General features: G+C 38.3%; 14 protein-coding genes and 1 pseudogene across 27 annotated transcripts; 9 read left to right on the forward strand and 6 right to left on the reverse strand.

Annotated features, from left to right (window-relative positions):
- Positions 1–10,238: 10,238 nt before the first annotated feature.
- On the reverse strand, positions 10,239–15,871 carry LOC131325783 (chloroplast stem-loop binding protein of 41 kDa a, chloroplastic). The gene is made up of 6 exons (XM_058358236.1): positions 15,346–15,871; positions 14,910–15,031; positions 14,211–14,313; positions 13,990–14,128; positions 13,048–13,325; positions 10,239–10,643 (listed from the first exon to the last, which is right to left on the reverse strand). Exons 1-6 carry the CDS (start codon positions 15,724–15,726, stop codon positions 10,461–10,463), a joined length of 1,206 nt encoding a protein of 401 aa, XP_058214219.1. The 5' UTR covers positions 15,727–15,871; the 3' UTR covers positions 10,239–10,460.
- Positions 15,872–18,467: 2,596 nt separating this feature from the next.
- Positions 18,468–20,991, forward strand: LOC131325795 (uncharacterized). The gene is made up of 6 exons (XM_058358243.1): positions 18,468–18,604; positions 18,720–18,857; positions 18,939–19,061; positions 19,552–19,773; positions 19,870–20,034; positions 20,323–20,991. Exons 1-6 carry the CDS (start codon positions 18,554–18,556, stop codon positions 20,674–20,676), a joined length of 1,053 nt encoding a protein of 350 aa, XP_058214226.1. The 5' UTR covers positions 18,468–18,553; the 3' UTR covers positions 20,677–20,991.
- A 2,316-nt stretch (positions 20,992–23,307) lies between these two features.
- Positions 23,308–24,192, forward strand: LOC131332263 (protein FANTASTIC FOUR 2-like). The gene has a single exon (XM_058366393.1). It carries the CDS (start codon positions 23,308–23,310, stop codon positions 24,190–24,192), a length of 885 nt encoding a protein of 294 aa, XP_058222376.1.
- A 9,649-nt stretch (positions 24,193–33,841) lies between these two features.
- On the forward strand, positions 33,842–36,779 carry LOC131333785 (pentatricopeptide repeat-containing protein At4g02820, mitochondrial). The gene is made up of 2 exons (XM_058368537.1): positions 33,842–34,188; positions 35,339–36,779. Exons 1-2 carry the CDS (start codon positions 33,901–33,903, stop codon positions 36,593–36,595), a joined length of 1,545 nt encoding a protein of 514 aa, XP_058224520.1. The 5' UTR covers positions 33,842–33,900; the 3' UTR covers positions 36,596–36,779.
- Positions 36,780–39,953: 3,174 nt separating this feature from the next.
- On the forward strand, positions 39,954–42,220 carry LOC131325670 (uncharacterized). 2 transcript variants are annotated; one of them, XM_058358061.1, is made up of 5 exons: positions 39,954–40,091; positions 40,329–40,373; positions 40,810–40,987; positions 41,745–41,834; positions 41,929–42,220. In XM_058358061.1, the coding sequence occupies exons 1-5, from the start codon at positions 40,041–40,043 to the stop codon at positions 42,069–42,071; spliced, it is 507 nt and encodes a 168-aa protein (XP_058214044.1). In that variant the 5' UTR covers positions 39,954–40,040; the 3' UTR covers positions 42,072–42,220. The 2 variants fall into 2 exon arrangements, with proteins under 2 accessions (XP_058214044.1, XP_058214034.1); XM_058358051.1 differs by having other exon boundaries at positions 39,967–40,094.
- Positions 42,221–45,217: 2,997 nt separating this feature from the next.
- Positions 45,218–59,721, forward strand: LOC131323539 (preprotein translocase subunit SCY2, chloroplastic). Of its 5 annotated transcripts, none has more exons than XM_058355393.1 (14): positions 45,218–45,485; positions 47,137–47,655; positions 48,671–48,759; positions 49,662–49,741; positions 49,875–49,964; positions 50,609–50,700; positions 54,694–54,777; positions 56,179–56,320; positions 56,901–57,017; positions 57,592–57,721; positions 57,984–58,107; positions 58,238–58,344; positions 59,034–59,155; positions 59,235–59,721. In XM_058355393.1, exons 1-13 carry the CDS (start codon positions 45,413–45,415, stop codon positions 59,121–59,123), a joined length of 1,737 nt encoding a protein of 578 aa, XP_058211376.1. In that variant the 5' UTR covers positions 45,218–45,412; the 3' UTR covers positions 59,124–59,155; positions 59,235–59,721. The 5 variants fall into 5 exon arrangements, 4 of the variants coding, with proteins under 4 accessions (XP_058211376.1, XP_058211392.1, XP_058211384.1 ...); XM_058355401.1 differs by having other exon boundaries at positions 45,230–45,485; positions 59,034–59,129; positions 59,306–59,721; XM_058355384.1 differs by having other exon boundaries at positions 45,231–45,485; positions 59,308–59,721.
- Positions 59,722–60,852: 1,131 nt separating this feature from the next.
- Positions 60,853–68,032, forward strand: LOC131323489 (uncharacterized). Of its 3 annotated transcripts, none has more exons than XM_058355313.1 (7): positions 60,853–61,060; positions 62,188–62,245; positions 62,326–62,631; positions 63,041–63,089; positions 63,182–63,276; positions 63,568–63,692; positions 64,063–64,429. In XM_058355313.1, the coding sequence occupies exons 1-7, from the start codon at positions 60,906–60,908 to the stop codon at positions 64,121–64,123; spliced, it is 849 nt and encodes a 282-aa protein (XP_058211296.1). In that variant the 5' UTR covers positions 60,853–60,905; the 3' UTR covers positions 64,124–64,429. The 3 variants fall into 3 exon arrangements, with proteins under 3 accessions (XP_058211296.1, XP_058211304.1, XP_058211311.1); XM_058355321.1 differs by lacking the exon at positions 64,063–64,429 and adding an exon at positions 67,601–68,032 and having other exon boundaries at positions 60,881–61,060; XM_058355328.1 differs by having other exon boundaries at positions 60,974–61,060; positions 62,183–62,245.
- A 4,658-nt stretch (positions 68,033–72,690) lies between these two features.
- Positions 72,691–77,039, forward strand: LOC131336267 (aluminum-activated malate transporter 13-like). The gene is made up of 6 exons (XM_058372058.1): positions 72,691–74,615; positions 74,730–74,870; positions 75,115–75,390; positions 75,713–75,822; positions 76,129–76,272; positions 76,362–77,039. The coding sequence occupies exons 1-6, from the start codon at positions 74,336–74,338 to the stop codon at positions 76,683–76,685; spliced, it is 1,275 nt and encodes a 424-aa protein (XP_058228041.1). The 5' UTR covers positions 72,691–74,335; the 3' UTR covers positions 76,686–77,039.
- Positions 77,040–86,898: 9,859 nt separating this feature from the next.
- LOC131335635 (protein trichome birefringence-like 10) lies at positions 86,899–91,694 on the reverse strand. Of its 2 annotated transcripts, none has more exons than XM_058371087.1 (4): positions 91,060–91,694; positions 89,498–89,887; positions 88,423–88,581; positions 86,899–87,841 (listed from the first exon to the last, which is right to left on the reverse strand). In XM_058371087.1, the coding sequence occupies exons 1-4, from the start codon at positions 91,452–91,454 to the stop codon at positions 87,463–87,465; spliced, it is 1,323 nt and encodes a 440-aa protein (XP_058227070.1). In that variant the 5' UTR covers positions 91,455–91,694; the 3' UTR covers positions 86,899–87,462. The 2 variants fall into 2 exon arrangements, with proteins under 2 accessions (XP_058227070.1, XP_058227076.1); XM_058371093.1 differs by having other exon boundaries at positions 89,498–89,665; positions 91,060–91,614.
- A 4,619-nt stretch (positions 91,695–96,313) lies between these two features.
- Positions 96,314–101,694, reverse strand: LOC131332467 (F-box protein At2g27310-like). Of its 3 annotated transcripts, none has more exons than XM_058366730.1 (2): positions 101,260–101,694; positions 96,314–97,675 (listed from the first exon to the last, which is right to left on the reverse strand). In XM_058366730.1, the coding sequence occupies exon 2, from the start codon at positions 97,659–97,661 to the stop codon at positions 96,528–96,530; it is 1,134 nt and encodes a 377-aa protein (XP_058222713.1). In that variant the 5' UTR covers positions 97,662–97,675; positions 101,260–101,694; the 3' UTR covers positions 96,314–96,527. The 3 variants fall into 3 exon arrangements, with proteins under 3 accessions (XP_058222713.1, XP_058222729.1, XP_058222722.1); XM_058366746.1 differs by having other exon boundaries at positions 96,314–97,665; positions 101,260–101,609; XM_058366739.1 differs by lacking the exon at positions 101,260–101,694 and adding an exon at positions 98,486–98,562.
- Positions 101,695–104,673: 2,979 nt separating this feature from the next.
- Positions 104,674–108,946, reverse strand: LOC131335330 (small nuclear ribonucleoprotein SmD1a). Its single transcript, XM_058370645.1, has 4 exons — positions 108,692–108,946; positions 108,496–108,572; positions 105,126–105,317; positions 104,674–105,009 (listed from the first exon to the last, which is right to left on the reverse strand). Exons 1-4 carry the CDS (start codon positions 108,703–108,705, stop codon positions 104,948–104,950), a joined length of 345 nt encoding a protein of 114 aa, XP_058226628.1. The 5' UTR covers positions 108,706–108,946; the 3' UTR covers positions 104,674–104,947.
- Positions 108,947–110,680: 1,734 nt separating this feature from the next.
- On the forward strand, positions 110,681–114,380 carry LOC131322348 (transcription factor LRL2-like). Of its 4 annotated transcripts, none has more exons than XM_058353651.1 (8): positions 110,681–110,838; positions 112,094–112,403; positions 112,506–112,607; positions 112,751–112,870; positions 113,096–113,170; positions 113,544–113,609; positions 113,777–113,836; positions 113,957–114,380. In XM_058353651.1, exons 2-8 carry the CDS (start codon positions 112,110–112,112, stop codon positions 114,122–114,124), a joined length of 885 nt encoding a protein of 294 aa, XP_058209634.1. In that variant the 5' UTR covers positions 110,681–110,838; positions 112,094–112,109; the 3' UTR covers positions 114,125–114,380. The 4 variants fall into 4 exon arrangements, with proteins under 4 accessions (XP_058209634.1, XP_058209646.1, XP_058209655.1 ...); XM_058353663.1 differs by having other exon boundaries at positions 113,096–113,161; XM_058353658.1 differs by having other exon boundaries at positions 110,684–110,838; positions 112,091–112,403.
- A 326-nt stretch (positions 114,381–114,706) lies between these two features.
- On the reverse strand, positions 114,707–121,462 carry LOC131322374 (uncharacterized). The gene is made up of 9 exons (XM_058353685.1): positions 120,920–121,462; positions 119,738–119,799; positions 118,955–119,009; positions 118,708–118,806; positions 118,369–118,455; positions 117,769–117,885; positions 116,685–116,777; positions 116,445–116,475; positions 114,707–115,097 (listed from the first exon to the last, which is right to left on the reverse strand). Exons 1-9 carry the CDS (start codon positions 121,019–121,021, stop codon positions 114,910–114,912), a joined length of 834 nt encoding a protein of 277 aa, XP_058209668.1. The 5' UTR covers positions 121,022–121,462; the 3' UTR covers positions 114,707–114,909.
- On the forward strand, positions 115,407–116,378 carry LOC131322382 (large ribosomal subunit protein eL21z/eL21y-like; annotated as a pseudogene).
- Positions 121,463–125,490: 4,028 nt separating the features above from the next.
- On the reverse strand, positions 125,491–129,272 carry LOC131332558 (probable glutathione peroxidase 4). Its single transcript, XM_058366869.1, has 6 exons — positions 129,048–129,272; positions 128,410–128,486; positions 128,214–128,275; positions 127,629–127,747; positions 125,886–126,053; positions 125,491–125,763 (listed from the first exon to the last, which is right to left on the reverse strand). The coding sequence occupies exons 1-6, from the start codon at positions 129,099–129,101 to the stop codon at positions 125,731–125,733; spliced, it is 513 nt and encodes a 170-aa protein (XP_058222852.1). The 5' UTR covers positions 129,102–129,272; the 3' UTR covers positions 125,491–125,730.
- Between the last annotated feature and the right edge of the window lie 2,342 nt (positions 129,273–131,614).

A 131,614-nucleotide genomic window follows, 5' to 3' on the forward strand; every position in this document is an offset into this window, starting at 1 on the left:
TTAATTGGGTGCGTACCACAAGATTATAATACGACCAAGTAGAAAAATACTACCCCACACGAAACTACCAAAACAACAAGTACAGTACTTCGAAAAGCTCCATCTGACCCTTTCAGGGGAGTCGGACCCCCCGTTACCGACGAGAACCCTCCATCTCCAGATCACACACACGTGCGACTCCCTCTCTCTCTCTCTCTCTTCATAAAACCTCTTGTAGAGAATGTAGACCCGTTTGTTTTGAGATTTTGGATTTGAATTTATAAATAATGAAAGTAAAAAGAAATAGAGTAATGATTGAAAATAAGAATAATGATTGAAAAAAGATAGAGAGAAAAAATGAAAGTAATGATTAAAGAAAAATAGGATAATGATTAGAATTCAAAATTCTTAAACGAACGGGATCATATGTTTAGAGACCACTGATTTCTCTTTTCGAAAAATTTTCGGACTACCTCGCATTATGGAGTAGTTATGTTTATTTAACACACACGTGCTCGCTCACTCTCTCTCTCTCTAACCTCTTGTTGTAAGTATTAAACTATTAATGTTATGTTTAGAGACCACTGATTTTTCTTTTCAAGAAATTTTCGGGTTAATTTTCCGGGCTATTTAGCGTTATAGTTATGTTTATTTAAACCCAAAGGTCGGCGACAAGGCGTGGACTAAGGAGTTACTGAACTCTTGAAGTTTGAAACCTCTTAGTTTTTATTAACTCAACATTGGTCATTGAAGATTTGTCCGATCATTAAATTTTAAGATTTTCGAGATTAGTCGAGGTGCATGTGCACAAGCTGGCTTCGGAAAATAACCAAGTTATGAAAAGGATGCTATGTTTGTTAGTAAAAAAAAGAAGGCATGTAATGTTTTCAGCCAAAAAGACAAAAAGATGAGACTGTTAGTTATCGTAGTCAGCCTTCTCTCGACATTATCATAAGGACTCCATATCCGTCCCAAATTGTTTGTTCGGTCCGCAAAACGATAGCTTAAAAATAATACAATTTTTTCAAGAAAAAATTCAAACTTTTTTCACAAATTAAAAATACTCGTTGATATCTAGTAAGTTGTTGAAAAAATTTTAATTTTTTTCTTGCAAAAATTGTATTATTTTTAACACTTCGTTTTGTGGATTAGACAAACATTTTGGAACGGAAGGAGTACTAGCTCGGAGATGTATGCAATGGAATACATGCATGGATGTTGTTGTCTCGATCGGAGATAGCTTAGCTAGATTGTTGATAAGATCTTGTTCCCTTGGTTTCCTTTTACGCACTCTTCTTTCTTGTCTTATTCCCCTCCACCTTCGGGAAGTGGAGTACCTTCTCTCTTTTTTTCTTGTCTACGCCCACCCCTCTCAATTACCGTCTTTACCATACTCAATTTCATCGTTCAAAAGTGCTTTGGATAATTCGGATTTTAAAAACCCCTTCAATAGAAGAGTTAAACTCTTTTTCGGAAAAGTTTTTTTTTTTTTAAATTCATACAATTGATTGCCGAGACAAAATGTGAAATTGAGAGAGCGGTGAAATCGTACGGTGGGCGTAGCACCACTGATACATATCATACTAATCAATGAAATCTTGATATCCCATCAACTTAATTTTTAGGACGATTGAAATTCAATACGGAAAGAGAATGCATTCCTACGCCAAGATATAGGAGTATTTTTTTCTTAACTTTCAACAAAAATTTAATGGGAGTACTGGGTTTATATTGGCATTCTTAAACCTAAGCATAACATATCTTTTTTCTTTTTTTTTTTTGCTCCTTATTAAATGCTCCCAATTCAATCACAACATTCAATTTGTATATTTTTTTTTCTCATTTTCTTTAAAATCACTACTTCTGACCATGGCTAGCTCTCTAGTATTTGGGGACTGGAGGCTTCTTTGGGTAGATCATTCAGAACAAAATTATATTTAGTAATTTAATTATAATCATACATCTAGAAAAAAAAAAAAACGAATTTAAAATATGAACCGACAAACATTTTTCTCTGAAAGGAAGGAGCACAACGAAATTATGTGGCTACTACTATCGATCATCAAAATAGATCAATTTGTGTTGTAGCCGAACAAAGTATAGTATATACGTGCGATGTAGCTTATGCACAAAGTGAAACACTGAGCAAACTAATTAAATGAGATAGAGAGGGAATACAATTTATTACTCCTATTTCTTTCTGATTTACAAAACACCATTTTCAATCTATTTGGCGCAAGTTCTCATCGTCGGCCTAAAACTAAATATATAAAAGGGTAAATTTCACTGACCTCCCCTGAGGTTTCTGACAAATGCAGGAACCTCCCCTGAGGTTCTAATAATTGCACTGACCTCCCTTACTTTACAAACTATTATTCAGATTCCCCCATTCCGTTAAATCCACACTAACACCGCTAGTTTTTGTTATTAATTGACTAAAATGCCCTTGAATATTACTAAACTAATCATTTTATTTATAAAGTTAATATTACTCATTGATCATTCTTTAAAGATTTCATCTATTTTTTTCTACTAGTACATCTCTGATGAAACATAATTATCACTAATGAAATAAGAAGGAAAAATAAAAAAAAAGGTTAAAGAACTTTTTACACCTACTTCATTTCGTTAAAAAATACAAGATAATTTTTTTGTACGTTGGATTAGGCATTTGCATGCGTCTCTTATTTTCAAAATTCACGTCAAAGAGGAAAAAATAGACCGTGATCATCAAACTGTAAAATGCATAACTCACGATACAAGTTTGACCAAAGTATGTATAACTCAAGTCTAATTTTGTTAAATAGTATTAAATCCCAAGTCAAAGAAAAAAGTAGCATACAAACATGAAAAAAAAATTGAGAGAAAAGATACATTGACTTCGCTCATAACAAATAAGTCGAAATCAAGTTTTTTTTAAATTTTTGTTTCGGGATGTGATGAGTTAGAAAAATACAAAATATTAACTTTATAAATAAAATGAGATACATGAAAAAAAATTAACTATATGAAAATAATGATCATTGAAATATAAGATGTATTAGTAGTTATTGAAATTTGACTTGATTGTTTAGTTTAGTAATATTCAAGGGCATTTTAGTCAATTAATAACAAAAACTAGCGGTGTTAGTGTGGATTTAACGGAATGGGGGAATCTGAACAATAGTTTGTAAAGTAAGGGAGGTCAGTGCAATTATTAGAACCTCAGGGGAGGTTCCTACATTTGTCAGAAACCTCAGGGGAGGTCAGTGAAATTTACCCTATATAAAATTCGAAACAACAAATAATTTTGATTATTCGACTTGTATATATTCGACTTGTATATACTATATATATCGGCCATCTGTTGGACCGTTTTTCTACCGTCTCTCCTAAAACCAATTGGTGTTACGGAGAGCTTCAACTAAGGTTTTAATGGCATTCGACATTGCACCCACAAGTCTATTTTTAGAGCGGTCGCAGGGAGTGCCATTATGTAACAAAATTTATGGGGCTGAACACCATCCAAATTTGAATGCCTTAAATCATATATAGGTGTAACCAATATATGGACGAGGCTCTGATCTCTCGCAATCTAAATTATTGGAGTACGAAGAACCCCATGCGTGCATGCATATTGCAAATCCCCACCGGGGCCTGCCTACGTACATTTCAGTCCCTAGCTAGCTAGTACTCTTAAAACCACATGTATTGTCTACATTAGAAAATAATGTTAGGTTGACTGATTTAATGCTACATAATTTCACCCAAATAGTAATGTTGTTAGGTGTGAAGCCGATTTTTTAGCCCGCAGCATATCTCATCCAAACAGGCGTGAGCACGAGTGTGAGCGCGAGTCGAGAGCTAGACTTCTGTATGTGTCGTTCGGATGGTCGTACGTGGAAACGACCGTATTTGAATTAAGCTATAGTCCTCATGAATATCAGCTTCTTAGGGTTAGAACATTATATTATGAGATGAGAGAAAAGGCTGATGTAACTTGAAGAGAGATACTTGGAGAGTTTTCTCCGTTGATCAGAGTGAACTAGCTAGTAAGTCATCGAACGTCGTGTTTCTACGTATTTTAATTCTCTTTTTCTTTGGTTTAATTGTTTTTTGTGCTTCGTAGCATGTAACACGACGTAATGCTATTTTCCACACTTCGTGTGTTAGTGAGATTGAGCCCGTACTTCGATTAATATCCCAACAAATGTAACACGTACAATTTCACCCACAAAAATATTTAGTATGTACGTAGTGCGTACAGTGCGTATGTACGTAATGCTATTTTCCACACCTCACAAGTACTTTGATCAATTACATGAATAAGAAGGGACAAGAGCACTTGTCACCCGAAAGTCGATCGATGTGTTGACGAACCATCAGAACACCTTAGTACCCATAAGAACCCGGGGGCCTGTTGTGCAACCCTGTCATGCACCTCTCTAAACTCTTTCTCAAAAAAGTTCTATTTAAATCCGAACCATCCAAAACACAAACGGACTACTGAGATTGTGCACAATACTTGCTGATCGATTGTGCACCGTACAGCACAAAAGACCCTGCGTTCGTACCATGAAGGAGTGGACAGGTGAACAGTTGAGGTTTTGTTTGATTTCATTGTAAGAGACTGACTGACTGACTTTGTTGCAAGTTTTTTGCTGTGAAAACTTTGGAACGCGAAAATCATGCACGTTTTCCACTGGATGTGGCAAAATCACTTGCAGTCACGAGATTAATTCCAATGGAAAGACTAATCATCTGATGGGAAAAGAAAATAGGAATATATATATTCACTTCTTTTTTACTATTCCCTGTAGGAGAGATCAAATTATTTATACCGTCGGTGTAAATATTTATTTCCTCCAAATTAATTACATTAATTACGTCACGTCATAGTATTCTATGAATTGAAACTATTGTTTTGACGACGTGACGCAAAGTCATAACTAGGCAAATCGAGAGAATACATAACACATACCCAAAAAGTTTCTTCACTTAACATGGATATCGAGAATATAATACTATTGTCATTAACAGTAGGGATGACAATTTCTTTCATTCCATCTCCGCCTTTCAACCTGATTTGAGCGGATATTTCCTCAATGTGAAAAGGAGATGGGGATGGATGATATTTCTTTCCTCCACCCCATTTTAATCCGATCTGACTCCAATTATAGTAATTAATATTATATTTATTTGTCCATGTAAATTTCATCTATTTATTAAACATAACAAGAGTAAAATAACAAATTAATTTTTAGATTAGTATTTCGTTTCTTTGTTTTTTGCCTTTCAAGATTTCTCACTGCTCATTAATGTTTTGTTTTCTTATCAAAACCCTCTCAAGAACAGAGTTAGTGAAAATTACAACGGTGAATGAAAACCCCATTATTTTCCTGACCCCAACATCTCACCAGTTTCCCCCACTCCGACTATGCCCCGATAAAGAATGGGGATGGGAACGGGTACTGTAAATCCTACTCTGACCTGCCCTATTGTCATCGATAATGACTATATTAAGGAAATAGAATCTCACATTGCTTGGGAGTAGAATGGATGATCGCTTAATAACATCTGGGACCTCTCCACTCATTGCCAATTGGTTTTAAGATGGATATAAAGTTTTCACATGGTATCAGAGCGGGGCCCGTTTCACTCCACATTTTAAAAATTAACAATCCACACCCCACGATAACAGACCAGCAAAAAGGCTGCACGATGATAGGACCCAAAAGTGGCCATACGTGACAGACCTCAAATGCGGTTGCACGTGAGGGGGGATGTTAAGGAAATAGAATCTCACATTGCTTGGGAGTGGAATGAGTGATCACTTAATAACATCTGGAACATCTCCACTCATTGCCAATTAATTTTGAGATGGATATAAAGTATCCACATACCCGGGATCACTGATCAGGGCGCTATCCCTTCTGTTATATATTGACCAATCATCTGATATGGTAAACAATTCATCATGAGTTATGTTAGAGTACTTCTACTTCCTAGTTTTCAAGGTAACAGCTAGATAAGACAAATCATAGAATGAGGCCAGAGGTCCAGAAGTCATTGTACGTAGATCTTGAGAACATTAACATGATTTTGCTGGTTCTTGGGATACCCTCGAGCTTCCCAAGAGTGCATGAGAGAGAGAGAGAGAATTGTTTCAAAAGAACATCGCTGCATTCATGTATGGAAGACACTTGGCACACATGCGTAGGGCCTGAGTTTGATGCAGCTTTCCAGAAGCCCTCGTGTGCTCTTACCTTAATTGACTATATCCCGAAGCTAAACCTCGAGTTTAAGTCAAAATAATTCGCGGGAGCATGAAATCGAGTTTTAAACACATCACAAACTACTAAAAATTAGCGAAAACGAGGATTGAGGGCTTAAGCGCAGTGCGAAGATTGAGAGTGAAAAACGCATGACGTTTTGTAAAATTGTGTGGCTAAGCAGTATTGAGACTCTTGACTACGTTTCTCCTAAAACAACAATTTGAAGGATCTGTCATTTTTTTCTTTCTTTTTTCTAAATTTTGACGAGACCCGCTAATGGCGCTTTTTTCGAGCAATTAAGGAGCTCAAATTTCTTCGTTTTGTTTTTCTAGGCGATCGACAGTAGTATTATTAGCATAGTTAAATCACTACTTTGCAGGAAGAGTGGTACTTCAACTCCTGACCTCCCAGTTCACAATTTCTTTGTTACATTACGGTTATTTTTCGATGATATGTTTTGACAAGTAGGTAAAGGTGGCACAAAAATGAAATGTCGTTTAAATTATGCATCAATTTGCTTGGAACATGTTGCAATTTTTATACATAGAATTTAACCGACATATAGAAGAGTAGTCGTATTACCCTGTGGCTCAGGCCGGGGTTGGACCACACTAATTACCATAGCTGGAAGCGAATAATAAATTCCTAGGGTTGCAGGGCAGTACGTAAGGAGTAAGGAAATTAATGTCTTTATATATGTATGTAAAAGAGTAGTAATATACATACAAGTAACTTAATGACAGATCCCGTTCACGCTAGTGATTAGCTTATGCACCAGAATTTTTGGGTTTTGTTCTAATTCAAATTTTTTTTTTTTTTGCGTTTGTTAGTTTTACACCAAATTTTTATGTGAGGGTGAGTAAGGACGAGAGGAAACGGAAAAGTAAAAAATTATGACTTTTATACAAGTATTTTGGGAAATATCCAAGAAAAAAAAATCCAAAAATTGATTTTTTGAGCTTTTCTTTGGATATTTTCCAAAATACTTGTGTAAAAGTAGTTAATTTTTTTACTTTTTTGATTCCTTTCGTCCTTACTCACCTATATCACATAAAAGTTTGGTGTAAAACTAACAAATACAAAAAAAAATGAACAAAAATAAAACCAAAAAATTATTCTGCATAAGTTACCAGAGTCTATGATTTATACTATCATCAGGAAGGTATTCAAACTCATACAAATACTCAAGATTAGAAGAAGAGGTGGAGGAATTTTTACTGGTGGAAAGGGCTGTCCAAGGAGGAGGGGTTTTATTTAGTAGAACTGAGAGAGGAGTTCGGTATTGGGCAAGATTGGGAATAAAATCAGCCATATAATTAATAATTTCAAGGAATTGTTGAGCTTGTTTGGCTGCGAGATTTTCATCTGGAAAATGGTAGCTGTTACCTTGAAAACTAGGAAGTAGAAGTACTCTTCAATGGGGTTAATTTGGGATCTTGTTGATGACTTATTTAAGTACCTTTAAGGCAGTAGTAACTAGTAAGCAATCTTGAATTCCAGACAGGGACGAGACTGCGACGAAACCAAGATTTCGTATACGTTGGGACCATAACACAATAACAAATAAATTGAAATTTTAAGGTTTAGGAGTATAAAAAATAGTTTAATGTTAAATTGATATCCGGCGGAGAGAAAAATTGAGGTGATGGGTGAGTTTTTTTTTTCTTTTCGTGGTATCATGAGAGAGACCCAAAAGATAAGGAAACGTGTGAAAAAGCGGTCCGAATTTGTAGCTTTTATTTAAAATTCTTTTGTATATGACAAATTATGAGACCAACATATTAAGTCTTGTATGTAAAAAAAATCTTGGCTCGTTTTTTTTTTTTTAGCTAGTCAGCTTTTTGAAGAACCTGTAGTCTTGAGATTTCTGTAGCGCGCAGAGATATTAAAATGAGTGCAAATGATCGAGCTAGGCTGGGATATGTTCCGACGCCACTTTTCTAGGAAAGCCCCCTTCATGCATTCGGATTCGGTGGTTGAAAACTTGAACTTCGTTGATAAGGTCCGGATTCAAGTAAAGTCTCCACAATCCTTAAGCTTCCGTTCTAGAACACTTTTTAAAAAAATAAGTTTTATTTTATATTTTTAAATTCAAAAATAACGTAAATAAAAAATAATTTTTTTAATTTTTATTGCACCGTATTAAAGATCTCAATGAGATCTATCAAACAAGATCCATATTGATAGGAAAATAATTTACGTAAGCACATGATTTTTGAGCTTGAAATTGCCTTCTTAAAAAATAAGTACTTTCCTTTCTGAAACGGAGCCTTGGGCTAGGCGTACTTTTAACACCACTCACGTACGTATGGTGAAACTTTAGTTTCGATCCCAACTTAGATGTAGTAGGGTTTTGCAGTTTTTTGTTTGCTATAATAATAGTTGGAATTATAATTTTTTTTTTGAAAATATGAATCTTGTCAGAAAAAATCACGTTTACCACATTAATTAACTAACTTTTACATGATCCTTGTGCATTCATACTGAGATATATAGTATTAAGCTACCATGGAGTATATTACTTCATTTTTCTCCAAGATAAATTTATTTCAAAATATACTTATTGATAAGCAAGCAACGTTAATTTTCCACAGATAACAATATACCGAATGAATCACAAAAAATAAACTGTTTCAATCATCAATGCGACGGTCCGGTCCTTTCCAGGGACGCGAGACCAGCCGAACCCATATCAGTAATTACATCCCCGACACCAACTAGCTGTTCACTGGAATACTACATGTTACTCCCTGTTACCACCTCAGTCTGTAGATTGATACTGACATTTCAATGGTACTAACGTTTAAACTTCCTTCACCACTCAGTGCACTCACATTCTCTGTTTTTTTTTGGATTTGTCATTGCTGAGGGCACTGTGAAAGACAACAATCCAATCTTGGTAAATGGTAAACAAACAAACAAGGCAAAGTTATTTTCTCTGCCACTTTTCATTTACGAAAAGTCGTGCTTCCACCTCTCTCTTTTACCGCTCCCTCTACTGCACTCAATTTCACCGTCCGAAAGTGTTTTGGACGGTCCGGATTTATAAAAAACTTTTCCGATGAAGAGTTTAAATCTTTTCCGGAAGAGGTTGTTTAAAATCCGAACCATTAATTGTCGAGACAAATAGTGAGATTGAGAGAGCAGATAAAGAGAGCGGTGAAACCGTGCGGCGAGCGTAGCACCGCTGTTTCATTTACTGCTTAGGCTTACCAAAAACCAAACGAAGAGAAACATGAATACTTGTTGCAAAAAAAACCGCCACCAAAAATGAAATAGGTTGCTAAGAATTTCTTTTTGGGTAAATAGTGTTGGGCTTCGTTTCAATGAAACCCATGCTTCCCCCCCAGCTCTCACTCTCACCAAGCCCAGAATTATCGGGCTACCAGCCCGCATCTCTATGCATTGTGTCTTTTCCCAAGTCACGTAATGTGCAGGTTGATGAGGGTTCGGGAGCGCAAGTGTAAAAGAGTCTTGCAAAAACCTCCCAAACAACTATAAAATTTGTGAGTGTAGGGATCGAGAGCGCAGTGCAAGAATTGAGAGCGCGAGCGAATGTTATTTTGAAGGATTATTGTGAGTAAGGTCTTTTCCTCCCTTTTTCCCACCCCACTAGATAAATTGTTCTTTGCGTTTTTGAGAAAAACTAAACAACAATGGCACACGGTAAACAGGTAAAGAAGCTTGTTCTAAAAAATACTAAGAAGTACCGGAAACGGGTGGGTGCTGTGCACCATCCGAGCAGCGTTTGGCAATTCAATGGTTTAGATTTCATCTTGACAATAAACGGCTCGGAGGCTACACTGTGGAGATCATGAGATATGGACCGTTGGATTGCCGAACGAACGGCTCCAGTGCTGTGCACCATCCTCGTTTCCAGAGTTTCCAATTTGGGGCATTTAAAATGTTTTGATATTTCTAAAACTTGCTCCTAACTTGCATGTTGAAAGCAAAAGACGAAGAAGTGAATCAATTCCTCTGTATTTACTCTTATTGAATACCGAGGATCCAAAAATATATATATACTCTTATTGAATACTAACCAAAATTATACTATATACATTGCATATTTTTTTTGATCGGTATATACATTGCATCTTAGGAGTAACACGCTAAGGTACAGAATGTATGCCGATTAACTGCCAAATGCATCTCGTTAACTCAATTCATGGTGTGGAATAGTAGACATGGAATTTGAAACACTGAGTTATTTTGGAAGCGTTATGATCATACAGCCACAGGTACTTTGAGTGACTCTAAAATCTTATCATCTATCTCGAATTTCATGGGCTTCTTATCTCTCCCGATCTTCACATACTCTTCGTACCGCTCCTTTAAATCTTCAGGAAGGTTTGTGGATGCTTGCCACCCCAAAATGTCCTTTGCTGCTCTTGGTTCTGCATAGAAGTGCTGCAAAAGTAGATCGATGAATGAGTTACCCATGCTTGCATGAGTCAGGGATTTAGACACGACACATTGTAAGAATTTAAAGGCTCTGTTTGGAACTTAATGAAAGAAATCCAACAGGAAGGTATATGATCATTTTTCATCTCTCTTATTTCATCTTCCTTTTTCTGCTCGAGTTTTTAAAGTCAGTTTAAGCTATTCAGTTTAAGCTATTCCCTTCATTGTTTCCTTTCTTTCCTCATGCAAAATCAAACAAGGCAGAGTTATTTTCTCTCTCGCTTCCTATTCATTTCCTTTGCAAAACCAAATGAAGAGAAACAACCAACTTTCCCTAGAACTTCTCTCACTAGTTCTCTCTTCTTTTTTCCTTTTCCTCCTTTCCACAAGTCCAACATAGCTTAAAAAGGCTAAAATTTAAGGGCCAGCTTGGATGGAGTAAAAAAGGAAGGGGAAAAATAAGAGGGGTATATGGAAGGGGCCCACCCCTTTTCCCCTTGTTTGGCATCCCATAAAATTCCCTGATAATTTCTTACCCCCTCATCTTTTCTCCTTGTTTTACGGTTTCTCGGGTATTATATCTGGGCTCCTCTTGAGGTGCCCCAAAATAATCCGGCTGTAGAGGGGTATTTTGTGGACGAAAATACCCCTTGTTATCCCCTTTCTCCATCCACCATTCAACCAATTTCTACTCTCTATTTTACCCAAAATCATATTTTCCATTCAAACCTATCCTAAGACTACTTATTTTGAGCACTTAATTTTTTAATATATAAACGGTGTAAAGAGATTGAAAAATTAAGTGTTTCAAATTTTAATCCGTTTGAACCGGTGCGAAGATCTTAGTTTTCTGATCATTTTATCTTAAATGGTCGTAATTAAATTTTGATTCTAGGGCTCTCGTTGAATAGTCCTAAGAAAGTCGTATAATCAAATATCCCTTAGGGCTATTCAACGAGAGCCCTAGAGTAAAAATTTAATTATGATCATTTAGGATAAAATGATCAAAAAACTAAGATCTTCGCACTGACTCAAACAGATTGAAATTTGGAACACTTTTTTAACCATATTTTTTAATATATAAACTGTCTAAAGAGGTTGAAAAATTAAGTGTTCCAAATTTCAATCCGTTTGAACCGGTGGAAAGATTTTAGTTTTCTGATCATTTTATCCTAAATTGTCATAGTTAAATTTTGAATCTTGATTAGCCCTAAGAGATATTTGATTCTACGAATTTCTTAAGATTAATCAACGAGAGCCCTAGAGTCAAAATTTAACTATGACTATTTATGATAAAATGATCAGAAAACTAAGATCTTTGCACAGGTTCAAACGGATTGAAATTTGGAACACTTAATTTTTTTTAAAAAAACCAAATTATAATACTAAATTGTTAATTTGTTAGTAGAAATAAATATTAAGGCTTAAATTGTGAAATAATAATTAAGGGACTGCACAAGGGCAAAAGGGTCATTTGATAGCTATTTATATCATCCATCCTTCATTATACCCCTATTAATCATCCATCCAAACCAAGTATTATTTAATCTTCCTTCTCTAATACCTCATCCAAACAACCTACTATTTAATCATCATATATAAACATCACATCAATGTGGGTCATCCCTTATTAACTAATACCCCCTACTATCTTATCCCCCTATTAACTAATACACCCAATTTTTTCCCCACATCCAAACGGACCCTAAGGGCTACGGAATCCTAACAACATAGCGAATAGATGAGCTTAAAGAAAACCCACCTTGATCTAGGCTTAAATTGTGAAAGAATAATTAAGGGACTGCACAAGGGCAAAAGGGTCATTTAACAGCTTTTTATATCATCCATCCTTCCTTATACCCCTATTAATCATCCATCCAAACCAAATATTATTTAATCCTCCTTCTCTAATACCTCATCCAAACAACCTACTATTTAATCCTCCTATATAAACATCACATCAATTTGGGTCATCCATTATTAACTAATACCCCTACTATCTTATCCCCCTATTAACTAATACACCCAATTTTTTTCCCACATCCAAACGGACCCTAAGGGCTACGGAATCCTGACAACATAGCGAATAGATGAGCTTAAAGAAAACCCACCTTGATCTAGCATTCAAACATCACATAGTTGGATGGTTCAAGTTTCTAATCATAAGCATGGAGTTGTCGCTAATTTTACTCAGTTTGGCCCAAGGAAATTGTTTCAGGATGACATTTTTTTTTGGAAGGCAAAAAAATTTCATAGTGATCTCTGAAATTGTTACAAAGATTAAAAGGAACAAGGAGCGATGGCATCGTACTCCTAACCCTCAGGATGACACATGCAATTAGAAGTCCTTTTGTCCAGTTTACCCCGTTTCCCTTCACTTTTTAATGTCAAGAAGAATAGAAGTTCGTACCATGTTACGGAAAGGAAAAGCTTTCTTGGCATCAACACCAATTGCTTTGGGATCATAATGCAAAATTTCAACTGGGAGGCCTGCAGCTTTAGCACAGAGTTTAGCCATTCCATCGAGTGTCACAGCGCGATCACTCACACAATTGAAGATGTTTCCACTTGCAGCAGATGAATTCTCTACTGCCAGAGTGAGCATGGAGGATAGATCTCTAACATGGGAGATGTTAGTAAGCTGCATTCCCGAACCTGGGATTGGAACTGGCCTTCCCCTAACGATTCCTGTTCAGAATTGATAGGTTTTTGTATTAATAGACTGCAATTGTTGGGGTAATACAAATCAATCACTATAAAGTTATATAAGTAAATATCGGGATCCAATGTAAGCTACTAAACTTAAAGAGCAAAGCTATATTACTTGAATAGTATCCATCAAAAGTTAAATCCCTTCGAAGGTATTGAGATTTAACGTAAAAGTTAAATCCCTTCGGAAGGATTGGGGTGTATTGGCTGGTTGGTTTGTTTTTTTTTTGGGTGATTTGGGTGTATTGGCTGATTGGGCTTGCCAGCTTTGTTTTGAGATAAACTTGCACATGAGGAGTAGAGTGGTATGTGCCAATCTTCTTGGGATATCCGTATCTACAATGATGCTATTTTCATCTCCCAATATTTTCGTGTTGTTATTTCTACACAAGTTAATAAAACTCTTGTTCCTATTAGAAAAAGGACACAAATGAAACCATATTCACAACTACCAAAAACATATTTACAGCCACAGATATCAAAAGTTCAAATGAATAGATTGCTGAGAAACAAACAAGAGTATAGCAAAGGGTTCTAAAATCATGTACTGTAATTTGATTAAATTCATGATGAGTGAAAGCATATTAAGTTCAAGATCATGTAGTGTAATTCGGGCATATTAAGCTCAAAATCATGGACTTACGATCAAAGAACCACTCCTCGCAATCTTTGTTATTGCCGGAACCAATCATGTACTGGGGACGGAATGATGCCCAACTGCTGAAAATATCTGAAATGTACTTCTCTACTCCAACATGACCAGCATCAGCTTTAACAACATCCTATCATGACAAAAGCTGAGATAAGTTGGCAGAATCTTTCTTTCATTCGTTATATATTACTGGGTATAAACATGCTACATACCCCTTCAACATGAGGAGGCTCCTCAGTTGCCTTATAGATTCCAGCACTGCTTATGAACAAAAATTGCTTTACACCACCACTATTGGCCCAATCTGCCACAGGCCTAGGCAAGAAGATTGCATCAGAAATTTCCACACAAAAACATGAGTGAAGGTTCCCCATTAGGCAGACAGTTCACTTTGCAAATGAGTGAATTGGAATGCTTCAATGGAATTCATTATTTGGTTTCTTTCTGTTCAGTCTGGCAGTGCATGAAGTCAGTGTTAATTCTCTTTTTTTGATCGGCTTGTAAGAATTCTCAAAACGGGTACCACAAAATCAACTTTACATATACTGAGTTTGGTCATGAATTGTGAACTTCTATCATACCCACGAACTTAAAGTTGGCCTCCCACAACCATATGATGCTACTGCAATAACTAAGCTCAAAGGCTTCAGATCATGGTGGGATTTATGGTGGAAAAGGAAAAAAGTAAGGAGAACGTGCAAAGACAATGAAGTGAATAAGCTAATTTATTTTCTTGGCAAATCCCTATAAAAACCATGATCCAATTACTGCCAATCCATCAGGCGAATCAAAAGCCTGAACTTGTTTTGAACATACAGGAATGAAATACCATCAACACATTTCAACAAGCAAAACGTAAAGCGATGGAATTCTATAGACAAATTCAAGCTTTCAAAATCAAATCAACAGACCTCACAGCATCCAAGTCCTTGCCATTGTTATCCAATAAAACATCAAATGCCGCTCCGTCCAAAACCTTCCCAATTTCTGCTGGGTCTCCCCACACCGTCTTTCCACCAGCACTCACAATCTCCTGAGAAACCAAATACCCACAATTTTTTATTGACAATTTCACCATACCCACAACAGAGTAGCAAAAAATAATCCCAAAGTAGTACAGTAGCAGAAACTAAAAGACAACAAATAAACTATTGAATGGTGGGTTTGCAAAAAAACAAATTGCGTGAAATAAATTCATCATACCCATGACAAAAGTACTAGCCAAAATCCCAACTCAACCGTCTATCCATACAAATGTAAAGCATATGTCGTTTCATATGTTCAAAAGATGGAAAATTTACTTCTACTTTCTCTGGTACGAAGCAAAAAAAAAGATGGGAACTTTACAGAGAATCTGTTGAATGGGGGTTTCTTCATCTTGTCTGAGGTCTCTTCACCAACAGTCATAATGGTGACCTCATGGCCAGAACCCAATAGTTCTTTGGCGAAGTAGAAACCAATGACGGCGTGGCCACCGCTGTTGGTATTGACAATCAGGACCTTCTTCTTCTCTGCTGCACCGGCTCTGACCCTGAATGAGGAGAGAGAATGGCGTCTGGAGGTTTTCGGGTGTGCGAGGAAAGAAGGGGAGATGGAGAGGGAGATAGAGTGGTTCGAGGTGGAGGAGGAGAGAGAGAGGCGTGGAGTAGGAGAGAGAAGAGGAGGAGGATGTTGGGTGGAGGTGGGAGAAGTGAATAGGAGAGAGGATGAGGAATGAAGAGTGGCCATTGAAGCTGTGTGTGTGTGTGTGAAGTGTGTGATCTGAAGGGACGATTTAGAGCCAGCGGTTTTGTATTCGACAAAGACAAAAAGAGGGCATCCAAATTCCAAAGTCCAACGTTTGCTATGCCAAATTTGTACACTTCGATTTTAAACATTAAAATGATCTGTTCCATTGAGATTATTTCAAGAGATTAATGTTGTGTCTGGAACACTTTTTAAAATATTTTTGAAAAAATAATGGGAGTAATAAGTGAAAAAAAATAAAGAAAAAAATGATTGAAAGTAAGAAGAATCTTTTGCAAAATACTTTTCAAAAAGAGAAGCAAACACAGCATAAGTAATTATTGATGTCTAGTTTATCAAAATTTCAATAAATTTTTCCAAAAGTTGATGCCCAAAGATACAAATTTGAAAACAAATCTCACGTGTATAACCACGTAAATACATTAAACGACTCAAAATACAAATCACATGACAATCTAAAATTAACTCAAATTTTGAGTCTTTCCCAAGCCCATCTCAATAATTAAGACTAACTCGTTAACAATATCAGCTACGCCAAACATCAAGTTGTTCAAATTTCATTTCAGATGATTTCCAAACGCATTAATCTTGCGATAAATTTGTTCGCACAGACAATTTGTGCATAGATTATGCACAGATTTTGTTGTGAAGCCCACTACGAGTTCCACACAAATGATCCGAGCCGTTCATTAAATGTAAAACATTTTTTCAAGGGTTTCCGAAAAAAATCAGTTCAATCCAATACTTATAGGTGCTTGATCTAATAATCTAACTTTTCATTACCCGAAAATCTGAACGAAAATTTAGATGATTGGATCGAACACTTATAGTTATTAAATTGAGCTGATTTTTTATGGGGGCTCTTGAAAAAATATTTTACATTTAATAAACGACTCGGATCATTTGTGCGGAACCCGTGGTGAGCTCCACAACAAAATATGTGCACATTCTGTGCACAGATATATGTGTGGTTAGCAGGGTTCTTAATCTTGAGGCAAATGGGTAAATGGATTTCAATCCATAATGGTATCATGAAAACAAAAAGGTTGTAATTATCAAAGGATTGCAACAATGCATTAAAACCCGTTTACCCCATTTACTTAAACTTCAAGATCAATGCGTTCAAATCATGTGAAAAGCGGTATCCGATCTACCTAATGTTTGGCACTATAGATTTTCTCAATGACTTTTAAAAAGTAGACAGTCCTAATTATTGAGTCGAGTCCGGAAAAGGTTCAAAAATTGCATGAATTGGACTATACGGGCTGAAAAAAATCTATGACATAATTTATGTTCTTAACGAGCTCTAAGAAGTGGACTATCCCAAACCTCCGATTATTGAGATGGATCCGGAAAGAGCTTGAAAACAGCATGAACACCTTAGTCCAATTAAGAGAATGCATTTCTTTTTAGAAGACTGAGAAAATGCAAATTCCACCACTTTTGAATCCTATAATATTAGATTAGGAATTAATTTCTACATTTCATTTTTTTTCATTTAGAAAAAAAAAAAAAAACACAAACACTTTCAACACTAAAATAATAAAAAGGAAATGTGAATATTAAAAAAGATAGTGCGGATATCAATTCCCTATTATTGGTGCTCCCCCCTCTCTCTAACCTTAAAGAAGCCACCGCCCCCAATCTCTCTCCTTCCCCTCCCCCAGGGTTTTATGCTCCAATGGGTGATGGGAGGGGAGGGGTTTCTCCCCCTCGTGGAATTTTTTCATCTCTCGATTTTAGATTTCGGAGGTTTTCTTTCTTTTCCCCTTTACCCCCATCATCCTCCTCTCCAAACCACCATCCGCCGCCCCTCCTCCGCCTCTTTTGCCGTGCAGTTCGACGGCTTTTGGATGTAGTGCATTGCAAATCGTGGTCGCCGAAGTGGGAGATCTAGGTAGGTGGATGAAATCTGCTCCGGTACTACGGACTCCGTTCGGTTATGTTACCGGTTTTTCTCTTCTTCTTTTTTGGTTCTTTTCTTTGGTGTCCCTTGTGTGGGTTTTCTCCCTGTTTATGGGGGCTTCTATCACCCCAGTGTGGGTGTTATTTGATTGTTTTCTGCAGTGCTCTGTCTGTTTGAAGCGATGGGTTTAGTTGGCGTTGGGTATAGTCTTTGAACTGAATCCCCTCCTATTTGATTTCTTAATCTCTTGTTTAGGGATATAGTTTCCTCTTGATGTACTATTTTTTTGTTCTATAATATCACCTACTATCGTTTTGGAGAAGGAAAAAAAATAACCAATTCCCTATTAGATTTTCTCAATTTAGTCCTCAATTCATAAGCTTTCTCTTGACATTGTCCATGCGGATCTGGACTGCCATCAACACTTTCAACAAGAAATTCCCCAATAGAATGCGTTTGTTACTAATGATTAATTTTAAAAAATATGATGCGAATCTAACAAAAATTCAGAAAAGACGAATAAAAAAGGCAAAACGAATAAGAAAAATAAGTTTACAAAAACGGAGCCTAAACGCAAGTGATTTGGACTGGATCGATTCGGGTCCCACACAGGCCCACAGTATCTAATGCCAAATACTATTTCAGGATGTGGTGGACGTTGGATTCCTTAAGATCCAGCAGTGTATAAAAAAGGGAAGTCACATGACGCACATTACTAAAAGCGTTATAAAGTGGACTTTGTGATTTGAGATAAAATTATAACGTTGGCGACACAGGCTCACCTATTTATTATAACCCCCAAGTCCCAACGAAAGAAAGCTCCATAAAACTAGCCGTTACCCCCCACCGTCTCCCTTTTCCTCTCGCTCTCTGAGCTTTTTTTTTTCTCTCTCTAAATCTCTCATGGCAGTATCATTGGAGGAAGAATCATCAACACCGGACAACCTCAACAAGGTTTGTGAAAAATTTAGGCCTTTTCCCAAACAATGGGAAAATATAGTACCTTAGAAAGTTCAATGTAGGCCTTTTTATGTTCATTTATTCACTAGCTTCTGAATTTGAATCATAGGAATCGACGAGCCGCACGAATTCATCTCCCATGATCAGCTCTACATCTGACAAACGATTCTGGAGTGCTCTGCAAAGCCGGATCGACGCCATTCTTGAAAATCGCAAGCCTTTCGACCCTTCTCTCCCTGCTAAATGGGTGGGCTCTCTCTGCCTCTCTCTCTTGTTTTTCTTTTGTTTTTGAGAATGGACGGATGGGTTATGTTGAAATTGCTTGTAGAATGCTGGAGGATCTGATCGCGCAAAGCGGATGAAGGAGGATTCATTGCTTTTGCTCAGAGGGTTTGACTCTGTTGCCCAGTCCCTGTCTCAGCTATCTAATAATCTGGACAATGCTCTTCAGGTAAACATATACAGGGCCTCACTGTATAATTTTTTTTCAAGATTTATTTTGGGTAATTGCGTTTATCCTTCTGGCCAGGAAAAAGAATTGTTCTCAAACGTTGGTTCACTGGTTTCAGATTATGCCGAATTTTTAGTCACGTTCGGCAAGTTAGTTTTTTGATAACTCATTTCCTGGCTAGTTTATGCGCAGCTCGATTAATCATGGGACCAATCCCACCGCCCAATTGCGGGGGTCCCAATTAATATGGACTTCAAACTTTAGAGCTTAGGAGGGAGCAACCCTAAGTCTGCCTAGACCACCAGGCCAACCCTTGGGGTTCATTAGGCAAGTTAGTATAGGTCATAAGCAGGTTGAATTCTCAGTCTTCCAAACTCACAGAGATAGTTCAGCTGAGAGTTTTCAATTGTCTTTCTATCAATTGCTTTCATTTAACCCAAAGTAATCACCGGTTTTCTCAGCACTGTTTCTCTGGTTTTCATGTTTTTAGGGAGCAAGAGATCTATCAAGGCCTCCCACACTGACTGAAATATATCAAAGTGCAATGGAAAAGGCCAAGAGTACCGAAAAGCGCAAAGAAGAAGAGGAGGAGGAGGAGAGTGATGAAGGCAAAAGAGGACAGAAGAGAAAGTATGAGGAACAAGGAGATAATTCACCCCAAGAGAATGAGAAAAGCCTAATAGAGAAGGGGAAGCTCAACAAAGCCAAAAATGTTCGAATTCTGTCTCTACTTTTGACAATTGATTCAGGAATAGTACTACTAGCGAGTTCGTGTTGTTAATTGGTGTACCTTTGTTGATCAATGCAGCTAGCGATTTCCATGGCAACAAAAGCAACTTCGCTCGCACGAGAACTGAGATCGATCAAATCGGATCTGTGTTTCGTGCAAGAACGATGTGCTATACTCGAGGAGGAAAATAGAAGGCTACGCGATGGGTTCTCCAAAGGCATTAGACCCGAGGAAGATGATCTGGTAACAAGTTGCTTCCTTCATATCGATTCATTTATTTGTAGGAGTTAAAAAAAAAATGAGATTAGAAACAAAATGGACCAATAAGGATTTAGGAGTATTAGTTTTCTTTATTTATAATCCTTTCGCACCCTTTCTCACCCTTTCTATTTGTTTCTTTCCCTCACCGTCCAACCGGATTGTTAGTTCATAATGTGGCTATTCTATACTGGATTTATGCCTACTGTTGAAAGTAAAATAAAAGTTGGGAATTTAGTTCTTTACCCTTGTGGAAATTTTCATATTTGGCAGGTGAGGCTTCAGCTGGAGGCACTGCTATTTGAGAAATCAAGATTAGCAAACGAGAATGCAAATTTAACAAGGGAAAACCAATGCCTTCACCAGGTGGTGGAGTACCACCAAATAACTTCCCAAGATCTCTCTCCTCCTGCATCCTATTATGAACATGTAGTAAGGGGAATGTGCTTGGACTTTTCGTCCCCACCACCAGCGATACCAGAAGAGGAGGAGGACGACAGAGAAGGTGAAGGAGAAGACGGTGACGAAGTTCCGAGGATGCCACGAAGGGATGTTTTCGGATTGTGCAATTATCTTGACGAGTGTTATGATGAAGAACAACAGCATGAGGAGGAGGAAGATTTCTGAAGTGCTGCAGACAGGGACTTATTTGTGGTTTGTTTTGAGTTTTTGGGCCAAAAGTGTATATTTGGATGATGGATTTTCAGGGTGGCTGTTTTAAGGGAGAAAATAAAGAGGAAGAGGAGAGGTTTGGGGAGAGAAACGAGCAAGAATCCAATTGTTACTGCATAATATTGGAATGTTAGCAGAATTTTCTTGGATATTTTCGCATGCCAAAATTTACCATCGTATCCCACTCCACTTTTAGAGTACAGATGGTAAATTTTGGTGTGCGAAAACCAATTTTCATCTTTTTTCTTATAAGTATTTCCATCTTTCCAATCAAGCGGACACAATCTTCTCTCCTTTTTTTCTTCTAAAAATCATCCAAACGATAGGGATTTCACTACTACAATCTCAAAGCAAACTGATCAATCATACCCATAACTCAACTATTTTCCATAGCTAACAATAGACAAAATAATTTAGGGTCAGCATAATTCCCAATCAATCATACCCACAAAATTTTGCTCAAATTTAGGGTCCTCAAATTTTCTTTTTTGGTCTTTCATTAGCCAGTTGGCCTTGAAGGTTGACATGAAGGTTGCCTTCCTTGCTGACCTATTGCGTTCTCAAATCATTTTTTAGCATTTGTGCTCGAAGGAATATAAGTATCTAAATATTGGACTATATATTCAAAAAAAGCTCTATAACTTCGGGGTATGGTTAAAAAAATTTGTGCGCTCGGGTTTAGCAATTTTATATCTCGGAAGCAACGGAATGCACAATGTCATAGGGGATGATACGGTATGATTAATCACAACATTATAAGTCCCTTCAAACTTCAGAAAAAGAGACCCTAAAATTGTCTACCATTTCTGAAACGAGTGGCACACGTGATTCCGTCATGAATTTTTTTTCTGTGGACACTCCGGCCAAACGCTCTTCGTTCGATATGCTTTTCAACAACATCGAATATCGACAGCCGCATGATGGATATTTTACCTTTTTTCTCGGTGTGGGGATGACCGAAACCCAAAAATCAAATGTTTTTGGGTTAGTTAGCGGCCGTACCATCTTCTCCCTTTATTCCACTGGAATTGAATTTTATTTTTGAAAATTATCAAGAAAACTTAAACAAATCCAAAATCAGAGCTCTCTTTACAAGTGTTGCTTTTATTTTCCCTGCTGACTCATAAGGATCAACCAATAAAGGAAGCCTATAGCCAAAAAGCAGAGAGGTAATGGTTTCTTTGGCCCTAAATAGAAATGCAGCAAATGCCAGCATAATAATTGAATTTTTTAACTTAATCCGAGTACATTTCCATAGCAATGATAATAGGAAGAATCTCCCACTTTACTCCTAAAAAATTTAAAAGGTTGGACGTTTGTTTATATTAATTTTGAAATTTTGTACGAAAGGGCGCTTATTTAAATGTTTGGTTGCTGACCTGAATATTTCTTTCTTTCTTTTTCTCGGCGAAAGCCAGCATTATCAGTTGTAAAAACTTATGAAAGACTAATTTACTCGCTCGAAAATGATTCTAAATGAATCAAACGCTACACGAAACCTCGAAATAGTTAGGGGAAGCAATGCAATGCCACCCAATGAACAGAATAAAATATCTTCTTTCTTGACACATGTTTGGTCACTTTTGTATGAAAAAAGTATGGTCATATATACTACTATAAAACTTCTTATTCCATATAATTCTAAGAACTTCAACAAATTAAGTTAAATAACCAGTCAGATCAATCTCTTCCTAACCAGCACATTCAAGTCCTCAACTTTATTTATTTATTTAAATTTAAATTTCACGTTAATATTCTAAATTGGGTTCTTTTATTGACAGTCCACTAGTCTGTCAGTAAATTAGAAGGAAAAAAAATAAACATGGAATATTCTTTTTACACTTTTCAATACACTTTTATACATTTTTTTACGTATTCGAAGTACATTTTTTTGCCTTAATTTCCTACTAAACTATTTTTAGCATTTTCCTTCGGAATTACTCCTGCTCATTACATTTGTGTGGCTGGCTGAAGGTGAAACCTCTGTTCCTCGTCTCAACAATATTAGACCACTCTACTGGCAATTTTTTGCACCTATAAATTCACCCCAACCCTCTTCACTTCTCTCCCATCACCTCTTCTTCTTCTTCTTCTTCTCTCCCTCATCCCTCTTTCCCTCCAATTCTAACCAACCATCTCAATTTCCTCACTTCGATATGCTTTTGCATTTCAGTTCATAGTCTTGTATCCTCTGCTTCTGCTTCTGCTCTGCTCTTCACTTCTCTCTCTCTCTCTCTCTCTCTCTCTCTCTCCCCCTCCAATTCTAACCACCCATCTCAATTTCCTCACTTCGATATGCTTTTACATTTCAGATCATAGTCTTGTATCCTCTGCTTCTGCTTCTGCTCTGCTCTTCACTTCTGTCACATCACCTCTCTCTCATTTCCACACCCCCCCCCCCCCCCCCCCCCCCCCCCCCCGCTCTCTCTCTCTCTCTCGCTCCCTCTTTCCCTCCAATTCTAACCAACCATCTCAATTTCCTCACTTCGATATGCTTTTGCATTTCAGAATATAGCCTTGTATCCTCTGCCTCTGCTCTGTTTTTGCCCTGTTTCCTTCCCACAAAAAATATTCACTGATAACAATATGTCCTCCATTGTGTGTCAAAGGTCTCAACCCTGCCTCTACCCGTTGCTCACAGAACCACGTGTTTCGATACACAAATCAAATCCCTTCGAATCCTTCCCTCAAAATCAAGAAGAACGCCCTGAGAATTCTCGCAGCAAAAACAAAAACAGCAACGGCGAATCCGGTGTTTGGAGCTTCATACAATCACTAACCGACAACTCCCACAATTGCAAAGACCTGTCAGATAACAACCAAGTCTTTGTCCACCCTCTTGCGAAGCGCTCTGCTTCAGCACTGAGCGTGAAAAGCCTGGAAATGTGCACAGAGAGTCTAGGAAGCGAAACGGGCAGCGACATTAGCGAGAGCAGTGACGAATTCCCTCCTTTTTCATCCAAAATTGAGAGTTCTCACTCAGTTGGGAAACTAAAGTCCCGAGACATGGAATTCAGTCGGAAACTGATCCCCGACCGCAGTTTCCCGCCTCCCCTGACTACGATCAGTGGCTCGGACAGTGTTCGAATGAGGTCCCACCGGGAAGGCGGCCGGTTAGTTGTAAAAGCCGTTACTGTCGCTTCTTCCATCGGTTACTTTCAAGCCGATCGAGCCGACGGCCATCTTAGGCTTTGTTTGGTGAAAAATAGTAAATCTCTGGACTATGACAATGAGCAAGTTGATGAAAGTGACTCTAGAGCTTTAGGCTATTATGGTGATGATGGGGATGGTGTTGATGATGATGATGGTGATTATGGTATGTGGGTTGAGGGCAGAGGAGAGAATATTGGGAAAGGTGAGGGTGAAAGTGGGATTGGAGAGATTCAAAGGCCAAGTAGGTGCAAGGAAGGTGGTGGGCGAGGGAAGAAAAGGATGTCCAGTTGGAGGCCATTTCTTAAAGCTCTCTGCTAAAGGAATTGGAAATCTGTTTTGTCTCTCTTTTTCTAAGAGCAATTTTGTTCGCTCTCGCTTTGATCGGCCCCCTCTTAGAATGAGCAAATTCGCCGAGGGTGAACAAAGCAAAGGTGAAACAAAATTGCTTTCCATTTTTACTTGTGATCTGCTATTAGTGTTTTAGGTTTTCTGTCTCATTTCTGAACCTGGCAGTTATTGTCGTTATTGGTATATTCTCTCTCTCTCTCTCTTAATCACGTCTGTGTACTCGTGATTTGTGTTTGTTAGAAAAGTGAATTGACAAGAAGTTTGCTCTTTCTCGTGAACACAATTGCATGTCAGCACGACATCATTCTATTACAGAGATGTATAATTTCGTTTTTGTAAGAATATACTCCTATTATTTTCCAACTCCAAGCAGATAGTACGATGTTGGTTTGCGCGAAATGGACCAGGTTGATGGGGATGTTACTCATGATTAATTAATCTTGGAATCAGGAAGGTTTAGGATGCGGAGTTTGGATGTTCTATCTCGAGGCCCTCAAGTTTAGGCACTTGCAACTCACAAATTAAAAAACTAAAAACTTTTCCATTAGTGAACGGTGGGATTCATCTCTAAAAATTAGTTTGATACACATAAGTTAAATTGGATACCCGTAAATATAAAGTAGAGGAAATTTCTAATATATCCCTTCGAATTTAAGTGAAAATTCATTTTGATTCTTCACGTTTCAATTTCAACAAACATATCCTTCCACTTTTGAATTGATTTCAATGACAACCCTGTGTTGGATGGTATTAGTTTTATGGATGGAAAATTGTCATGTGCCCAGCACATGACCACTTTTGAAAGGTAGATTTGACCATTCTCCCCCCCCCCCCCGCCCCCCCCCCCCCCCCCCCCCCATTTCCCTCTCTGTACAAATGCATAATTTTAACTCTCTATCCTCCCTCTCCCCACAATTTCTACACAAACCCATTTCACCCAAACAGTAAATTACCATTCCAATTAACAAAAATCACAAAAAAAGAAGCAAAAAGATTAATTTTTAGTGCTTTCCCCATGATTTCTATACCAACCTATACATGAACAAATACAAATGAAGCCAGTTGCACTTGCTGGAGACGGCGTGGATCAAATGAATGATGTCGGCGAACTAGTGAGGTGAACCAGGGCCCAATCGAAGGCGTGCTTGCTGTTGGGCCCGTGATTCACGGCTATGAGGATATCGCAGCCGCAACGCCTCTCGTAGGTTTCTCTGATTCTCTCTCCAGCTCCAGGTCCTCCACCATCGGTATCAATGACAGTAGCTTCACTTCTCTCCAGACTCCGGTTGTACTCTTCTTCCTCCATTAGAGGTTCCATTCTCTCTCTCTCTCTCTCACAAAATGAGAAACTATCTTTGCAGCTAAGTTAGGCATTGTGAATCTGACACGGTGGTCGCCGGTGAGGTGTTTCACGCTAGCACGTATCTGTATATGGGTAATTGGACGGCAATTGGGGGCAGTTGAGGCAGAGGCGACTGGGGTGCTCTTTTGTTTGGGTTTTTCGATGGGTGGTTGTGTGTCGGAGGTGGGGGTACGTAGCTGGTGCTGGTCTATGCTGGTCCGAGTGTTACCGGTTTGGGTTTGGTTGGGAATGGGAGGAGTGGAAGTGATGTGATGTGATGTATTACTATTTGTTAATGGGTGGGAGAGAGAGAGGGGAGGGGGCAAAGGCTATGATGCTCCCAAGTGGTATGGGAGCATCATACTCCCAATAAATTATAAGCAATACTTACCATTCATTAAGGCAACACTTACCATTGTATAAGGCAGAACTTACCACACAAGTGTGGTAAGTTCTGCCTTATACAATGGTAAGTGTTGCCTTAGTGAATGGTAAGTATTGTCTGTTCTGTGGTAAGTAATCCTCCGTTTTTTAGATCAAAACCGCCTCATTTTTAACAAAACCACCCTATTTTTAGTTTTTGGTTTTGATCTAAGGGCTGTAATTTATCTATTTTCAATCCAAGGGCTGTAATTTATTGGGAGTATGATGCTCCCATACCACTTGGGAGCATCACAGAAGTTTGGCAAAGTATGATGCTCCCAAGTGGTATGGGAGCATCATACTCCCAATGAATTATAGGCAATACTTACCATTCACTAAGGCAACACTTACCATTGTATAAGGCAGAACTTACCACACAAGTGTGGTAAGTTCTGCCTTATACAATGGTAAGTGTTGCCTTAGTGAATGGTAAGTATTGCCTGTTCTGTGGTAAGTAATCTTCCGTTTTTTAGATCAAAACCGCCTCATTTTTAACAAAACCACCCTATTTTTAGTTTTTGGTTTTGATCTAAGGGCTATGATTTATCTATTTTCAATCCAAAAGCTGTAATTCATTGGGAGTATGATGCTCCCATACCACTTGGGAGCATCACAGAAGTTTTGGTTTGAGGGAGGAGTGGAATGGCAAGTCTACCCCTGAAAAATGGTCACATGCTAGGCACATGACAATTTTCCGTCCAAAAAATTAACACTATCCAAAACAGGGTTGACATTGAAACCAATTTAAAAATAAAAGGATATGTTTGTCCAAATTAAAACGTGAAAGACCAAAATGAATTTTCGTTTAACGTTGATGGAATATAACATAAATTTTCCCTATAAAGTAATAGTAGATGATTGGGTTGTAAAAGTGTCGGTCTAAAAGCCGGTGATTGGAGTAGAGTAGTTGATTATTTCAGCTGATTTAAAAATTTAACGAGTTTCACGAATATTTTCAAATTGAACTTGTTAACGAGGCGAATCAAATCAAACTAGCTTTAATCGAGATGATTATTACCGATTTCAAGTTGGTAGATTTATTTTTATTTTTTATAACTCAGGGACCAATTTTACCGCTCATTTCCAATTAAAATTAAAACAACATCCTGTATGAACTGGCCCTAAAAGAATTGATAGCATCTGATATATTTCAAACTTGAGACCTTAAGAGAGCAAACCTATAAGTCTCAAGTCTTGATTACTAGGCCAACCTCTTGGGATTATTGGAAGCTGAACGAATGAAGTAGTACTAGCTTGATTTGAAAGTTTAAAGAGCTTCACAAAAATTTCAAGCTTGATTTATTTGGGCAATAAACTGTCTTGAACAAGGTTTAACGAGCAAATCCGAACTCAAACTCGGTCAATTTCGTTCTAATCTCAAGCTACTTGCAAACAACTTCACCCGCAACTCAACTAATTACTTAGGAACCAATCTTACCTTCCCTAGTGGGACTAGACAAACCCAACACCACTTAATACCATTACCATAGGGTGTGTTCTATTAACTAAAATAAATATTTTTTTTTAAAATTAAAAGTGATATATTGTGAAGAATGATCTGTCTCATGAAATGAAAAATAAGTATTTAAAAAATAATAATTTTAGTGGAACGGGCCTTTGTATTCTCCAAACGGAATGGCCAAACGTTGAAGACAAGGTCAGTCTTGTCATCTACACCTTGTTTCTTGCTGCTTCTTTTTTCTAACAAAGAAAGAAGTCAGACACCTAAATCACCTAATTAAGTAGCAGCGTAAGAATGAGCGAGAGAGCGTCTTTAAACATATTTCAAACTGCTAAAATTCACAAGAGCGAGCTAGCGAATATTCAAAGCTTAAGCATAGTATGAGAATTGAAAACCGCAAGCGTGAACATTTTGAAGGATTACATGACTAAGGTCATTCACAGTGGTATAATAAAAAAATAAATAACCAAAAGTTGACACACCAGCTTTTAATTATTTATTTAAGAGGTTGCTAAGCTTAACAATGTTGAGGTCCACAATGGTCACTTCTAGTCCATAACCGAAATAAGGGGTCCACTACAATTTCACACTCTCTCCCCCCTCCGTTTCCCACTATTCACCTCCCTTCACTACGTTTTTTTTTGGGAAAAAATATATCGATTCCCTCCCTTAATTGTGGAAAAAAATCGGTGACTTCCTTCTCTCTTATTATGAATTTTTTTGGATGATCGAGAGATATAAACTTTATTTTTTGAGGGAAAAAAGAGAAATAGTTTGTGGGTGAAGAGAAAAAAATATAGAGCAAGCGAATAAGAGAATAAGAAAATGCCAGTAGAAACACGCATGTATCCAAATTTTGGAACCAGTTAACTTATGTGGGGTGGGGTCATCAAATTTTGATTATTGAAAAATGTTGCTAGTTTTGGTTATCCAAAACTTGATTTTGTCTAAGGATGTAGCTAACTTTGATTATACCACTGTGAGCCATCTTTTGCACCAATATTGTTAACTTTAAAAACAATTGGTTTTTGATTATACCACTATGGATGACCTAAGAGCATCCGCAATGGTAATAATCAAAATCAAAAACCAAAATATGCTATGTCAGCATTTAATTATCTATTTAGTCCATAATCAAACTTAACAACCTCTATCTCCACATTGGTTATTTTTACATCCCTAACCAAAAAAAACCCCACAATACACAATGCACATTTATCTAATCGCAAACGAGTTCCAATCACGCACCCGACCATACCAAATTATTCGTTTGGATGAGATAATTCCAATGTGAGATGTTTTTGAGTTATTGTTGGTTATTGAGTTTTGGTTATTGGTAAAAGCTGTTAAGTTCAGTTATAGAATGAGTAGAATTTGATTATTTGCTAAAAAATTTATAATTTTGCTTATTACAATGTAGGGTGTTTTTTGAACATTATTGTTACATTTGTTTATTTACGCCTATTTGCTTATTACAATAGAGATGCTCTAAGACAATGTCGCTATTGTGGTGTAAAGTTACTCTTAAATTCTCCCATCAAATTGAGAAAAGAGAGAGAAGAAGATGAAGTTACTTGTTAGTGCCAAACTTAATAATATTAAAATATTCAGTCCTCCTTCTGAGATTCTATTACTAGCATAATTAATTGACACAAAATTACTTTTCTATGTTGAAAAGGGTAAGATATATTATTCGGTTTCTTAGCTAGAGTGGTCCATTATTAACAACAGAAAGGATATGCCGATATGAGTACAGCATAGGCAGGTTAAAAAAAAAGTACAGCAAAGGCTGGATGTACAGCAGACAGATTAATTTTAGACTCATCACGAATCCTGAAAAGATGACTAAATTCTAAAACAAAGTTGAATGATTCGTAAACCTCTTTACCGATATCGAATTGAGATGATTTTTTACATGAATCTTAAAGAAAATATTTTGAAAAAAAAAAAAGTAATTCCGATAATTTTTATAGAATCCGAGATGGGTTCAAAATCTATGTGTGTATGCTGTCGGTACAGCTACCTGTAGCACCTCTGTATTAACGATGCCATGCAAGGCAAAAAGTGGTGAAGGCGTACGGATGTTTCTTGTTTGGGTTGCTTGAAATTGGCTACATGGGGCATATGATAATTAGAAAGTGGGTGACATTCTTCTCCTTTATAAAAGAGGAGAGGAAAGTGTCCCACGTGGAGTTTGGTCCTTACGTTTTTCATTTATTTTATATATTTCACGTGTTCAAATTAGTTTACGAACATTTCATCTGATAGGGGAGTTCAATTTTAGCGCCTACTTGCGGGAGCTTAATAAAATTAGCATGGTCTGACCCAAACACCTGAAAAGATTCGAACCTATGAGCACAAAAAAAGAAAAACCCTCAAGTTTTACCTCTTGACCAGGTTATCATATTTGGACTTCCATGTCTTAATCTTTATTTCTTGCGAGGAAGGAGAAAGAGAGATGGGGTAAGCTAGCACTGCCGACACACACATGTATAAGAACCCTTTCGAGTCCATTAATTAACCACAGTCTTTCAGATCCGTTCGTTTTGTTATTTTGGATTTGAATTTGTAGATAATGAGTGTAAAGAGAAATAGCGTAATAATTGAAAATAGGGGTAATGATTGAAGAGAGATAGAGAGAAAAATGAAAGTAATAATTAAAGAAAAATAAAATAATAATTAGAATTCAAAATCCAAAACCTCTAAACGAACGAGATCTCAATGTCTTAATCAAGCCTTTTGTCTTGTATTGAATTGTTCTTCGGTAGTTGGGCGTTGGTTGAGGGCTGTGGGGCTCGAATGGGCAGGGTAAGGAATCCTGCAGCATGCTTCTTATATTACATTTGTGCATGTACGGTCTGAACACAACCACATTTGGTACGTTAGACATGGTTATCAAATATGGCCACCACAGCTATCCTCAATCACCTCTTCAAACATTGGCTAGCCAGGCAATGTCGTGAGAACGATGGATCTACAGGTTGCATGGTCTCGTTTTGATATGTCATCACTCGTTAACCCTAGTTCTCCAACTTCAATCTAAACGAGGAATACATGCATACACATGTCACAAAGTATTACTTTGTTCGCCCATGTCACAAAGTATTACTTTGTTCGCCCATCTAAAAAGTAGATCAATGTCATTCACTTTATGTGTGACCTAAATTTCAAGGTGCCACTTCAATCGTTAGGTGGTTCATTTTCACGACTTAATATTTTTTATTTTTCCTATAAAATTTAATATTTACTCGAGTAAGATATCAGAAGATGGGAGATGCAATTGTCATAGTTTGGATCCCATATTATTACTTTTCTTTTTGGACGAAATTAAGACATCATACATTGGTTTGAGAAATGCGACACGTTTGAAATTTTAGTTAGCCGTTTAGAAGGGAGGACCGCACTCATAAAGGAAACCTAGTCGTCGCTAGGCAAGGATGGCCAGATCATCGGTGGTCCGCCCAGTCATTGTCACTCTGCCGCTCTTTTTCCTTTAATATGTAACAAGAATTTGGTCCATATATATATATTTCTCGTAATAGACTCACATAATCACCATCTATATATCTACTATATATGTTTACACACCCGAGATCATGCCATTCCTACATGACACAAAGTATTTTGCTTGAGAATTATTAGGAGTATTAATTAACAAGCAATGTTGGCTATGAGATTGATCTCCTGGGATTAATCAACGTACGTGTAAGCTGGTCCGAACATTTAATCGAGTTATCAAAATATTAACAAGCGATGTTATAAGTACCAATATTGTTCTAATAACTAGTAGCAGAATCATGGAGTATCTTTAGTACATCAACTTTGTGAAAAGAGTAAGAACAAGGTGTCGGAGAGAGGGAGATAGCCACAGTAGTATTAACAATAGCAGTAGTAGTTGAGTGGCCACACAAGCAAGGATGGAGCTAGGGGCTAGTAGGGGCGGTCGCCCCTTCCCCCTTACGATTTTAAAAAATACTGCTATTACATTGGAAAAAAAATTTATTATCAAAATATATCGTCTCGCCTCCGCTCTTGAAATATAGCTCGTCCTCTTATGCGAAAATTCTGGCTCCAACCCTGCATGCAAGGGCCAAGGGAGTTTCTTCTTGGTAGTGGTTGAAGTGAATCGATCGGGTGAGATATTTTTCTACATTCAACTCATTGTTCTCCCCTTGCGTCAAAAGTTAATAATGAAAGCTAGGTTTTTGTTTTTTTTTGAAAACCATGTAAAATTAGGGGGAAAGATTTCCCTCCATTACCTTTGTCTTTTAACGTGAAATTATACAATAGTTTGCGAGTACCGTCAAGTAGAAATACAGACCACTTTAAACCACACATTCTTGTGGGGTCTGCCACTAAGTACTTAGTGTATGAACCCCACATAAACACGTGATTGTAAAATGATTCGGAATACCATGTGGCGGTACGTGCTCCTGGACTTTTGAATAATTACTCTCTTTAATCAGAAAGATCATTATCGTGTTTTTAAAAACATACGAGTCACCCCACCATACGGTACACAACAGAAGAATAAAAAATTGAAATAACTTTAAGGGCAAGGGAAAGAAATTAAAACTGTCAAAGCATGAGCCTGTAGTATTCAATTCAAATCTTGAGTGTTAAGTTGTTGGTTTTATGATGTTACTATGGCAGCGATTTTATCATCAACTCGTGGAAACCTTTGCATAGCTCCCTTATAACGGACCAGAAGCAGCTACCTTGGCGTATGGTGGAGGGACAAAACTCTGGAGACGGTTAAGATTTCGCTGCTTGAATAGAAGTTCTCGGCCTTTTCTCCAACACATTGACTAATTTATTCGGAGCTATTAGAGCCTGGCTACACTTTCGTAACTCCAAACAAAAAAATACTTGTAGTTTATCTAGTTAATCTGCATAACTTGACCAGAAATGATTCGTGCACAGCAGCTGTGCACAGCGGTCTTTTTCTCCCGCCTCGGGTAGCGCAAAGATGATCGGCTAAATTCTGAAGTGATTTTAGGTGTTTTGTTAACGCCTCTAACGATATCGAACGAAACTCATTTTTTACAGAGACCTTAAACGACATATTTTGAACAAAATGAGCGGCTTCGATCATCTTTGCGCTACCCGAGGCGGGAGAAAAAGACCGCTGTGCACAGCTGCTGTGCACGTAGCACAACTCTAACTTGACTCGAACACTTATCAAAAAAGACCCATCAAAAAAAAGAAGTTGCTGAGTTCGTTAATTTAATGATTAGAAGTACCATATATATATATACACACACAAAACTGAAGTAGTGCCTGCACGAAAATAATTGAACCAGATGATGCGTGCAAGACGTACTCTACTCTACTCTACTCTACTCTACTGGTCCCGAAAGAGTCAAGTTGCTCTTATAATTGGTCTAGCCAAATACTCCACTACAAACAGACTAGGTATCTTGTAAAATGGATTCATGGGGACCGACCCCCTTGTCTCAAGAGCCTAGCCTATAGCTCCTATTGGAATATTCGAAAAGATTTGACAAAAAAGAGTCGGCAGGACTCTAGTACTTGTTGTTTACAGCTCAAACTTGGAAACAAAAAGGGTTTAATCCTTGCCACATGTTTGGAAATGAGCGGAGGGAGTACGTAGTCAGACTTTTTGTGTACCCGCGAGGTTTAATCCTTTTCATACGTTTGGAAATGAGTGGAGCGGTCCGATTTTGTATATTTCTGACATGTCGTACTACACACTCATGATCTTGTTTTTGGATTAGTTTGATCCCACCTCATCCCCATGACCCATCACTTTTGGAGTGAGAATGTACACCATTCTTTTCCATATATGTGAAAGGTTACAACAATTGGATATGTTAGGCATTGTCACGTGTTGTTTGATTAGTAATAAGAAAACAACCATTTTGAAATTACTTTGCAACCACAACTCATGCAGTACCAGGTAGACGGTTGTGGCTGTTAGTTGTGTCCATAGGATTATTGATAATTTATACACTGAGAGAATCGTCAGTTTTGTGTTGACTTTTCGTTCAACGACAAATTAAAGAATTTAATATGTGTGAAGAATTTATTAAACTTTCATTGCAAGTGTTGGGTTGCCATTAGAAACTTCAGGCATCAATCACAACCTAATTTAACATGGAAACAAATTAATAGCTCCGTGACGAAAATAGAAAATAGTAATAATTTAAGTTCAATAGCCTACCTACACTACATAGTTACACGCTATGCGTTACCCTACATTTTAAGTGGGTCCCACAAAATGAAGTTCACATCGGTTCTGGATCTAATAGGGCCTTCCCCTGTTTAAACTGGGCTGAACAGGTTACTGGGGAAATTGAGGCCCGAAAGCCCACGTTATGTTTGGGCCTTCCTCTGTCTTCAACAGAGGGCCCGGCCCATGTTAACTTCGATCAAATTTTTCCACCCTTAGCTCACACAACATCAAGCCAACGACGAGCATAGACCGAAGATGTTGCGCCGTCGCGTCGGAAGCACAGCGCTGGCCGCGGCGCGCTATTTCTCGGCGGAATCGGTGGCGAAGCCTGCGTTGAAGGACGGCGCCGTGAGCCGCTCCGCCCCGAATGCCGGCGGCGGAGACACGCTGGGTAAACGGCTTCTGAGCCTCGTTTACTCGAAACGCAGCGCTGTCATCGCTATACGCAAGTGGAAAGAGGAAGGGCACAAAGTTCAAAAGTACCAGCTCAATCGTGTCGTAAGAGAGCTACGAAAACTCAAGCGCTACAAACACGCTCTCGAGGTATCTACTAGTATTAATATGGCCTTCATCTCTAGTCTTGAATTGTAACCTGATTTTTTTGTTAAGATAAATAAATATACAAAATATCTAATTCACATTACACGGGAGGGCGAGCGTGAAATGGTTCCTCATAAACTTTGTAAACTCCTAAAAATCATGAGTGAGGATTGAGTGCGCGGAGCGAGAATTGAGTGGGGAAGCGGAGTGTGCTATGAATGATTAAGTGACTAAGCTAAATATAAGGAAGTAACATGTAAGGAGATTCTTTGTGATATGAATTCGATGTTGCCAATTGAAGTTGTTAACTCTGGGATGGTAATAGTCCGTTGAGTGGTTGAATGTTTGTGCAATTCATTTTCTCGGTTTTCAAGTATTTGTGTTCCGTTACTGAGCAAAGGATTGAAAAAAGTAGAATACTTTAGCTTGAGTTTTCTTGAATGTGTAGGTGTTTTTACGTAGGGCAATTAAGTGGAATTCGGGAAATGTGGTTTTATGTGACTAAACATGGACTTGAAATTTGAGGTGCTTGTTGAGTTGACAAAGAGAACCGAGAAATTGAGGTTGATGAATGTAGGTGAATTGAAGCATGTGTACATTCTAATTTTCCAATCTAAGGACCTCATGGACATTGTCCTCTTTGGTTGGAGTCTGTTCATGTTAAGAAGTGCACCACTCTATGGTTCAGCTCTATTATGTGATGAAACTGGAATATTTCTTCCATTATGGGATTGAGTCCACTTGATTCTTTCCTTTTGTGCTTTTCAGTATTGTTATGTGATGCTTGAACCCTGCCGTTGTATGGTTTCTGCATATGTAAAGTTGTGGCAGGGAATTGTTCTCTTGTGTGTTTAGGGAATATCCCAACACTTGCTTCTGGAAGGCCGCCCATTCTCTTTTCAAGTTTTCGATCAACAAGTTAAATTCTATAGCACTTGTAGTTGCCATGGAGCTGTCTCTTACACAGCATAAGATATTGATAAGCATTATATACCAAGTTGTTTTGGAAATTTAAAAAACTTCAGGTAGCTTGGTTCTGCATATTCACAATGCCTAGGTTTTGTAAATCTGGTTTGCTGGAATTTAAAATATAGTTGATGTGTTTTTCACTACATACCCAAAAATATAGTCTCAATTTGATTATTTGATGCAGATATGTGAATGGATGAATATAGAAGATGATATCAAGTTGCTATCAGGAGATTATGCAGTGCATTTGGACTTGATTGCGAAAGTTCGTGGCCTAAGCAGTGCAGAAAAGTATTTTGAAGATCTCCCTGATCGTTTGAAAGGCCAGCCTACTTGTACTGCACTTCTTCACACTTATGTCCAGCACAAGGAATCTTCTAAAGCCAAGGCTCTTATGGATAAAATGTCAGAATGTGGGTTCTTGAAGAATCCCCTTCCTTATAACCATTTGTTGTCCCTTTATATCTCCAATGGGCAATTAGAAGAGGTTCCAGGAGTGATTCTGGAGCTGAAGAAGAACGTTTCACCTGATGTGTTCACTTACAATTTGTGGCTAACTGCTTGTGCCTCACAGAGTGATGTCGAAACTGCAGAAAAGGTCTTCCTCGAGCTAAAGAAGGCGAAAATAGAACCAGATTGGGTGACGTATAGCACATTAACCGGCTTATACATTAAAAATTCACTGCTTGAAAAGGCAGCTTTTACTGTGAAGGAAATGGAGAAGAGGGTCTCTCGAAAAGTTCGAGGTGCTTACTCCTCCCTCATTACTTTGCATTCAAACATGGGAAATAAGGATGAGGTTAGGCGGATATGGAAAAAGATGAAGTCACATTTTCAAAAAATGAATGACGCAGAGTATAATTCCATGATATCATCCCTCTTAAAACTTAAGGAGTTTGAAGAAGCAGAGACTCTCTATAGTGAGTGGGAATCTGTTTCTCCCACGGGTGACTCTAGGATTCCAAATCTACTCCTTGCAACTTACATCAACAAAAACCGGATGGAAACCGCGGAAAACTTTTTCGATCGGATGGTTCAAAGAGGCATCAAACCCGGTTACACCACATGGGAGCTTCTTACATGGGGTTATTTGAAACAAAAGCAGCTGGACAAAATTTTGGATTGTTTCAAGAAAGCTGTTGGTAGTGTGAAGAAATGGGATCCTGATGAAAAGATTATTCGAGAAGTGTTTAGGATCCTAGAAGAGCAAGGGCATGTCGAGGGTGCAGAGCAGTTGTTGGTTAGTCTTCGAAAAGCTGGCCATGTGAATACAGAAGTCTATAATTTGCTTCTCCGTACTTATGCCAAAGCTGGTAAAATGCCACTTATAGTTTCCGAGCGCATGAAGAAGGATAAAGTTCCGTTGGATGATGAAACTCATAATCTTATTAAATTGACAAGTAAAATGCGTGTGAGTGAAGTTTCAAGCTGTCTTTCTTGAACAGAACACTTGATTGTATTGGACTCCACAATCTATGTCTGTTCTTAAGTCGAGTTGGATTCTGTGTTTGATCTTATTTTGACTTCATAGCAAGAACTGCTTGATTTGTTTTCTGCATCTTACGTGTATACTGAGGTGGTAGCATGCGCAAAAATATAACGAAGAAAAAACCCATTCTTTGAAAGGATTTGGGGCCTCCATAAGCAGTGACATTTTGCCTTAGTTTAGATGCTACTGGATGAAGAAGGGGGGTATTCACAGACTATGTTTAACCAGTTTGAAGCTGGAAAATTTTATTGCTTGGAAGATTTTGTGCATCGAAAGTTGTGAGAACAAAGTCCAGGAAGCAAAGCTGCAAGACAGTAGTAGGTCATTCAACTGAAAGCCTCCATTTAAGTGAAACAAACGCATCAATTTGCCATTTCGTATGCACTTTTTGTTACAGCTTGGGCGTGCAGGATCTTCTTCAGGTTTGTCCATTGGTGCAATGGTGTTACCAATTTTGCAAGTAAAACCCTGAACCCTATTTTCATATCCAACTTTTATGACAGCTTGGGATAGCAGGATCGTCTTCAGGTTTGTCCATTGGTGTTACCAAATTTTCGGGGTTTCAATCTTCATGGAGTTACATGAATTTGCCGTTCTTTCACATCTTGTATGCCTTTTCATTTGAACCTCTGGAATGGAGTGAAAACTTTGGATAGGTTGAATCTTGAGATGCCTTGCCTTGTGACGTAGTATATTTCTTGTATATTTTTGGTTTCTCTGAGTTGGTTAGCAGTTTTTTGGTTGGGACTTTTTCGAAACTGGAATATACGAAGAGTTGAAATAGAGAGAGTTGAAAATGGGGGTTGACTGCCTACCTTTGCTACTACTCTGTGATATCTTGCGGTAAATGATAGTCTTGTGAACTTGTACGTCATTTTCAAATTGAGTATAGATACTCAAAATCTGGATTTCTTGCATCTGTTTAGATTTTTAGTTTAGTTTATGGAAAAAACTCACTGGTAGAAGACAACGGCTACCTATCTCTACGTCTCAGGTCTTGACCAACAAGTCAACCCATTTAGACGTGAATCCACCTCTTTCTTCTAAAAATCTGAGCAAAAGATTACTAATGTCGCTACGCGGTTGGTTAAAAGCATTGAATAATTACTCGTATGGAGGCATGGATCAGCTCTTTCTAGGTATAAGTATAAACAACCTGGTTGGCCTACCTGTATTCTCAAGTGATACCAAATTTGGAACTTCATCAATAGATGGCCTAGTTTGGCCTATCCCAAATCGACAGGTGTCCAGCAAAGAGGGGTTTACTTTCCTAAACCAAGCTGAACTTCGTCAGACTGTTGGTGGGTTGGTGTGGTAGTTAAGAAGAAGATAAACTAGCCACTGCTCATCTCTCTTATGAACCGTGCTGAGAGCCACCACCTCCTATTCCCCCATTCATCTACCTGATAACCCAATAGCAATCTATACATGTACATCAAAGATAAAGTTTTATATGCAGACAATGTATATATTTGACGTAGATGTATATTTCTGGCGTGGATGACCTGCCTTTGACCGGACCGGGGAATGAATTAGTTGAGGCGCGCGTAAGCTGCCTCGGGCAGCATGGGCAGAGGCAATAAGGAACAATTGGGGTCAAGTCATGACGTCAAGTGACCCCACTCACTTTGATTTTCCACAAGAACATTTGATAGTTTGCGACCAAATTATGCTATTTTAACCCTACAAATGTATAGAAATCCCAAGCGTTCTCTTCTTTTCTAGAGTTGATAGTGCTTTGAATGAGACTATCATGCATTATTATACAAATATAATAAGTCTTTTGGGACCAATTATGAGACAAAAATGAATTATTCGTGCATATCGATCTTAAAATTAACCTCTTAATTTAGTTATTTTGGACTAGTGCATAGAAAAAAATATATTGCATATGAATATAATTATTCGTCCACTGGAGAAAACGGATTCATGTAGCCGACCCCAAGTGATTGGGACGTAAGGCTCGGTTTGGTTTAGTTTGGTTATGAATATAATTTTTGACCCCACTAACCAAATTTTTTGGCTCTGCCCTTGTGATGGGCTGGGAACTCCTGACCGCGAAACCCAAACATCTTCCTTTGACCGAGCCTGGGAATGAATTAGTTGAGGTGTGTTTAAGGCGGCTCGGGCTGAGAACCCTGACCGCCGAACCCAAAAAAAAAACAATAAGAATGTACTCCCTCCGTCCCTTATTTTGTGTCCAGTATGCCATTTTGAGCTGTCCCTTAATAAGTGTCCATTTTGTAAAGTTAGGAGGGCGAAAGTTAGTGCATTGTCTATTTTGTCCCTAAAAATAGATTTCATTTTGAAAAGTTAGTGAGTAAAAATGTAATGATATGGGTAAGTAGGGAAAGTGGAGGAAAAAATTGATGTAAAAGGTATAATGATGATGTCTTTTTAATAAGTTGGAGTTACGAAGCAGGACACTTAAAAAGGGACGAAGGGAGTACATGTTAGTAGTTTGTGTGTAGTGGTATAGAAAGAGAAAAGGGAATAAAATAAAAGAGAAGAGTGGTATTATTTGGAGCAGAGGAGTCTTACGTGAAGAGTAACTGCAACAACCAAACGGGGGCAAGAGGGGGTTTACCGAACCCAACCCAACCTATCCACGTTTGGGCTCATACCTCTTCAATTACTAACATGCCCCTCGGGGTTGTTGACTTATCTAACCAAATATGATGTCAAATAGTACTAATATTGCAGGCCAATAACTAGAATTAAACTTATTAAATCCAACCCGGCTACTACAATACTTGAATTTTATATACTGTACGAATTTTTCTTTTTTAAGTCTGATACCGTGAGTAACGTTACGAAGTTCAGTTCTCTTTATTTACGAACTACGCAGCTGGAACATCATTGTATCTATCCCGCTCGACATCTTACATGGTGGTTTTCGTCCCAAGACTAGAAAGAACCAAGTGAATTGAAAAAATAAAATCGAGGAATGATAACAAAAGTAATATGTGGCGTAAGCTTCGCACTTTGATTACGTTGACCTATTAATGGTAATATTCATAACTATTCTTTGAGTGATTTGACTTGATTTTGTTTGTAAGAAATAAATATTACTCCACTAAAAATAAACGACAGTTGAGCTAAATAATGATTAGAAGCACTGGGAGTAAAAAACAGTTGTTTGGAGAAATTGTTATGCCCGGTGTAACTTGGGTAAAGCCAAGACGTCAAGAATTCAAATTAGGTTGTGTGCGTAATTATTGTTTCAAATCGAGGTCAATATACAAATTTCATCCACCTCTACATGTATCTATATTCTATATAGTTACGTTGCAGGTTGGAAGTTGGAAACTTAGACATCTCTCTCTCTCTCTCCACTAGAAGAAAGAAACAGAGTCTCTCTCTCTCTCAACTTGGAGAAGTAGTACCAGTGTTCACAATGGCTGAAGACGGGGTCGAAGTTGGTGTCGAAAAAGGATCCGAGTCGAAGGTAGTACTCTGTTTTCTTCGTTTTCGACTTCCACAGTTACACTGGGCCTCTGCTGTATATCCATCTACAGACACATATGGTTAATATTCATGTTTTTCTCCAGCTCCATGCACACCGACTAATCTTGAACCGAATATACGTTTACTGATACGAGCGAATTGAAGTCATACCGACTCTTCGCCTTTGGTTGATGCAAAACAATGACTGATCATTTTGCTATTTTCAATCGCCCTCCAGGAATATTTGAGGAATCAGAGATACCCACAAAACGGACTCCTACCGGTACGTACACATCCAATCTTTCATCCCATGTTCATGTAACGTAGCCTACGCATAAGTATTTGCATGGTATGTGTGTGGGTGCATGGACTGAATAGAAAACCATAGATTTGGATTCATATACTTGAAAGAGTTAGCAAATGATCACCTGAAGTTTTCTTGTTATCTATGCATAATTCAAAAGCAAATGACTGATAGTATGAGGTAAATCAGGATATCGACTGGTCTCCGGTATGGGTTTAGACTGGAGAGGTGCAATATAAACACGAGATTTCGTTACATAACTCAAAAACTCAACAGTTTATTCCCACTACTGTAAAGAAAAAGTGTTGATGTGGTACACAATTTAGTGCTTGGGCTAAGCTCAACTCTGCTAGGAAGATGAATTAATCAATGTCGACACTCAAATTTATTGATTGGATTGGTGATGTTGGATCAGCAACCAAAGGGTAGCTCGAAACCAAAATATCACAAACCAAGAATTAAGCCCGCCAACTGGGGAGCTGCTGGATCAGGAATGCAAGCTATCTTCTTAGATTCTGGCCCGAGATCATGCGGCACCGGAGTTTTCCTCCCCCGGAGAGCAGACACTGGCTTCCACCCTACCAAAAAGCCAGGTACTAGCACCTATTTTTGTAACTATTGATAACTTAATTAGTTACTTGTTTCGAATTTCCATTAATTAGCAAGTAGTATAAAGGAAAATCAAAACATTAGAATCGAAAAGTTATGCTGCTTGTACTACGTACGAATTGATGGATTTTGGAAATAAAAGATAATAGATAAGAACTCTGATTTTTTTCCCTCTTTGATGGCCTGTTTAGATAGCTTAAGACGAAACAAACGAAGAGAAACCATAATATCACTAATTTTTGAGTCTTTTCAAAAGTGGGGAGAGGTTTAGAGAAGGGGAATTTGAGTTAGTAGGTACTCTACTTCCTTTGTTTTTGATATGTGACAAGGCCATTTCCATTTCTGCTCTTTAGTCACTTAATGAAACTTCTAACTTTTTTCCCCATCATATTGTATTTTTCCAAACATCAATGGAGCATAACACACCATTTCCATTCTTTTCACAAGGAGAAACTGAATGGCGACGCTACGTTTTACAATGACCCGCCTAATTCCACCGTCTGAGTTATGCCACGTGGAAATGATCACCTAATCAATGCCCGCATGATGTATGACTCCGTTATATTTTTTTTGAAACATATATCAACTGAATAGTAATCCTGCGCCGACCACCAAATTACACTACGAGGACATACCACATGAAAATAACCACTGGACCTACACCCATAAGATATGGATCAGTGGTTTACATATCATTGCCGAGTAAATATATATCACTCTTATGATCTATTTTCTTTGCAGCTTGCTCTCCGGTTCTCCTCCCTTCCCGCGTGGTCCAAGCTCTTAATCTCAACGTGCACGAACTGGGATTGCAAATCAAACCACCGAAAGGTTGTCACTTTGAATGTTACAATATCAGTCTTCCCATGCCATTTCTAGCTTTTCTCTTGAATATGATTTGAAAGTGCATCAATCTTCTACGCAGATACAAATAGCGAGTCAAAAAGTGTCGATCGCAACGCAAAAGGCAATAAAAAGGGCAAGGATGGATCAACTCACTACTGTGTCATCTCACAAAGCCGCAGTGCTTCCCCAGAGATATTTCTCCCAAAAGAATGGACTTACTAGCACCTTCACACACAGAGTCAATAAAACACAAGCAATATCTAGTTTTTTTTCTTGTTGATTTCTACGTACATGACAGTCTTGAATGTAATTTATTTTATTTGTTCACAAATAATCTTTGATGATGGATGTTGGCAATATATTTCAAACAACCTGGATCGCCCTTTCACGGAGAAGAAGAAAAACAGTTTAGGGCACTGTTACAAGTAGACTCAATAATATCATGCGAAATTTGCATAACTAGTAAATGATTATCCAACGGACTTCCAATAACTGATTTGAACATGAATCCAGATGTAGAAAAATTCCTAATCCTACGTATTTCTGATATTCAATCTTTTTCGTTAACCTACTCAACTCCTTTTTTTTTTTGGCACAAATCTAATTAGCTGAACTTGCTTTTTCTTAATCACTTGAAGTTAGCTAAATGAATCTAAAAAGTAAAAAGTTACGTACGAGGAAAAATCAAAAGAAGTTCATTGAAAGACCAAAAAAAAAATTAGGTACTTTCTCATGGCTAAAAGTACCATGTGTGCTACTTGATCGTATGGGCTATGGGACTACTCTTGACTTGACTGTATGCAATGGAAAACCAGCTCGGATTGCTAAGTACTTGTCAAGCAATATCAAGTTATGATGTCCTTAAGTTAGTTACTTTCTCATGGCTGTCTATTTTAATAGCACCAGTACTGTGAGAAGCTAGCTAGCTGTGTCTTTTAGGAGTACTTTTTTTCGAAGATTATTTAGTGGAACGAAAATTGATGCAGGGAAGCGATTAAGAAGGTTGATGATCGAAGCGACAAGAACAATCACAAATACAATAGTTAGAAAAAACTCTCTCTGACTCTTTTCTTTATAAAAAATAATCAATTGTTCAGCCAAAAGGCATAAAACCGAATATAAGGGTAGCAAACCTAATCCTAGAAAACATACGAAACAATACCGAAATTATTAACGATCCATAAAATAGAGGGAAAAACAAGACTTCAGAAAAAAGAATAGGCTGAAACGAAAATGATTGCGGAAAGTTATAAGAGAGTAAAGAAAGGCCCAAAATGGAACGAAGGCCCATTGAGAGGCCTAAATGGCCTCGGAAGGCTAAAATCCTCACGGCACATGGCCAAAGGGGGTTGGACCATTTCGGATTGAACCTAGGTGAGCCTGTTTCCTAAATCCACGGTCAGTTATATTACGAAAATGCCGCTTAGTAGAAATCATGTTTAAGATGGTACTCCTCCTCCTTGGCTACTGCATCAAAACCCAACTCAGGATTGCAAAGTACTTGGCAGACGATGTGTTCTTTTGATCGGGCACTTAACTTTGGTTTTCTTTCGGGAGATTGATTTTAGCACTCCAATTTTAATTACTGGCACTTCACTTTGTTGGTCAATTCAAGACCCGTGCGTACGAACCTTAATTATGTCAATTACAGGAACATACAAATCAACAAAGGATTACTAATATAGGAATGCAACACAACAACAACAAAATAAGGGGATGAATATAAGCTTTTTGATGATTCATTCCCATTTATTCCCGTGATATATCAATTACTAATGTGGATTACTTGCCGAGGAGGATGGTTAACTAATTGTTATGGGCATCAAGGGTGCACTTAAGTGCAAGGAGAAAGGAGGTACCGTAGGAGTTCAACGTTCAACCCCTTCTTCCAAGGTGATAATCGAACTTTACCATAAAAAAATTTTTTTGACTTTGGATAAATAAATTAAATTGTTGTTGGCCTTTTTGCAAATTAATGCACAGTTTCCACTCGTAGTGAAGTTACCCTACACTCGAGAGTCCGTCAGTTAATTACAGTATCTAAAACTGGCCATTTAATCCTGATCTATAATATTTTATTTTTTTTCGGTTAGATTGCATGTTTCAACACACAAGGAAAATAAAAGTAAGAAAATCCTTCCTCCTGAATTTTTTTTTTTAATAGCAATCAAAAAACAAAGGGATCGATTTTCGCACCCCTTTTTTTAAATTGCACTACCTTTTTGGTCTATAAGGAATCCCTTCCCCTTCCCCTTCTCCTTCTCCTTCTCCTTCTTCTTTTTTATTTTTTGTTTAATAATTCGTTCAATCTTATCATATATACTAAAGTTTTCTTCTTTCTTATCGTTAAAATTCTGTCTTTCTATATACTCTAAATTTGTCTAATTAAAAAACACAAATAAGAAGTTTCTGTTTATTTTTTATTTATTTTTTCCCCTTGCACATGGTTATCTATTCTATTAGCGCAATTCTCTATCACAAGTCACAACTCCTATTTATTTTGTGTCAATTGAGTATGCGTTTTACACCAAATAAAAAGGAAATATACCGAATTTAGACCTTCTTTTTTTTTTTTTTAAATCTTTCCGTTTTGGATGCCTTTTTTTTTTTTTTTAATCTTTCCGTTTTGGATGCATAAAATCGTATAGATATTTGGAATTCTCACTGTTTTACCTCGGTTTGGGCTCATTTTGCCTATCTCGACCGAGGCTCAACGTGAAATTATATAATAGTCCGGGAATACCGTCACATGATATTCCAGACCACACGTTCTTGTGGGAGTTCATACATTTAATGGTAGATCTCACGTGAATGTTTGTAAAGTGGTCCGAAATACCACGTAACGGTATTTCCCAGACTATTGAATAATTACTTGCCCTACTCCAATTTGCTTGGTGTTGCCCCAAAAAGTTTTCCGAAACGAATATGAAATTAATGATTGAAATTCACAGATGTGTGGCCCCATTCCGATTTTAAGCCTAAAAAAATAAGTACTTATTTATAATTTTAAAGTTTAAAAATAATAAGCTTACTAAAATTAAAAAAAAAATGCAATATAAATTTAATTTTATAGACAGCCTGCAAAAAAATTACTAAAAAAATTATTATCGTAAACCTGTTATTTTTTAGTTTGTAAATAGAATCTTATTTTGACAACCACTGTTTAGTGCAGTTGGTCAGTCATTGCCGCCTCCTCTTTGTGGAAAGTCTTGATTTCGAGCCTCACAGAGGGCAGACCCTTTAGGGGGCCAGGGCTATGGATAGCTTCTGATCTTTCGTGTTAACTCTAACACCTCCATTAACCCCGCTGATGATGTATATCACCGTGGCAAAAAAAAAAAAATGAACCTTATTTTAAGTTCACGAGACTCAAACATCCCCAACTGAATCTAAACCACTGATTCGGATTTCGGGGTAACACCACACCTCGAGTACGTAGCTTAGGGAGAAAAAGCGGCAACGGAAAGAAAACAATTTTACCACGAAGCAGCGGATTCAAGCACCTTCGGAGTAGTAATAGTTCTCTCGCTTTGTGGCTCTGAGTCGGCGCCGGAGTTTCGGCAATGGACGCGACTCCGGCGATCTCTCATCCTTTCACTCCCAAATTCCTCTGCACGAAACACCTCAACGGTGGAGGTAAGTTTTGCGCTTCAAAGTTAATTGATGGTACTATAATACTAGTATGTCCAATTTGTGCTTCAAGACAATTTTCTTTCCCCTATTTCGTTGTCTAAAATTGATGTTTCTTTGGCTTGCATTGATACGCTGTGGATTTGTATTTTTGTTTTCTAGAATTGGATGTAGTAATTAAACTATAATCTGTTTCTTTTTTGTGGGTTTTTCGTTGCTTACTTTTAGGTCTTTCAGGAAAGCTCTCTTTTTGTGCTTTTGTAAGTCGATGCTGTTGGCGTTAAATTGATTAGATTGCTTAAATTTGGTTGCAAGTGTTAAGTATTTTCACTATCGGACAGAGTGTAGGGTAAATAATATAATGGAAGCTGAGGATTTTGTTTTCTGCGGTGGTAGTCGGTAACTACAGGGCTGTATTTTCAATCGTCCAAGAGATGCAGCTTATTGTGGAAGCAGGGGTAATGATTTGTAAAAGAAAATCATACTCGCTTTCACATAAAATGATGTGTTTCAAAAGACACTATTTGCATTAGAATTAGGAGCAATAGAAGCATCCATTTAGGAGGGAAGAGCTGGATCAAAGGACATGGTTTGTGAGGCGAGTAAGGCTTAAGTTCGATATTCTGTACTAGCTAGGTGGATCGATTCATTGAACGAGCTTACTATGCCTTTGCATGGCATATTACTATGAAACTTACATCATATTGGAAGAGGCAATTTGAAAACTTGTGAGCTATGACCACAACAGCTCACATGGATAAGCTTTTCGTCCTCTTAAGAATGTCTTAAACTTGCTATTACATGTGTAAGCAGCTTTGCTGTAGTCCAAACCTATATTAGTTGTTTCTAGTCCAGCGTTCTAGTGTGAGCAACTTGGAGACAATAAATAGAATGCATGCAAATAAGCCAAGGTGTAAACTTATACTGTACATATCTGCCACATTCGGGACGGGTGGAGACCAAACTTGGGTTCTAGATGTTTTATTAATTTTAAGTAAAAGTGAAAAATACAGGGGGTAGGAGAGTCACACATATCTTATTGTCTGTCTACGTTTTCTTCCTTGAAGGGATCAGATATTAGTGTCATACTAAGTTATGGGAAGGTGTATTGCAGCTGCATGTAGAGGGTTATTAACTGGGAGTGTTGTGCCAAGGTGGCTTTGGATTCCCTCCTCTAAAATCTTTCGTTACTGTTGGCTGCAACAGCTCAAACCTTACTTTGAAGAAAAGCTACTGTTCAAGATGTCAGAAGCCCAAATTGATTGAAACTCCTGATTTTTAGAAACCCTGTGTGTGTGTGTGTGTGTGTGTGTGTGTGTGAGAGAGAGAGAGAGAGAGAGAGAGAGAGAGAGAGAGAGAGAGAGAGAGAGAGAGAGAGAGAGAGAGAGCATATTGGATCTTTAGTGTACCTTAACATAAAAGAGGGAGGGGGGGAGGGGGAGGGAGGGAGGGTATTGGATCTTAAGTGTACCTTAACATAAAATAGATGGCCTAGTGGAGTCTCTATAGTTTTAGTGCACCAAGTTAAGTGTGCCTTAACAGAAAATAGATGGCCTAAGACGATGACCTCATTTCGGCTTTGCTGGAACTTTTACCATCCTGGTCGGAGAAGCATCTGGGAAACAATGGTAACTTTTCTCTTTCTTCTGCCTTACAGGTGGGAAGACTGTTAACTGTTCGCAATTCCGTCATCTGTCCTTTGCTCAAACTTACAAGTCCTGCAAGATAAATTGTTCGGGTTTCAGCAGGAGGCCTTTTGTGGTATTGAATGAACCCTTTTCGCAGAAGGCTAACAGAAGATTTTGTATTTATGTCTCCAATGATTTCCGTGGTGATAATATGAGTGTTGGGGCAACATCCTCTGAATCTCAAAATCCTGAACTTCTTCAGCAAAAAATTGATGCGGCGTATTTACCCAGTTTACATGATATAGATAACGCCGGCACCTTTCAGTCGAAGCCTAGAAGGTTCAAAAATCGATTCTTGAACATTTTACTTGCTGGTTCCCTCCTCAATAATGCTGCTGAATCTTTTTTCAAGAGTGAAATACGGAGGAGGTTATTTGTGACAGCTTTGTTAATTGTGATCAGTCGTGTTGGTTATTTTATTCCTTTGCCTGGGTTTGATAGAAGGTTGATACCGAAGGACTATCTTACCTTTGTTTCGGGATCTGTTGGTAAGTAGAATAAATAGAAAGTTTTAATTGCTTCATCCATAATATTTACTCCTGTTTATTCAGTTTAGCCTGCATTCTGCTCCTTAAATTTCCATGTAGATATTTTTTTGGGCGTTGAAGATGATGAAGCAATTTCATATACTGGATATAGCTTATTAGTCCATTATTTTGTTGCAAGATTCTAATAGAATCCTGCTGATAACGAATCTTGTCAGGAGCTGAACCCCTATTTCTGAAAGTCGACTCTATTGTTTCTTTGCTAATTACTTTATTGCCAGACTCTCCTAAATTCATCCGTGTAGAATTTTGTAGGAATCTCTTTCCCTATTTCCCTACATTCCAAAGTTTTTGACACTGGTAGAAATGGATAAAGACGTAAATGGGTAATTGAATGAAGAGGCAATTCTGTACCCTTCTCTCAGGAGCTTATCGATTGGACCACATTCTTGTTTGGAAGCTGCTCGTATTTTTAAACGAGCTCAAAAGTTGAAGCAACTTTGCTCATTTTATTATGAGGTCGGTTTTTAAAAAAGATCTTCTTGGGCCTTTTTGGCTTGTCTTTGATGTAGGGGCGAGACACTATGTTCAAAGAAGTGGTCAACATTTCTGCTACCTCTTTTCTTGAGGAAAGGACTTTAAAGTAATACATGTTGGGGGGATATACTTTGTCTAGGACAACATGTAGTCTAACAAATGATAAGTATCCAGGACTATAGCTAATTTTTGCTGGGATAACTATTGACATGTGGGACAACTGCAATTTTTAGTCCAACAAATGTCCTCTGATGGTGCATTGGCAGTCTGGAGCTGCATTACTTACTAGCTATGTTTGAATGGTGGTGGTTAAATCATGAATGCTGGAAGGAATGCTTATTTTGTGGTTTAAATGTTTAAGCTGGAAGCTGTTATATTTTCCCGCTGGGTTTTTTGTTGGAAGCTGGAATCAATAGCAAAAGGGCTTTTGCTTCATTTTCCCTTTGTTTTCCTTGAAATACTATTTTGCTGCATGTGGCAGGTGAACTTGGTGATTTCACTGGAGAACTTAAGCTTTCCCTTTTCCAACTTGGAATCAGCCCACAGATTGGAGCATCAATACTCATGAATGTCAGGCTTTCTCTCCCTTGGGTTTTGGTTTCTTGTTGATGATCTACTAAACTCTAATTGGTTGTTTGGCTTGTTCATTTTGTGTTGTCTTTATCACTCCATTCTGGTGCTATTTATTAGACACAATCATCTGGCGGCTTCTGTTATTCGCTTTATTCATTAGCTCAATCAAAAGTTTTACAGCAGATGGAATGGAACTTTTTGTAGTTAATGAGTTTTGTATACTAGTCCAATCTTTTATCGGTTTGCTTTATGGCATTTAAGTTCACCCAGATGACTCATGTAAGGATGATCTGTGGTTTCTCTTTGAATTGTGCATATATATATATATATATATATATATATATAGAGGAATTTTCAAGTGAGGGATCCCTCATTTTGTTAAAATGAGGGACTTTCATTTCCCGATCAAATTTTGAAAATCCGAACCGTTCAATGTGTGCAGAACGTAATTTTAAGGGTCCCTGCGAGAAATCAGCAAAAAAAAAGACCGGGAAGGGCGTCACCCGAGCAGTTTTTTTTGAACCGTTCAATGAAAACTGCTCGGATGAAGCCCTTCCCGGTCATTTTTTTTGCTGATTTCTCACGGGGACCCTTAAAATCACGTTCTGATCACTTTGAGCGGCTCGGATCATCGAAATTCAATCGGGAAGGAGAGTCCCTCATTTTATTAAAATGAGGGATCCCTCACCGGAACCTAACTCATATATATATATATATATATATATATATATATATTGGTCAAACGGAATTTCATGCATTAAATAAAAACGAACATAAACGTCATCAGCCCGATATTCGGCATACAAGGATCATAGGATCATAAAACATTAAAAAGGCTTTGAATTGAGCATATAAGCACTATGTTGAACACTGATACTGTACCACAACCATGCTCGCAGGTGTTCTGTTACTTTCTTCCCTCGTTTGTGAAGCTGCGGAAAGAAGGCTTGGATGCTAACGAGAAAATTAAGAGTTATATGTGTGTTTAGTTATTCATCTCAAGCAGTGAGACGAGTCCTTGCTACTTTTATGTATTGTCAGGTTTGTTATTGGTCATTTCCTTCGCCATTGCAATCCCTATAATCTTTTTTGTTTTTTTGCCCGCTCTCCAGATGGTGGCTATCACTTGCCTTTGCAATTGTTGGGGGTTTGAGCGTTGCTTATTATTCTCTTCCATATTCCGTATATGCAGCTAGTCACAGGTAGGTTCTCTTGTTCAACAGTTTTCCTGATCTCAATGAAAAGGTGCTTCATGTCTGTATTAATCCATTTTTATCATCCTATTTATCTTGATATTGGTCAGTGAAGGTATTTCTGCTCTGCACGGTGTCGTACAAGATGTCGGCTTTTGGGAGGTTTCAATATGCCAACACAGCCCAATTAAAAAAAAAATGCCAACACAGCATATTACCCTTGTATTTTGATGGGGGTAGTTCCGTCTTATGTGCAACTTTTGTCTTTTCACTTACCAAATTTTCTGATGGAGAAAATAATAGGAGTACAAGGAATCATGTAGCTCTAATGCAGTGAGTCGGGAAATTGCGTTGGGAAATTGCTCTTGCCTTGGTTATTACATCTTCATGAACAGACTAAGAAGCATATATACCTACAGGCATGACATTATCACACCGACTTGGTATTGTTAGAAAAATTAGGACACTGACACATTGAGGCCATATTGGTGATGTAAAGGTTAACATGCTATAGTTGTACGTTATTCATTTGTCATCAGTCATCACTACTCCCAAGTATCTCTCAGTTGTAACTGTCTCAGTAAATAGTGAATGGTCTAACAAAGTATTAGATTGTTTCAGACTCTCTTAGAAAGGGATATGCTTTCTTTCAGGGTGAAGCATGTGATGGTGACAAGTTTTCTTTTGGTGTGTGGTGCCATGACTATGACATGGATTTGCGACAAAATAACAGAATCTGGATTTGGTAATACTCCTAGCATTCAGATTTGCCTTTTTGGTTCCCCCTATTTTCTATGAAGTTCTAAGTGATTCCTTAAACGGTTCTTGTCCCTACTTTCTCCCCTTCTGGGTTTCAAAGCATAATTTTGGTTACTGAGTGGTGACCATTTGAGGTGGAATTACTTATTTCCTCATTTTTGTCTTATGTTTATTTATTTTCTTTTATTTTCTTTTTTTCTTTTATCGTTGCTCGTATTTATAACCCCAAGAAAGGGAGATTGTCTTTACTGTTGTTACTGAGAGTTTGTGACGTTACTGACTAATTCTAGTCTTGAGTCCAGAATGCCTGCACTTTAAAGATTCAAGGAATATGGATAGTGGGAAAGAAGTTATGGAAGTATTCTTTAACATTATTCTTGTCACGCACCGCCCCACAAACGGCACCCAAAGTCGGCCCGAGTCGGTGCGATCACATGGCATTCCACACAGAAGACCAAACCACATCTCACAACCTGTCAGAAATAAACACCCAGCGGAAGACTTATCACCTTAACATAAAAATGAGTCAACGTATTGACTAACCAACCATGACCTCGCACAACTAAGCAACAACATCTACATTATAGTACTATAAAAATTCTATACTTCAACACATCCACCGACGACTTATTTACAACTTGAACAATCAACTTTTCATCAACTACCTACAACAAGCTCGACCATCCACAACGTCCAAGGCTAACTTCAAATGAAACGTCAGTCATCGACCAAACTTAATTATAACCTATACAATTTAAAAACTTTAATTATCCTTAGCTACAACTCCTTAAATTAAGTTCTGCACCATCTAAGACACTCCACAACAACATAACCAAAACCCCACCTGACGCTAGCAAAACGCCTCAACACAACGACCGGTAGTGGACCCACTCAAATCAACCTGCTACCTGGCAGACCAAAAGGAAAGCCAGAGTGTGTGAGATATAGAAATGCTCAACATAATACCACAATACCCGAAGGAATATCAACATAAATACACATCACCAACGTAACTGAAACACTCAAATGTATACAATAGTTATAATCACCACACCCTCCAAACACAGCAATATTATCCAATAAACAACCACACAACAATAACTGAATCAACAACATGAATATAAATCACCCAAGCATGCAGTGACACGTCTGCCACATTCCCATGTACCCAAGGCATTGTGTCCCGCAAACCATGCTCCCAACCTCCATTCATCAAACAGAATGGCATACGACATGGCGTGACTCACTCCACAATCCTTTTGCGGGTACAATCAACATACAACAAGCATGCATACCATTAGCTAAAATAACATATAGCATGATATACAATCTCCACCACATATATCCATATCAATAGCTAAACCTCGATTAGCATGATATCATTGATATACAATCACCTCCACCGCATTATCTACATAACGATAATCATATCAAAAGCTAAAACACCATTAGCAAGATATATACTTACCACCACAGCAATATCTTATTGAGAAGAACCATTTCAAACACACTCACCTTTGTATCGACCGAAATACACCAAACTTACGGTTTCGGCACTTCCCATTTGACCAGCTCATTACCTAGTCACAAGCTAACTCCTATTAGCATATGAATCCCTTCAAATGTTTAAATAAATATATGATACACCTCATAATATATTTACCATGCTAACAAGTGTCAAAAATGTTAACAAGACCACCAACACCTCCTAAACCATCTAACAACCATTTGATACCAAATTATAAAACTAATAAGGTATTAGACGATACCCAACGAATACAAATATGTCCATCTTAAGGGCTAGAAGTGCCCCCAATCAAACGTAAGAGTATAAATATGATGTAACTCTTAAAATCGATTTGAAAACCATAACCATCCTATCGTATTCTGACCATAACTTCCTACTGGTTTAAAATTAGGTCATGAGACTACCACCATTAGAAAGTACACCTCCGGTACATGAATTTTGATATAAAATTTGTTAAAAACGGAGTCCGGACGACAAAGTTATGCACGTCCAAAGTTACACAAAAATCTGTCCAAAATCACAGATTCTGCACGTCTATCAACTTCAAATTAAAAACTGATTTAACCTGGTACAAACTAAGCCACCCTCACATATTCCAAAAGACATGCGAGTCTAGTTTCAGAATCAACAACCCGTGTGCTAACCCAATATCCGAGCTAAAAGATATGATCATTTTCCCAAAATGTGTCAGTGCAGCAAATACAAAACTCAGCAGGGACACATCAACTTGTAAAATCCGCCAAACTTAGAATATGCATCTAATAAACCCCAAATTTGGTACACACCATTACCACACACCAACGTTCATCCCTGATTTTTTCCTGATTTTTCACAATGAAGAAACCTAGTCAAAATCACCTCCAAACTCAGAAATTCTGTGCAGCGAAGCACAATTTCCAGCAGAACAGATGTTTGAAAATTCATTAAAAATCGAATACTTAATACATTTTAGTAATTCCAACACCAAAACATCACCAACTTATCAATCTTTCAGACTCATAAGGACCCATAATCAGGAGGATCGCTAAACTATAAAAAAAAATTGATAAAAGATGCAACTCTGTAAGCTGTCTCCTAAAAAATAGGATCCTGACCACAGTTAGGTTTATGATTTTTATCTTTTTCTACATCTCTCGGAAAATTATGAAAATGTAACACCGTATACTAGACACAATACTAGACACACTAATGAACCTTCAATAAAAATACCAGAAATTTAAAAGCTTTCTAGGTACCTTGAATAATTTCGTAAAGAACAGACCATAGTCTTTGGCCTTCTCTTCTTTCTCTTCTGCCGCCTCTCTCTCTCTCTCTCTACGTATAAACAAGATACGTATGGAGAATGATAAATATCCCCAGGATATTTTGCTATATAAGGGTACAAGGGAATTTATCACATACAAGCGGAACCACGTCCTAACTTATGCTCCAATCACAAATCACACACAGGACCCTCACAAGTTCTATTGTTTACGATTTAAACCCCTAAAATACATAGTTCAATTAAAAGAAATTGAAATACCGAAATATCTGGGGCGGGTATTACAATTCTTGTAAGATCTGGTGTGGGAAGATGAATATGTGAAAATCATGTGGTTATATATTATGAAATTTGTTTTTTTGATCCTATCCCCGTGCTCTTTCTACTCACAGCTGTGTCTTTCATTTCTATCCTTTTGGACTTCTTGCTGAACTTATAGTTTCTGAAGGGCAACATTCTCTGTTGTGATGGTTTAAGGTAGCTAAGTTCCCATTGGTCACCCGTCTTCTACATTTCGAAGAATAAAAAAGAACATAGAATAGTGGCAAGCCTTGAGCACTTCCCTATTTTGGTTTCTTTCACTGTGAAATCAACCAGATTTGTTGAATCATGCATAACTAATTGAGTCAGTAATAGTCAAATTTTGGTTGCCCATTTCTCCTGTATCAACATTGGATGCGCTCCACCTAATGGGTTTGATGTCATGTTCTTTCTGCATATTATACAAAAGATATATTACAGGTACATATTTTCTGCAAAAACCTTCAAAGGAATATTGGGAATCCTGGGCACAACATTCATAGTTGGTCTCTCAGAGAAATGTTTTACTTTAGGATATAGCAAATAGAGTGATGTTTCTTCTGAGTTCTGATCAAGCATACAACCCTACTTGCATGGGGTTTTAACTGCTTAATGCTCTCCAGATGATGCTATAATCAACCATGTTAGAACCTAGTTGATTTATTGTTTCTATGCACTGTTCAAAGTCCTTTTATGAAACACTAGCATAAAATGACTCACTTGCAATATTCAACTCAAGTGGGATTAACATGCCCAACTTTTTTTTTTGGGTAAGTTAACATGCCCAACTTTCTTAAAAGTTAATGCATAGAGGAGCCAAAAGCATTGGTGTATCGTCATAGTTATGCATTATCATTCTATATGCTTTTGACTGGTGATGTGCATTTCAGGTCAAGGATCATCGCTGATTATATGTGTGGGGATATTGACTGGTTACATGAATACATTGCACAATATGTTATCTCAGCTCACAGGTAGAAAACCACATAATGAAATCTTCTGTTGTTGGTTTTCTTTCCGTAGGGTTTCTGGGAAAACAATTATAAGTAATCATCGTCCTATTGTTTGTTTCGGTTTGGTTTAATTCTTATATCTCTCAGTTTGTATGATCTTTGTTTTATGTCCATCCTGGAGTTTTCTTGTTCAATTCTCAATTTACTAGCCAAATTAGCCATAGATGGTGAAGAAATACTATGCAAGCTGACTGTCTAGAATCTCAATCCCCATGAATGATTGCCTGCTATCATAATCCTATATACCACCTGCAATTTCTGTTTAGCTCATATAGGTGAGCACTAACCAACCAAAATAGACTTGAATGAGTTCCAACTTCCAAATTAATTTAAACGATTAACAACCAAAAGCATCTAAGAAAATGTAAACCTTCCTCCACCCGTTGATCATGTGAGCCATCTTCCTATCCCATCTCTCATTGAAAAGTTTGCCCATGCACCCATCAATTCTCTGCAATGTCAATTTCTGAAAAAGAACACAAAATATTGTAAGCATGTAATCTTTCAAGTATAACTGCCTACACAAATTTATATAACATGTGTATAGAAAAGGGGGAGAAAATGGACGTGAGGTCTCAAGCTTAAAGAACCATTGTGTTGCGGTTCCTCTTCTCCGACTACTAAGAGACCATGTAAGAAAACTGCCAATGCAGCAGTTATTGGAATTTGGAGGAGCAGTTAGGAATCGGATGATGAATTACATGTTTATCCTTACATTAAGGGATTCAAGAAGCCAATTCATTTGTAAAAAAATAGGGACTTGTAAGGAAATAAAAAATGTGAGCCAGCCTCAAAGGGGAGTCCTCACCAAATGGTGCTCTCCCTTTATATACTAGACTAGAATAGATGAATCAAAATACTAAGGGCCCTTTCGGCCCAACTTTTTCGTGACTTTTTGTCACGGTCTTTTTGGTTGTATTCTCTTAACTCTTCCGAGATATCGGTCAAATTTTTACATTACATCTTTTGTCTCGATGAGAGGAATCAGAGAAGTATAAAAGTATAGACCAAAGTTAAAAAAAGTTCATACAATACGATGAAAAAGACCCCAAAAGTCAGTCTTTCTAGTAAGAATCAACAGAAAACAACCAAAAGGACCGCGACAATTTTTTCGCCAAAAATTAGTCCGATGGGGGCCTAATTCAGCTTTTGCTAAAATTGGGTTACAGTATAGTGTTTGAGTTACTCACTCGAACAGCGAATACATTCAATACAATACTGTTTAGCAAATGTAACTTGTCCATTGGGATTCGACACTTCGTTAAGCATAATAGATTATGTTTTCCATATTTATAGTGATATATAATCATTCTGTTAACTCAATCTTTATAAGTGTTGTTTCAAGCGTCTACCATATTGCAGGGAGTGCTGTGTACAAGTGGCCTTATATACTTGCAATATTGGGTGTCTTTACTTTGGTCACTATGTGGGCAGTTGTCGTAGCCGAGGGTTACAGGAAAGTCAAGCTGCAATACTATGGTTTTAAGCTTGCTTCTGCTTCAAGGTGTGATCTCTTTGGATTGCAAAGATACTTTTGTCTATTTATGGGGGCTTCAAAGAATTTCTGGGTGCAAAATTTTACATCTTACATGTTGATTCCTCTTCCTAACTCTCTTGTAGTATGTTCTCTTCTAGTTAGTTCTCTTCTAATGGGTTCTAGGTGCATGTCCTGACTTTGAAGTTATTTAATCTTGTGATCAGTTGGCAAAGGTATATAAAATAAAGGTTTTGGTAACCACTGCCTAATAAGCAATGGTTAAGAGAGAAATAGTTTCAAAAGAATTAGCATCTCAATGCATCTTTTACATTTTTAAAGTATTTTCAAATATATCCACACACTTTTCACGCACTATTGTGTAGGAATACTTTTTACGCTTCATTGGACAGTGGTTCGTATTTTGATGTAATACTGATATCTGATACCCTTTCGACTTATATGGAGACTAGAGAATGTGTTTGTAGCATGAACTAATTTTAACTAAAAGTTGGCAAACACTTGTAATCTGCCCTCTGTTACTTAGATGCCATATAAAGACTTAATTTGCTGTAATCATATTTTGACTTGGGATTCAAATATTTTTCAGAAAAGAATCCCCAATTACTGAAGTGGAGCCATACATTCCGTTTAATATAAATCCATCAGGAATGCAGCCTGTTCTCACGACCTCCTATCTGTTGGCGTTTCCCGGCATTCTGGCAAGGTGGGCTTCATGTTGCCCTAGTTTTTCAATTGAACCTGTTTTTAATCAAGTGTCTTTGCATCTTGAAGAAGGGCCCCCGCTCCAGTATCGGCTTTTCATTTTGGGATTACCAGAATCTTTTATTTGTGTTAAAGCATTATACTTTGCATGAAATTTTGTTCACTATTCGATCAGTCTCATTTTAGAGCCTTATAGAAAAGAAACTCTCAAGAAATGATTGGTGACATAAACAAGGTGAACCAACCCTACCCAAACCCAGACGCACACAAGCACGTTTCTTCTCCTAGTAAGGTAACAAAAAAGGTCTTTCTCCTTGTGATTATTGGGCCTTTCATGTTCTGTGGGTCTCATTTTGGAGGTCATTCTGAAAAAGACCCTGGATAGGTTTCGTTGAGAATAAAAACAAGGGAGAGGTTATTGAAATCACTGTGTTCCTTCCCTCAAGATGCATTGGCCATTGAGATGGCTTTAGGCAGCACTACCTTCTTAACTATATTCTCCTTTGCAACATGTTAATATAGTTTTTCAGGAACTTAATACTATGACTTTCTATAACGATATACTTTCTTGGCAGTCTCCTTGGTTCACCTTTCTGGGAACACGTCAAAGAGATACTGAATCCTGAGACTTCTCTTGGTGCAGAGCCATGGGTGTACTACTCAATTTATGCTTTCTTTATTTTCCTTTTCAACATAGTTGACATAGTAAGTGTTCGTTCAACGTAATTTTGATTTTCTTTAGCAATGCACACACTACTTGGTTTAGCTCTTTTTATTGCAATTTACCCTTTTTGGCTTGCAGCTAGCCTTTTGATTGAAAAACCCTGAAGATGGACAATTTCACTGCTGCTTTTTTATTTCTTTGATGTTATCTTTGTTTGAGAAGAAATAATTTATTCTTGTCTAAAAGTTGATGCCATGCATTTACCTTCTTTTCATAACTTTAATAACATACACATATATCCAGGCCAACACACCAAAGGAAATTGCTGATTACTTAATTAAGATGGGTGCCAGAGTACCAAATATAAAGCCTGGAAAGGCCACCATCAAATACTTAACGAAAATCCAAGCTTCAACACGGTTTTGGGGTATGTATGGCCAAATGTTCCTATTGAAGTAGTTCTATTATTTGCCCTGTCAAAAGTATGCTCTCTTTTTTGCTTCTACTCTCTCTCTCCTCCTCCATCTCTCTCCTACTGTCCTATGAAAATTGTGCAGGTGGGCTATTGCTATGTTTTTTGGCAACATCATCATCAATTCTTGATCATTACTTACGACGGATCAATGAGGGGTTTGCAATTGGCTTTACTTCAGTTCTCATCATTGTATGTCCGTTAATTTCTGGAGTTACTTTTTTATTGCATTTGTAAATCTGTTTTCCATCAATTTTAAATGCTATGTGCGACGCGGGGGTGCTGTTTTCTTTTTGATCCATTTTAGATGTCCAGTGTTTTTTTGCTAAAAGCGAAAGTGGAGTAACAAGTCAATGTTTATATTGCATTTATTTTCTTCATCTCCACTAAGATTACTTCCGCTGTCTGTATTCTATGTTTGGGTTATGCCACCACTTAGTCAGTCTTAGCAAGAGATGCCATAAACCGGCGGTGCATGGGCTATCATCTCAAACATTTATCCAAATTACCTGGGGTCAGTTGCAAAGTTCGATTTCATCCACTTTGCTCTATTTTTGCAGTCATCTCCACAAGAAAGTTGTAGTGTGTTCCTTCCTCTATATGTTTATAGTTTATACACTTCCATGTGAGCTATTTGGCAAAAAATGAGCTTATTAGTTTCCAAATAATAACTAATTGATTTTTAAAAAAATATTTGGCGTACTTTTTTTTCCTTCTGTGAACCCTGCCTCTTTGAATCGTCTATGAAAAATTCGACAGACATAAGGGTTTGGGATGGAATGCTAGTGAAGTGTTTAATGGAACTCAAATGCGGGCAACTCTTGGATTTTCATATGCTGCTGTCCAATTTATATCTGATGCTCCTGAGGTTTCTGGTGCAGGTGGGTTCGATTATTGAATTGAGGAGATCCTATCAAGCATACAATGTAACACCAAGTTTAAGGAAAGTTCTAAAGCGATATGGCGTATGAGTTCCGAAAAATCTGTTCTTTCAATTTTCGAGGTGACGTTTGCTTCTTGTAAAGATATGTCATTCTGCTTATTAGTGCTTGATATAACTTTTGGGTGGTTTGGATTTACAGCCGTGTTCTGATGAGAATCGTCACTGATGAGACTTCCTGGGAAAATATGCCTGATAAATGCTTCTGCTATCAGGATCCAGTTCTTAAATATGAAATCAAGATTCTCAGAAGGTAAGCACCATTGCGACCAAATGCGAGTGCTGAGTCTATTGATGGGCATACATATACGGGGATCAGAGCAGGCTTCTGTTTTCTTTTTGGTGGGAAGGTTTTGTTTCATATCCCCCAATCCGGTATGATGTGGAAGAAGCGATTAAGTTGTAATTCCAGTAAATTATGAAGCATTAGGGTGGCATTGCATCTTGAGACTGTAATTTGAAGTTTTCGGTGTAATATGAACAAGTTCGCATTGTGCAGACACAGGTCATCAAGAAAATGTCATCCAAATGTCAAATGTGTATGCTGGAGGCATAATTTACGTATGAATTTATTTTTTGGGGGGGTTCATTTTTGGCGTTTCAATGATAGAAACAAACATGCTTATTCACCATTTGTGTCACCCATCAAAACCAAAAGATGTGAAGTAGTAGTTTTTTTTTTTTCTTTTTCCCCGGCAATCTGATTTAGTTCTTGTACACTACGGAGTATTTCTTAATTTATCTATTGTAAAACCATATAGAAAATATAGCCAATTATTTATGAAGTCCAAAACAGTGAAAATACCAACCAAATAAAATAAAGCTCATTTGACCAGTTTGCTGTCCTATGCAACGAGTTATATGATCATCTTTGGGCAATTCATTGGAATCACTGTATCGTCTTTTTTTTTTGGAAAATGATTTTTGCACTCTCTTTTTTATTAGTGAACTCATTTTTTTGTCGTTTAATGAAAAATAATAATATACACACAAAAACTTCACTATAAGACAAAAAAAATAGAGTGCCTTTATCAAAAAAAAAAAAAGAGAGCATGAAAATCATTTTTCGTTTTTATTTTAATCAGTTATCCTATCGGCCAATTTGTAACACAAAACATTATCTAGTGATTCAGCAATGACCCAACGGTCCAATAACTCTTGGGAGTGTGTTTGAATGCTTCGGGGCCACAGAATAAACTCTCTAGAAACAGAGGACCTGAAATTTAAAAAAATCGGAGGATTGTTTAACACTTTAACTTGCCCAAACTACTTAGCCAACCAAAAAAAAAAACAAGATCAAACTAGCTAGGTTTTAGTTTTGGGATTGGATCCTCTCTAGGATTGGAAGATCATGTCCAGCCCAATTGTGGGCCCTTTTTAATCCATTTCGATGATCCCGCATTGTTGAATTTTTAAAACGCGCATCAAGGATATTAACTATGGCAAAATTCAAGTTGAATATATAGTTTGATGCCTTTTCGCAACAAATTTATTTCCAGAAAATGAATTCTGATCTGTATCGAAATATTTTCAAAATTCATTTTTCTCGTGCGAAAACATATGAAATAATATCTACTGTAACATACAGTATGATTTTTGACATTCCTAATATTCTCGCCGAAGTTCAAAAATGAACGATTCCGATAATCAAAATTGACCCTGGGCCCGAAATGGGCCGGACAAAAAAATTGTTTAAAAGTATAACCAAGATGTGAGTGGGCCACGTTAACTTACCCGCCGAAGTTTCATTTTGAACAGCAGCAGAACAGAACAGAACAGAACAGAAAGGTTTGCAAGATCAATTCGCAGAAAAATGGAAATGGGGGATGCGGTCGAAGGAGAAGGAAGATCGGAGACGGAGTTCACGGAGATCGAGACCACCGCGGACTCCCTTGACAGCGCTGTCGTTTTCCACGTCGTCACAGACATTCTAGGGTTCGTTCTTTTCATGCACCAGCAAATCCCTTCGTAAGTTCCTCCCATCATTTTCTCTAAGTTACTCCTTTCGTTTTCGTTCGACAGAATTGAGTATTTGCCACAATGTTTGTGCGTTTGCTGAGATTCCGAAGCGTTTAGTTTCTTGAATCGCACTAGCATGAATCGCTGTTCGTTGTTTGTGATTATGGATTTTGTGATAATTTTCAAGAAATCAGATTGGGTACTTGATGAAATTCAGAAAAGCTCGTTTCTTTATGCACTCGTTACTTGTTTTCTTGCTTTTCTATTCTGTTCTCAGATTAGCCGTGGTTTTGGATACTTCCCCCATACTGGAAATTTGTCTGCTTGGAAGTTGGGGAAAGAAAAACAAAAACAAAAACGGAAGGAAGAAAAAATGTTTAAAAGGGAAAGGATAGAGAGTTTGTTTTTTTAATCGGCAAATTTTAGTATTGTTAGAATAGTTAGATTAGCTCCTCAGAGTAGGAGCTGAACTCCTCACCTCCTTACACCTAGCACCTAAGTGCACCTATTGATGCCGTTGGGCCACAGAATAAATGTAAAAAAAAACAAAAAATGAAGAATGTTTCAGAGGGAAAAGGTGAAGAAAAATCCTCCGCTACTTTTTCCTCTTTCTTGTCCGTTCCACTAGCAACCGAACAGAAGTAGGAGAAAAAATGTAGCCTTTTTTTGGAACATGGGGAAAGGAAGGGAAAAGAATATAGAAGTTTAAAAATTTACCCTTCCCTTGCTTGGTTTGAGAGAGAAGATGGCAAAATAGAGTATTAGGCACACTAAAGTTTTTCCTCTGTTTTTCTCGCATTTTCCTTCTTCATTATTTTCTCCTCTCTTTCCACAAGTTCCAAACATTCCCTTCCTTTCCATTCATTTCCACAACTTCCAAACGCACCCTTCTCCGCAGTTGTTACATTCTGTGTTCAGTGTTCTGGAAGTAAGTTACATGTGATTAAAAGCCAATATGGTTTCATCACATGCTCTTGTTCAGGTTAATTTGGTAGTTCAGTTGTGGTTGAGTATTGAGCTAAAAGTATAATCATTTTCATCCTCTCAAGGGCAGGAATAAAATAGTTTATTCTATAGTCCTCTATTGTTTGTGTGGTAGAAGTTGTGATTTTAAAATTTTTCATTTTTTAGTACAGTATTTTGCAGGATATCAGTCTTGAATTCGAAGGACTGCAAACAGAGTATAGAGAATTGGTATGTTAGCTGACAGAAGTTGGTTTATGTTGTACGAATTAGGCTTTGAGTGTAGGCATCGTCTTAACTTTCTGTTTTAGGAGACTGTTCTTGCACAAACTGAAGTGAAGGCATCTATGCGGAGGATGCATGGTGGGAGAATGAGAGAGGTCAAACGGGGGATCAAAAGACTGGAAAAAATGATGAAAACAGTTTCTAGTATCCGAACTGCCCTGCAATTGGTGATTTGTGTGATTCCAAATGTCCAGCAAGTCATGTTGGTTCTCGGACCTAGTCCAATGCGCCCCCAACATGTTTATGAGGTGTGCTTTGCACATGGGAAGGTTGTCTACAGCCGTGCTGGTGATTTCACAAAAACTAGAGCAGCAGAGGGGCTTTCGAGAAAGGTAAAGAATAAGGATAGCATACTTCTTATCTGTATATATCAAATTTGTTGTCTAACTTTTAGTTATATCATTAAAGGGAAAAATCACTTTTTTATTGTTCTGTGGTCCATTTTCTTCAACCTCAACAGCGTTAATACTCCTACAGTCATACAAAGGGCCCGCTTGGTTCCTTGCTTAGCAATGAGCAATAAGCCAAATCATTTATAAGAAAACTTGTTTGGCTACACTTGCCTATTAGCTTATTGATTGGGTTGATAACCAGTAAAGAATGAAGGGGGGAATGAAATAAGTTATTGCTTAGTGGTAAGCAATAAGACATGAGTAAATGGGGAACCAAACAGACCTTAAACGTACGCTTTTGTTTTGCTCATAGTTCATATTTTTGGCTTATGGTTCATACTTGGAACAGGCTATTCGGACACTGATTTCCAAGGGTGCAGGATCTGATTCTTATGCTGGTATATAGCTGAGACTATCTTGTAGTACCTAGTAAATAATTTGGAAAATGACTTTGCTGCAGCTTGTGGCAATATTTTCGTTTGACTTTTAGGCCCTACCAAGTTGTTTCTGTTGGTTAAAGCACCCTCTTCTCTCACTGTGCCTTCGCATTTTCTGCCCAAGCGTGACTTCAAATACAGCAAAAAGGTAACCATTCTCACATGCTTCATTTTCTAGCTTTTAGTTGTTTTTTACTTTTGGTGGGCTGTTTCCTTGAATCTGCTTGTACCTTGATGAGTATGAGAATCCAATTAAGATACCATCTGAATTTGTTTGCAAGAAGCATAATGCATGTGCAAAATCTGATGTTGGGCCTGAGGCACTTAACGCACCTTTCGCATGTATCTTGAGACTTCTTGGTTCAAGCATTGTAATCATGATTCCATTTTCTGTACTACCTGCATGACTGCAGCTTATGGTTGGTATTTTATGTCGCAGATAGTGCCTTTCAGGTTGCGATTCAAGTGTAAAACCCGAGATCAAGAAATGGACGATCCAAATCAAGGTGCTCAAACTGTTGACAATATCAGTTTGATGGATCACACTTCAAATGATTTGATCTGGTAACTCTCTTTTTTTGGGTTCAAAATCTGGTGCTTCAACTGTGTAATTTTAAGACCGCATGGTTTTTCTTTTCCTGCTATGTTGTCAAATGCCAAAATTCTTCAAAGTAAGTTCTTCACTGCAACCTTGCTATGTCTTTGGCTATGTAACTATCCAGTCACAGAACTATTCCAACTGGGTTTAAATAACCACTTAGGTGCTGTTTGACTGTTTTGGCAGAGCCCAGGACCAGGACTCCATCGAATAGTTTTTTAAGTTACAGTTTCACTTGGAATTCCATTGGCTTCTTTCTTTCTTCCCTTTTCAACCCATATCTCCGTATTTTCATGAAGAAACTCACAATATGAATGGTAAGTTTGTCTTCTACAGGTATCAGTGTCGACACATAATCAAGGGTCTAGTGACCAAGACATCACCAACGGAAGATTGAGAACGTGGATATGAAAACTTAGGGAGAATTTGGGTCATCCTATTTGACGGTGACATGCCATGGTGCGGTTCCAATGACCAGGGACTGTTCATAACTTTCTTGCCATGCTCACGCTGGTTAGACTAAGGCCCGCATCGTCTTTATATCGAAACTCGGACTATTTCGTCTCTAATGGGGTAGCTGGGTCTTCTATTCTTTGCATGCTGTAATCCTATTTGTTTGAACAGATATTTTGGATGTACTGTGTAGAACTCCAGAAGGCAAGACCCATCTTGCATTTTATGTACAAGCTCATCGTTCCGACTGTGCGCGGATCTCAAACTTACCTTTTCTCCTTGAAATTTGAATGTTGCCAGCTCAATTTAGTTTGCAATACATGCTAGGCGATCTCTCAGCTAAGCAGGACCTGTGCTGTTTGTCCAAAAAAAAAAAAAAAGGCTTGTGAAATTTAGCTTCTTTTCCAGTACAGTTTGTATCGCAAATATTAGCTGCAGAAGGTGGGACTTTTCTGGAGTAGATGTTTGAATGCTTAGCCTGGGATCACCTGTCCCCATCTCACATGCATGTCCAAAATCAAGTCGTAATCCTCCATTAAACTTAGACATGCTCAGTTCAAAAATAAACTTAGACTTGCTCTCTCTCTCTCTCTCTCTCTCTCTCTCTCTCTCACACACACACACACACACACACGCCTCTGCCTTCACCACGGCGAAACTGGAAATCCTCCACCAGACCAAAAATCCACTCTCCTCCCCTCCATTTTAGTAGAAATTTTTCGGTGCCGGGCGGGTATATTCCACATGGTACCCGCTTGGCACATCCGGACCATCAAATACACTTTTGGACGGCTCGGATTAAAAACCTCTCTCTCCTCTCACCCCAACACTTTCTCTCTCCAAATCCGAGCAGCCCAAAAAATGCAATGAACGGCTCGGATGCGCCGAGCGGGCACAACGTGGTACCCACCCGGCACTGAAAAATTTTCCCCATTTTTCTGTCTAAAATCCTAACAACCCTTTTCAATTTTCCTTCGTGAATGAAATGATTGTGTTTAATCCAGCAATTTTTCAGCTTTGGATTTAAATTCTGATTTTTTTTATTTATGTGGCTGCGGTATATACAACTACGTGATGATTTTAGAACTAAACCTCATGGATCCAATGACCGGAGTAAAGGGGACCAATTGAGAACACAGAGAGAGAGAGAGAGAGAGACAGTCGTACGTCTGATATTTGTTTAGGACACGTGGGAGTACAAGAGCGCGGGGATAGGAGATGTGGACAGATAAAAGGAAAAGATGATCCCAAGCCTGTTATTAAGATGGCACGCTTGCGAGTGGAGTGGTAGAACATTAGAAATAGATTTCTTGCCTCTGTCGACATTTTAATGTACCATTAAGGCCTTTCTTGATAACCCGCTTTCCCGGAACCTTTCTAAACCTCGAGTTTGCTAAACAACTTTTCTCGAACCAATCTGCATGAGCTCGAGTCATGTTCAGCTCGTTAGAAACTTATGCGAGATCGACTTGTTACGCGAAGAAATGAAGTTTAAACACATCATAGAGTTCATCCGGGTTTCGAACCAAACTTCAATAAACTCATGATCGGCTAGACCAAGCTATTCAAGCTGGAGCTCGATTCCATTAAACATCGGACTTCACTTAAACAAATGCTTAACCAACGTTTAATTTTTCAAACCAAGTTTAAAAAACCTCACTAAATGGCCCGAGTTCTGTGGAGACGTCAAGATTATCTTCATTGAGAAGAAGATATATAACTACTCCATTAATGTGGGCTTTAATCAACCAATAAGGCATACTGATACAGTCCCATAGCGCCTGTAGGTGCAAAATTCGTCGTAGTTAATGAAAGTAGATAAACAGAGATGCTTCAAGTCACATTACTATATATCGATGTCCTTAAAACGATATTCGCCCCCACCAATTCGAGAGAATTCGGTGTGTACCGGGTTACAGTGAAGCCACCTCCAAGATAAATTCAAATCCAATCTCCAACTGTTGTCTAACTGCGTTATGCACAAATGAAGAGAGACCCAAGTACCTTTAGATTTTGCGAGCCCCTCAAGTATAATCGTAGGAAATAATTCTAGAGAGAAACAACAATCAGAATGATTCTAATTATCTTCACTCTTTTAATTGGTAGAACCATTTGCCTTCTATAGGCATAGATCGTGACCGTTGGCTAAAGATTAAACCTCTTTGATTAAATGCAATAGTCATGTCTATTTATAATAGTCGTGTCTATTCATTCCATCCCAATCATCACACATTTTGGTCTGATAATGTCTATTCATTTAACCTGAATAGAACACATCTTTTGTGCTTAAATCCAATGTTCACGTCTTTTCATTTAACCTGAATAGTCACGCCTCTTGGATTAAAACCATTCACCAATATTTACATTTAGTTTAATATCCATTAAATATTTTGGAAATGTTACAACAGCCCCAGTAACGCAAAGAGAAATGCTAAGTGCAAAGAAAATGGGCAAAGAATTGACCCTTAAAATATACATGAACGGCTCAGATTCACTATGTCCCTAGCACTCCACTAATGCAAATCCCAGTTACCAGAAACAAGAGCAAGTGGAGGAAGACAATAACCTAATTAGGTAACTAGTGGACTGACAGGATTGTTCCGTGTTGACAAAATAAAACGTCACCCACTGTAGCCCCAAAGTTAGTCGGGACGGTTGATGGGTTTGCTCCTTATACAACTGATCAGAGTTCAATTTTTGGGGTTAGACTGCAAGAAAGAAATTTCTTATGAATTCCGTAGGCTGTAGTTCTGGCGTAGATGACCTGCCTTCGACATGATTAGAGAGGAGAATAGCAAGGTTGCGTGTAAACTAGACCGGACCTTGATCGGAAAGAAAATGGCTCACCAACTATTGTCCTTACAATCAGCAGAGATAAGTGAACTGGTGGACTCTCCACTTATCATTTGTCGTCTTTCTAAAGATTTCTTATTAACCCCTTTTCTGTAGCTTTTTCTACTTCTGTTCTCACCTTCTAGAATAATCTGGAAAAGGAAAAATCGATGAAAGATCTCAATTCCTTGGACTTTGTGCTCCCGCAAAATTTATGCTTAGAATAGGCGTGATTAATTAGCTGGGGAGTTTTTTTTCGCTTAACGAGACCTGTATATAAGTGTAATTTGTTTGTGCAAAAGACGACCTTAACTGATAGGTGACTTAACAAAACAACTTTAGTATTTATTTTTTTCTACGCGATCGCAGAATCAAACTAACTTACAGCAGTAATCTTGTAATCTATAAAAACGTCATGCAGGAGAGCTATAGGTGCTTTTTGACTGTTTTGGCAGAGCCCAGGACCAGGACTCCATCGAATAGTTTTTACGTTACAGTTTCACTTGGAATTCCATTGGCTTCTTTCTTTCTCCGTATCTCCGTATTTTCATGAAATTCTCAATATGAATGGTAAGTTTGTCTTTTACAAGTATCAGTGTCGACACATAATCAAGGGCCTAGTGACCAAGACATCACCAACGGAAGATTGAGAACGTGGATATGAAAACTTGGAGAGAATTTGGGTCATCCTTTTTGACGGTGACATGCCATGGTGCGGTTCCAATGACCAGGGACTGTTCATAACTTTCTTGCCATGTTCACGCTGGTTAGACTAAGGCCCGAGTCGTCTTTATGTTGAAACTCAGAATATTTCATCTATAATGGAGTAGCTGGGTCTTTTATTCTTTGCATGCATTAATCCTATTTGTTTGAACAGATATTTTGGATGTACTGTGTAGAACTCCGGAAGGCAAGACCCCTCTTGCATTTTATGTACAAGCTCATCGTTTCAACTGTGCGCGGATCTCGAATTTACCTTTTCTCATTGAAATTTGAATGTTCATGTACATGCCAGCTCAATTTAGTTTGCAATACATGCTAGGTGATCTCTCTGCTAAGCAGGACCTGTGCTGTTTATCCAAAAAAAAAAAAAGGCTTGTGAAATTTAGCTTCTTTTCCAGTACAGTTTGTATCGCAAATATTAGCCGCAGAAGGTGGGACTTTTCTGGAGTAGATGTTTGAATGCTAAGCCTGGGATCATCTGTCCCCACCTCACAACTTAGACATGCTCTCTCTCTCTCTCTCTCTCTCTCTCTCTCTCGTACGCCTCTTCACACGGCGACACTGGAAATCCTCCACCAGACCAAAAATCCACTCTCCTCCCCTCCTTTTTTCGAGAACTTTTTCGGTGCTGGGTGGGTATATTCCACGTGGTAATAAGCTTTTAGACGGTTCGGATTGAAACCATGTCTCTCCTCTCACCCCAACACTTTCTCTTTCTTTTTTCTCCCTTCAAATCCGAGCCGCCCAAAAATGCAATGAACAGCTCGGATGCGCCAAGCGGGCACGTGGTACCCACCCGGCACTGAAAAATTTTCCCCATTTTTCTGTCTAAAACCCTTAACCCTTCACAATTTTCCTCTTCTTTGTCTATAGCCAAAATGGGTTCTCCGTGAATGAAATGATTGAGTTTATTGGTGTAGGCCAATTAATCCAGCAATTTTTCAGCTTTGGATTTAAATTCTGAAATGTTTTTATGTGGTTGGGGTTATATACAACGACGTGATGATTTTAGAACTAAACTCTTATGGATCCAATGACCGGAGGCGTAAAGGGAACCAATTGAGAACACAGAGAGAGAGAGACAGTCGTACGTCTGATATTTGTTTAGGACACGTGGGGGCGCAAGAGCACGGGGATAGGAGATGTGGACAGATCAAAGGGACAGATGATCCCAAGCCTGTTATTAAGATGGCACGCTTGCGAGTGGAGTGGTAGAACATTAGAAATAGATTTCTTGCCTCCGTCGACAGGCACTTTGTATACCATCCATCCGCATTCCTTTAGGATAGAGTAGAATAGATTTCTTGCCTCCGTCGACATTTTAATGTACCATGAAGGGCTTTCTTGATGACCCGCTTTCCCAGACCCTTTCTAAACCTCGAGTTTGCTAAACAGCTTTTCTCGAACCAATCTGCATGAGCTCAAGTCATGTTCAGCTCGTTAGAAACTTAGGCAAGATCGACTTGTTACGCGAAGAAATGAAGTTTAAACACATCATAGAGTTCATCCAGGTTTCGAACCAAACTTCAATAAACTCATGGTCGGCTAGACCAAGCTATTCAAGCTGGAGCTCAATTCGATTAAACCTCGTCTGAGGGTGACTTCACTTAAACAAATGCTTAACCAACGTTTAATTTTTCAAACCAAGTTTAAAAAACCTCACTGAATGACTCGAGTTCTGTGGAGACGTCAATATTATCTTCATTGAGAAGAAGATAACTAATCCATTAATGTGGACTTTAATCAACCAATAAGGCATACTGATACAGTCCCATAGCCCCCAGGAATGCAAATCCCAGTTACCAGAAACAAGAGCAAGTGGAGGAAGACAAAAACCTAATTAGGTAACTAGTGGACTGACAGGATTGTTCCATGTTGACAAAATAAAACGTCACCCACTATAGCCCCGGGATGGTTGGTGGGTTTGCTCTCTATACAACTGACCACAATTCGATTCTTGGGGTCAGACTACAAGAAAGAAATTTCTTGTGAATCCCGTAGGCCGTAGTCCTGGCGTAGATGACCTGCCTTCAACAGGACTAGAAAGGAAATTAGTAGAGTTGCGTGTAAACTAGCCCGGACACCTTGATAGTCGGAATGGGTCACCAACCATTGTCCTTACAATCAGCAGAGATAAGTGAACTGGTGGACTCTCCACTTATCATTTGTCGCCTTTCTAAAGATTTCTTAACCCCTTTTCTGTAGCTTTTTCTACTTCTGTTCACACCTACTAAGGTATATATTTATACTAAATATGGAGTAGAATAATCTGGAAAAGGAAAAATCGATGAAGATCGCAATTCCTTGGAATACGCGTGATTAATTAGTTGGGGAGTTTTCTTTTCGCTTAACGAGACTATATATAAGTGTAATTCGTTTGTGCAAAAGACCACCTTAACTAGTAGGCGACTTGACAAAACAGCTTAATTTAAGTATGTGTTTTTTTCTACGCGGTCGCAGAGTCAAACTAACTTACAGTAGTAATCTTGTAATATAAAAAATCGTCGTGTGCGAGAGAGCTTCATTCTCCTCATCCTTTGATTGGACAATTGGTCATCCATTCCACGCACACGAAAGGTAGCTACCGGTCGCCCTCTTCCAACCCTATGATCACGCTCAGGGGAGTTGGCTACTCTCTCTTCCAACCTTTTGCCTAAGCAAAACAAAACTTATACTGTACATGTTTACTGAGAGGAATGATACATTTAGCTTAATTCACACCTTCCTTGACTGCCCCCAAAACAAGATCCTACTATTCTTGAAATAAATTTTTTTCTAGCACCACAAAGACACGCGCAAACACTTATACGCCCACCTATTATTCCAAATCCTGGAGCTATAGGAGGGCTTGCCCGCTCTTTAGTTGAGGTTCTCCTACCGTACAAATCGACTAGAGCTTTGCGTCACAGGTGTGTAAGGGGACGGATTAATGGATTAATCTTTTCAAGTCCCTTCCGTGCCACGGAAAGCACCAAATGTTTTTGACCGGTATTAGTCTTCTTCACAAGTATCTGCGTTTGGAATGATTTTGGATCATTAATTGGTGGTTCTCTCTTTCCAGCTTGTGGGGGCATCATGCTGCTGTGGCGATTTAGTTGATACACCGTCACACTGCAGATCCAAAAGCATTTTAGTACATTCTTTAGACAATCTACACTTCGGAAGAGGAAAACCTAATTATGACGTGACAAGTGGCGTGTCCTAAGGCCCCTCCACCACTGCACAGGCTTAGTGTGTGGATGAACTCTACGTGATTGTGTAGTGAAAAAGGGGCCTAGGACACCGCCACGAGGTGTCAAAAGGGCACTGAATAATCTCTTACCCGTATGTATGTATCGAGTTTTTATCACGTGTTAGTAATGTTATAGGCATTTGAGAACTGGAGAAGATCAAGAACCAAAGTCAGACAACTCACCCACTTACCACATCCTCCGGTAACAGAGCCAATTTTTTTTTTTTTTTTGGGTAGCTTTGGTAATGAAGGAAGCCAGCAATGGACCTGACTGCACAACCCAAACCTCCGAGGGAGCTACAGCGGCCATGACTCAAAAACTTACTTTAGGGTACTAACCTGGCGGGGAATCGAACCCCAAACCTTGATGAGTACTCCCAAAGCCTGAGCATCCGCTTAAACCACTGGGGCAACCCCTAAGTGTATAACAGAGCCAGATTTTATTAGCGTTGATAAACGAAATTAGCTATCCGAGTTAGACCTCGTGTTCACTTGATTATAGCTGTTCGAAATTGACTTGTCACATAAACAAAGTTTGATTACTCATATAACTTTCAGATCAAGCTTGAACAGGTTATGATGTGTGAAACATCCGAACGACTCGAGATCGATCGATTCACGCTTGGCTCAATTAAACTCGATTAAAGCTCATCTGAGATCTGATCACCAGACAAACAAGTCTAAGCTTCAACGTGTATCAAAATTCCACAATCGACCGTTCGGTGCGTTTATCTCAACTCTAAAACTTATCAAGCACTAAACTTTGTCCACTTACAATCACAACAGAGAGAATTTCAATATAATATCACCTGAAACATTTCTTTCCAATCAATCTGGTGTCGAAAAAGAGGTTTGTACGACAAGCACTAGCAGAAAAAGAGATTGCGGATTGTAAAGATACCTAATTTCAAGTGTACTGCATTCAAACTAAAATGCAAAGTGAACACTAGTTAGTGGGCACAGCAATATCACTCATTATACAAAAGAAAAACCAGGAAGCAAATTTACTGGGTAGTTTGATTATAAAATGCAAAAATCATTCATGAGTTTATTGACCCTTTTTCTGCACATCTTTTTCTCAAACTTTTAACCGCGGCATTGCCGTGTCCTAAACAAGTGCTAAGATAAAGCAAAATCTCACTAAAATTTGACTTCTTTGTCATGCAAATCTTCCTTTTAGCAGGCATGATAAAGTACAGGTGGCAGGACAATGAATCGGAAAACGAACTTCGCTTCTTCTTCCTCATGTCAGCATCACAAGAGAATAGAACCTCATCAAGATTCCAGGAAATTTCCTGCTTCTTTGTTCTTTTGGTTGAAATTATACAAGCAAAAAAAGAATGCACTGCATTGTTTTTCCTGGCTCTATTAAGGCATCGTATCCTTACTGGTATACATATCTCCTCCGATACTCACGCAAATGTATTCGAGGTATTTAAAATGTAAAATTTTAATTTTTTACCATTGAAATTAAGAATGCGGCACTTCTTGAATATCATATATGGATAAAATTGTTAGGAATATAGAAAAGTACAGATTTTTAACACTCTACTCACCTTTTTAGAGAGGAAAATACAGTGGGCTGAAAATAGTATCATTGTTTTTTAATATCTTTATTGTGTCATACACGTGTTCCATAATATTGAATTTCAACTACTAACCAAGAAAACTTGTGAACAACACTTTTGAATACAAAAAATACAACGGTTCCTAACAATACCCGTATCCTACTTTTAGATTTTCTTGCATTGCAGTATCCGTATCCTATCATATTCGTGTCCTGTATCGGCATCCATGCTTCATAACAAGCCGCTTAATACTAGAAATCCCAGAATTGCAGCAGAAGCCAACTTCTAATTTTTGCTTATAAAGATCACTGATTTCGCTGATGAATCTAGTGTTGACAATGCGTTTGCATGATATGGAGAACTAAAGCATTTCTTTGGAACATACCAGATTCACTATGAATCACAAGGAAGAAAACTAGCTAGTTCTAAAATAACTCAAAAGCTACAAGACATTTGGCACCATCAGTGTCAGGAATTTCAAAGAAAATTCAAGAAACTATTGACGAAGAAGATGACAAGTTCCCTTAATAGACAGCTAATAGTGGCCTAATCCGATAGATTGCACTAACAGAGGGAGGTGATCTTTCTATTAATCATCACTAGTAACAGCAATTGAAGCCTTTTTATCTTATTGCACTATACCTACTTATTTTCCTTTTTTGACAAATTCGAAAGTTTAGTCGCATTATCGTCGATTCAGCTGCCTATATTTGGGAGCCAATTCCGATGTCCATGGTAAGTACCATAATTGATTAGAAGACTCAAACAGACGAAAACCTACTGATACCTGTCACAACATGACACTGAAACCATTTTACGCATCCATAAACATGACAGAATAGACAAGAATGGTGAAAGCTAATGGAACCACGTTGATTTGGTCTCTTTATGGGGAAAGCAGTTGCTTGATCACATTATTATGGTGGGATTATCTGAAATCCTTGTACTATTCTAGCTTCCCTATGCAAAGGTGTGATAGACAGCATTGGTAATACCTCAACCCACAAAAGATGTTGGTTCAACAACAAGCATCGCATTTGAGTTGTTGCGATAAGACCATTCTCCACAACTAGATGCACCCATGCCTAGCAAGTGTGTTCTACTAGGGTCACCTAAGCTCAGTGGCAAACGCAATAAGTTTGATAAGAGGGGCCTGGGCAAAGTGGAGGTATTCTTCTAATTACAGCAATACGATGTATCAAGTTGAATGCCAAATACGGATCACTTTAGTCGATACACTGTATTAAATCTTTATAGCATAAAAGGTTGCAGAAGGCTTCTTGGTAATCTTATTTAATGAGGGAGGGTCAGTATAAAAATGCGTTGTTGTGGAGGGGACAATATACCAATTCTTTTCAAAATAAGTAATACCAACATCCGCATATAGTATATTTTATGGTTTTAACAACTTTGTGGGCCTCGTCTCCCTTAATTACACAAAGACTAAAGTTTTTGGTTTTCACTTTTTTTTAAGTCTAAACCAATAGCTAAGTTTTTTTTTTTTGGATCAGCAAATTTTTTTATTAATCTCCGAATTCAAAAATTACAAAGATTAAAAGGACAAGGGCATAATGAAATTAAAATTACTTAATCTCCAAAGGTACCCAAGAAAACCAATAGCTAAGTTGGCAAAAATGCAGTCTCCACTTTGGTGCTTGGGATGCAACTTCATATCTACCCACTTCCTATATGTCATGGGATGGCGTGTATATAACCGGTTCCTCTCCCTCTCAACTTCCCAACAAGATAGTGATACCCAATCCATGAAAAAAGGGTAAAGAGTAGAAATAAACATTTAGCCATGAGTTCCACTGTGATTACTATTCCAAATGAAGATGGGATTAGTCCTAACCAGAAGAAGAAATCTCAATTTGCTCAATTTGCTCTTTCTTTTAGTGTTTCTTCTCTTATAGCAAAACAAAGCAAGTATGACAAAAGAAAAGTCCTTCACAGTATCAAAGTTGGAATTGCCTTGGTTTTGGTTTCGCTGCTTTATCTCCTCGATCCAATGTATGAGGAAGTTGGGGACAATGCCATGTGGGCTATCATGACTGTTGTTGTGATTTTCGAGTTTACCGCAGGTTTGTCTCCATTCTGCGAGGTTCTTTTTGTGATATGTTGTTGTACTTCTAGAAGTTGTTTTTACGAGTTTTAGTGTCTGAACTCTGAAGGCCCTGAACTTATATGTATGACAGGTGCCACACTTGGAAAGGGTTTGCTTCGCGGTACTGGAACACTATTAGGTGGTGGTTTGGGATGTTTGGTGGCGATTTTAGCTGATGAATTTGACAGGATTGGCAATAACATTGTTGTGGGCACTTCTGTCTTTCTTTTTGGTAAGGATTTGCATACCCACTAGCCTCCTCATATTCTTTCAAAGTTGGAGCATCAAACCATATAACTCATGTCATCAAATTCAGCCCATATATATATTTTTTTTCTCATTGTTTAGTCCTAACATGTTGTGTGTTGTGTGTAAATTACTGTCATCTAATGGCATGGATCAATACAATTTATAAATGTATATACATTAATATAAACATAATTATCTCTAAAGAATGTTTTTTCGATAATGAACAGGCGCAGCAGTAACATACTGTCGATTGGTTCCAAGCATTAAGAGGAGATATGACTATGGAGCCATGATTTTCATACTTACCTTCAATCTGGTTGTGGTATCTGGTTTTCGGCCTGATAATAAGATCATTGAACTAGCCCGTGAACGTCTCTCAACCATTGGCATGGGGTTCGCAATCTGCATTTTGACAAGCTTATTCATCTTTCCAAACTGGGCTAGTGATGAACTTCATTACTCCATGTCCTCTAAGTTCGAAAAGCTTGGTATCTGCATTGAAGGTAAAGCCATCTCACTTGAACAAAGAGATAATAACCCTTTCAAGCTTTTAAGCTGTAGTGCTCAGCCATCAAAAGGATAAGAAATCATTTTTGAGCATATCAACATTCAACAGTACAGTTGAGCTCAAGTTTGAATAGTTGTAGACTGTATTTGGATTAAGAATTTGGTAATAGCAGTCACAACAGTTAGATCCTTCAACTTTTCAATTTCGTTGAAAAGAAATTTGAGGTCTTTCTCCATCTAACCTCAAAAAGTCATCGAAGCAGGATATGATTTTGAAATAGAAAGGAACCTGAAATAGAATTGTTGTCATCAATGCAGGTTGCTTGGAGGAGTACTTTACACAAGACAATGAGAAAGAAACCCAGGCCAAAGCCTATTTTGCTGATTGCAGATCAGTGTTATACTCAAAGTCCAATGATGACTCTCTGGTACACTTTTGTTGGCTATTACACCACATAGAATTAGAATTGATGAGCTAAATAATTGAGAAGAAACTCTATAAGCAGCTTGACAATCACTAAGTAAAGAAATAAACCATTCTACTGTTGCTTTATCACTTCTGCGAAATTGAAACAACATATCCACAAGAGATTCTAGTCACCTGCTAAAATTGATCGCATATATAGGAAAAAATCTGAGACACTGTTATCTTTGATCAGTGCAATTTTCCTTTCATTTTTCTCTTATAAAACAAGAAGCAAAATTGTAGCTTACACAGATCAAAATCTTTCCAGGCAAATTTTGCAAGATGGGAACCATGGCATGGAAAATTCGGGCTTTCTTATCCCTGGGATAAGTACCTACAAATCGGAGATGTTCTTCGGGAGCTTTCTGCTATAATCATATCCCTAAGAGGATGTCTTCAATCTCCTAGACAGGTTTGGAATACTCATCCCATTTGCTTTTGTCAATCAACATAGGCATGTATGCAAATATTACACTGACTTGGTCCATTTTGTGTAATCAGCCGTCAACAACTACAAGGCACTCAATTATGGAACCATGCAAAACAGTCGGCTTGCATCTTGCATGGACTCTGGGAGAGCTTGGAGAGAGTATCAAGAAAATGGAGAGGTGCCCGCCTAAGGCCTTGGTGGCATCAAAATTGCAGTCTATGAAACTAGAGCTTAGCCTAATTGCTTCTCCTTCCAAACTAGGAGCAGTGGACAATGGTGAAGGACTTGCTATGGCTAGCTTTGTGTTCTTGTTGATGGAAATACTAGAAAAAGTGGAAGAATTGGCAAAAGAGGTTGACGAACTTGGGGAACTTGCTGGGTTTCAAACTAAATAGCATATAAGCATACCATGTTGTATATGACCATCAGAGCCAATTTGCTTGGCAAGGTAAATATGCATATATGCACTAAAAAATAAGTAAAGAACAAGAAGGATTACCCTTGAGGAGTGCTAAGAAGAAAAAGGGTTTTGTATTGACGTGGCATTAAAAAATATGTACTACATGTAAAACTGAGGGTACTGCATCTATAAGCAGTTAACCACTGATGATACTACCTCAGAAAGACTTTCTGCAAACTATAGCCGGCATTCTCTCGGCATATTACCAAGAGAGGGATTCTATTTGTCAATTCCAGAACTTGGGGTGTTCTAAATTTGAATTGTAATACATTATGAATCGATTTTCTGACGTTGGATAACAGCGGACATATAATGATGTGTACGGTACCAGTACATACCATGTAGTCCTGAATTCTATTTGGAAACAAACTGCCAACTGCAGCTATGCATGCTTCTCTCTCTGAACTTTTATTTTATTTAATTATTTTTTTTGCAATTTTATCTTACACATGTTCCTTACTGATTTCAGTCATATTAATATGAACTCTTAGACTATGCAAGGCAAAGAAGTTAAACAAAGGGTGGGCTAATTAGCTACAACATTCCATCTACTTTGCCCAAACAATTAATTCCATATCGCACCTTACTGTATCGAGAGTAGAAAGGCAACTGAGCTACTAATTCCAATAACCCAAACAAATAGGATAACACTATATACGTACTTTTTCCCTTTGGTGGACAAAATGAATAAAAGAAATAGTAGTAATACAAGGAGCATACTCTGACCTGTACAAATATAATTCCTCTGGCGTATCATGTCCTAATTGTATGGTTTCTTGCAACTCATTCACTGTCAAACTAGGGACCGAAAATTGCTATAAGCCTATAATATTGGAAAAGCAGGCACCTGTGATTGAAGAAGTCTGCTACCGGAATAAGGTTTAATTGCAAAGTTACCAATATACCCACTTTTATTAGCTTAGATACTAAGAACTTCTTTTGGAAGAGGGGTGTTTCTGGAAGGAATTTTTTTTGAGTGGTCCTTTCTTTGGCCCTTTCTCATAGGCTGGATATGCAGTAAAAGGCCCATATTGACCACAAGCAGATACATATAGCAACAAATTAGAAGGGGGTCTTATCAAGTTTCAGTAGAAAACAAATCAAAAGGGCAACATTTGATAATGTGAAAACTGATGGAGAAACCAAGGGGAACTGTTTCCCACTTTTCCGCCGGGTAGGCGTGAGCGGAAAATCCAATGGCGCGTGTGTCGTGTGAGTGCGGGCGTGCCAGGACTTGTCGTCGTCCAACGTATGGAAGGCGTGAGTGCGCCTCGATCTGACTTCGTATGTAATGCGACTGCGTGTGACCCAAAGGGTGAGGCCACAAAGAGGTTCGTGGTTTTGCCACAATGATAGTGGACTTATAATTTCCCAACCGTGTGAGAAAAAGTAGAGAACATCGTAGAATAACTTTATTATATCGTAATAATAAAGTTGGGGATACAAGAGCGATATGAATAACTTTATTATGTAGTAATAATAAAGTTGTGGTACAAGAGAGATAGAAATGGGAGAGAAATGAGATAATTGCTTCGCTGGGAAGGCTTTGGTTTAAGCATTGAGCTTGATTGGTGTGAGGACCCTTTTTCTGTCTTGCAAACTTATATCTATAGGCGAAAAATATAGTGCTCTGGCTCTGAATGGAATTTCCCGCCTCTTTCCCATGCTGCCAAGTGTCCCATGTTGCACTTCCACTCTTGCACATGGCGGTTAATAGCAGTTGAAGTCTACAACGTGGCCTTAAATGGTGGAAACAGGGGATAATGGGGCCATGGACCTAGGCAAATGGCCACTAGATAATTCTTCCACAACTAAAAATTGGTTACTGGATTCAATCATTCCCAATTTTCCAGGAGACACCTCACGGCCACCACCTCTTTCATGAAACAAGGATAAAAATTATTTGGTGTATGCCGCTCCGCTAGATCAATTAATTGGGCCTTGGTTCAAATTACAAAATTAACGTGGCCCATTAATTTTTTAGCCCGAGAAACTCATATATATCGGCCCAATTTAATTAATAATTAATTAAATGGCTCTCCAGCATTGACCCAAGATTTGGTGCCAAAAACGGGTGTAAACAGGAACCCTCCAGTTAAATGTAAGAACAAAGACAAAACCATAATGGCCTTGATAAGAGACGGGGAAGGAGGAAGAGAAAAAAGAGGAGAGAAACATAGACATGGCATTTCTTCTGAAGATGAAAGTACTTGTAACTGCACTGTTTATTGGATTTCTTGGGCTATCCGGTACGGTACAATGCAATCCAAACACTAACGGGTCAAATGTTTTGTGCAACTCCCAAGTGTTCTCGGAGGGTGATCCTTTCGCCATAAGTCTAGCCTATGTTCTATCAGAATTAGAGGCTGTTACGCCAACTCGCCAAGGTTATGACTACTAAAGCATTTCTCCTTACCCTAATGCTTTTGCCTATGGCCACGCTGCTTGTAACACAAGCCTTACAAGTCCAGACTGCAGCACCTGCCTTGAAGCCGCTAAGACTGCCCTTTTTGGGACTTGTGTCAGCCGGATAGGAGCCCGGTCCGTGCTCTTTGATTTTACAATTAGGTATGAGCACTACCCACTTGATGACTAAACTCTCAGCACCCTCCAAGTTCTAGAGATGATTCTGTGGGAAATCTACCATAGAAAGTGTAAGAAACCTTTATCCACTCATAATATTTTTCACTAGAAGCCGAGGGACACATGCGATATGTGTGCAAATACAATTTTGACAAAATTTGATCAAACAAACAAATGTGTAAAAATAATGGCCAAAATTCGGCGCAATGCATGTGCAAGTACAATTTTGACAAAATTTGATTAGGCAAACAATATGTGGAAAGATATTGGCCAAAATTCTGCTTGCACACGAATCGCATGTGCCTCGGCAAATTCCACTTGTGGCCAGTTCCCCATGCGATGCGTGTGTGCCTAACATTAGGCAAAAAGTACCTATTTGTGAGATGTGCAAGTAGAAGGCACAGGAAACAAAGTTAAAATGGGTCTCATTATCAATTTCATTTATTCACAGTAAAGGGTAAAAAATCAGTAACCTTCGCTTCTCAAACACATCTTATACAGGAAAACAAACAAAACAGAACACGCTGAAATGTAGAGGATTTGGGCAATTAGGATTATTTCAATAGCCTCCAACCAAACAACATCAACCCAATGAACAATTGTTTGTTTTTTGGATAGCCACCAAACGTGCCAAATGATCATAACTGAGAACATACTCACGAATCTCACCTAATTGAGTGACGAACCAGTTCACTAAAAGATTTACACCAAACAAAGCCGAATAATGTAGGAATCAATCACCATCTCTGGTGACTATGGAGCTGCACTTCATTGGCTAATGCATTCTCCATTATATTGTGCGGCTGCTCAATCATTGTGGAGTTTTGGGGTGTAAAGCAATAAAATCTACCAGAGAGAGAGAGAGAGAGAGAGAAGAGTCTTCCTAGTTCCTATGTTGGGAAAACTGAATGCAACCGACTGGATTTTCTTATCACCGGAGTGATCGTGGGTGGGTGAAGTACAGCGTGGAGTGCTTTGTGGATGATGAGGTTACCGTGGCTGCGAAGAAATACTCCCAGCCGTAAGGCCGCGAAGAATTGGCCAAGAGTAATTCTTTGCGGCCATGGCTAATTTTTCGCGTTCAGGTGTAAAACTTTGCGGCCAAGAATAATTGTTCACGGCCAAAAGTAATTCTTTGTGGCGATGAGTAATATTTCAATTAATTTCGAGGGTTAACGATTGGGCAACCCCTCCAGTAGCCAAGGTTCGGAAGGTTTCGCCTTCCTGGGAATCAGACATATATAGTACAATCTTATGAAAAACAAACACTTCCTCCCTCCGTCCCTAATTAAGCGTTCGGAACATAAACATAAGCCTTTAAAAAGATGCATTTTTTCCGTTGAGAAAACTAATTTTTTTTCACAAATGAATAGATAGCAATGAGTTCTATTAAATTGTAGAAAAAAATTTATTTTTTTTAACAAAAAACATACATCTTTTATATAATGCTTAAGTTTGAACGCCGAACACTTGTTTTTGGAAGGGATGGAGTATTTACTTTTCCATATCCACCTGGCCAAATTATTGGGATGGCACGTGTATGCGACTTTCGAATCATGTACAGTGGCAGACTAAAAAACTTTGTTCCACTGTGTCATTCCACTTTTTCAAAAAATAATTTTTTGAAAAAGAAAGTAAATTTTAAGGTCAAAAATCACGTATTTACAAAAATAATTTTTCTACCAATATAGATCTTGTTTGATAGATCTCATTGAGATCTTTTTAAACGGTGCAAAAAAATTGAAAAATTATTTTTCATTTTTGTTATATTTGAGTTTGAAATTACATTCTTTTAAAAAAGAAGTTGCTTGTGGTGCATGTCCACAATAGAGTAATGATACACAATATGGGACATTTAAGGGGACTTGGGAGGGACAACGGCGTGCTGTCTCAGCCGAGGGTTCCTACTCCAATTTTGCTCTGATGATCGAAAATATTTACTTCGTAGAGCTTGTCGAGTTGAACAAGTATGCAAAAAATAAGTTTGATCGGATATCATTAAGTACCTAATCGGAACACATATAACTTGCCAATAATGGGATTCTAGTAGATTTGATCAAGTGTTTCGGATCCATTCTTTTCAAGACAAAAAGGTTTCGATTAGGCACTTAATGGTATCCGATCGAGTTGATTTTTTACACTGTTGTTCAACTCAACGAACTCTACGAAGTGAACGTTTCCAATCATTGGAGCAAAACCGGAGCACGGCCCCCTTGGTCGAGACAACATGCTGCTGTCCCTTTAACCCCATTTAAGGGGACATTTATGAGAGTTAGTTTATCCAGATTTACACAATTTTCAAAAATTTTAAAAAAAACTAAAATTACTTTTAGCACATCATAAAATAAAATGGTGAGCAAACAAAATAAGATAGAGGGATTTTTCCTGCATAGAGAAATGGATACTTACTCTATCTCATAAATGGTCCTTTAATCTGAATAGAAAAAATAAAAGATAAGATCAAGCATCTACACGTATCGTATTGAATTGATTTTTTGCCAGGCCTTTGGAAAAATTATTTTAAAATTATTGAGAACAGCTTGGATATCCATGCGGGATCCAGAGAAGGCCCCACAAGCCGGTCTATGCATCGTATGTGCACAACCTGTCGATGTCTATAGAAGGACTCTGTAAGTAAATTTCACTTATTATATTCTTTGGTTGGTACTATATTGACAATCAACGATTTGTCCCTAAGTCACACAATGTAGATGCATGGTATAAGTGAAAATGGAAACGAGAGAGTACCGTTACTATCAATACGATATCGATTTATCGATCTAAGAGCAGTGAATGGTCTCAATTCATAATACAAAAATGACGAAATCAATGTCGAACAATTCAAAATCAAAATTTGATCATAGAAGATTCATATAAAAAGAACAACTTAAGACAAAGTGTATTTATATCTAATGTCTTTGGGGCACCGAAACATGGTGCCCAAGCCCCTCCTCCACCATATATTGCAGTAGAACTTAAGACAAAGTGTGTAGATCCCACCACAATGTATTGATGAAGAACGGACATAGCGCACCACTTGGCAGTACTGCCCCTCTGGCACTAGAGGGGAACTCAATATTTACTCCCGCATGATAGTGATTGCACCAACCGTCGAAAAGTGATTTTGGCACTCCACATTTAGCCATTGGCACTTCAATTTTTGTCTTTATCATATGTGAAATTACCTATTATTTTGGGGAGACGGGGGGCAGCAGCGTGCTGCTGTCCCGGCTTTCCGGATCCGCTCCGGTCTTGCTCCAATGATCTGAAACGTTCACTTTGTAAAGCTCGTCGAGTAGAATAATTATGCAAAAAATCAGCTTAATTGGATATCATTAAGTGCCTGATCGGAATCTTTTTATCTTAAAAAGAATGGATCCGAAACACTGGATCAAATCCACTATAACCCATGGACCGAGAGTTATATGGGCTCCGATCAGGTACTTAATGATATCCAATTAAGCTGATTTTTTTGCATAGTTATTCTACTCGACGAGCTCTACAAAGTGAACGTTTCAGATCATTGGAGCGAGACCGGAGGGGGCCCGGAAAGCCGGGACAGCAGCACGCTGCTGCCCCCTTAGGGCAGCAGCCCCCCGCCTCCATTATTTTGTTAGTGTTCACCCACAGGGTATTATTGTAATTTCAAATAAGAAAAAGACAGAGAGTAGAGTGCCAATGACTAAAGTGAAGTGACAAAATCAATTTTTCTCAACCGTCTATCCCTGCTTATATATATAGACGTTGTCTCCATCTTCGTCAAAGCCTCTTGAGCTCTATACAGACCATAGTGAAGTGAAGTGATTTCAAATTTCAAATCCTTCATCACAAAAGGAAAACCATGGAATCCAGCTAACCCACAGAACCCCACATCGCCATCCCTTCCGGTTATTGGGATTATAAAGGGTGTTTTTTGGGGGGCAAAACAGGAAATCACAATTATAACACAGCTTCAAAAAGAAGTCACACCAAATGCTCCTCCCCTTTATATATTAGAATAGATTCTTACTTTTGCTACTAGGGATCTTCACCTGTTGTTTGCTTGGTTATGATTATCCATGATGGTGCACAGGTGAACCCTGAAAACTGTGAAATATATTTCACCTGGAAAACCCTGAAACTAATAATCAAGCACTATATTAAACTTTGCGGTTTTCGGCTTTTGGTTATTATTTGATACTATATCTTAATTCAATCCTTGAATGCTTGGTAACAACTTTTCATGATGTTGCGAGGGTTATTGCACTACAAGCAGCATATTGACAAGATCAAGTTAACTGATTACTAAGACCAAACAGATGAACCAAAATTGGAAAATATTGTTGCATGAGAAAGCAATTGTTTCAAAAGAACCATGACTGCTGAGATGCAGAGAGTGGCATATATGGCTTACCTTTCCTGCGGCAATCTCAACCCGACCCTGATGAGCATAAAACATTGACATATTGAAGCCCGAATATCATATGTTTTCTAGTTCTTTATTGCGTTAATTAGATATTAGTATTATTATCTTTTTGATCATTCACTTTAATTATTGAATATGCAGGAAAAGATCACAATAGAAATTATTTCAGTCGTTCGATTAATTCAACTGAAGCAAAGAAGATCGAAACGTGGGCATTAATTCCATATCCAAAGAGAAGGCTTGGAGGGAGGAGGCACAACTGACAACACCATCACAGAGATGAGGGTTAAGGATGAAACCTCATGTTTTGTATTAAGCATTTGCAGACTCTTTACTTATTTTCTGAATACTTGGTTTAATTGAATAATCGTTCTTACCTCAGTTTAATTAAGTTAGTAATTTTGGATATGGATTCAATCATGTTTTTTTTCATGATTTGAGATTGCTAGCTAATTATACAGCCCTGTTATGCAACTCTTGATTTCAAGCACCAAATATCTTTTGTGATTTATTTTCAAATGGATACATAAGATTTTCCGGTCTTGAACATTAAGGCGAGGAAGAACGTACATAAGTTGTTTTTCTAAAAGATTGTAACGATAATATTTTCCACGGTAATAGAGTTTAGCCACCAATTTACTGTGAAGAAAAGTAGGAAAATAAATACAAAATACAAATCAAAACTTTTGTTAACTAGGCTAGGGTTTAATCGATTTAAGTTTTTTCAGCTTTCCTATACAAAATCAGAAGTCCTTGTGGGTTCGACTTCGCACTTGCATAACTATACTTCGACAGGATTCGTGTGCTTGCGAGTACTTTAAAATTTCACAAGTTTTTGGAGCCGTTGCCGGGAAAAAAAATATAGGAAAAAATAATTTGAAAACTTGTGAAATTTTAAAGTACTCACAAGCACACGAATCGTATCGAAGTATAATTATGAAAGTGCGAGGTCGAACCCACAAGGACTTGTTATTTTTGTCAGAAAACTAAATAAACTTAACCTAATTAAACCCTAACCTAATTCACAAAAGTTGTGATTGTTTTTTAAACTAAGAACTAAACAAGCAATTGCAAAATAAATAAATAAGTAGGGTGTTGAATGAACTGATTAAAGAAAGTGACTAAGGTATCAGAATCCACACACATGCATTCATAGCATTACTTACAAACTCTTATTTATTTTCCTACTTTTCTTCATAGTAAATTGGTAGCTAAACTCTATTACCATGGAAAATATCATCGTTACGACCTTTTAGAAAGACAATTTATGTACGCTCTTCCTCACCTTAATGTTCAAGACCAAAAAATCATATGTATCCTTTCGAAAATAAACCACAAAAATATCTAGTGCTTAAAATCAAGAGTTGCATAACAGACAGTATAATTAGCTAGCAATCTCAAATCATAGAAAAAAACATGATTGAATCCATATCCAAAATTACTAACTCAATCAAACTGAGGTAAGAACGATTATTCGATTAAACCAAGCATTCGGAAAATAATGAGAGAGTCTGCAAATACTTACTACAAAACATGAGGGTTCATCCTCAACCCTAGCCTAGAATAATTAGCCTCTCATGGACTAAAAACAATAGAAGTTTTTTTCCTCTTTGGCCGCAGCCGTGGTCTCCTCCAAGCCGTCCTCCTCTTAGGAACCCTCTGTTCCCTTTTTATACATGAGAACTGCCGAGATCAAAATTAGGAGGGAAAATGACGGCATATGACGTGTTTTGATAATTAATATATGCTAAAGATATACTGAAAATATTTGTTAATACTGAAAATGTCTTTGGCGGGTATTAATTATCAAAACACATAATTGACCGTCATTTTCGACACGCTGAAAACATTTGTTAATACTGAAAATATCTTTGGCGGGTATTAATTATCAAAACACATCATCAACCGTCATTTTCCCAAATTAAGAGGAGAAGATCTCCTTTCCAAACTCAAACTCTTCCTTTTTCGGTCAATGCAATCCCCAAAAAATTACCTTGCCTAATTGTTTTGCTTTGCAATATTGCTCCCAATCAAATTCTTTCGTACCCAATCAGTTTCCAACTCTACTCTAGCTAATGGGACCATGTTTCCGCAAAATGGAATTTCATACAATAATTCCTTAATTGCAAACAGTATTTGAGCTCCACTTAAAATTAGTGGCCCGTTAAATTTGCTTATTTGGGTTCTTCTAATTTGGATTGGGTTGAGCCCACTTGATTCAAAATCCTCTTTTCATGTCTCGGACGAAACCCCTTTTTGTGCGATAAGTCCAAAATACCTACAAAACATAAATAAATATTTATAAGCCATAATTAAATAACTATAAAGTGTAGACTACAAAAAATGCAAGTATGAGAGTCTTTTTAGTAGTACTATATTTTGTGCTCATCAGATCCCAATGTCCAATTCAGCCACACGGACGTGAATCCACAGTAAACCTGCAAGATTGAAAAACTAGTGAAATAAGTAAAAAAGAGAGACAAAAAGCATTATCACATCGGAACACCATTTTTACGCGGTTCGTTCACTTGGCTTGGCCTTTATCTAAACAGTTGCCCTATTAATAGAATCGATACATTATGCAGCTACATTGATCATCACACGTATCAGAAAAATATCAAAGTACTTTGAAGTTGGATCCGCGACACCCATGACTTGGTGATCGAGGAGCTATTTTCCACAGTACACCATAGCTGAAAACCATCTCTAAGAAGGGCTCCTCACTGAGAACCAATATTATTCCAAACAAAAATGATATATGTCCCGGCCGGGTAAATCATGGGACCATCCCAGAAGTACTTTGTTCACTTCATTTTGGCAAGAGGTAGAAAAATCCTGCCAGTTCATAGCTCCTCATACATGCACGGTGTAACAGAAAAAACCTCTCTCTCTCTCTCTCTCTCTCTCTCTCTCTCTCTCTCTCACACACACACACACACACACACAAGAACGCCAATAGTGTAATATAACCCTAATAGTCATCCTTTATTTTTCCTCAAAAAAAGGATGCAAAGGGGAAGAAATATGTGTAGCAAGTTTAGCAACCTCCCTTAGGCATGACCATAAGGGTTTCATACCCACCGTAGAATGTCCGGCAGGGAGGTGCTCTTGCAAGGCAGCCAGTGGTAATTGTTGTTTTGCTTTCCCATAGACGCGGTTATGAGCAAAACAAAACAAAGTGCAATGACATTCCAACCTAACTTCTTGTATACACAAGTACAGTAAGTAGAGTAGAAATGTCAAGAACTGCTATATATTTGACTGTACTCTCTATATGAATGACATACATTTTCTATATCTCTGGTGAACTATGTGAGTTCGCATCAGACTGAGCCAACTCAAATGCAGAATCAATTGCAAGCATCCGGTATCAAACGTGAATGTGGCATATCGTGAATGTGGCATGCCACAAATTTCTCCACCACCCCTGGCTATATAGTATCAGAGCAGGCTGCATCACTATTTTTTCAAAGGGACAAAGCCATCATTCCACAAGTACGTATTCGTGAGAAGATCCTCGGAGGAAGAGATGCACTGACCAGAGAAAAGCCACAACCAACTCACTCCACGTTTGATAATCATGCCTTCTATAGCAAAGTGGCAGTTGATTCTGCCAAATTACTTGAAAGTCAACACCCATACCCGATGGAAGAATAACTGATGGTGTCAGCTTTATGGTTATGCGACTCAACGTGGTAGTTAGATCAGCGAACTTTCTTATCAATCATAATGGAGCTTGAGAAGCGTTCATTGATTTCCGTATTCGACTGTACTCCCCCTTGATGAAGAGAGCATAGAGAAGCTCGTTCCATGAATCAGGGACACCCGGCAGGCACCAGTGACTGCAGTCTTGCCGGTGGAGAGGTGGCGGTCCTATCCCGGGCCCTAAATAATACAAAGACGAGTGGCCGTCTTTTCTCAGTGATGTCAAATAAGTCACATTCAATAAATCCAGTTTCTTCGCTTTGGACTTGTTCAAGCGTTCTGATAACACTTCTAGGACAATATTCAAGTGGACCGACATTTGGGATGAAACTGGTAATGAAGCCAGGTCGGGCATCGTCTCTGGGTGACAGGTACCGCCAGTATTCCAGTCGCCACCTCTGTTATATCCAGTGACATTATCAATTGTTGCATCAAATAGCATGACAATTGCATGAGGAATTAAGCATATCAACAGATGTACCATGGGCAGTACATAAAGACATACAAATCGATAGGGAAGGACCGGAAGGTAATAGCAACAAGTGCACATGATTAAAATCTTTTCCAACTGCACTTGAATAGTTGGTTTTACCTTGTTGTAGTCAATCTGGTGATAACGGAGCTAAGAAAATGTATAACTCGCTGCAATAGCTTTGATTTCATTAGGCACCAATAAAAAATACATTTCACGACATGAACTCAATATTTAACTACTCAGGTGTTAGAAACATGAAAGTAAACAGATGATCCAACGCCAAGTCTGACTTTAAGAGAACTGATGAAACCATCAACAAGTTTGAAAGAAAAAAGCAATGATGAACATCATAAAGTATTGCTAAACTAATGGGAAGGGTGCGGTGCTGAGGTTCAAAGCCCAGCTAAATAAGCAGCAACTCCTAGGCCCTCAGTGAGGCCAATCTTGGTGGGGTGCAGAAACAACTATAGGGAACAGCCTAAAAAATGCGGTAAGGAAACAAACCTGAAGTGCACGGGAGCATAGCTTCGAAAGAGAACTTGGGTCTTGCTCAAATTTACATCACTATATGTCCAATCCACCAGCGTCTCAATAGCTCTCCGAAATGCACTTTCTACACTTATCTTTATCTTCACTTCCTCCCCCTCCTGAAAGTAAGTACCCCTAACAAGAATATGAATCGAAATATCAGTCATAGTGTTTATTGCTTAGGTGAAGCAGACGATAGCTCCAAAAGAACATTAGGAGCAGCCTAGCAGGAAATTTCAAGATAAATCTAAGATCCTACTATCCATACCCTTAAAAGAAAAATAAACTCGCGTGGCCTCCAAATTCTCTAAATTTTAGTTGCTAGATATCATTGTGAAGATAATTTTCAATTCAAAAGAGTAACATACCAACTCACATAGCATAGCTTAAGTCATTGACCTTCTATCCAAAGAGTCAAACCATCTCACTTATTTCTTATTCCCAAAAGCAATAACTGACAGTTCATCTCCGACTACATGTCTACAGCTCATGGATCTCAAGTCAAGATCCTCCAACTTTGGAACCTTAGTCTTATAAATATGTGATCCTTCAATTAGTGTACCCAAATAATACTTGTTCATACTGAGAAAAAAATGCGCCCCCCCTCCCCCACCCCCCCCCCCCCCCCCCCCCCCCCCCCCAACCCCCCCAAAAAAAAAAAAAAAAAAAAACAGAATTAAAAAATTCCTTCATTGGAACAATCACACAGACTGGGGGGTGGCTAGGTGTCTAACAGTACATGTATGCAACTTTCATGTCTAGGACGCAGGAAGACTACAAAATATTCATATGTACTAGTACTGTTCTTTCGTCTATGAAGGTAGATTGTGTTTACAAGGTGTCGTAGACCATTGCATTCATAAAATGTGAGTTTCATACACTAAATATGTTTCCTTGACAAATGCCACAGAATGTGGGAAACATCCCACATCCTTGCCAAGTTTTGAGTGGAAATAGTATATCCTTGTTTAAGGGAAAAACCGAATATCATAAAGAACAAAAATACGAATGAACATTCCCTAAGCAAAGTATATCAGAATATCATGTTTACTCTCTTATTGTCTTCTCATAGTTCCACCAATGCCCAGAGTTGAAAACCAGCACGTCTGCACCTTTCCACTTTGGGGAGCTCCAATCCAAGTGATCCAGTTTCAAAGTAGTCTTCACCTTTGCTGGAGCTCGAGCCGGAGCCCGACTCTGCGCCACTAGAAATGGAGCTCTGTAGTATTCAATAGTGCAGTTGTAATCCCTGAACTTGAAAACCAAGAAACCAGAGTGCTTTGTTATTGGGCTCCCATTTACTTCAAATATCGAAGTCTTATCAGGAACTGCAGAAGCAAGCATACAGAGAAGGGATTCCCATTGGTTTCGTCCAATAGAATCACCAACAAATACAAGCCGGCGGTTCCGGAGATTTTCCAACATGTTTTTTGCATCAAATCTGGTTTCATAAGAGGAGATAAGCAAATAAAAAACATTTTCCTCACTGAATCACTCAGATGAAGTCAGACTTGTTCTCAAAAAATAAAGTGGAACAAGCAAGATTAAATTTCCATCTATTCAAAACTCTGCTAAGCTGATTGTAAATAAGTGGAACAACACGATACTAAAATGCATATGCACACATCCTTACACATTCAGCTTTAGAGAGCGGGATACTAGGAGTTGAGACCAAATCCACAGGTGAGAAAACACCTGGAAGCCAGCATTTATCAGAAACTGATAAACACTAAGGAAGTGTTTGCTTGGTCAGATTACTATGAGAGGACATACGATTCCACCGCTAAGTGATCCCACCGGACCTACAGTGAAGGAAGTACTAATAGCACATCCCATATATCTATTCTACTCTATCCTATGGGATTGTAAGTCCAATGGTTTTCTGATCCCTCCACTCAATAGCGGGAAATGCAGTCTCACAGATTGTCTAATAAAAAAATCTCATGTCAATGCTGTTAATCAAGCATGCCGCAATGGATAAGACTGCAACCAGGGGGAGAACAGGTATAAGTACTCACTCAGAAAGAAGACCAAAATTGGTGATTAAAGATCATATCATATATCCATATTCCATTGAGAACAAACTAATGCATTTACAGCGATTTCAACCATATTTACCAAAATTCAAGCAGTTATTAACGGAGAAGAAACCCAAAAGTTGTAGCAAAAACAAGTATAGATAAGAAAGTAACATAACAACACGGAAGAAAAATAAAGAAATCATCAAAAAAGTTTCACATGAACCAAAAGCTCACCACAACTCAAGTGCAATGTAACCCAAGCTGTTGTCGGACCGGTGGTCAAGGCCTGAAATTTAAGGAGTTTGCTCCCGCCTATGCTTCTAGGTCTCAGTTTCAAAACATGCTATCAACTCTAGTGGGAGCAGTCCATGCTCTTGTGGGACCAGTTTATATCGACTTTTCCCGTTAATAGGCCCGGTGAAAGGTGGATTCGTCCTATAACGTCAAGGCGCATATAAGTTGGGCAGGACACACTAATTAACCACTAAAACTCCAGTCCAATTGTGCTTGTGTCACTTGACATGCGTGTTCCCAAGTGTGTGCTTATATTAAGATAGCATAAACCAATTTTAAAGTAGAGTTCAAAATAAACCTGGGCAAATTGCAATTTTTCGGTTGCCAACGCCATTTGGTGTAGAAATTATCGGGCCTTCCATTCTCAGAACACCTAAACCCCTCATCCACAAACAAACAATCTTCTGACTTATAAAGTGGATAACTATCATCCCAAACCCAACTCCCATCAAAAACATCACACCCATCTTCACCATCTTCAAGAAACTCCCGCCTTTGGTTCTCACCCAATGACCCATTCAAACCAAACGACGCAGTAATCAGGCTAATTTTCCCAGGAGGGTGAAACCCTTTGGTCACAGCTCGGTAATCCAAGTAAAAGAAACAAACGATAATGCAAACAGAGACAAAGAAGAACCCAATCATGCTAACTGAGGGCCCAAGAATGTTAAATTTCTTGAATAAGTGGGTCATTGTGTTTTTTTTACTGGTAAAGATTACTTCTTTACTACCAAAAGTCCGGAAGGAGCTTATGGTGAGATGGGTTTAGAGAGAGAAGATCATATGAGCAGAGAGCAGGCAGTAAAGAGGCCAACAATAAAGAACAGTTAAGTGGGTCGTTGTTAGGAAGTATGATTTGAGTGGGACTTTATTACATGGGGAGATGCAGAGAGAGAGGGAGAGAGAGAGAGAGGACAGAATGAGAAGATGAGGGAGGGAAGAGGTTGGTGGGGTCAGGAAGGAAAACTCATTGCTAAAAACTGGGTTTTGGTCAGAGAAAATGTGAGAATTCTTTCGAATGGGGTTTTTGAAAACAGCTAAAAACATGGTACAGGTGTAAAGTAGGAAAAAAATTTCACTGCCGAGCAGTACCACGTGATGTCCACCGCACATCTGAGTCGTCCATTTTATTTTTGAATAGCTCAGATTTGGAGAAAGAAAAGAAGAGAAAAAGTATTGGGATGAGAAAAGAGAGAGTTTCAATCTAAGCTGTTCAAAAGTGTATTAGACAACTCGGATGCGCCGAACAAATACAACATAGAATATACTCGCTCGGCACGGAAAATCTCTCAGTAGTTGTTCCGACATCCAAAGAAGCGCCAAGAAAGCAGCATACAAACAGCTTTGAGCTAAGCATCTGGTCGGTTTCACGATTGTCACAAAACACAGAGAGAGAGAGAGAAACTCCTTAATTCGCGATTAATCATGAGAATTGATTTTTGCACTCTTTCTTTTGTAAACACATTTTTTTTGGGATTTTATTATTGAAAGTGTACGTTTTTTTTTTTGTTAAAAGACAGAAACGGAGACATGGATATCAAAAAAGAGAGTGTAAAAATCAATTTTCTTAATTAAATGCAGATAATTCCGCTAAGAACTTTTTCTTTTAGATCATTTTGTCCTTATTGAAAAGAAATTTGTGATTGTTCCATTTTACGTCGAACTTTTGTCGATTATTAATTCGAGATGAATTGGAAAAGTAAATTTGATTTTTTTTGCTAAAAAATGGTTATTTCCCAAAATAAGTAAAAGTAAAAAAAAATTACTTTTTTGAGATGAATTAAAAAGTTAAGAAAATTTGGCGCAAAATTAACAAACAGAAAAAAATTTTAAATAAGGACAAAAATAAAATAAAATAAGTCCTAATCGAGAACAAAGATCTTCAAACATGGAAACAGAGAGTGCTAGTGGTACAGTGGTGGGTTTAGTGGAGGGAAATGGACGAGAGATTATTGAGTGCTTATGGGGCACCACCACATAGTGCTTCGGATCTTTCCCACCACACATTTGAATGAGACTTACACACTTATCTTGGGTGTCACCCGAAATTTGGGGTAAAAAAAATCTTGGGCACCACCACATTAGCATTGAAATTTTTTTTGAAACGGACTCATGGGCAAGCGAAAATTTACAGTGTGCCTGAGGCACTGCTACATAGTACACCAAGCTCCTTTCAAACAAACACATTAGTGACACCAAGTGTGCACGGGGACACTGAATGATCAGAAAGTCTATGCCCACCACTCAATTTTTACCGTTCCTACCTCTCAATCTCACCATCCATAAATGTTTCGGATGCTCCGGATTTTTTTAAAAACTCTTACAAGACGGTCCGGATTTAAAAAAAAAATTATCCCATGCTCTTGAAAGAGTTTTTTTAAAATCCGGACCATTGATCGTCGAGACGAACGGTAAAATATTGAGTGGTAAAACAAAGCGATAGGCGTAGTACTGCGGCTGAATGATCCCTTTGGGCAAGGAGTAATAAGTCCGCTAACAAACAACGTTAGTGAAGACACGGTTTTTTACGTAATTCTGGTCCTTCCCCTGCCTTTTTCTTTAAGGTCATGGAAGGAAACACACATCCTCAACTAAATGCAGATGTTCTAATTGCAAAAAAAAAAGAAGAAGATTGAAATTGTTTGTTTTTATCCAATTACTTATATGGTAGATACATTTACCTATAGTTGAAATATTTTCTTAATGTGTTTGAAATAATATGAATAAACGCTAAAAAGATATAAACAATGGCCACGATTTGAAATATTGAAGGTGCGCGTAAACTAGTTCTATTTGATTATTGAAAAACCCAACACCGAGGACTGTATAATTAGCTGTTCAATATTCCCATCTATTGTCAGCCTTCCTTTTTTCCGGGGCGCTGCTATTCGCAGCCCTCTATTTACTCACATAGCCCGTTAAAAATTTTCAATTATACTCGACAGTTAGTTACCGAAATTGAGATATATTTTCAGCGTCCAATTACCTAAATATAATATTTTTTTCAACAGATGTTTACCGAAAATGCATGTTCGGCAGTTGTTTACCGAAAGTTAAACATATTTTCGACATGTAGTTACCGAAATATAATCTTGTTTTCAACAGCAATTTACCGAAATGTTATTTATGATTTTCAACAATCATTTACCGAAATTTAGTGGGCTACGGGAGTAAATAGAGGGCTGCGAATAGCGGCGCCCTTTTTCCAAGCAAAACAATTCAGAAGAAATTCATTTCTCTTTGGGTTAATTACTTGTTGCCCCCTTTATCTATAAACATTTTTTACTTTATCCCTTCCTACTATAGAACGCTACAATTTATCCCCTTTATCTTCCAATTCCTAACACATAAGGCCTGCCGTTAGTCTGGAATCCAAAAAATCGCCAAAGGGGCATGTGCATCTGTAAAAAAGAAAAAATTAAGTGCTCTAATTTTCAATCCGTTTAAATCGATGTAAATATCTTATTTCTCTGATCATTTTATCCTAAAGGATCATAATTAAATTAGAACACTTAATTTTTTTCTTTTTTACAGATCATGTGATATGCACATGCCCCTTTGATGATTTTTTGGATCCCAAACTAACGGCAGGCCTTATGTGTTAGGAATTGGAAGATAAAAGGGATAGATTATAGCGTTCCATAGTAGAAGGGGTAAAGTGAAAAATGTGTATAGATAAGAGCGCCGCTATTCGCAGCCCTCTATTTACTCCCGTAGCCCATTAAATTTCGGTAAATAATTGTTGAAAATCATAAATAACATTTCGGTAAATTGCTGTTGAAAACAAGATTATATTTCGGTAACTACATGTCGAAAATATGTTCAACTTTCGGTAAACAACTGCCGAACATGCATTTTCGGTAAACATCTGTTGAAAAAAATATTATATTTCGGTAATTGGACGCTGAAAATATATCTCAATTTCGGTAACTAACTGTCGAGTATAATTGAAAATTTTTAACGGGCTATGGGAGTAAATAGAGGGCTGCGAATAGCAGCGCCCATAGATAAATGGGGCAACAAGTAATTAACCCTTTCTCTTTTCACGTAAGTTTTTACTACTCTATATAAGCTAAGGATTTAGGTATAAAAAAAAAAAAAAACATCAGACTGGTCACTGATGTGATGCAATGAGAATAGTCAATGCTGCTACAATCACGACCGTCACGCGGGGCCCACTCTGTATCCCGCACGGATGATCCAAGCCGTTCAATGATTGTTATTATTTTTAAAATGAGTTTGCCCAGTGAAAAATTGCTCAATCCGATATGTGTAGGTGCTCGATCCAACCTTCTATTTTTTTCATTCAAAATTTCGGATCCTGAAATCTGAATGAAAAAAATGGAAAGATTGGATCGTACATCTACATATATCGGATTGAGCTGATTTCTCTCGGGGCTCACTCAATTTTTTTTAAATTATTAAACCGCTCGAATCATCTGTGTGAACCCGAAGTGGGCCCCGCGAGCCCATCGATTCCCAATTAGTGCTTTGGCTGTCGGTTGCCTTGGCATTTTCGATGAATAGTCAAGCACAAACTGTACTTAGCGAATTGATTACAAAAAAATACTACGTATTACTGTAGTACTTTCTCTTGAACAAGAAATGTTGAAAGCAATTACTTGGGGGATGTCTTAACCATAAGCTTTTATGCACAATATCTTTGTTAGGTGCAACATCTTATTCACACGAGCGTCATTAGGGGAGTCCATCATGGAATCAAAAATAATTACCATCTTACTGAATAATCAATGTCAGAAAACAAGAGAAAATCCATTAAAAATGATCATTTCTCCTCTTCTCTTTCTTGTAACCATGACTCAACAATGGGCGACATGGACATGAGAAAGCTAATAAGTGTATGTTGTCTATGAGAAAGCATGTTCGAATCCCACAGCGGCTAAACATTTCAAACCTTCGGACCCGTGGAGGGTTTGTCCGGTCGTTAACTTCAGGCCCTCGGAATTTCTCGAAGTGCGCGCAGACTAACCCAGACATTTGGTTATAAAAACAAAAAAATTAAGACTCAACTAAACAAAGTAGAGCCCAAAGCCCATTCCATGATTCCAAGGAATGCATTTCGATTCATGAAGATCCTAAAGAGAAGAATCGAGTTCCATAATCACCTTTACTATCCAGGCTTTCATTAGGTTGAAAACTTGAAATGAGTTGTATATGTATGTATACATGTGTGTTTATTTGGCATGATTTAGGATGCGAATCGTTCATTTGGAATCAAGAACACCAGCAGAAGCTGTGCGTCCATCTCACAACCAAAAGATCAATACTTCAACCACATAAGCGCAAAAATATGAAATCACGCCATTGCTATTCCCCGTTACAACCTGGTAAAACGCATTAGTTTTCATGGTTCACCAAACGAACAATCAACAAAGAATCAAAGCAAGAATCCAGGCTTCTCAAATACGTTACAACCTGGTAATACACATTAGTTTTTACGGTTCACCAAACGAACAATCAACAAGGAATCAAAGCAAGAATCCAGGCCACCAAACGAACAATCAACAAGGAATCAAAGCAAGAATCCAGGCTTCTCAAAGCGTTTTCTCTTCAATTTTATTACACAAAAAGGTGACAACAAAGAAGCCATATATACACATTACAGTCTAGTCAATTTGCTGCTCCTACAACCATTAGCTTTTTTCGAAGCTTTCTTTCACAATTCAAGTTCAGCGAAGAAGCTCACTTATTTATACATTACCTAAACAAAATTGATTTACATCAAAATGGTTGACAACATCCATTTCACAACAAGTAGTAACAGAACGAGGCGAAAGCTGCAATACCACTCAATATAAACATTCTCTCTAACCTGTTTTCGTTTCTCATCTTCTCTTCCTTCAACTCACTCTGCGCTTTCGAATACAAATGGCACGATTCAAGGGCTTCACTGTAATTCCCACTCCTCCGGCAGCTCAGCGCTTCTTTGAGGACAAGCAAACTGTTTCTTCCATTAACATGCGCACCTTCCATGTCACCCAACTGCATGCTTAGCTCTTTCAGTTTGAGAGTAGTCTGACAACCCTCACCACCTTCTTCAGTACGGATTACTCTAAATTTCATAAGAAGGATGCATTCCACCACTTGACAAGGAAGAATGTCATTGGCCGGAAGAATGGATCCGAACCGTATCAAGAAATCCTTATCCGTGGGCCAGTGTCTTTGCCCGCCTATAGAGCTCCAGCTCGAAAGATTAGCTGCTTGATTAACTTTACTGTTCACCACAATCCAACTAAGTCGTAGCCCACTCCGAAGATCCTGCCAAAGCTTCCCGTCTTTCCTCTCTCTCTCCATTGATGAAATCGGTGGCAGACCATCGGAGACTGAAAGGGTAATTTCATCATCTTGGTCATCGTCTCTAGCAGAATATGTAAGAAGATCGACCCGAAAGGGGCAGTTGGAAAACCAACCATTGGAGCCATTTGCATTAGGGATTCCCCAAAGGACTTTTGAGCAAATGGTTTTGTCCTTGTATCTTATATCCACAATGGATATGAAATCCGATGGCAAAACGCTTTCAAAATCGTCTGTGTCGCCATAGTATTCGGCTTCAGTCCACTCTTCTGGGTATTCAGGATAGTCGTTCCATCCGAACTCAGGAACTTGTTTGTTTACGATGAGGGGGAAACAATCTGCATAAAACTTTTTGTACCCGCCAATGGATTCTATTAGACTTTTGATGTCTTCTCGGTAGGTTGAAGGCCACATGGAAGAACATACATTTTCCCAAAGTCTTTCTTCTTGGGAGATGGAACGGAGTGCTGCACAAGTACACGCTGCACTAGCCAGAGTTGCACCATCAAGGCGCCTTAGTATGTCATAGAAGAGATCACCGCTCAACGGTGCTGGACTTTCAACTTGAGCAACTGACACTGCCATTGACCTTTTGTACTCTAAAAAGCAAATCAAAAGGAGATATAAGTAACGAACAGACCTATATATGGTCCAACAAGAAGTATTCTGTCAATCATGATCTGTTCCAGGTAATATAATATTACGATTGCTTAGCACTGGATGACATAAAGATGTTCAACCATACAGTTTTCGGTTTTCTTTCTCAATTGATTCCATAGTCGTGTTTCATGGCATATCCAACGTCATCCAGCACCTATCTAGTTTGTCACAATAATTGCCACATTATCTACATACATCCTACGGTTTAGCAGCAAGGCAGATCCTGACATTTGCGGGGCTAAGGTGAATTTTGAAGGAGCAGCCCTAGTTCTTCTTTTTGTTCGGTACTCCCAACATTTGTTGTTAGCTTCCAGGTTAGATACTAAAAATAGTTGGGGCTGTATCTTTACTCCTTTTTCAACGGGCCTAAGGCAGTCAACTCTTGGGAAGCAGCCCAGGGCCAGCTCTAAAATTAGCAGTTGCATGCAGATATTTCGGCCTCCTGCCACAGGAACTTTTTTCTGAATTTTTTATTCTTCAGTGAAAATATTTAGTTGCTTTGGTTTCTCTTTCACTAGAGAAACCTACAAATTTTTAAATTGTGAATCAAGATTAAAAAAAAGCGTTCATTGAAGACAAGTGGTCTTAAGGGTTGAGTTTTAGTCTAACTGACTAAATTTTGCCTCTAGAGGACTTTTCAGGGGCATTCTGCATGGGAGAAAGATCCCAAACCGGGAAAATTTTGCCAATCACAGATTCACAATCACAACTACTTGCTTGGCAAGCTCTGATCAGAATCTACTACCTACCATGAGTAAGAGGTTAAGTCTTGGAAACACCATCAGTTGCAGATAATCTTTCATTTCCGTCCATAAACATCTGTGACCTGGTACATATATCCCGGTTCAAATCCTGATTACATCCAAACCAAGGCCAATTTTCGCTCAACCCAAATCGAAGTAGTTATCCGCATCTAAAAAAATCTAAGGAGTTACCAATCCCCTCCGATACCAGCATGCTTGTTTCCCCCTGAAACTAGCAAGAGAGGCTGACCAAACCATTTTACGTTCACACAAAGCCTCAAATAAAGTCATCCTCAATAAGAACGTTGATTAGCAGAACCTATAAAAGCTATGTAAATGTGGATCCTTGATTTATTAACTGTAATAACCAAGGGGGAAGAATGTTTGCAGTTGATCTCTGACTGATATAAGGAAACTACAAACCAGACAGAGGTGCATTAATGAGAAGCTGAAATTGGTACCATTTTAGAAGTTAAAGGAAAGGTTGTTTAAGGTGGTCTGACCATAAGCAAGAAAAAAAATAATGAACCCCCGAATGGAAAGGTACACTTTGATCAAGTCTAGAGCACCACCACGGAGAGCATGATTGGTGAGTTATATATAACAATTAACAGCAAGGACCCTTGTAGACCTTTGGGTGGTTTGTGCGGCGGTGGAGATTGAAGTGGTTAGGGTTTGGGTGTTGGTTTGGGTGGGTCGGTCCTTGGGTGGACCAGATTAGGGTGTCTGGGCTTTCTTCTGTTTTATTTGGATGTTGGGTTGAGCTTTATCGTTTTATTTGTTTTGGACCCTTATAGACCTTTGGGCTTGGGTGGTTTGGGCTTTGCCCTCGTGATGTATCTTCCAACTCTTTGTTGGATCCCCTTTCCCCATTTTTAATAAAATTTCATCTTTTGCCCAAAAAAAAAAACAGCAAGGAAGGAAAGAAATCTAAATGAGACATAAGATGAATGTAGGTTAGAGCTTTGTTGAATTAGCTGGCAAATTTACAATGAATGTCAACTGAAACATGAGCAAGGTCACTTATGGAGACAATAGGATCACAACATTCAACATAGAACAAAATTTGGCAACAGCTAAGCAACAACGAATAACATGGGCTAACAGGTTATGACTAAGGTGGAGCCCACAAAAGATATCCTTAGTAACAACTGTTGACAACAATGCACTAGCAGTACACTCCAGAATGGTAAAAACAAATGTTGTTGGCCCAATTCACCATACAAAATAGGGCCAGCAGACGGCCTGCTAACCATGTAAACCACTCATGCATCTCATTCCTACAGATAGGAAAAGAAGTCTTAAAAGCATGACAAATAGAATCCAAGAGAAGCATAGTAACCCTTATAGAAGATCTATAGAGTTGGAACTGTCCAACACTCAGTATGAAACAAAAGAAAACCAGCAAAAAAAGGAAAGGCCTACCACATCTCTGATTAGGTGATAAAAGCAGTACTTGATAACAAAAACCAATCCTCTTCCAAGACAATTTATATCAGTCCCAACTCCCGTAGCTCTACACATTCAACTTTCAGAAAGGAGAAAGCTGGATCCACTGTGCCAAACAGTCTATAAAGCAAAAGGAAAATCGCCCACCTGAAACTTGACAGTCTACGAACAGTCTAACACCGATAGGACTTGGATTGCCAGTATAGTTTTAAAATCACAAACCACAGGGGAAGCCCAAAGATGAAAAACATAATCCAAGACCTAAGGTTCAAGCAACATTACCTTTGAAACTGGAACTGGGACATTCTTTTCCTATATATATCTGCATGCTTTATATCCACCCATTAAATATTAATTTTACTGGCTAATCGCTAAGTTACTCTAACTGAAACGTTACAACACAATATAAGAGCAAGAGGGACCAAACAACGAGTAACACAAACAACTATACACACCGAAACAAGATACACACTGCAAGATTGAGTTCCGCTCCTCTCCGTGACAGAGAGGTTATACAAGATCCCAATGCTTGTAGCCCTTATTCAAACTGCTAGATCCAAATTTGTCTTGAGTAAAAAAAAACCTTTAAACACCCTCCACTCTTGTGACTCAAACCTCTATGAAACTGAATTTTACTGAAATATTAGTCAAATAGAGACTCAAATATGACCTCCAAAATTTTGAAGGCCATTTTGAGTCTTTCAGTTCTACGTTTAGATAGATTTCAGTTAGTTCATTTGAGTGCTGCATATCATTGGACTTCTTTTTTCTTCTGGGCAGTCCATATAATAGAATCATTTACTCAATCTCTTATCCAAGTTCTTGCTACCACATTTACATATGTACATTTAGATTTGAGTTAGCTCATTAGAGTGTGCATATCAATAGAATCTTCATTCCTTTTTTCTGGGTAGTCCATATCAATAGAATCATTAACTCAATCTCAATCTCATACTCATATTTATGTTTGAGTATAATTGGTCTAATAACAACAGTAACCCGAATTCTTGCTACCACATTTACAAAAAATAACTCATAAACCAAAAACTTCTAGGAGCCAATAATCCTTTGTTTGAAACTTACAGAAAGTGAGGTAAGAGAAGAGTAAATAATTACGAAGGAAAATGTAAGAAAACTAGAGGGAAAAAATTAACATGGTTAAATACTCTATTTTCTTAGTTTCTCTCCTCTTCCCTCCCAAACCAAACGAGAAAATGGAAAAAATTTATACTCTCCCTTGTTTTATTTTCTTTTCCCTATGTTCCAAACAAATTATACTCCTACACAGAGAGAGAGAGAGAGAGAGAGAGAGAGAGAGAGAGATGGCACACCTCACAAAATGGGTATTCTGAGATATTGGAGCTTGAGCATAAACAGCATAAATCCTTACTGGGTTCTTGAACTAATCTGAAGAAGGTGAATGGGAGAGCAGAGAATTTTCACGAGAATCGTTTTACGGGTCACTTTCCCCTTGTTTCGGGATATTTCCGAAGGGCCCTGCTGAAGCCATTGATTGATCAAAGTCGAGTGAATCTTTCTCGTGATCTGATTTCCCGGGTGAAGAAAATCAGACACATATATAAATGCGGGCGTTTACGCGTCAGCATCGGCTGAAAAGTGGGCCCCAGAGACCAGTTCCGTTTCGGAAATCAAGGATCCTGATTTTAGGATTACAGTAGACTGCACACCCTGTTTTGGACTTGTTTGGGAAGTTAGAAAATCCGAGAGGAGCTGCTCACAATTCGGAAGCGGCTTCTCTCCAGTTATGGGCGAGGAGCTTTCCTTCCAGTTCGGCCTTTTTCAGGCACATACCGGACTCACATTGACGATCGAAATCGTTTCACAATGTAGATTTTGTTAAATACTTTAGCCATGCAAAAATTGACGTTGATTGGATGCCGTTTGATATCTGATCGAAAAGTTAATCTTGAAAAAAATGTACCAGACACACACCGGATTAAAATCACTTTTTCCCACTTTTTTCCGACATATCAAGAAAAAGTTTTTTTTTTTTTTTTATAAGCTTTCATATAGGAGCTCATGTCGTTCAAAAAAGGAATGAATACGGTTTGGATTTTTCTTCCTTGTCAATTTATTTCATTGCTCTCTATAAATTCTAGGAAGTCACAATTTGTTTAATGTGAAAAGCACCACCCCAGGGATGTGCTATGTCTGGTGATGTGCACATCCGGACCGTCCTTACAAAAAATAAATTCAATCTAGTGTCGGAAAGAGCAGATACTTAATTAATTATGAGAGATCTAGAGACAAAAATTAATTATGACTCTTTAAAATAATATGATCAAAAAAATAAGATTATCGTATCAATTCAAATGGATTGAAAATTGAAGCATTTAACTTTTTGTTTTTATTCAATTTTTTTTCCTTTTTTAGTTTTACATCAAGTTATTTTTGTACACTATTGCTTAGTACCATTTTGTGAGAGTCCAGAGTGCCCTTTCCAACATTTTCCCTGGATTGCGTTTATTTTTTATAAGAACCGTAAATAAAGAATTTTAAACAAAATATGTGGCTTCGATCATTTTTTTTTTACCCGTAATAGGCCCCAAAAGAGTATGTACAAGCTAGTCCAAATTTTTCCAGTACCAATAGCACAGTTGTGTTTTCCCCCTTAAAACGGAGAAATTTTTCAGTGCCTAGCGGGTACTACGTGGTGCCCACTAGATGGATCCGGACCGTCCATTTTGAATTTAGAAAGAGAAAGAGGAAAGAGTGATTCAATCTGAGCCATATAATACACTTTTGAACGGCTCAAATACATTGTTCGGATATCACGTCAGTTACCCACCCGACACCTATAAATTTTCTCCTTAAAAAGAGAGTTGCTTGAGATTGGAGAGTAAAAGCGATAAGGAAAGTGAAAAGGTTAATGTTGTAATTTGGCTTTATAGAACTTCAAACTTTTCAACCTGCAAGCGGCAGGTGGTCAACAGTGGTCGGTAATTATTACTCATACGGACCCACATACAAGGTGCACCAATGACCTATTAGCATTTGCCATTCGCTTAAAGCACAACCCAAAAGGGGTTGTGTCCTGTGATGTGCACCATCGGACCGTCCATTCAACAGACAAGTACACATAATTATCAAACAAAAAAAATGTCATTTATTGCGTAACCATAAGCGCTTATCGTTTCAATAATGAACGAGATAAAGATCACCAGAAGGAAGAGACCTAAAAATGCCTCATAATTTAATGCAGTTCAGAATTCTTGTGCCTACCAAAATTGAATGTAGTACAGAGCTTGATCATATCTTCAGTAAATCAAACACAACCAAATGTGCAAGTAGCAATATGAGGCCCACCCAAAATATCATCCAAATCTTATTGTGAAGTACTGATGTGGATGACCAAAATATTTCAAACCTAAGAGTGACTTGAGAATTTACCCGGTCACTAATTTTAGGGTCCTGAAATTAATCGAAATGTATGTAAACTGACTCAGATATCCGGTTATTGAAAAAATACTGTAAGATGAGTACTCCTGCTAAGACCTAGGTTTAGTGGGACCTGGAGACCCTGCCAAGCAGGGATGCTTGGCAGGAGTGTTGAGCACATCTTGACCGTCAAAAAGTGTTTTGAACGGCCCAGATGTAAAGGCACCGAACGGATTTAAAAAAAAAAGAAAGGAAAAGGAAAAAGATATTTCAATCCGGGCCGTTGATTTCTGAGATGAACGGTCGGATTGGCCGCTTGGCAGGGGTGCCGCTCGGCAGGGTCCCCGGGTCCGATTTAGTGGGGAGTTTTGTATTACTTGAATGAAAGCTAGATTAGGATACGTGACCAACTCATTCATTTGCTTCCCTACTTACCAACCCATCATTGAAAGCTAGATTAGGATACGTGACCAACTCATTCATTTGCTTCCCCACTTAACAACCCACCATTGAAAGGGTTAAACTGAGTTTGGGGCAGAATCCTTTGATGCCGGAAATTCTATGCCGAGGGGTTTTCTGACCGTTAAATTTAAAACATTAAAAAAAAAAATCACACAATCAACAGCTAGAAAAACTCTCGGCACAGAGGCATAGGAATTTTCAAGATAGAGAAGATCAGACCCCTTTTAAATACTCCATGCTAATCAGATTGTCACAAGTGGTACCTAATTATACACAGGAACCATTGACTATTGTCCAGTCTCTTGATGGTAAAAGATCAACTGCACTGCAGCTGTAATACATATGGTTGATGAGGTGCAATTATTATGGTATCGTATAGAGAGAGAGAGAGAGAGAGAGAGAGAGATACAGTAATTGAAAACAAAAAGGCAGAACAGCTCTAGGTGACCTAATGGGGTTTGAAAAGGACAAGAACATAGATGGTTGAGGACTTGACAGAACACCTAGACTCGTGTTATAATAACAGTACCAATAATCAAATCTTACCTAAGAAGGGAAGAAGATATATACTCCCTCCCGTCCCCAAGAAAAATGTCAGAAGTCTGCAAAATAAAAATTTAAAAATAACACATTTTTTGTATTAAAAAATCAAACTTTTTACTTTCATAAATTGAAAGAACTCGTTAATATCTATTGACTTGCAATAATTTTTTTTCCAATTCTTTACAAAAAATGAAATATTTCTATGTTTTCATTTTTGAAGACCAAACAATCTTTTTTCGGACGGAGGTAATAGATTGACCAAAGTCAATGCTTTCCACCCATAGATCCAATACATGTACAGGATTTCTGAACTTCCAAACCATAGAACTAAGTAATAGGAATACCAATAATCAAATCTTACCTTAATAGGGGCAGAAGAAAATACAAGCCAATGCTTAACAGCCCATAGATAAGATACTTGTACAGGATTTCTTAAGTTTTGAAACATAGAACTAAGTAATACTAGGAAGCATTAGAAAACTCTATTACGTGAGAAAATTTAGAGTCATAAAGGAACTTATATTTCAAGAAAGTCTAGGACATTAAAAATTACCAACTTGAACAACACTAAGGGTTTACAGAACCGTCCCAAAAATTGCAATGACAACCCTGTGACTAACGGCCTCGGCCACGACCGCGTCCGCGACCACGGCCTCTGCCACGTCCCAAAGGCTTCCCTGAGATTGAAAGATAAACCAAATGCAAATGAGATTATTGAAAATAGTACGGGAAGCAATTGACATCAAAATGAAGAAAATGAAAGGAAATGCAGCTGCAGTACTACAAGCAATACCTGCTGTTGGCTTCTTGGGCTTCACCCTAGGCGTCTCTTCCACCAACAAGGTCTCCAGATTCAAGCTGTCGGGGAGGATATAGTATCGAATGTTGTTACCCCTCACACTAAGGTGATCCAGGGTGACTGGATTCTTACCCTTAAGTGTAAGTTTTACGGTTTTCAAATGTGTGTTCATACTTATATCCACACCTATATCAAGACAACAAAACAAAGTGAACACAAAGTCTCCAATAGGTAATACAAGCACATGATTTGGTCTAGTCAGTCCATAATTCCAATGAAAGGAAAAGCCCATCAAATAACTGATCTATATTTCTTTTTCTCCGTTTTTTGAGATTAATATAGTCAAACAGCTTAATTCATGGAAAGCTGTTAAGTTAGTTTGGATGGAAACACTTGCCCGCAGGAGCCAAAGAAAGAAAAGAAGAGTTCAACTATACAGTAGCTCATATTGTATAATGAGCAATCATTTAACAAAATCACATTAGCAGCATCCAAGTTCTAATGGTAGGATGTTCTAAATATCACTTTATATTGAAGCTCAATATTTTTTTATGCAAACAGTAAAAGGCCTCAAATAGATCATCAAGGGGACACAGGACACTACACATATATAGAAGACAAGAACCTCAAACACAAAAGGCCTAAAGCACAAAAAGACAACTAAACCAAATATAGAGGGAATCCACAAAGTCTAGAAAAGAATCTATACGTGCCACTAAAGACAACCAACCATACAAACGGGTAAGGCATGACTTTTTAAATGGGAAGCCACCTACTCCACACACTGAAAGGATCTTTGAATCCTCTCCAACCAAATCACCCACACGAGGGCACAAGCCTTGCTTCTCCATTTCCCTAACTCAGCACCCCTCCAACTAGGCCAAAACAATGGCCACATCCCTATCAAATACCTAAGAATTCCAAGAAAGCAAAGAGCAAACCCAAAATTCCTAGGCAATCGCTTACACTGATCCTTTGTCGTCTCTGCACATGCAACACCAACTAACCATGACGTTTTGTATCCTAATGAGGTTGCTAACGACAAGATCTTCCATGAGCCATTGTCCATGTGGAAGACACCACCTTATAAGTGGCAATGTTCTAAATGGCGCTTGGCGCTAGTAGGGCGGAGACCCACCTCCAAGTGCCAAGCCACCTAGGCGGCGCCAAGCAATTCGGCGTTTTTTTTTTTTTAAAACAAACCATTATCCAATCAAACTATATTCCATGTATCCATAATGCAAGTTCAAAGTTCTACACAACAGTCATGGAAGAAATAGAATCAACTGGCCAAGTTGAGAAATTTGTAGAAAAACCCAAAATATTCGTGGGAAACAAGATAAATGTTGGGAATATTTACTAGCTGGACCCATTTATTCTTTACGATGGGAACAGGAGGTATTCCCATGAATCCCATGATTCCCATCTGTTCTTGGGTAACCAAAAAAAAAACAGACGAGAGAGAGAGAAACAAGGTCGTGGACCCATCTGGTCCTGGAAGATCGAAAAGAAAAAAAAAAACGGACGAGAGAGAGAAACAGGACGATCGAGAGAGACACACACACACATACCGGCGAGTCGGCGACCACCGACCGACGCCGACGATGGAAGATCGACGATCAGATGATGGAACGAGTTACCTGGAGTTTGATCCGACTAGCTAGGGCAACTGGAATGAGCTGTGAGTGGGTGTGGGATGAAAACGTAATATGTAATTGTGTGTGTATGTATGTATGTGTGTGTGTGATTTTGTCAAAATTACATAAGAAGCCCTTTTAGTTTTATTCTATACATTTAAGGCCGCCCAAGGCCTCCAAACACGCCAAGGTCCGCCAAGCCCTCCAATCCCGCCAAGCCCGCCTAGGCGGCCACCAAACACCGCCAAACCTCCTTGGGGGCCAAATCAAATGCCAAGGGGTATTGGCGTGGCGGCGGGGTACCTCCAAGCGCCTCGGCGGCCGCCATTTAGAACACTGATAAGGGGTACCACCTATGAAATGCTTTGGCAGCTTTGCCAAGGGAATCTCACTCCAGGAATCCCCAAAAGAAAGAGGATGTATCAAAACTCCACCTCTTCCAACATAAACCATCCTAAACCCACCCCAACCCGCTCAAGCCATACAGCAAAAGAAGCAAACCAAACAACTGAGCAAACGCCCCATCCTAAAAAGGCCTATGAAGGATAATATTCCATGACACACTTCATGTGTCATTCCATGCACTTAGCCACTGACACCTCCCATCCTGCGAAAGGCCGAAAGATGGCCACAACCACAAATGCTCTACTGAGTGTCAGCTCACTACACAACTTATGCTGCCAAAACCTACCCCTACCCCTTCTTCCGACTGGATAGTTCAAAAAACTTGGGAAAATTGCCAAACAAGCCAAATACCCTTTCGCAGTCCCTTTCCATGGGAGCAATTACTTTTGCAGTCACCTAACCACCTCAAATCGCCACATACTTCAACACGATCACTCTCCTCCAGAAGTTTTCTCTCCCGACCAAACCTCCACAAAAATAACTTTGCAATCATCGTCGTAAAACTTAGCTTTAGGTAGGGGATAGAGTTTCTTCCACTACTTGTTCTCTTTATCATATTAAAGAGAGAAAACATGATCAATAAACAAATAGTAGAGAAAGTTAACAACCTACCCAATACTTTGTGTTGACAGATTAAATGAAAAAGATCAGATCGGCACTAAAACTTTCCAAATAGATTCTGAAGAAGGTCCAAGTCCTACTCCTAAGCTCAGGACTTCTGATTGGTTAATTGGATGGGACTCCAAAGAAACTTGGTGAGCAATGTCAGAAGCATGTGAAAGGCTTAACCTCAAATCCTGGCTTAACATTTCCAAGTAACCTAGGCTCCAGGTTTAACCAAATAATATAGTTTTTCTGAAATTTCTAACACAGCGCATTTAGAAGCTCAGAAGTTGAACAAACATAAACACGAGCATCCAGCTGGTTAACCCAAAACATAAGTTAGCCCATGAGCTTGTGCCTGCAGGACGTGTGTTCACCAATCGAAATATCCGGGAAGAAACAAGAACAAAACAAAGCCTAAAAGCACCGGAAGCAAATAGCCAAATAAAAGAAACAACAGAGAACAATGTTTCCCATTGCTTAAAATTCAAACACAAAGACTCCGATCAACAGTTCCTCATAAAGCAACTCCACATAAACCACTGTGAATTTCAATTCTTCTTTTCTTGAAAAACCAAACAACACAGGGTCCGATTTATTCTCCCCACACAGACAAAAAATGGACATTCACAGAGATATATACATTTATATATATATATATATATATATAGAGAGAGAGAGAGAGAGAGAGAGAGAGAGAGAGAGAGAGAGGAGGGTACCTGTGATGGTGCCGTGAACAACGGTTCCGTTCTTGAGCTCAATCGACACGGTCTCGTTGTTCAACTTCATCAAAAACCTGCTCAGATAGAAAGGGGGGGAAAACAGGTCAATAATTAAAACAAGAAACAAGAAAATAGTACCAATAAAAAGGTGCTATTACAAAGACAAAAAAAGAAAGAAAGAAAAAGGATCTACCTAACGAGCTTCATTGTTGGGAGCGAGGAAGAAGAAGAAGAGCGATGATGATGATGCCTAGGGTTTTGTTGCACAAAGCAAACCGCCACAGTCGCCGGTGAAGACAGGGGTTTAGGGCACGGATATGGAGTTGCTCGCTCTATATCCGAATAGCTAGACACGGCGTCGTACGATATGTAGGTCGATGAAATTCACCGACTGGGCTCGGTGGACCGATGGCCTTTTCGGCCCAATACATGTCAAGTGGGCAAGGCCAGCTTCCTTTTATTTTAGCTCACCCAACTCTCTATTTTAGATAAGCAAATCTTTTAGGGTAGGTTTGGTACGATAGAATGGATTTGATAATTGAATGGAATTGAGGTTGGAATGATATTGAATGAAATGAGATTTACAAAACAAATAGTATATTTTTTTGGTAATGAAGGACTAAGGGTACGTTCCAGAACTAAAATAAGAATTTATTTTTTGTCTAATAAGAAGCTTTATTCCGGAAAATAAGAAGGTTGGTACTTATTTTGAAAGAATTTATATAGGTACCGATCGGTCGGGGAGGGAAATCGTACCGACGGCCGCGCCGGGCCGTCTCCGGCCACCAGACGGCCGATCCGAGCCGTCCAAAAATTCTAAAAAAAAAAAGGAGGGGGCCTTGGCAGGAATCAACGGCATATGAGGTGTGTAAGGTGCTTGATCCAAGCACCCCCTTTTCGTGTGAAATCATATACACGAAAAAGGGGTGCTCGGATCAAGCACCCTACACACCTCGGATGCCGTTGATTCCCGCGCTAGCCCCCTCGGTTTTTTGTTTTAGAATTTTTGGACAGCTCGGATCGGCCGTCCGGTGGCCGGAGACAGCCCAGCGTGGCCGTCAGTACGATTTCCCTCCGCCGGCGCCCATTCTCAAAGCAATAGTCTTATTTTTTGTATAAGGCAACTTCAAGCTTAAAAATCATGTGTTTACGCAAATAATTTTCTTATCACTATGGATCTTGTTTGATAGATCTCATTGAGATCTTTAACACGGTGCAAAAAAAATTGAATTTTTTTTTTCATTTACATTATTTTTGAGTTTGAAAATGTGGAAGAAACTTTTTTTTTGGGTTTTGTGGAATAACCCTTCTTATTTTTTAATGAAAAGTTCCAAAATAAGTACTTACTCATTTTTTAAGAAGGTTTCCGAAATGGAGCCTAAAAAGTCTGGGGTATTTAATCTTTACAGAGTTTGCATTTAATTGAAATAACAACAAAGACGGAATAACAGTAAAAGATAGAAAACCCAGTGAATAGGTCAGTGCACTCCTTGCTAGCAAAGTCAGCACAACAATTCACCTCCCGATACTCATGCTTGAGGTTTGTCACCATGATTCCCTCCATTAGAAACCTGCAATCAACGATCAAATTGCTCAAAGGATGAGCCGGTGACTGATTTTGGTTTTGAAAATGAGATCGATCACTGCAATAGCACCGGCACAAATAACAATATTGGAATAATGATGATCATTTGCAAGTTTTGAGGCCATCCCTTAAGACCCACAGATCCGCTGCCAAAAAATATATGGAGATTTACAAACGAATCTCTAAATTAAAGATCCAATGTAGGAGTAGAATTTATGATCGGTTCGGTAGGTGTAGCAAGCCTGCAAAAATAAATTCAGCTTCCCGAGACTAGCTCGAGGCTTGGCTCACTCGACTCATTCAGCAATCGAGCCGAGCTCAAGTCGTAGACTCGTATAATATACAAGCTCGGTTCGGTTCGATTTTCGGTCTGTTTTTTTTCGATTCTGATTGGTTTCAATTCTGGAACAAGAAAAAATTTACTAACTTTCAGTTGGGTCTCAGGTAGTTGGAATTTTAATTGAACCGAATCGAATTAAATGGACCAACTAGGACCGAACCGAACCTTACCGAACCTTCTATATAAACCGAATAAAATGAGGATTTTTATGTATTTTACGTTAATCTTCATCAACTTCTTATTAATCTCGGCCGTCCATCTCTCCTAAACCACAAACCCTCACTCCCTCTCAAGCTCTCATCTCTCATTTCAAACAGTTAAAAGGGCAAGTTCAAGAAACTCTCTCCGCCAGAACCTCCTCGACGACGCCGGCGTTGCGCTCATTTCTCAGTGGGATGAAATCTCTGGCCTTGAGGTATTCAATCTCAAAACCCTAAGTTTTGGTTTCAGATTGTTGGTGTTCTGGGTTTCATGTTTGGTTGGCGATATAATACGGTTTATTTCTGTTAATTTAGCACAGTAGTTAGGGTTTACTCTTCTCCATGAAACCCCCATCAAAGCCAGTTAGGGTTCATTTATTCTAGTGTTTGCGCTTTTCCCAACTTGCAATACTCTGTTATTATTTGATTTTGGTTTTCATTTGTTTTAGATGGATGATATTGATCATGATGACATTATGGATGAAGCTGTTGAGTTTGATTTTCCTGAACATTCTGAAAATGCAAATAACGATCAAGTGCCTGAAAATAAAAGGAGTGAGTCTAAAAGGTGGTGATGGTCTTGTAAGTAATCAGAGGTCTCCTTGCTGGAAGCATTTTAAAATTCTTACACCAAAAGGTCATTCGAAACCTAGGGTTGCATACAGTTGTTGTGGGAAGTCTTATGCACGTCATTTGGGGAACAATGGTACAAAATCCATGACTCATCATCTAGCGTATCAGTGTACCAAATATCCCACGAGCAAGAAATTTATGTGTTCTATGCAAAAAATCCTTGGTTTTCAAAAAGTAAAGGAACACAATGGTGAAACAAGTGCAAAACTTGTGCTTGTGACCTTTAGTGTTGACGCATGTAAACAGGCACTAGAGGAGATGTTAATAATTGATGTGTTGCCATTTTCATTTGTTGAGGGTGAAGGATTCCAACACTTTATATGCGTCTTTCAACCAAAGCAGGTAAAGCCTTAAAAAAGCCAAGGTACTCAAAAAGCCAAAGTACGGTTTATGATTTTGGTAGCATTGAGCTTGATTTGGCTATTGACTATTTCTACAAAAAGCTACTGCGACCCTAATTCGTTTCAATTCTGAAATAAATTAGAATATTGAGGAGCATGCACTTTGTTTTCTTTTCTATTTTCACCTGGAAGAAGTTCTCATTTTTTACCTCCCTCCCCTCCCCCCCCCCACACCCCCCCCCCCCCGCCCCCCCGCCCGGGCTCAAATGGTTAAGTTTCATTGGAGAAATCAATTACTTAATTCATCTGCAAGGTTCTAATTATTTAATCATCTTGCTTGTATCAATACTCATATATTCTGTACCTGTAATTAGCTTTTACCAGCCCCAATTAAAATTCATCTGAATACGTCCTTCTCCAGACCTATAAGTTTTGAAATTTTAGTTCCTTTTGTGCATACTGAGTTGCTAACTGTTCTGCCACCATATTCGAGCAGTTTTGCTTAGGATAATATGGAAGGAAAATACGGTCACGAGAACCCTCTGCAGTTGATGTCATCTGCTTTTGGTGGGACTTCCAATGATGCCTCTGATTCGTACCAAGGCAATCCAAACCATAAGTATGTCACAGCAGATGGAAAAAATCACATTCCTCCTGTTCCTTTTCCCCTATCTCAGTGGATACACTGCCAGGAAACATCTCCTGGTTCCATCGAGTTTATTACAGAAAGGAGTGTCGCCGAAATCTCAAGGGAGATGTCATACCATAATGCAATAGTGCCATTTGGTGGCATGGATGTTTGGAAGGTAGAGTAGTACTATTAGATACTAGTGATTGTATATTCGTATACTTGAAGCTTTTCTGATGTTGTATACCTGCCTGAATAACTTTGGAATTAAATACTGAAGGTTGGAGGTAATGCTGTTCTTCAAGAGGTAAAAAATGCGAGGTCTCAAAATTGGCCACCAATGAACACCTTCACAGATGCTGAATATCAGCTCCATGCTCAGGTCAAGTTTCTTATCTTTTCTAGGCCTTGAGCTGAAATGGGATTTTACGTAGAGTTCCTTGTCTCCAAAAAATCAGTTGAAGATAGAAAAGTTCCATGATGCTCAATTGAAACAGTATTTTCCAATCCCTTCATTTTTCTCAGGGACAAGAATCAAATGAACTTCATTCAAGAGCCTCAGTTGCAGCTCCAGCTTTCTTAGCCAAACCACATAACCATGCATCTAGACGAAGAGCCTCTGTCACTGCCACTGCCACTGATCGTGTAAGTAAACTCCTTTAACAAATGGTACTAGCTACAAGGACACTTTACCAGTTTACCCTATAAAAGTTTCCAAATCCGGGGTCTCAGGTGCTGAATTGTTTCAATATCCTTTCTTCTAAATGAAGGGATCCGCTTACTTTGAATGCTGTAGAACAATGAGTTCATTAAACTTCGACCTGGGGGCATCATTTGTTCAGTTTCCCTGACAAGCCAGCTTTCCTTCAGGCTCGCAGAATGAGGATTACTGAGAGACACCACGCCCTGAATGAACTGCTTCCGCGCCACAAAGAGGTGATACATGTGGGTGAGAGTGCATCGAGGAAAGCATGCATCTGAACACGCATCTTAGTATCTTACTGATAAAATTTGTCGTGAACAACAGATAAAAGCTGTAAAAAAAATTCAACTGCTTTGTTCAATGAAAGGAAACAAATTGTGTTTTGTTACTTTTTCCATGGAAGTTAGGGGTCAAGGATAGCTGCATTTCTCCAAGAGCATGAACCCACTTATCTGCAGCAACTCACATTAGCAAACAAATTATCTGCAATATTAACATCATCCATTTCTTGCAGATAGTGGCTTATATTTCTTTAAAACATGTGACGTTATAGTTGCCAGACTTCATGTCATTGATCGGCCTGATTAATGTGATATATTTCCTGTGGTTTTACAGGGTAGTAAAGCATCTCAACTTGATGATATAACCGACTATATCAAGTATTTACAGCTTCAAATCAAGGTATGCTTTGATTACAATGTGGTTGCTTACCACCATCTCAAGGTATTTTAAAATGCTGGGTCAATTGATATTTTACGATAGTTCCTCAGTAGTTATATCTAGCATGCATCAAAATTTTCTTCCTTGCAACACACTAGATCGATCATTAAAAGAAGTTAGTTCTTCAGGATTTAAGTCAAAGCAGATTGGGAGGTGAACCAACCACTGATCCTTTTGTTTTCCTGGAGGTAACTACTTATAATCGCAAACTCATATGAGATTGTTCCGTGCAATCATCTCTGATAGCTCTTTTTCTATTTTCATATCTTCTTCGATCTCTGTCATCAAAATCTTCCTATGATTTACAGGGATATGGCCATTACATCCTCCATGAACAGATGTTGAACGAACCACTGGAAGAGATGATGGGGAAGTTACTAGAGGTGAATCCATCAGCAGCATCCCAGCTATTGGAGAGCAGAGGCCTGGTTATAATGCCAACAAATTTGGTTGAAGGACTTCATCAAGCGATGTAAATGCTCAAACATACCAATCCATCAAACTTTAGATGTTAATGATGTTATCGTTTCCGGCTTTCTTCCGGAGAATTTCATCTGTGAAAAGACATGTTAATTTTGCCAGCAGCTGTGATTTTTTCATGTCAAAGCAATTTTTGGCTTAGAGAATAGAGAGAGAAACTTATCCGGAACAAAACATTGTTCTCCATCCTCTATGTGCATGTCTATATTACATTAGATATCAGAGTTAACTGTTGTGTTCCCATCCTCAAAATCTTTGTACAAATCAGTTTGTTCTACTGCCCTCCAAAATACCATTTCATTCTCTGCTTTTTCGCATGGCCAAACGAATTTTAAAACCGGAATATGCAGCAGGTTTCACAAGGGGTTAATGCCTAACTAATTATCCGAATCTTAACAAAGCTTAAAAATGGTCCAAGTCTTCAAATGTTAAAGTCGGCGAACACTTTAAAGATGGTCACATGCCTGCAATTTTTGAAGTAAAAAGGGAAGAAAGAAGAAAAGGGAGAAAAATGGGTATTATTTCACAATAATTTAACCACCTAAAAATCTAGGAAATATATGTGAACTGTTCAGTGATGGGCACAAATCCTAACGTATTATTCACTTCAAAATTTGGCCAGTTCGCTGTTAAGTTACATGTAAACTAAACAGCTTGCAATCACAATACAGAAGCTCTGTTTTGTACATAAAGCTCAGAGTTCTTTTTTTTTTTTCAGTCTACCATTCTAACAACTACTAAAAAAGAATCGAGGAATTAAAGACAAAAGAATTTACACGAATTATTGTTTCTCATGATGGTTTCCCGGTGAGTCTATCTTGATAATGAGAGGCTTGTGAAGATCCAAGGGTGGCTCTGCTACGATTGGAAGCCGTGGTGACCCTAAGATACCCTCTATGTCACCATCTTCTGCAAGTGCTTTGTCCAACGAAGCCTTTGCAACTTTAGTGGTGACTACCATCAGAATCACTAAGTACAGAGCAACAAAGAAGCAATCAGTAAATTTCCGCGATAAATAAGCAAGAAAACCCCTTCAAATTATAGAACAATGAGAATCCAGGGCATGCTCCTCTTACTATTGGGCCCTGGCAAATAATTGCATTACCAGGCGGTCCCAATGTGGTTTTAACACGATAGTTTACCATATTTAGCGGTCTTGCTATTGTTTTTTCAATAGTTTCCATGTATTAGCTACACTTCAGTGTGATAATAAAATATATGCATATTTCAGTGTCCAACATCTCTCAGCGATACTGAGAGTCTAGAGGGTGAGAGAGAAAGAGGAGAGAGAAGATGCCAGCGGGACACGGTCTTCGGTCTTCGGACGAGGGATCTGTTCTCTCACCGTTCAGGAAGAAGGAAGAAGGGAATGATCCACCTGTCAACGTACCTGAGGACTTACCACATCGGAGACTACATTGACATCAAGTTAAATGGCGCCGTTCGCGAGGGCATGCCCCACAAGTTCTACCAAGGGCGCACCAGTCAGGTCAGGAACGTCACCAAGAGCTCCATCGGTGTCGAAATGAACAAACAGGAAGGGAACAGAATAATTAAGAAGAGGATCCATGCGAGCGTAGAGCATGTTCAGCCTTCAAGGTGCACTGAGGACTTTAAATTGAGGAAAAAGAAGAATGATGAACTCAATCAAGCCAGAGGCCAAGGGAAGAGGTGAGATCATTAGCACAAAGAGGCAGCCAGAAGGCCCTAAACCTGGTTTTATGGTGGAAGGTGCAACCCTGGAGACTGTTACTCCTATTCGTATGATGTTGTCAGTGATCTTAAGGGTGGCTACTAGGTTGACTTATGTATTTCTCGTTTCGGTTATGTGCTCTGAATGTCTGAAAACTGGTTCTTGTTTGAAGTCTTTTTTTATGTTTGTTTTGAGGACTTGTTATTATGGGTTAAACGTAGACACTGGTTCTATTCAAGTTTTGCAAATTAAAGAGATGGTTTTGGCTGAAAGCAATGAAGTTAGTTGATGTGGACAATCTTTTATCCCTAGCTGCCATGCATTAGTTTGGTTCAAACCAGAAATCTCCATCCAAAATTCAGTCAAATTCTTGTAATAAGGTCGAGCATAGTGGGGCAACATTCCATGAGGTTTATATGTTATTTGACAATCAAGAAACGGACAAACTGCAATTCTGTATGATTGATGGCTTGAGTAAACTAAGCAGATAGGAATTCTTTTTCCTGAGCTGAAGAAACTAACTTGTCATTTTCATCTAGAAGACAATCATAATCTTCAGCCCATTCAAAACTAATATATGCAATGAAAAGCAAGTCAAGGGACTCCACGTAAATGTAGCTTACCTGATATCAAAAAACCTGCTGCCATAAGTGCCTGCAATAACAAGCAAAGCCAGAATAAAAGATGAAAACCAGTGCAGGTAAATTTACATGCTCAAGAATTACCCAAGTGCATTACAAATTTATAACAGACTATATTTAACATGTTGGTATAATGCCATTTGGTCCCGGTTTTGCTTTTCGACTCTGTAATCATACTACCACTACACTAATAACTACAACAATAGGCGGCATAGCACTTACCCAACGAGTTTTTGAAACCTCAGCCCATCCATGTGTTACATCAGAAAGATCCTTCAAAGTCGTTCCAACATATACGAAGGTAAATGTTATTGGCTGCAATAAGAACCAGAAGAGGTATTCATCATTTGAATCAATCAAAAAGTGCAAGTGGTATTCATTAACTCACTCAAAGAAAATCTTTCTTCTCATTTTTCATTTCTCTGTTTTAACAAGTAATGCACACAAAATATAGTTTATTAGAACCCACAGCAACATGTCAGACTTATGCCAATCCAAAAAAAAAAAACATGTCAGACTTACCATTAGTAGAATACGAGAAAATGATTTTGGGAAAACTACTATGAGTAGATCACTTTACTGCACCGAGAATGTGGATGGGAAAAAATACTAGTGTTTCTACTCTTGTTGATTGCTTTAAAGTTTACATTAAATAGATATCATTTTCCAAACCGGGAACTAAATGAAAAAGTTACTGAATGATTTAGAAATGAAGAGTCAATGTACTCCAGTTTGATTCCTGTGTACAAGAAACTCCAGAGTTACACATTTAGGAGCACAGTTCTATTTTCTGCAATCCTTTAAAGAGGGCACGACAGATCCATGACTCATATAAACTATGATTAGATGAACAATAGCTGCAAATGTTTCCCTTCTGTGTACCTTCTTCAGTCAAAACATGAGATCGTAAGTGAGTATACCCCTGAGGATCTTTTGAATTCGTTTTTCCTTAAACCGGTCCGTTCCCATATTATAGCAGTGAATTCTTAAGCATTTGGACTGCTATGAAAGATAGACGCAACTATTAAGCATTTGTGGATGTAAGATAATTCTGACAAGCTGATGACTTAGTTTATATGATCGAAGCGCGCGCGTACTCAGGAGTCAGCATAGGAAGGAAAATGTAACAAGTTGCTGTTTCTAAAATAGAAGATTGGACAAGAGTCATGAGATTAGCAAATAAGGTCACAGTGGAAATTCCAAACTTCCATTTCACATATTGGTCATTCACACATTCAAATAGTCAATTGTGAGCTATATCAAATAACAAGATAAAAGATGACGGGTACTGAAAAGGAAATCATACCATCATCCCCACCCAAGAAGCCAGCATGTACTCCCCTAGGGGAACAGGAGTCACAGACAGAAGATAATTCAACATGTTAAATGGAAGTAACGGAACAAGCCGAAGCAGAAGAACAATCTGCGGTATAAGCGAAGAGAATAAATTAGAAATCTTAACACAAAAACGAATTAAAAACATAGACCAAAAGGGGAAGTAAATACCAACAAATATCCAGTTAGTAACAGAGGATTCGAACACTGGGTTCCAAATTCAGGAAACATAAGAGGAAGATTATACAGCTAGGCTTATGCTACGGAAGCTTAAGTTACCCTAAGTTGTGCTTGTACCTTGACGCAAAACCTTTCTAGGAAGACAAACCTATTCTGTTGGGTCAGTTGTCTAGTATGGAAGTCATGAAGATTTTCATAATTGAACCTGGGGCAGTAGGCACAAATCTAGACGAATTCAACTTTTAATAAACCAAATGATTATCTAGAAATGTAACTTATCATACCCTGAAAGTACTACGCAAGAATATCCAATTAAAACAAATAAGGTTTTTGATCAGTTAGGATTAAAAATCCATGTTTACAGATACTTGCAAGTTCACATGGAATCAACCTTGAAGCCAGATCTCTGAGTTGCGATAGCAACAGCCTGAAACTTTGGATACTTCTTTAATTTGGAAATAACATAAGATCTTCCAATCTGCAATGAAGTAATAAAACAATCGAGGTGAAGGACAGTACAAATTTTTCCATCCAGAAGCAAAATGATTATTTGTTTTTTTTTTTGGATAAACAAATGATTATTTGTTGAATATTCCCATACACATAGGGTAAATTATATTGGTGAACACCCAAACATATTCTTCAGCAACAAGGTATCCTCCATAACAGCATGCCTGGACGTACGTGTGATTATTCACCCAAGGAGAGGTTTACCACTCAAGAGACTTACCGTCCTGCCCAGAAGAAAGGCAGCTGTTGCACCTAGGGTGGCACCAATAGAATCAGCAACAAATCCTACTGGTAATCCAAAGAGATAACCACCTCCAAGCTGCAATTAAAAAGTACACGAACCTTGAGTTAGGAAATCCCAAATGGAATACCCAAAAAAAAAGAGAGTAAACTTTGAACTTTCACAATCAACTTGAAGAAGTTAAGCTTGCTTTAAGAGAATCAACAATTGCAAACTCGTTACCTACCGTAAGTACTGAGGCTGGAACTGCGAGAACAGTAAGAGGAATATATGCAACAGCCCTGTAAAATCCCAAAACTGACGATAAAAGGTAAAGTTGAAAGACAGTAAAAACAGGTTAATGCTTGGAACTTCAAAACCTTCGGAAAGACAGGTCGGTGAAACATTACTATCATAGAAGGTCAAAACTTGTGTTCAGTTGGCATGGCTCATATTTTGTCTCAGGTCCGAGACAATGTTATAGTGTTGTGAACACTTCTGTATAGTCACTTGACTTAAGGAATTTTGTGGATTTTATTATCGAATCTCTACGTCCCCTGAAAAGGAAGGGGAAGCATTAAATAATGTTTGTACTCAGGGCAAGCAGAAAAGGAATATTTGTGCTCAGCACTCATCTGGGGTCGCATTGTGTCAGAGACTCAGAATTGCATCATCACTGGAGCATCCTCATTTTTGTTCAGCTTCAGCAATTTTATCATGCCAATTCTAAAGTTTCAAGAAGTTTGGGACTACAATAGAGAACCAATACTGCTGTTAAAGACTAATCTTGGCATGCCTTATTCTCATTGGTTAGTCCTCAGGTACACTTATAAAGAGCATCACCATTTTACTAGTCACAACTTAATCAATCCATACCATTATAGGAGTATAAGATAAAGTTAATAGGGTGGATGTCTTTTTTTTTTTTTTTTTTGGGTGTCTATTATTTTCCAATTTTGTATAACAGTAAGAGGATGTAAAATCACAGAGAAGAGAAACAAAAGTAGTCAGTGGGAGTCTAGGATCTTACAGCGCAAGTGGACCCCATGGCCCAAGATCATGCTTAACCCATAGCAAAAAATCTTTCAAAATCTGCAGGGGAAAAAGCAAACAACATGCAAGGATATGTTGTGAATTATATGGTACCGGAACAACAGAAACTAAATGATACATACTAAAAATATTGCATCGTAAAACATGAAGGAGCATGAAACCATCAGAGATTGCTCCATGAAGCTCATGCTCTTCGTGCATTCCTCTCCTACCCTCACAAACTTCAACAGACTACTTTACAACTAGTGTCTTCCACTGACAGAATTGTATCAAAGGCTCGCCGGTAGTTCTAGCTTTTGATCAGCTTCACTGGTAGTGCAATAAAAACTCAATGAAACCTCTCCTAGACGTCATTGGATCATGGGATCATGGCATTTCACCAGTTATCTTAGGCCGAGCCAATGGCCGACCAGAGAGGCTAGAAAGCCAAAGAGAGGGGCTTACCTAAATTTTCTCATCTTTCTTCACGCATTCATCTACCTTTTTCCATGCCCTGCATTAATAATTTACTTCCATCTTCGTTGCAAAAGCATATTCCTAATTACCACTTTTCTAACTCTTCCGCATTTCCAAGGTTGTTTGCAACAAGAGCAAGCCCTATTTCCCTACCTAAACAACAAAGTTCCAATACCTTAATGACCAGAACAACAACAATTCAACCCTACTATTAACAATTTGAGAAATGATTGATAACTTTCCCACCCCATCTTACTATAATAAATACTATACTATCTGTCTATCTATTATTACTACTATAAAAGGGAACACTGCTTTATGGTGTGAACGGCGGTTTTGAGGCTGGCTCACACTTTTTCTTTCCCATACTACCTCTTTAACAACCTAAGAAACTTCCAAGAAAGAAGAAAACTGTCATCCCAAATTTCTTCTCCCCCTCTTTTCTCCCAGATTTCATTACAGCTTAATCTCAATTCGAGACCTTCCTCTTTCCATCTTGTACATAACACAATTTGAACATGCATTGCGTGTGCCGTGAGTCTAGTAATTCAGATCAAGAATCATTCAGAAAGTGATCTCAAGAAAACGAAGAAACTCATTCGTCAAAGATCATACCTATATTTCGATTGGTAACATATTTCAATACTTATGCAATTGTCTATACATAAATAATTTTGTATCTATAGAGCGAGAGAGAGATGACCTTTTCGACGGGAAGAGTGATGAAGGCGGAGGCAATGGCGGCGAGGAGGATGAGGAATAGCCCGGCGCGGAAGGCGGAGGACCAGGTGAGCCGCACCGCCATGGAGGACAAAATCCGGCGGCGCCAGGGGCGGGAATCTTCGTCGTCGTTCTTGGAGATCTCTTGCCTCAACGACGATCTTGCCCTCAACCCCCCGCTCGCGTTTGCCAGATTTAGGGTCCCCAGATTTCCAGCCCAATCTATATATACACAATACAAGGCCTCTCTCTCTCTCTCTCTCTCTCTCTCTCTCTCTCTCTCTCTCTCTCTCTCTAATTTAAGCAAATCCAGATTTAGCTTTCCTCCCAACAAATTGAACTCCAATTGCTACTCCAACTATGTAGTATCAATTACTTATGATGTGGAAGTGTAAGTATAATTCAACGCGTCATTTCAGAAAAGGTTTCGTAGATACATCGATTCAACTCCATTGTCGATCGATTCACTTTTCTCTCGGTTTCTCTCTCTACGTATTAGTTCGTTTATATATAGTCTTCCTTTTTCTCTTTCTTCCCTCCACCGCCCACGCTCCCGGAATTAAGATCCTGTCCGGTGTCAGTCCCGTCCAGTTTGAATCTTTTGGGCTCGTCTCGGATCCATAACTATGATTGCAATCGCTCATTTTGTATAGTTCGTTAATTACTTTACGAAAATTCTATGGTCACTGACCGGGAGCTTACCACAATTTGGGAAAATGACGGCCCAGGACGTGTTTTGATAATTAATACCCGTCAAGGACATGCTGAGAACATTTGAGAACATTTGTTAATACTGAAAATGTCCTTGGAAGGTATTAATTATCAAACACGTCCTTGGCCGTCATTTTCCCTACCAATTTTAATCCGATGGCCACGCGGGACCCAAAGTATGTCCTGCACTGAAAATCCGACCCATTGATCATGAAATCTAAATGAAAAATAAAAAGTTTGGTCAAGCACTTACCCATATCGAATTAAGCTGATTTTTTATAATGTTTACTCATTTTTTTTAAAAAATTATTAAATGGCTCAAATTTTCCGTAGAAGATCCAGAATGAGTCCCGCGTGACCGTGGAGGTAGAATTGGTAAGCCCGGTCGGTGGCTGTAGAAGAGTTGATTACTTTAGGCGTGAACAAATCATGTTCATTGTGTGCGGATGAATGCCACGTCTAAACACATTATTACAGTATATAAAAACAAATAAAATATTTCAAATATAAAAAATTAGTCTTAAATTCATTATTTGAATTTCATAAACCCACAAATCTATCTATTAATTTTGAGAAAGATGCTACACACATAATAATCCAAACACTACACCAAACACAATCACTCACATACATGTGAAACTTACACGTAGTAGTGTGGGAGGCTCAAATGTAATGTATGTGAGAGGTTGTGTTTGGATTGTTATGTAAATAGTATTTTTGTAATTTTGTGAGGTCTCAAGTCCATTTTAGGGTATTCTAAAGTAGGGTAGGGTATCATAGGGTTTAGAGTGTACTTTCCTATTATAGGGTATGGTAAATTACCTTAGTATAGGGGTACCTTAGGGTTTAGGCACTTTCATAGAGTTTTAGGGTGCACTTTTTTATTATAAGGTTTTAGTGGTTTAGGCATTTTTATAGAATTTAAGGTCTTAGAGCATCCGCAATAGGAATAATCAAAATCGATAACCAAAATGTGCCACACCAGCATTTGATTATCCATTTAGTTCATAATTAAACCTAACAAACTTGATCTCCACATTGGTTATTTTTGTATCCCTATAAAAAAAACCCCCCACAATACGCAATGCATCTATGTCCAATTGCAAACGAGTTCCAATCGCTCACCCGACCACACCAAATTATTCGTCTCGATGAGACGATTCTAATGTAAGGTGTTTTTTAATTTTTTAGTTTTGAATTTGGTTATTGGGTTTGGTTATTGAGTTTTGGTTATTGGTAAAAGTTGTTAAGTTTGGTTATTCAAAGGTCAAAATTTGATGAGTTGCTAAAAGGTTGTTAAGTTTGGTTATTACAATGTGAGCACTTCTTTGAGCAAACATTGCTAACTTTAGCAACCTTTTAATTTTGATTATTACATTATGGATGCTCTTAGGAACTTTTCATAGGGTGCCTTTAGTGTTTAGGTTGTGTGGACTTGTGAGTTTACGAAACTATTAGGTAGATTTGTGGGCTTCTAAAATATCTATAATTGACCTATCACTAAATCTTTTTTTTTCTCTCGAAATTGTTTTGACATGGTTGGATTGGTATAATACGAACATGATTTTTGTAGTGGATGAATTACTTAGTTAGCTTTACAAGATAAACGATTCTGATTATTATTGTAGATTTAGGATGAGCCAACAAAATTCAAATTGGACGGGGCTGGACAATAGCCATACTGGAGAGGACATTAATCCCGCGGTCCCACTTGGATATCGTACAATTTGGATAGATTAGGCTGTGTTTGGCACTGGAAAAAAGAAATACGGGAATTTTTTTAATTTATTTTTACATATGTGCGGCATTTTCGACATTTTTTTGTCGATTTAATCTTTCATTTCTTCTTTTTTCGTTATTTTTATTTGTGAAGCTGAACAATGGTAAAACACATGCACATTTTTACAATTGCAATCGAGCAGCGTTGAGGGAAAGGCAAAGCACGATACTAATATCAATAACGGTGAAGTAGATCATTCTCCTTCTCACCTATTTTTTTTTTAAAAATTGTTTGGGCTGTTTAATTTTGTGCTACCTAGGCTGTTGGGCTCCTGACAAACCAATTTCCCTGCTTGTACAATCACTTCTCAAATGCCCTTGTTCGGTTTGGATTTTGAGAGAAGTTTTAAGAATAATGAATAGAGATAGATAAATAGAGAAGATTTATTGAAGACCGTGCCCAAGTGTTTTGAGTCCCCTAGAGGAACAATGCCAGATGTCTGTTAAAGAATCCTGGACATTTTTTCCGAAAAAAAATCCATGGTTTCTTCAAGGATTTTATTCAGTTAATTTTCGTTTTTGTTGGTACCACCAAAACATAAACTACATTTAGCATAATTTAGATATCTTTTATTCAAGTCAAACTCTGAATATAAGTCTCAGGTTTACATGTTTCACCCAATGCTCAGGGCATAAACTAGATAACCACAATTCAGTCTTTCCAATCTTTGAATCAGCCAAACAAATTAATTTTCCTATCGATCATCACCGGTGTTGTTCTAAACCTTATAAAAAGATAACTAATTCAGACCATGCAGACTCGAGTCGTACGCGATATTTTTAGATGCAAAAGAGAGGGAAAAAACGTAACGACTTTTAAACTTTCCATCCTCCTTCGCACTGGTAAGTGATTTTAAACTTTCCATCCTCCTTCGCACTGGTAAGTGATGTGGCACGACTCGCTAAGCACAACCGTGTAGTTGTGCGTCAGCCTTAGAAGGATATTGGGCAAGTGAACCAACAAGCTGCAGACACACTCCGCGTCCACCACCTGCATCCATCGGCAACATTGCTCTTCATCCAGCGATTCAGGGTGTCCTTGCCGCTCGGCCCGCTCATGCCTGTGTCTATGTCCGTGTCTAGTTCCATTATGTGGGCTGGGTGGCGAGGGAGATGAAGGCAGTGGTGAGGAATGTCCGTGTCTAGTTCCATTATGTGGGCTGGGCGGTGAGGGAGATGAAGGCAGTGGTGAGGAAGGCGGAGACAATGGCGGTGGAGCAGAGGACGTTGGCAGTGGTGAGGAAGGCGGAGACAGTGGCGGTGGAGCAGAGGACGTTGTTGCAAGAGATTCCTGAGGAGAGGGAGGGTTTAATGGTTCCAACAGAACACGGGCGCAAGCATGATTCACTAGTGCAAATTGCGAGAGGCAGAGGGGGCCAGAAAGAGGAGGAGGACGCGGTTTTACTGGAACCGGAACAAAATACGAATGGGGGACAGAAGGAGGAGGAGGGCGCAGTTTTAGTGGAACTGGAACAAAATACGAATGGGGGACAGAAGGAGGAGGAGGGCGCAGTTTTACTGGAACTGGAACAAAATACGAATAGCAGTTCGTGGAAGCAAGTGCCAGAAACACAATGAAGAATGCCGATTTTAGAAACTTGACTCTATCCATGACCCTGTCGCTGTAGCCTGCAGCAAAATTAGGGTTGTGGAGGTGATTTGAGAGGAGTCCTTGGCTTCTGCTTATATACTAAGTGATTCATAATCTTCTCATTTGCTAATGGTAGGTTTAGCTGTGAGTTAAGTACAAGGGGGGAAAAGAGACCATGAAAGGGAGGAGTCAAGTGTGGTAGTTAAAGTGAAGTTGTAGTTTGGGTTCTGAATGGTTGAGATTCATCCTTTCTGTGACAAGGGCTTGTTTGGCATGAAGTATTACTGAAAGAATTAAGTACAAAGAATTTCAAATTTTAGATGAGCAGAGAAGGTATGGTTGTACTTATCTTTTGGTCACACAAGAAATACAATGTAAAGCATTTTGAAGCATACCTCACTTCTTCAAAATGACATAAGTTGAATAAAATGTTCAACAGATTTTCAGTGACACAAGAACAACGACCACCGGAATTTTCAATGCAACAAGAAAAAAATGACATAATTTCAATAAATAACTTCGTAGGAACAAGTAGAACAACCAAAAGTAGTCTTTCCAAAATGAATCAATAGTGCAGATAAACTGAAAACTAAATCACAAAAGGGCAAACTTCAGATAATCAACCAAATACAGGGCGGCTCTCTTACTTTGTACGTAAGTACATATGTTCTCCACTTATCGATTTATCTTACATCAAACCAGATATACATCCATCAGACTTCTCCCAATGCTTTCTTAATGTCTCCCTGCAATCGAAAAACCAGGGAAGCAGGACAAGAACCTCATAATCAGAATGAAAAATACACAGAGAGAGAGAGAGAGAGAGAGAGAGAGAGAGAGAGAGAGAGAGAGAGAGAGAGAGAGAGACCTCAATTGAAAACGGAGCTGTTGCAGTGCCGTAACGGGCAATGACTTTGCCTTCCTTATCGACTAAAAACTTGGTGAAGTTCCATTTGATCCTAGACCCAAGAAATCCACATTTACTTGCTTTGAGGAACTTGTACACGGGGGCTGTATCTGGCCCATTACAACGTATCTGTACAACAAAGATGATCAACCATCTTATTCATTCAAGTGGATATGGGACAATATCAAGTTGCACAACAGGACACTAGTACAAATATTTCTAAGCACTATTGGTGTAGATTTAAGCTCGTATCTACAAACTCAAAGCACAATAGGAATGGGTGATCATCTGGAACAATATCTACAGACAGCTTGGCAGAGTAGTTCGATATCAACTATCGGAGTATTAAGAATGCAAATAGATGTTTCTGCATTGTAAAGCAATCAATATGATTTCATCTGCTTGAACGAAGAGGGGAAACTAGCAAAGTACTAAGACATTCCACTTAACATTTGAGAGAAATATATGGTAAGCATAAGTTGGTGAAGTTTATATTGCAGTCCTAGACATCCAAGCAAACCCCCGTGCATGGTGTCACTCCGACCTTCTTCCAAAGCTACCTCAGTGTCTAGCAATTAAAATACCCCAGTGCATGGTGCCCCTTTGAGCTTTGGAGTGTCCGTTAAAGCTTCCACTGCTGGAGGTATAGGGAGTCAAGTCAAACCGACCATCTACCAGACTACCTCTTCATACATTTTGTTCATCAAAGTGGGACGGGAAGATGGGATGCAATCACCACATGCTACCAGCAAACCAAGATTGAAGAGTGTCCACCCAAAATATAGGTGTCACTACAGGGCCGGCTCTAGGATTTTTGTCCAACGGTGACAAAAAAACACAGAAATTTTTTCAATACAAATCTCTCCATAAAATAAACATTTTTATTTCAATTGAAAATGATTGGACCTAATTTATTTTGTTTTGTTGAGCTATATTATCTACATACTCACAAATTTAAGTGAAGTTTCTTTTACTTTGGCTACTTATGAACAATTCAGTGCCGACAATATGAGAGAAAGATCAAATTACATGTTTAAAAAAAAAATTAGAGCATTTTTCCAGCCCAGGAGGTTTGCTTGAACCCCCTCATTATAGGTGGAGCCACCCCTGCTTAACCGCCTAAGTGTAACCACAGCACGATATGCAAGACTGACTGAGCAAAAGGTTAATTTTCCTCAAGCACTGCACTTACTAACCACCATTCAATATTGCTGCAGTGCATCATCGAATACAAATGTACTTCAAAACATAGCCCAAGGCCAGCTAACCCTCCAAAATCAAATGGTATGTTATCTCTTTGTTTTATAAACTGATGCAAGTATACCATGTCCAAGCATAGATGATAAGTGGCACAGTGAGGAAAACAACCCCTTAAGTGAAACTGGGAGGGAAACTATAAACCACACACTGACACACAGAGAATATGTACTCATTTCCAAACCACCCGTACAACAGAAGAGTTCAAAACTCAACCACTTTTTTTTTTGGTTAACTATTTCTTGACCTCAAGTGGTAGTGGAGATCCCAATCTAAATAGAGGGTCAATCTTAATGCTTGAGAAATGCACAAGAGATTCTCAAGTTTGTTCAGTCCCAGCAACAATTTAACCTATGGGCACAGGATGGATTGAGGTTATGGTGGACTATGGCAGACACCAATTATTATATCAACTAGAGTCTCTGAATAAAATATGATATGGTTTACCTTTTGGAAAATTGGATATTCAGCCTTGTATCTTGTACATGCGAATTCTTGTGCCTCTACACTTGTACCAGGCTCTTGACGCAAGAACTGATTACATGGAAAAGCCAAGATCTCCAATCCTGAAACCAACAAATTATATTGTTACCTTTGGCCTACGCAAGCAACTATGCTGTGCTGTCTATGCATATTCAGAATCACGAATTCGAGTCGTACAATTGAAACAAAATAGAACATGGAAAACATACTTTGTTTTATTCAACACCGACTAGAAGCAACAAAAACATTGGAAATGGATGTAAATAGAAGAATTTATTGAAATAAGGAAATGAAAAATTACGAAAATAAAGCTGTGGGTATTTCAAAACAAAGTGAAAACAGAAATCGTGTGGGTACTCCATATTGTACATGAGCAAAGTAAAAGTTAGTATAACTTTCTGAGGGTATTTAATTGTTTACTCCAAAAGTTACACCAAAACAAATAAATTAATCGGGTTATCATAACAGAATAGCCAGGTAATTATCTAATTTTTCACGAGAAAGCAAAATCAAACCAACCTAAACACGTCTGGTCGAAAGAACCCTTACCTTTATCCTTGTATCTATTGTAAAGTTCAGTCAACTGGGTATAGTTCGTATCCGTAAACCCACTGGTTCAACCCCAACATGCAAAAATCAAATGGGTACCAAAAATTAGAGAACAAACCCACATCAATTTTACAAAATAATCCAAGATTACTACAAGAATGAAACAAAGAGAAAAAAAGAGAAAGAGGGACCAAACCATTTGGAAGCAACATTGACAACAAGAAGAACCTTCCCTTTGTAGATACTTAGATCCACGTCTTTCCCTTTGCTATCCTGCACAATTCCGAACGATAATCTGTAAATCTCTTCTTCTTCTTCTTCTTTTTTGACAGTTAGGTGTCGGACCAGCTTCCGCACACCTTGACTAATCCCTCTCTGGTCCGGTCAAACGCCAGCAATCGACCCGGAGAGCCCCTTTGGATGAAGTGATTTCACGAGAAAGGAAAAGAAAGAGTGGTGGTTTTTAGCCAAATCACTAATTTGGATTGAGTATTGAGGGTTTTGGCGAGAAATGAAGAGAAAAGTACAAAAATAAAAATCTGTTGATTCCCACTCTCTCAACCAATCCCAACAAAAATGGTGAGATTTTGAGAGAAAGGCTCTCCTTTCTTATCTCACTCATTCTCACCATCCAAAGGGACTGTAGGGGATTTGCAAGAAAGTAATTTCTCTTGCGGCTTGACCCCATGAATCACCCATATCAATTGTGTAGGAAGCGAACCCATCAACCAACCGCACTAATTTTTGGGGCTTCTGTAAATCTCTATCCATACCCATATGCAGAAACACATACAAAAGGAGCAAGAAAGATGAAAAGAGGGTTTTTGAAATAACCTTGACTGTGAATTCGTGGATGGAGTTTTGTGGGACGGATTCAGAAGCACCCATCTCAACGCCGGCAACAACTGAATCTTGTGAATGGAAAAGGATTGAAATTATTATGAAAGAAACAGAGGTGCAGTTGAGAGAGATGATTGGGATGTTTTTTCTAGAGAGAGAATGAATAGTTGTTGGGTTTCATTAATTGAGATTCTTTCCTTCTCACAGGTCATCAGTAAATTGTGGAGTACTTTTATTAGGGTTGGGCCGGTTGGCTTTCACGGGTGACGCTATTCCCGCGAAAGGATTTGTGCTTAATCCCGTTTTAAGCTTTCAACCACAAATTAATTTGACCACCGTCGTTTGACACTTTGACTTTCTACTTTGTATGGATTTCAGGTGGCCACAATTTGTTGGTAAATTGAGAACGAAATAAATACTACTTACTACATATCTAAAACGGAAAATTAGTTATAAGGACGGTAAAATAGTTTTTATTTATGAGAAGGACGCCAATAAAATAGTTTTCAGTAGATGTACTTTAATTTTTTGAGTTTTTTACTTGAGTTTTTTTAGTCATTAGGCCAAAATATGTTTAGGTACTTTCATAGGATTTTAAAATGTACTTTCTTATTAGTGGTTTAGGCACTTTCATAGGATATCCTAAGATTTTAGGCACTTTCTTATATAGGGGTACTCTAAAGTTTTAGGCACATTTGTCTTTATATTTGATTGTAAAAGGTGTTTGTCCTAGAGCTCAAAAAAAGTAAATGTGACAAATTTTTGGCTAAGTTTCCCTATTTAAAACACAACTCCGGTTACAAATGTATGTGCACTTGTTCGATGCATGCAAATTTATGTGCAACGAACTGCTCCAAATGTAATTATGTCTGGAATTGTATTTTTAAAGGTGTGTTAGTGGCATTGCTCATAAGGAAACAGAAGAGAAAATTAGTTTTTTTTTCCTTGTTTGATTTGAGAATAAAAACAAGGAAAATAATATCTTATACGGAGTACGTATAAATTTATAAACAAAGCAATAATTAGTTTCCATAGTAAAAAAAAGAAGAAGTTAAATTTAATTAATTACTATTATTTAACTTCTTATTGTGTAAATTTTAAAATAGTAAAAAATAGGTTAATAACATTAATAAAGTGAATCATCCGTAATAATAAAATAATTTATACATGATTAGCTGCGGACTCTAAAAAAAAGTTAAGTTTGATTAACTTCAGTTAAATATATACTAATAACATGAAATAAGTTTAATACTTCATTAATGAAGCCGGGACTCACAATAATAATAAAAAAATGCAATATTACACAAAATGTAATATGGGAACTCGGAATAAATAAGTTAACTTCATTTAAGGGGTTCTAAATTCCATTACTATACTTAAAAGAAATCATTAGGTAGGAGGTAGACCTGGTATAATAAGTTAACTTCATTTTTTCTTGTATGTTCCTTCCTCAATTGTTTTTTCTCTTTCTTTTCATAAGTTCGAAACTGTAATAAGATTCAAATGAGTCAAAGCTTAGGATGCAAACTTCTCTCCTTTTAGATAGGAATGACAATTAACTCCGACCCATTTCTGTCTCTGACCTCCCGAGTCCGGTCATTAGCAAAACCTTTTCACCAGAAATGAGTTTGCAGACAAAATCCCTTTTTGAATTTTCAGATTTTCCCATCTGGAAATCCCAATTTAGATGGGTATATGTTTCTTATAACATTCTCATTAGTCATTACGCACGTGAAATGCATAAAGCAATAAAGCGATGCTAAGAAATACATTCTCATTGCGCACGTGAAATGCATAAAGCAATAAAGCGATGCTAAGAAATACAACTTTAAAGAAAACATCAAAAACTATTAAGCTCAGAGTCGTTCAATATGCATGTGAATATATGTATATCGAATGGTTCCGGACGGACCCAAGAACCTGTCGTGCCATGCACCGATCCAGTCGTTCATTTCGGCATAAACGACTTTGATTGAATTTGAGCACATACAAATTTGAGTCATCGATTGTCGAGATAAAAGGCCGAATGCTGTGCTTAGTACCGCTGTCTAGCACTCGCGCTTGGCTGTATCTCCTGTTCTGTTACTAACACAATTGCGTTCAGAGTTTTGTCCAAATGGTGCAAGACTTTTCCAAATGCACATGCGCGGACCAAAACCTAGTCAAAACTGGAATCCGCGTCTCGACTGGTCAACTTACGCAGTCCACAAAGCTATATATACAAGCATAATACTCACCCTTTATATCTGAATCAACACAATAGCATCTCTCTCTCTCTCTCTCTCTCTCTCTCTCTCTCTCTCTCTCTCCCCTTCAAAAAGAAGAATTTCAAGAAGAAGGAGAATCCGCGCGTTGATCAACAAATACGTAAACTCATCCGGACACTTTGAATTACAAAGAAAGGAGAATCAGAATGGCTGTTTTAACTTCACCGTATTGTGTCCCCGTTTGGCAGAGTGAAGTCGCCAACACCAGAACGAGAAGACTAACCCCTGTTGTATCGGCAGCAACCATTGCAACCAAACCCAAACCAAACACGGCGCAACCGCTGTCAATCAGAC

Source organism: Rhododendron vialii, chromosome 1a (assembly GCF_030253575.1).
Source record: "Rhododendron vialii isolate Sample 1 chromosome 1a, ASM3025357v1".
NCBI classification, from domain to species: domain Eukaryota; kingdom Viridiplantae; phylum Streptophyta; class Magnoliopsida; order Ericales; family Ericaceae; genus Rhododendron; species Rhododendron vialii.

What these genes read in the sequence shown, in the direction of transcription:
- LOC131333785 (XM_058368537.1), top strand. Translation starts at nt 33,901, where the DNA reads ATGTTGCGCCGTCGCGTCGGAAGCACAGCGCTGGCCGCGGCGCGCTAT. An exon ending in GCTACAAACACGCTCTCGAG is followed by an intron (nt 34,189 to 35,338) that starts GTATCTACTAGT and finishes TATTTGATGCAG; the next exon opens with ATATGTGAATGGATGAATAT.
- LOC131322374 (XM_058353685.1), bottom strand. Translation starts at nt 121,021, where the DNA reads ATGGCGGTGCGGCTCACCTGGTCCTCCGCCTTCCGCGCCGGGCTATTC. An exon ending in TCACTCTTCCCGTCGAAAAG is followed by an intron (nt 119,800 to 120,919) that starts GTCATCTCTCTC and finishes TTTCCCCTGCAG; the next exon opens with ATTTTGAAAGATTTTTTGCT. An exon ending in AGGTTTCAAAAACTCGTTGG is followed by an intron (nt 116,476 to 116,684) that starts GTAAGTGCTATG and finishes TTGTTATTGCAG; the next exon opens with GCACTTATGGCAGCAGGTTT.
- LOC131335330 (XM_058370645.1), bottom strand. An exon ending in TGTTCACGGCACCATCACAG is followed by an intron (nt 105,318 to 108,495) that starts GTACCCTCCTCT and finishes GTCTTGATATAG; the next exon opens with GTGTGGATATAAGTATGAAC. An exon ending in GCCCAAGAAGCCAACAGCAG is followed by an intron (nt 105,010 to 105,125) that starts GTATTGCTTGTA and finishes TTTCAATCTCAG; the next exon opens with GGAAGCCTTTGGGACGTGGC.
- LOC131332558 (XM_058366869.1), bottom strand. Translation starts at nt 129,101, where the DNA reads ATGGGTGCTTCTGAATCCGTCCCACAAAACTCCATCCACGAATTCACA. An exon ending in CAATAGATACAAGGATAAAG is followed by an intron (nt 127,748 to 128,213) that starts GTAAGGGTTCTT and finishes TGTTGGTTTCAG; the next exon opens with GATTGGAGATCTTGGCTTTT. An exon ending in AATATCCAATTTTCCAAAAG is followed by an intron (nt 126,054 to 127,628) that starts GTAAACCATATC and finishes TTTGTTGTACAG; the next exon opens with ATACGTTGTAATGGGCCAGA.
- LOC131325783 (XM_058358236.1), bottom strand. Translation starts at nt 15,726, where the DNA reads ATGGCCACTCTTCATTCCTCATCCTCTCTCCTATTCACTTCTCCCACC. An exon ending in AAGGACTTGGATGCTGTGAG is followed by an intron (nt 14,314 to 14,909) that starts GTCTGTTGATTT and finishes CTTCTTGCCTAG; the next exon opens with GCCTGTGGCAGATTGGGCCA. An exon ending in CGAGGAGTGGTTCTTTGATC is followed by an intron (nt 13,326 to 13,989) that starts GTAAGTCCATGA and finishes AATTCTGAACAG; the next exon opens with GAATCGTTAGGGGAAGGCCA.
- LOC131335635 (XM_058371087.1), bottom strand. Translation starts at nt 91,454, where the DNA reads ATGACCCACTTATTCAAGAAATTTAACATTCTTGGGCCCTCAGTTAGC. An exon ending in TATGAGAAGACAATAAGAGA is followed by an intron (nt 88,582 to 89,497) that starts GTAAACATGATA and finishes TATTCTTGTTAG; the next exon opens with GGGTACTTACTTTCAGGAGG. An exon ending in TATGCTCCCGTGCACTTCAG is followed by an intron (nt 87,842 to 88,422) that starts GTTTGTTTCCTT and finishes TGGATATAACAG; the next exon opens with AGGTGGCGACTGGAATACTG.
- LOC131325795 (XM_058358243.1), top strand. Translation starts at nt 18,554, where the DNA reads ATGGCAGTATCATTGGAGGAAGAATCATCAACACCGGACAACCTCAAC. An exon ending in ATCTGGACAATGCTCTTCAG is followed by an intron (nt 19,062 to 19,551) that starts GTAAACATATAC and finishes TCATGTTTTTAG; the next exon opens with GGAGCAAGAGATCTATCAAG. An exon ending in GACCCGAGGAAGATGATCTG is followed by an intron (nt 20,035 to 20,322) that starts GTAACAAGTTGC and finishes CATATTTGGCAG; the next exon opens with GTGAGGCTTCAGCTGGAGGC.
- LOC131323489 (XM_058355313.1), top strand. Translation starts at nt 60,906, where the DNA reads ATGGAAATGGGGGATGCGGTCGAAGGAGAAGGAAGATCGGAGACGGAG. An exon ending in ATGCACCAGCAAATCCCTTC is followed by an intron (nt 61,061 to 62,187) that starts GTAAGTTCCTCC and finishes TTTTTAGTACAG; the next exon opens with TATTTTGCAGGATATCAGTC. An exon ending in AAACAGAGTATAGAGAATTG is followed by an intron (nt 62,246 to 62,325) that starts GTATGTTAGCTG and finishes TTTCTGTTTTAG; the next exon opens with GAGACTGTTCTTGCACAAAC.
- LOC131323539 (XM_058355393.1), top strand. Translation starts at nt 45,413, where the DNA reads ATGGACGCGACTCCGGCGATCTCTCATCCTTTCACTCCCAAATTCCTC. An exon ending in GAGAAAATTAAGAGTTATAT is followed by an intron (nt 49,742 to 49,874) that starts GTGTGTTTAGTT and finishes CCCGCTCTCCAG; the next exon opens with ATGGTGGCTATCACTTGCCT. An exon ending in GTATATGCAGCTAGTCACAG is followed by an intron (nt 49,965 to 50,608) that starts GTAGGTTCTCTT and finishes GCTTTCTTTCAG; the next exon opens with GGTGAAGCATGTGATGGTGA.
- LOC131332263 (XM_058366393.1), top strand. Translation starts at nt 23,308, where the DNA reads ATGTCCTCCATTGTGTGTCAAAGGTCTCAACCCTGCCTCTACCCGTTG.
- LOC131325670 (XM_058358051.1), top strand. Translation starts at nt 40,041, where the DNA reads ATGGCTGAAGACGGGGTCGAAGTTGGTGTCGAAAAAGGATCCGAGTCG. An exon ending in CACAAAACGGACTCCTACCG is followed by an intron (nt 40,374 to 40,809) that starts GTACGTACACAT and finishes ATGTTGGATCAG; the next exon opens with CAACCAAAGGGTAGCTCGAA. An exon ending in GCAAATCAAACCACCGAAAG is followed by an intron (nt 41,835 to 41,928) that starts GTTGTCACTTTG and finishes TCTTCTACGCAG; the next exon opens with ATACAAATAGCGAGTCAAAA.
- LOC131336267 (XM_058372058.1), top strand. Translation starts at nt 74,336, where the DNA reads ATGAGTTCCACTGTGATTACTATTCCAAATGAAGATGGGATTAGTCCT. An exon ending in GATTTTCGAGTTTACCGCAG is followed by an intron (nt 74,616 to 74,729) that starts GTTTGTCTCCAT and finishes TATGTATGACAG; the next exon opens with GTGCCACACTTGGAAAGGGT. An exon ending in CACTTCTGTCTTTCTTTTTG is followed by an intron (nt 74,871 to 75,114) that starts GTAAGGATTTGC and finishes GATAATGAACAG; the next exon opens with GCGCAGCAGTAACATACTGT.
- LOC131332467 (XM_058366730.1), bottom strand. Translation starts at nt 97,661, where the DNA reads ATGGCAGTGTCAGTTGCTCAAGTTGAAAGTCCAGCACCGTTGAGCGGT.
- LOC131322348 (XM_058353651.1), top strand. Translation starts at nt 112,110, where the DNA reads ATGGAAGGAAAATACGGTCACGAGAACCCTCTGCAGTTGATGTCATCT. An exon ending in CTGCCACTGCCACTGATCGT is followed by an intron (nt 112,871 to 113,095) that starts GTAAGTAAACTC and finishes GCTTTCCTTCAG; the next exon opens with GCTCGCAGAATGAGGATTAC. An exon ending in GCCACAAAGAGGTGATACAT is followed by an intron (nt 113,171 to 113,543) that starts GTGGGTGAGAGT and finishes GTGGTTTTACAG; the next exon opens with GGTAGTAAAGCATCTCAACT.